General features: G+C 39.2%; 1 protein-coding gene across 5 annotated transcripts; it reads right to left on the bottom strand.

Annotated features, from left to right (window-relative positions):
* Positions 1-2,681: 2,681 nt before the first annotated feature.
* plppr2b (phospholipid phosphatase related 2b) lies at positions 2,682-97,500 on the bottom strand. Of its 5 annotated transcripts, none has more exons than XM_067459014.1 (8): positions 97,361-97,500; positions 82,168-82,276; positions 54,148-54,336; positions 16,771-16,891; positions 14,608-14,858; positions 10,975-11,151; positions 7,465-7,620; positions 2,686-4,499 (listed from the first exon to the last, which is right to left on the bottom strand). In XM_067459014.1, the coding sequence occupies exons 2-8, from the start codon at positions 82,243-82,245 to the stop codon at positions 4,467-4,469; spliced, it is 1,005 nt and encodes a 334-aa protein (XP_067315115.1). In that variant the 5' UTR covers positions 82,246-82,276; positions 97,361-97,500; the 3' UTR covers positions 2,686-4,466. The 5 variants fall into 5 exon arrangements, with proteins under 5 accessions (XP_067315118.1, XP_067315115.1, XP_067315117.1 ...); XM_067459013.1 differs by having other exon boundaries at positions 2,697-4,499; positions 7,481-7,620; XM_067459017.1 differs by lacking the exons at positions 82,168-82,276; positions 97,361-97,500 and adding an exon at positions 7,412-7,420 and having other exon boundaries at positions 2,682-4,477; positions 54,148-54,687.
* Positions 97,501-103,348: the final 5,848 nt, after the last annotated feature.

Here is a 103,348-nt window from a genome sequence, read left to right on the forward strand (position 1 = left end):
AAAGTCAAGGGAGAAGAATGGGGAGAAGCCGATAGTGAGCCAAAAGCAACGGGACAAATCATTTAAACAACGGGATTCAGCTTTCACTTTCCACAACTACTAGACCTACAGCTGTCCGACAGGAGGCTCACGTCACATCTACGTCGTCAAGCTCAGTCTGAGCCTGCGCAGTTCGCTCAGCCATCAGGAAGTGAGTGCTTCTAATTGACTTAATTTTCCGCCGTTGAAGTCTATGGGAACGCTGTGTCCATTTCTTTTACTGTCTATAGTTTTTACAAGGAGAGACAGAGCAGTGTACAATAAAGGTAAAATGTATGAAAAATAATGCAATTTTTAAAAAGCAATGCATGAACACGTTATCGTGCACCACTCAAACACAATCAAGCCTTCGAAAGAATGTGTTTTACCACCCCTTTAAGTGGTGTGTGTATATTTTCTTGGCACACTTTGGGCCCCTAGTACCAATTTAGCATGGTTTGAAAACCACAGCCTACCTGAGCTTGCTGACCATGTCCATCTCTTTGGGGATGTGGATGAGAAATTTGCATCAGCCGACAAATCTGTATCAAAATTTCCAGCACCTTGTTGGAACTATGCCATGAAAAATGAAGGCAGTTCTGAAGGCAAAAGGGTCTCCAACCCAGTACTAGCATAGTGTACCAGTGTGTGTATGTGTGTGTGATACTTTTATTCAGCGAGGATACACTAAAGTATTCAAATGTGACAGAAAAAAAATTATTTAATGATTTATTATTATAATGGGTCATTTCTATTTAAAATATAAGTTGTTCTTTTGAACTTTCTATTCATCATAATCCTCAAATGGCTACATTTAATTGAGCAAAACTATATTTAAAAAAAAAAGGGATAGTTAAATTTTAAATTCTCTCATTTACTCACACTCAAGTTGTTCTAAACCTGTATAAATGTCTTTATTATAAGATAATTTGAAGAATGTCTGTAACCAAAACAGTTGCTCTTGGACCCCATCGACTATCCATTTCCATAGTATGGATAAAAAAAAAAAAAAAAAAAACATGCTCTCATCTAGGTTCTTCATGTCAAAAGTAGCAGAGTGTGACCAAGTAATGAAGGTTGCAGCCCCCTCTGATGGTGAAAATGATCACTACATGATTGCTCATAACCAGCGACCCAAATGACCCAAATCCTTCAGATGGGGACAGATGTTAGGACCAGTGTTGGGGGTAACACATTACAAGTAATTTAAGTTACACAATCAGTAAAGTAACATATTATTTTTAAAATTTACAAAATATACAAAATTTAGTTTTTCCACATTTATTTGACTGGCAGCTGAAAAATTGTGCAAAAAAGTGCAAAGGCGTTGTGTGTGAAAAGGTTTTTGTAATTCTAGACTAAATGTGAGGATTTCACTTGCACAATAGAGATTAAGTACTATATCAGAATACTATGCAAACCTCCAATAATTAAATATTTAAAAAAAATTGTATTATGCATTTAATACCTTTACTGACCATTGCTTTGCTGCTAACTTTTGATGATTCAGTTAAACCAAAAGCAAAAAATTACTTTTTTACATTTTTATTAGTGAAGAAAGAGTGTTTTTTTCCCTCCTGCTTCCTATGCTTCCATTCTCCAGAATGGCAGCACAGCTGAAAGGTTTGTTTCAGCTGCACCCTCTACTGCACATTTCCATTTTTACCTCGGCCTGACGTTTATTATTTCAGTTTTTGTGTGAAGAGGTCTTTACATTTGCACGAAAATATAACTTTTTTGTCATAAAAAACAAAGGTAAAAAAGTTACACACGAGTAACGTAATGGATTACTTTTCTTAAAAAGTAACTAAGTAACTCAATTGGTTACTTTTTAAGGAAGTATTGCAATATTTTTATGTACTACTTTTCTTTCCCCGACACTGGTCAGGACTCCAAAAAAAAAATGGGGACGTCTGGTCACCCTACATAGCCTAATAGAATGATTTCTGAAGGATCATAAGGGTTGCTGAAAATTCTGCTTTGCCACCACAGTTTATTCCTGTCAGGAATAAATTACATTTTATAATATTAAAAATAACTTTTAATTAGTAATATCTTTAAGTTAGTAACGTAATCCATTACATTACACAGTAATCTGACAAATTTTGACCTAAGTCGTTTATCACATTGATTTGAAAAGGATTACTATGGTGACCCGTTGTGTTGTGTGGCTTGATTCCGGGCCACCGTAGTTAACCTTGTACCATTGATATAAACATACAAAGAGAGAAAACATAAATTCCATTCTTTATCAACAACATGAAGTGCACTAAACATGTCAGGATTTCAGCCTGGGGTTCTAGGAACTACAGGAGGTTTGTGAGTTTAATGAAAAGCTAATAATTAATTAAATCACAAGAATGTAAATAAAACCCTTAGCCTTTTATTTAACTGCATGACCATTACCTGACTTCAGAGAAATGTACTTTACATGCAAATGTATTGTTAGACTATTAACTTAAATGTACTTTTAAGTAAATATATTAGGTCAAAAAGTGTAGATGGACGCAAATCAATGGATTACATGAAAAATATACATTTTGTGAATTTATGCATTTTAATAGTAGATTTAAAAGACAAATTTCACCCATTTAGTGATATTAAAATTTTAAAATTGAGTGATAATAAATATTGTGTCCGTCAGTAGTTGTTGGTGGATTATGTTGGAAAACAAACTTCTTGAAAGTGAAATGATTTCTGTAAATCCAGTGATCATACTGTGTGGGTCTCAGCTTTCAGTGGCTGGCCACAATTCCACAATTCCTCAAGACATTGAACATATACAAGTAATAGGATATTTTTAATTTTTAGAAATCAGCAGTTAAAAAGATGAAAAGATGGAATCAATAAATTCTGAATAATTTATTGCCATTGTGGGAATAATATGTAATCATGTCATCAATCAAAAAGTAACTGTACGAGTATTATAAAATGTAATATATTCTAATTACAAGTACTTCATTTTTGGAATCTGATTACATAATCCAGGTACAGTTACTACCCAGCACTGCCAGGGGGCGATCGGCAATTAAAAGTTCAAGCCATTTCCTTTTATTTAAATGTTTAATTGACCATCAGTTTTGCAAGAATCATCTGTCTTCATATTGAACTTTCAACAAAAAAAAAAATGTTTACAAAATGAAAGGGGAGCTATACCTGAACAGTCACATTCAAGCACCATGTTACAAACAGAGGCTTTATCTCACTTCCTTCAGTGGACATACGATGTAGAAAAATGCTGGCTTACAAAATAGCCAATAACATCAATAGACAAAATGTCTGATAACAAGCTTAACAGAATATTTCCCTCTGTTCGGTGTCACAATGTCAGTTTTCACAATCTCTTCACATAAGTCTCTTGAACATGTGATCAGTAAATTCTAATGATAACATAGCAATCTGTATGTAAAATGCCAAAAATGATGTGAAAAATACAGTTATTTACAAAAATGATATAATCTTATGGTGAGACATGGACAGTTGGCAGATGTAGCCCATTAACCTTAGGATGAAACCTGAGGTAATTCCTTATAGTCTCTGGATTTTTGGTTCTGGATTATATCACTAAATTGACTTAACACGTCAATAATACTAAAAGAAAATTTCCAAGGGAAAAAGGTCACATTTTATACAATGTAAGATATAAAACATTTGCTACATCCTGTACATATTTTTCTCCTTTACATCCCAGCTTACTGGTGCTGAAATTTACTTAAATATATTATAATCTTGAAAACCGTCTCTACAGCTAGTTTTGATTCATTTGACCCTATTTCTGAATAGTATATATTTTTTCATGGATACTTTACTGAAATACGTAGCCATAAAAATAGTGCTAATAATCTATTTATTATCTTTCAAATAAGCTTACTAGTAGCTTGCTACATCCTACCAATCTATATTTCCAAAAATAGAATAGTTTTTTTCCCACTTTTCACTCTTAAATATCAGTAAATGTTAATTTAAATCTTAAATTTCACAGTTGATATTCAGTTTCTGTATGGCTGTTAGATGAGAATCTTTTTAGAATGTACATAAAATGTTCATATGTCAATGTCTTCCATTAATAATGGCAATACTGAGGTGGGAGATTATTCATCAGTTTGAACACTTTCCTTAAAAAACAAACAAAAACAAAAAAACACACACAAAAGACAAGAGTCGGAAACCAAAAGAATTCAGCCAAACATGAAACACTCTCATTAAAAAACAATATTCCAGATTGAAATGTGATTGAAATATTGCTGTCATTGTCTCTGTCAGCTGGTAGGGGGCAGTAGAGGTGAGTACAGGAGCCTCTAGACCTGAGTGGAGTATGATCTTGTGAGAGAGGGTCTAGGGCGGGCACAGGTAGAATATTCTGAAGGCATGTCTAGACTGCGCTGGAGATGGAGCGACGAGAGTGGATAAGGACATCCGGAGGGGCGGGGGCCAGGTATGGCTGATGGTCATGTGATGCCTGTGTACAAAACCCCTGGAACCTGCGGAGCAGAGAAAAAGCGTTTCTGAAAGAGTGTGAGAGGGAGAGAACAGGGTCATTTTGGCAATGCTGGGTCAAAACTGGGACAAACCCAGCGCTAGACTGTTTTGACCCAGCTGGGTTATGATGAATGTCTGACCCAACTCAAACTATTGTTTGAAAATGACTATACTGTTGTGTTAAAATGGGTTGCACATTAAAGTAATTTTAACCTGTGGAATGACTACAGGAACAACACAGGCAACAGCAATAATCAAAAGGGGAATTGTATTAAGCAAGAACAACTAAACAGGAAAAAAATTAAGGCAAAAGTGTGTGTACAACGACATATATAGCTTATACAGTTAAATAAAGTTGCTTTTTATATGACAATTCTTGTCTTTTATGGCATGTCGCAGCATTTCTAAGAAATGATTTGTCTGTGCACATTATTAATTGATTTGCCCGTGGCGTGTAATCTTTAATCTTCCCGTCCCACTTGCAATGCCATCGCTTCCCCTTCTCTGATGACGTGTTTACTGCTGCGAGGGCAGGACTATGGAATGTCAAAGCTGCCAATATTAAAAATAAATAAAGACATAAATAATTATACAAAGAAATGTATATATTTTATAATGTATAAGTTTTCATTTTCCTTCAGTACTACTGGGACTGCGGTGTAGGTTTCCCCCTCGGAGAAAACCTACACCGCAGTCCCAGTAGTACTGAAGGTCCATTTTTACCGGTCCAATTTTTAACGGTCCAATCAGCGAGCAGAGGGAGTGGCTGAGAACGATGACGTTGATGTCATGCGCTAGTTTGAGTTGTAGTTCAGTAATGTTGGCGGAGAAAGTACCAAACGTAACCATTCATTCCGTTGTGGCACCGCTGCCGAATATCCAGAAGTTAAAGTTGGCAGGAGTTCGCTGAAGCCCTGTAACGTTTCTCGTGGGGTCGGAAGGTATTGCCATCATTTAAGTTACAGGGACTGGTCAGTTATTGTAGGTGCCGTCCGTCTCTCACCAGCAGCGTAAAAATCCCCGGCCAAATTTCCTACCGCTTTTGAAAAACACCGAGGTTGTGTGGTGATGTTATTGGTCTACTGCTAACAGCGTATTTTAGAAACGAAACACCCGTTACCACATCTGAATTTCAGCTCTAGTCTAGAGTCTTCCTCAGTACACTGTGATACTAACAGTGACGAGGGAGAAGTGGTAAGGCGGAGTCTACAACGGGAGAGCGAGTGCAGAGATGACTGGTAAGAAGCATGATAACTAACACCTCTGTCTGATTCTAGGAACTGGCGGAGAGAGTATATAAGACACCAGGAGAACTAGGTGGACGGACTGAGAGCTAGGCATATCTGTGTTCAGTCAAGCTGAATGAAAGTTCTTTGAGTTGATATGCACAAGTTTTTGAGTTGTTTAATAAATACGTTTGTAAAGTAAGTATTCTCGCCACCACTTTCCCTCACCCTTGCCTTGAACCTAGTCACAGTCGGTTTTACTGTATCAATTCCAGTGCATGTCCTCATACTTAGAAAAAGCATGTAAAGTGGATTCGTAACCCCTCCTGTTCGGACCGGATCTCGAACCCGGGTCCGCTGACATTAGAGTCAGATGCTCTAACAAGGAGGCTAAAGGCTGCAACCTCTAGCATCAGTCGCTAGAGCGTCTCTTAAAGTCAGAGGAGTGAGGTTTACTCACACAGCAACTACTAGCTGGCCTCTGTTACATTCGCATCGCAGAAAACAGTGTCTTCTCGACATGTTGACGGCACGACAGGTTGCTAATATGTTACGAAGGTGAGACAGGAATTGCTGACGACTTGTTTTAGCAGTTTGGAATCAATTCTGTCTTTTAAGAGACAACCGTGAATTTTTATCTTTGAAATTTTGCCGCCCTTTTAAATTCTCTAACAGCTAAATTACACACTGCATGTTAATATTCAAAAAAACATAATTGTGGCACTTTAATCCCTTCCGAATAGGGTTAAATTCAGTCAAATCAACCTAACTTCTTTACACAACAGTCTCAACCTAGCGATTAAAGGGTTAGTTCACCCAAAAATGAAAATTATTTCATTAATTAATCACCCTCATGCCGTTGGACCCATCGTAACACCTTCGTTCATCTTCAGAACACAAATGAAGATATTTTTGTTGAAAGCTGATGGCTGAGAAAGGCTTCAAAAAGGCCTCCATTGGCATTCAGTACATTTCCACTGACCCACTCACAAGACCCATAAAAGGCACTATAAAAACATCGCTACAAAGTCCATCTCACTACAGTGGCTGTACAATCATTTTACAATGCAACGAAAATAGTTATTGTGCGCACAAAAATCGAAATTACGACTTAATCCACCAAATTATTGACGTGAACTCATCGCATGCGCAAGTATTTGATGCAACTCCGCCGTTCGAATCATAGCAAATACACGACCCGGAAGAGGAGGAGCGCCGCTATAGCATGAGTTTACGTCCGAGACCTACACGGAAGACAATAACTTGGCAGATAAAGTCATTATTTCGATTTTCAATTTTGCGCACAAAACTATTCTCGGCGCTTGGAAAAATGATTGTACAGCCACTGTAGTGAGATGGACTTTGTAGCGACGTCTTTAGTGCCTTTTATGGGTCTTGTGAGTGGGTCAGTGGAAATGTACTGAATGCCAATGGAGGCCTTTTTGAAGCCTTTCTCAGCCGTCAGCTTTCAACAAAAATATCTTCATTAGTGTTGCGGGTGTCCAACGACATGAGGGTGAGTACTTAATTAAATAATTTTCATTTTTGGGTGAACTAACCCTTTAAGTTGAAAAAATAACCCAGTATTTTTTACAGTGTATCATCCAATTATTCATGGCTATTTAAAAACCACAAGTATGTGGGCAGTAGACCTGATTCAGTTGAAGAATATGAACATTATTCCCTACCACACTTCTCTTCCCTATCCTGGTGTCCAATGCACCCACCCAATATCCCTTACCTGAGGGCCACTTAACTTTTCGAGTGGACTCTCTACACAGGGCATGGCCACCATGGGCATGTTGAGCGAGGGCTCCAGGCGTGGAGGGTGCACAGGGGGCGGTAAGGGTGGCAGATAAGGCTGGGTCTGCTTGAAGTTATTGATCACACATGTGACCTAGAGGTGAACCAAGAGGGGAGGTTAATAATGACAACAAAAATGTGCAAGGCATTTATTTACTGTATGACGGTGCAGGATTAAGGCTTTATGTCTAGAGCATGTTCAGCCTTGGCATAGTTATGATTGTCCTAAGAGGATGAAGGATGCAGTCTAAAGCCAGTGGATTAGCTGCAGACTTACTAAACATCTGAGTACTAGTATTAGCTGTTAAACAGGTATGTGCTCAGAATAATGACCTGTTTCACACGCATGGTGTGAGACTTTAGATGCGTTACAATTCATACTCTATCCTAAATAGTATGCAAGGATGTGTAAAATGTAGATATTATTTTGTTGAAAGTAGTATTATTTCAGGATGGGTTTTCTGACATTCTTTTTTTCTGACAACCTTGTATAATCAAAGTGGAAAGGTTTGTGATGGATTTAGACCGTTGTAGAACAAATTATGCATGTAACGAAGGTGCAGTTTATGATGCAAATTCCAGCTATTCACTGATGTCTGATATCTTATTGCATACTCAAAATGATTACACTACCGCTCAAATGTTTTGCAGTCAGTAAAAGTTTTTTAATGTTTTTGACAGAAGTCTCTTACACTCACCAAGGTTGTATTTATTTGATCAAAATAGAGTAAAAACGGCATCATTACTCCAGTTTTCAGTGTCACACGAGCCTTCAGGAATCATTCTAACATGCTGATATGGTGCTCGAGAAACATTTTGCTGCTTGATATTTTTGTAGAAACTGTTACATTTGTTAAAGGTCCCATGGCATAAAACATTTTATGTCATTTTATGAGGTTTTTCAACATTCGTCCCCAAGTGACTAGAAATTTTGATCGGTATAAACCGAGTTCTGGCTGTCTTTCTCTGCCTTTGAGAAAATACAACATGACACCATGACTTTGCGTAAACATACACAGCACTTTCTTAAGCCAAGTGGCGTGTTATATGAACGCATTTTGAGCTATCCGCGCGTATGTCTACGCCGTGTGATTCCGCGTGTATGTCTACGCCGAAACGAACCATCATCTCTACACCATGTGATTCCGGCAACCTGATCTCACAGAATGAATATTTATAGCCTAATTTTATCATTTTGGAGCAACTAACACCACTCCTTCCCTATACCAACTCCAAACAATATAAAACACATAACAGGCAAATAAATGTACAGTCACATGTATTTATTGCAAAAACTGACCAAAAACAGTATAAAAGTATTTATTCTAAACTCATGTTGCATTCCAAGTCTTCTGAAGTCATACGATATCTTCATGTAAAGAACAAAGTTGATCTTAATGTTTTAGTCGTTGAAATGATGATTGCGCCCCTTTGTGAACAGAAAACACATGCACCCCGGCACCTGTTAATATTTCTCATTCAAATAATACACACGACTCGTTAGAATGACGCGATCGGTCATGAGACACACGAGAGCCAATGGCATTTTACAATCAAAGCTGACGTAATGACGCAATTGGTCACGAGACACACGACTAGCCAATGTTGTCAAAGCTGACCTGACATTTCTTCCGGCGAAGACATTTCAATATTTGAAATGTATTATTAATCTTTGGCGGATGGACTCGACATTCTGATCACTTTTGGGGATTTTCTTCACACAAATCAATTGTTTGGCCTCGGAACACTTGGGATATTTGTATCTTCTGAATAAATTGTGCCTGCAGTCATATCTGCCTGTTATATCCTGTTTTTTATAATACACAAATGGGAAGGTTTAGGGAAGTGTTTGAGTTACACGTTCAAAATGTGTCTGACTATGTGTGTGTGTCCACAAGGTAAATGGATTTATAAACATACTAAATTATGTTTTTTTTTTTTTTATGTAAAAATGCAGAATGTTTCTTGTGATTGGTAGGTTTAGGGGCAGTGTGTGTGTGTGTCTGTGTGTGTGTTGGGTAGGTTTAGGGGTACTGGCAGTGTAAAGGGGATATAATGAAACAGCGTTGATAAACACGCTAAAAAGTGATTATTAACATCCAAAATGGCATACATAATTGGCGGTCATACATACGCCATTTCATGAGATCAGTCTGAATGACAGCCCAGAGCTGATCTTGAATTCTCCTGTTATGACGTCATAACAGGAAAGGTTACCTCCTCTTCCTCTGCTTTGCCCATCCAGAGAATGGATTCAGTTTATCAGTCTCGATGTCAGCACAGGCTTTACCATATGGATTCAACAGCACCGCCACAAAGAGTGAGTAACAGTGTTCATTAATGCCTGATCTAGGATCAGTGATGTGTAGATAATCATTCAAGTTCACACAGACTTTCTTTCTAAATCGTTTAATACTGTCAGTCCCGCCGCTGGCCGTATTGATGCGTCAGTAAATCAAGCCAGTGACCAAAACAATCAACTTCACGTCGTTGCTGTTAGCAGCATGAAACAAATCTGTTATTTAAATGATTAAACTACAGAGAGTGATCAAAGAACACTCGTTATAATGTTGAGATCTGTCAATCGCACGTTTATCTGCAGTGGACACTTGTCCAAACTGCCGTTAAGCTGCACAACAGAACCTCTTAATGTATTCATGTCGATGTAGTGTTTGCTGTTAATTGTGGTGAAAGCATTTTGTGAGAGAAATAATGTTGCCAAGTTCATAGAATAAGGGTCGTCGTGACTGGGACTCGTGTTTTTTCAGAGCTCTCAGATACAAACAAAATAAACTCACGCTCACAGCGCTCTCGTCAACTTGGTACAATAACACTTTCTCAGCAATCTTTCCACAGCTCTCCATCTCTCCCTGTACTGGCAGTGCTGCATGCGCCTCACTAAACCACGCCCCCCTCCGCCACATAATCTAATACTCATTTTAAATGCAAAGATGTCAGCCAATCACAACAGGGGGTGTTTTCACTGAAGTCTCACAGCAGACACGTCCCTTTAAACAGAGGATTCGAGCCACAGGGCTAATCAGTATATATAAAAAAAATCCCCTTTATTTCTAAATTATGACATTTTTTGATGTAAAAAAAACCCATACTAACAAAACCTCAGGAAACTGATAAAATAAAATAATAAAATGATAAAATAATTAAAAAAAATTAAAAAAAATCCATGCATGGGACCTTTTTAAGAACAGCATTTATTTGAAATAAAAAATATTTTATAACATAATAAATGTTACATTTATTTATTTTAAAATTGTTAATTTAATGCTTCCTTGGTGAATAAAATTGATTAATATCTTTAAATATATATCTTACTGACCCCAAACTTTTGAATGGTGAGTGCATATGTTTTAATTGGCATGAGTTATTTAACTGACAGTCTGGCTGCGGCGTATGCATGATCTGATCTCAAAGGTTGGCAGATTCTCACCAGAAAAGCAGCGATAGCTCCTCCAGTGAGATATCCAGCTAGAACATCAGACCAGTGGTTGCGGTACTCAGCTACACGCACGATGCCCACCAGAACAGCCAATGAGATGAGAGTCAGACAGAGAGTGGGTTTGGTCAGCCTTGTGCCTTTAGTCTTCCATACCAAAGTTACATACATCTGCAAAAACACAAAAATAACCATTAGTATGGATAAGCACATATTTCATCAAAATTCACTCAGCTGTATACAATACAATGTAACATTATGCAGCATGTGTGGTCTTTCTGTAACAGAAGTAGGCCAGTAAAAGCTGTGTGTGTAAACCTCACACCCCTGGCATCAAGAGGCACTTTAGCAACTGCCACTAGAGACTGTGGTCTTTAGCATACTCATTAGCGTGCCCGCTTCCCATGTCAAAGACCCCGGTTCGAATCCCGCTCGGAGTAGGTAGAGTTGGACCAGTTACATTTGGCGCCGTGACCTGGATAGGAGCAAGGTTTAGGGGGGAGTGTAACGGACATAGGCCGGTAAGAGTGGTGTGTAAAACTCACTCCTCTGATCTTAAGAGGCGTTCTAGCGACTGCGGTCTATAGCGTCCTTGTTTGCGTGCCCGCTGGGAGCAGGTCAAGAAGAACCAGTTATATTTGGTGCCATGACCTGGACATAGCCCATACGAGCTGTGTGTATTAACTCCTCTGATCTCAAGGTCAGGTCAAGTAAGACCAATTACATTTGGTGCCGTGACCCAGCTGGAAGTGAAATTTAGGGGGCGAGTGTAACAGACGTAGGCCCTGATCCCAAGAGTCGACTGATGCTAGAAGCTGCCTTGTTATAGTGCCTGCCTCACACACCGGAGAGCCAGGTTCGAATCCCGCTAGGAGCGGGTCTAGAAGGACCAGTTACACTTCTCACAGCTTAACACTTCAAACATAGATTTATTCACGCATTATACTCTTGTCTAATCATTTGCCAACTAAACTTTGCCCATTCCATCCTTTTATTTGTTGTTTATTTGTGTTAGATGTGTTTTTACTTTTAAAAAAATCTGCCGGAAGGCCAGCAGCATCTCAAAGTCTTCTCGTCACTGTTTAGGAGTGTATTGTGTGCTGCTCAATGAAGCTTCAAGCTGTTTCTCAAACTAGAGAAATGTACTCTAATGTACTCCTCATCGTGTTGTCTGGGTCGTCCACTTTTCTTTATGCTGGTTAGATCGAGTAGTCTATTCATAGACTTCATCCTTTAAAAGAACTACACTAATGGGGCTAATAGGTTTCTAGAGAGACTTGTTGTTTTTGGCCCTTTTAAACTAAATTTTGAATTTTTACATTTTTAAACCCTTTTAAATTTGTCTTGAAAATAAGCTTGAAAGTATACACGACTTACAAGATATACAAGCCTATACTCCAGCAAAAGACACTGCACTGCCGTCTCCACACTTCATTAAAGCTGCATAATCATTCTTGTGTGTGCTAATAATAGGAAAAAGACCCTGAGTACCAAATCAACACATTATGATAATTTCTTAAGGATTATATAACACAAAGTTTTCTTAGTACACTGGATTAAAGGCTGCTGAAAATGTGGCTTTGCAATCACATCATAAAAGCTAATTAATTTTAAAACATATAAAAACCGAAAACAGCTATGTCAAAGAATACAAATCATGTTCACAGTCTTACTGCTTTACAGTATACTGATTCATTAAATGCTAAATTGGTGAATAGAATATTTTCCTTCAAAAACATAAAAATGTATTGGGTTTTGGCATCACAGAAAAACATTTAACTTTAAAATGATCTAAATATTTAAGACATTCGTTTAGGACATTTGTAATTACTATATTATATTTTTTATTTGTATTTTGATTAAATAAGTGCCACATTTGGGGAATATAGTTATTAATTTCTTTCAAAAACAAAAATGTCTTAAAGGGGGGGTGAAATGCTGTTTCATGCATACTGAGCTTTTTACACTGTTAAAGACTTGGATTCCCATCCTAAACAGAGACAAAGTTTCAAAAACTAATGTTGGATGTTTAATAGAGTATTTCTGTGTCAAACATACTCCTTCCGGTTTCTCACAAGTTTCGGAGAGTTTTTTTCGAGTATGGGTCGACTTGACGTTAATAGAACGGAAGGTCCTTGTATGGGCCGTACGGGCTCTTCTCCTGGTAGGGTGCGCCCGCGTGACTAGAGCGAGAGAGGAAATGCACGCCGGTAAACACACTCTCAGCTGCAGATCCAGTCGTCCATGAACACTTATGTCGCGCGCCGCGCTCCACTTTATTCCTATGGGTGACGTCAAGCGACTTCAACGCTTCAGCACAGCATTCCGGGAAGGCAGCGCTGCATTTGAACTGATTTGAACGCAGAAATGACGGGAAGCTTCAAGGCATCGCTTCAGTCGCGTCGCAAAGTGGATTTCCACGGTCACTGCTGTCACAGGACTTCACCAAATCATACCAAAGAAGTGTGTTTTTGACGGAGCGGTCCCAGCGATAAAGGTTCGGTCCTGCTTTGGAAGAGGCGGTGAGTAAAACTGCTTCAAATGTCTCTGCTATTGGCTACCGTAGTATGAGTAAACATCAGTAAACGACACGATCATGTGCTTCGTCATTCAAATGCGCTAACGGACTCCATTGCTGTTCTCTGTATAACGTTACACTAGTCTGACGTGCAAAATCGTTTTGCTTGCTACTGCTAAGGTTTAGTCGCATACAATAGTCCATAAACCGAATGATGTCCTCATAAACTGCGAGTAAAGACACACAAATGTTGACAGGCCACTAAATACAGTACATACCACAGAGACGGACGTCCTGCTGTTGCTGTTTCTCCTGTTCAATTTATTTCAGCCTCAGATTTGATTGTGGATCATTATCTGTATTAGCTGAGATAGCAATGGGTTTCTCCACGCTTGAGGATGTCACCGCTTTGTTCGCGATCGTCATTCTTTAGCTCCGCCCAAACGATACGCCTCCAGGCGCTCGGTTTTTTCCAGAAAGACTCGGTACAGCCCATATTTCTTTTATAAATATTATAAAACTAAAGACTTTTCTGAGATATGAAGGATGCAATACTACTCTATAGGTACTCATTTGTTGACTCAAGATTGACATGAGATTGACCGAAACTGAGTGTCCCCCCCCCCCCCCTTAAGGAATTAAATCATGCCATCATGGCAAAAAATAAAATAAAAAATGTTTAAATACAAAACAGTTTTTTTACATTAATAATTATTTACTATATTACATTTCCATTGAATTTTAATGAATTAAACATTTTTAATAGAATTATGAATTTCTTTCACTAACATAAAAATGTCTTACTAAATGATATTGTAAACTGGGCTTTGCTATCATGGCAAAAATACATTTGTGAATTATGACTAGATTATGAACTTCTTTCCAAAAAAAACCCATAAAAAAATCTTAAGAAATTATAAACTGGAGATCAGAATCCACAACACAAAGCTGACAAGTCAGAAAGGCTGGTCGTTTGGGCAGAGTCATGAGCAGATATTCTGAATCATCATGACACAGGATCATCACTACTGAAGGAGAGGAGACTGAGGATGACAGTGTTTTCTTCATATGCTGTGTGACGTTTGATGTCTTGTCCTGGCTGTACTCACCACCGTATAGACAGCGGAGTACATACTCAGCGCTGCGTCCTTCGAGGGGAAAGATTTGCGGGCAGTGGTGATGAGGTAAGGGTTGCCGGTGCACGCTCGCCGCTCTGTGATGTACTGCAGCGGTGAATGGCAACCCAGTGCGGTGTAGTTTGGCCGGCATGTAGACAGGAAGTGAGGTGTCTGGTTTCCTGTCACTACCTGCCCTGCATTGGCAAAGATGGTGGTGGTAAAGAGGCCAAAAGAATACACACCTAAGAACAAGAGGAAGAGGGGGGAAACATGCCAAAATTAACATTTCATCAGCCACTTGATTTTCATTTTTGATGATTTTTACATGTTGGCCATTTGGAGTAGTTTGATACACTACTGTTTAAAAGTTTGGAGGCAGTAAGAATAATTGTTTTAAAGATATTTTTTCATAAAGTATGCATTAAATGGATCAAAAATGACAGTAAAAACATTTAGACCAGTAAGGCCCTATCATACACCCGGCACAAGTCGATGCCAAGAGCAATGCAAGTTTTTTGTACGCTAGTTTTATCCTGACACATTTTCATGTCCAGTCGTGCCCATCTGTTGGCCAGTCTGGTCTGAAAACAAGGTATGCTCAGGCGGATTGTTAGCGCATTTGCTATTTTGAGCAAACTACTGCACAGTATTTTTTGTGTTATTTAAAGGACGTGTTAGTTATATGCGCCTATATGCAGGTGCACAACGTGTACTCTCTGCTTATTACACACACAGGGAGACAAAAATGTTTAAATATTAAACATAAAAGGATACCTCTCTTCAGAATGTTTCTGAAGAATCATGTTAGCCTAGAACTCTAGACGCACCCTAGCGGCTAATCTAATCTGCTGCGAGTATCATCTAGCAACTCTCAATACACGTATGAGCTGTAAAAAACAAAATCTGGTCAGGCCAATCACATCGTGTTTAGAGTTGTGCTTGCGTGCTACTAGTAAACACAGGAGCTGGCGAACGACGGTCTTTCGAATCAGCTTTGACTGCGACTCTGGAAGACTTGGAGTTAAGCTTTTCTCTGAGAAAAGAACAAAGAGCGGCCCTGAAGTCATTCTTAAAAGGGGAAGATGTGTTCGGAGTTTTGCCGATACAGCGAATGTTTAATCTATCAACTAGCTCCGCTTCACCTTCATTGCTCTGGTTTGTTGTAGCGCTATCCAATTGCGTTGCAGAGGGAGTCTAAAAGACAACCGGTTATCCCGCCCCTCAGATTGAGCCCTGTCTATGGTGAGTTTCCAGACCAAACATCTTGATGTGGGTCTGGCTTGTCAGGCTAGGATCATGTGAAACGGAAGACTGGAGTAATGATGCAGAAATTTCAGCTTTGCATTACAGGAATTAACATTTAAGATTATAATAGAAAATAGTTAATTTAAAGGAACTGTATGTAAGAAATGTATTTCAATTAATCATAAAATGGCCCTGATATGTCACTAGACATTAAGAAATCATGTTAATGTCAAATACTTATATCACTGACAACAGTAGTCCGGCCAGGATATTGTCATTTAAAAGTTGTTGTTGCAGCCCTCAACTGATGTTGTCATGTTGTGTTTTGGCCTGAAGCTCCGCCCTCCACCTATCTACCAATCACGAAGTCAGTAGTGTTTCGGCATCCGGGTTGCCAGATCTGCTCTAGTTACCACAGCTGCAGCTACAAACGTTCCTGCTGGATCCTGCAGCCTATCTGGCAACCTCGCGTCAGGGGGAGGGGGAGAGGGGATAGTGATTGCAGTACCAGTTTTGGCCACAATCTTACATACACTTCCTTTAAATTGTAAAAATTGTGTTGTTTCACAAATTACTGTTTTTACTATATTTTTGCTCAGATAAATGTGGCTATAGATGACATTTTCTTCAAAAACATACAAATCTGGTTACTTTTGGGTTAGGTTAATAGAATAAGTAGAACGTAGTTGCAAATGTACTGATAGTCAGTAGAATGTCTAAAGGGGGATATTAAAATAGTGCCACCAAAAATTTGACCAACCCAAAGTTTTGAACAGTATAGTGTAAGTGCTTCACACATACACATAGACCCATTTCCAAAATACCAGAAAAGAAGTTGTAACATGCCAGGAAAAAGTTAGATTTTTTATGTGTCTGAAAGAAGAAGAGAAAACGTGAAGCATTGCTTACCAAGGAAGCGGACGATGCGTCTCAGCAGCGGGTTGAAATAGCAGCAGTCGGCCGTAACAATCGTCTTCTCCTGTGTGGCCTCAGGTTTAGTGAAGAAGGATGCGAGCTCCCCCAGCAGTATCTGCAGGAGACAGGAGCAAGAATTAGATTTCTCAGGTGCATATAGCTTACAGAGAACAGCGCTTAGGGGGAACCACAATATTTATTTTTTCCTTAAACGGATTAAACTGATTGCCAAATGTACAAGGCAACATTTGTCATTGTCAGGACTCTGCTCGTGTTCCAGTTCCAGAATTTACATGAAATTTGGGAGAATGATAGAATCTCATTTTCAATCCCATGAATGTATAAATTCTAAATGTACCAGAACAGCTGAGACATGTTATTTATATACATACATGTTCAATGTGCCCGAATGAGACTGCATTTATAAAACATGAATCCTCACAGATTGGAAAGATACAATATGTGCTGACATGCTGAAATAAAAGTGTCCATGATAAAGAAAATAATTTTAAATCTAATTTAAAACATACTATACAACGCGCTATGGTTTTGACAATCTTGACCACTTTTCTAGAAAAGTTTACTCAATCCAAAAATATAACCATCAAGTAAAAAGTGGAAGTGATCAAAAAGTCCAGACAATGGGTGATGGGAATGGAAGTTCATAATGGGAAAGCAAGCGAGCAAATTTAGCAAACTTAGTTTTAATTCCGAAAGTAAAAAAATGCTCATTATATATTCAGTGTTTTGAGCTCAATGAAAAACAAATTCTATCAAAATATACCAAGAAACACGAACAAAAAATAATAATACTTTGACTATAAACACATTTTGCCATGTTGTTTAATAGTGTTAGTTGCACTTGTGGAAAGGTTTGGTTATTGCCATCTCCGGTGCTAAATATCACATTGAGACACCTATTTAAGTGTTCCTTAACCTTACTGAAAAGATGTTTAACTATTTGACCCCCATAGACATGAAGACCCAGGTCAGCGTGTTGTAAAAAATGGTGCTTGTTAATATGCATTGTTGCCTGTGCTAAAAGATCTCTCGCTGTCTGATGCTTATTTTTCACGAATGCCACTCCAACCCTCTCACAGAGGGAAAATGGATATAATTCAGGGACATAAAAAGCTTGAATTTCTGAGTAACCTTCAAATGTTTACTGAAGTTCTGTGAATGATATTTTGTGGGGCATATTGTGGCATTTTGAGGGCTCTTGTGTTGCGGTTTAACAAAAAAGGTGAAAATAGACAGACAGACAGAGGAAGAGAACGCGCGAGAGAAAAGAGAGAATGAATATTTCACTAGAACATCCTTGACATATCTGAGTGCTCTGAAGCCACAATGTTGAAGCAGTGATACTGGCAGCCAATATGCTTTCAAATCCTTCACACATCATTATATTAACGCATCTGCTCTGAAGAGTTTCAAAACACATACACACACACAGATAGATAAAATATTTGGAGCACACACCGAATGCCTCAGTATCAAACATTAAAGGAGCTCAACACACTTAGTAGAGAAGAGTTCACATTCATGAACACATTACTGTATTATTGTGATTATCCTTCCGTACAGTCAGAATTGTATTTTTGTTACATTGCTGTCACTGGGGCGGTACCCTAAAATACAAGACCAAAAAAGTACTAATATATACCTTTAAGGTATTAACATGCACTTTCAAATTACTTCAATAACTTGAACAATTACGTCAATAACTTTTAAGGTACTAATATGTACCATTTAGTGGTGAGTAAGGTACAAATACACTTTTGTACCTTAGGGTAGCGCCCCAGTGACAGCACTGTACTTTTTTCTGAGAGTGGAAAATTAATATATGTAGTAAATATAATTAAAAAATATATACTGTAAAAAAAAAAATCAGGTCTCCAATTGAAATTTTTCAAGTGACTGATCACATCTAAATTTTTCAGTTGGCCGAATTGAATTTCTGTGAATTAAATTCGGCCAACTGAAGAATGTAGATGTGATCAGTCACTTGAAAATTTTCAAATGGAGAGTTTATTTTTTATTTTTTTTACAGTGTACAGTGGGGCACCAATGTGTAGTGTATTTAGTCGGCCACCAATTGTGCAAGTTCTCCCATTTAAAAAGATGAGAGGCTTGTAATTTTCTTCGTAGGTACACTTCAACTATGAGAGACAGACTGAGAAATCAAATACCGAAAATCACATTGTCTGATTTTGAAGAAAAAAAGAAGCAAATTATGATAGAAAATAAGTATTTGGTCACCTACAAAAAAGCAAGATTTCTGGCTCTCACAGACCTGTAGCTTCTTCTTTAAGAGGCTCCTCTGTCCTCCACTCGCTACCTGTATTAATGGCACCTGATTGAACTCGTTATCAGTATAAAAGACACCTGTCCACAACCTCAAACAGACAGACTCCAAGACCTAGACCTAGTGAATGACCTGCAAAGAGCTGGGACTAAAATAACAAAGGCTCCCATCAGTAACACTATTCCGCCAGGGACTCAAATCCTGCAGTGCCAGACGTGTCCGCCTGCTTAAGCCAGTACATGTCCGGGCCTGTCTGCAGTTTGCTAGAGAGCATTTGGATGATCCAGAAGAGGATTGGGAAAATGTTATATGGTCAGATGAAACCAAAATAGAACTTTTTGATAAAAACTCAACTCGTGCTTGGAGGAGAAAGAAAGCCGAGTTGCACCATACCTACTGTGAAGCATGGGGGTGGAAACCATGCTTTGGGGCTGTTTTTCTGCAAAGGGACCCAGACGACTGATCAGTATAAGGAAAGAATGAATGGGGCCATGCATCGTGAGATTTTGAATAAAAACCTCCTTCCATCAGCAAGGGCATTGAAGATGAAACATGGCTGGGTCTTTCGGCATGACAATGATCCCAAACAAACCGCCCGGGCAACGAAGGAGTGGCTTCGTAAGAAGACTTTCAAGGTCCTGGAGTGGCCTAGCTAGTCTCCAGATCTCAACCCCATAGAAAATCTTTGGAGGGAGATAAAAATCTGTGATGCCCAGTGACAGCCCCCCCAAAAATCATTGCTCTAGAGGAGATCTGCATGGAGGAATGGGCAAAAACTATCAGCAACAGTGTGTAAAAACCTTGTGGCGACTTACAGAAAACGTTTGACCTGTCATTGCCAACAAAGTATTGAGATTCACTTTTGTTATTGACCAAATACTTATTTTCCACCGTAATTTGCAAATAAATTCTTTAAAAACACATGCTAATTTGCAATATTGAGAAACGTAGAGCAGTGGCTAAAAGTGATGTCTAGTCTATAAGAAAATGTACATCTTCACCCTATATTTAAATAAATATATGACTTTTTAAGCATATTGTGTACTTGGAATCTTTTTTTTTTTTTTTTTTTTTTTGAATATTGAAGCCAATTTTTGCAGAATAATTTTTGGCCAGCCTGTCATACAAAGAAATTATGCATGAAAAAATGAGAGAACCCATGAAATATTAATTATTTTGTATTCAATGTATGCTTTTTCCTGTGAGCATTTTGTGTTTCTTTTTTTAAAGTTTGAAGTTTGCCCTTTTTGGCAAATAATATCGTCAGGTAAACCTTGACCAAGTTTAGTGTTTATTTATTCCCTTATATTTAAAATCTTAAAAAATTATATATATTTTTTCCATCATATTTTGATGGTTTAATTAAACTTAATTGAATTTAATTAAGTCAACATTTTTGGCCATGAAGATTTGAAAATGCTGATAAGATTTTCTTTGACATAAATATTGGTCTGTTTATCACAAGTTATAACTTCAGAATGACCTAATATAGCATCATATGGCCAACATATATTTTATAATAAAAATGACAAAACATTCATGTTTGTGTGAATTACCCTTTTAATTTATTGTTTAGACTGATGTGGTGGGATTATTTTACAGTGACATTGTCAGAAGGCATTTTGCTGTGGTTTGATGCATTTTGCTTATTAGTTGTAATAGATAATGAGAACGAAACTGATAAAGATGTTCTCAGCGCTCAGCACCAGCAACAAACCCCCGAGGCAACATCATTCTCGATCCTCACTAAACACACAAAGAGGGAGCTGTCAGTGTCATTTCATATAAATTAAATCACAAGGCTTAAATTGTCCTCTAGAAGCTGTAGTTAGAGAGGACAAAAACATGGTCTTTAGAGTGGATTAACGGAAGCTGTTGAAGTGTGTACATGTTTAATTGATGAAACAGCTCTGCTGACTCTGAAGACTTTGAGAGAAAGACAGACGGAGGAAAAAGGGAGTTCAAAGCAAAAGAACATGGCGAGAAATAGATCGATAGCAAAATCAAACCACTGAAATAGGGAGGAATAAAAGAGGAAAGAGAGTATGTAATATATAGTATATGAACATCGTAGACACAGACGTTTTGTGGCAGCTGGGAATGCTGTCAAATCCAAAGGTTCTAGCAGAAAAGTAGAGCACCAAAAAATGCAGGCACTTAGCAATTCTGAAAACCTTCTGCGCTCTGACAGACTGTCGGTCAAAAAATAAACCATACAAACACCACCGAATGCGAATGATCCCAACGTTCTGACAAACTGTCATGAAAACAAATACAAACCTCAGACCACTGTTTGTCAAACCTCAGACCACCTCCTTCATTCTTGCCCATTTCTCTTGCATCCAACACATTGATTATGAGGACTGATTGTTCTCGGATTAGTGGATCTTCATAAGATTTTTGATACGCAGTTCTTCGTGTGGAATTTGCCAACAAACCAAATTTGCTTACACTGATTATAATTAAGTTGAAATACCATTGACTTGTGACTTCAATAGATAAAGAGATAATATTGATAACAGGCCAACTGGTAGTTTTGTCCTGAAATCAGTTTCTCTATTTATAAAGTGATGGAATGAAGTTCTGGAACCCGACTGTTGCACAGTATTGTCTAAAGCAAGTAAAGCCATAAGACTGATCAAAAATGGGATGGCATTTTTACATCAGATGGGATGATCAGCAGTACTTGAACCAACAACTGTTATTTTACCCAGAAACTTGGCAAAAAGGATCTAAATCCAAAATGAAGGTGCAGCAGGCAGCCAGAAGATTTATGCACAAGGACTAAATTAACTTTAATGATGGCATCTGGCAAAGGTCAAATTAAATGAGTATAAGCATTGTGAAAATACTTCTTACAGAAATTATATTTCTCAGAGGATGCCGGAGCCAAAAAAGCAGTGTGTGATTTGTTCTGTAATTTTTACTGAGGTTGTGTGAAGAAAAATACAGGCGTGCTTGATTAAGTCATAAAGCACGTCTGCCAAATTTACATAACCCTGTCTTGTCCAGGTGCCAGTTTTATAAACACAACCATACTGTTAACACCGAGAACACTTAAGAACTAGTCTGATTAATTAGATTATTAATTAGTCTTTATTTTCAGATTCAAACAGCTAGCTTTTTATATAAATGTCTTAAGTTTAAAGCAGTCTAAAAAAGAAAAAGAAAGAAAAAACTTGCAAGACTAGTCTATATGTAACCAGCGACAGCTCTTGGCTGGTGAAGCTGGTTGACCAAAAAAATCTTGCTTGTTTGTTTGGAACCTGGTGGAAACATAAGCCTTAAATGATGATGACCAAAATGACAAAAAACACCATATATATATATATATATATATATATATATATATATATATATATATATATATATATATATATATATATATATATAGTTATGGTTTCTCTGCAGGATGGTGCACTTAGACCAACCATGGTTTGTGGAGCAGGATCGTATCACACCACCAACAACAGTACTGGACATTTCACCGGCAGTACAGTGCCTCAGGCGTTGGCCCACTTCTCTTCTGCCAAGCCAATTCTCTCGGTGGACTGGGTACTTATTATATACAGTCCAGTCCATAGTGACATAGAACAATATTAATAATTCATTATACACTTCAAGTGCCTTAAAGGGGTTGTTCGGAAAAGGAGCAAGGTCACTGTTTCTAGAGAGAAGAGGGAAAACAACACAATTGCTACTGAAGGATCCTATTGTAACATATTAAAAGTAATAGTTCGACCAAAATAATTGAACATTTTGTCATCATTTATTCACTCTCATGTCATTCCAAATCAGAATGTTCTATCTTTCTTCTGTGCAACTCAGAAGCAGCTCATTACAAAAAAAATACTTTCCAGTAAGCTCTGATTGGTCAACTGGCCCAGTCAATTGTGATTAGTCTACCGCTAACAGAAACTCCATTAACCATATCTGAATTTCAACTTCAGAGGCTTCTTCAGCACTTCATACGCAGTGATACGAACAGTAACGATAGCGTCGGTTTTAATGTAACACTTCAAACCTAAATCCTGCTCCTTTGGAAGTGCTTGCAAAGTGTCGCTTTCACAGCACGAAAAAGCATCTTTTCAACACATCAGCAATACAAACCAAACTACACTGGCCCAGTAAATAACACAAAGGAAATAAGCTACAACACATAAGTAATAATGGTAATTAAACTAAACCTGTTAGCAGCATAAACCTTGTATTATCTGGCTCTGTAGGCATCTTACAACAGTTCCCACACCAGCAATTAATAGAAGATTATCATGACAGAGTATGCTGATCAATGACAATGAAAGTTAACTCCACATCAGCTAGGCTACATAAATTCTCCAACTAACCATTTAGAAATGTCCTGTTGCATTTTACATGTTGTCAATTCTTGAGTCTCTCCATCATTGTCCGACTCCAGTTTGAAGATAAAAGGCTGAACAGTTTCTGACCTTTTCCTTGCTTGTCTGAGGTAATCGGAGCTGCTAACACAAGCTCTTGAAGCTCCTCCCTCTTCTTGAAAGGGGGACAGGAGCAGCTGCTCATTTGCATTTAAAGGGGCATACACAAAATCTGCAAGTTTTTGCTCACCCTGAAAAAGTGACAATATTTTAACATGCTATAAAATAATCTGTGTGGGTATATTGAGCTACACTTTCACATTCACTTCTGGGGACATCAGAGACTTATTTTAAATCTTGAAAAAAGGGGCATTATAGGACCTCTTTAATAACTACAATTATACATAGATAATTGAAGAAAAATAAATCTTAGATGAATGCAATTGCAAGCAAATATTGAATTTAATCCAAGACAGACATTTAAAATAGTATTACATAAAACAAGGCAACCAATTGCATTCAACAAAACTCTTTAAATGTATCAAGTGAGGCGCAAGATAAACTAATTTGACCTCCTACAGGGAGAGAAAGATATCAAAAAGACTAAAAACTCTTAAAATATGACAACTAGCATCTGGTAATGGTAGTTACTCACTTTATATAACTGCATTGATCATTTTGATCTTTGAAACTTTGCCTACATCTCAGCTCTTTTTCAACACATTCCCTCGTTCACGTGAAATGCAGCAGCATTAAACGTCTACTAAATGTTTTATATGCTGTAGGTTTGGAACAACATAAGAGTGAGTAAATGACTACAGAAATGAAGAACAAGTTGGGCATTAGTTGATTCATAAATTTTGCACTTCTTAAACACACAATAACAGTTCGCTCAGCAGAATTTTTGCATTTCTTTCTGATACTCTTAGGATCTGTTCCTGGTGACATGCTCGAGGATACAGGCGAATACACCCTGCTCTGTTGTCATAGCATTACCATGGCATCAGTATGACAGCTGATGCACTCATGATCCTGCTAATCCAATGCAGATTACAAATAGACCGTACCACATCACAGATCACATTAATTTCCACATGCTGTCAGCCAAATTTTTATCTGGCGTTTGAATACACCAAACTGGGATACCGGTGTGTTTGCATTGATCTTTTCTGCCCATAATCTGTGTCCACTGTTATCACAACCTTCTTATATTGCTTTCATCTAGTTATTCTTTTCTCTTGCCCTTTTTGTGGGTTTAACACTCTGTCATTCCTGATTTCTGGGATTTTGTCCTTCTGTCTTTCTGCGGGCATCTCTCCAAGTACCGTATAGGGAAACTGGGTTAGCATCATTCCTCTATCTCTCTCTACCCACCATCAGCTCTTCTTTTCTCTTCAGTTCTCATGATTATTCTTTTTTTTTCAACTAAACATGCAATCTAATTTTACCCCATTTATTTTCCTAAATCATCCCCTTTTTAGTCCCATTGTGGATTATTTAGCAGTGCACATTACTGAGAGGAAAAACAAATGTTAGACTTTGTAATCATTCATCAAAATGTAATAATGCTCTTCCTTTGAAATGTCATTCCTTGGTGACGTAGGTCTTAAATACAGAATGCTACCCATTACCATTCCCATCTCAATGGAAGTCGCTTGGCTGGTGCAGGACAACCTGGAAGAGCACAATTTTGACTCTGCATAGATTTGTAGCCAGGTCTTGAGCCATAATCGCCAAGTAATCAATCACTTTGCAGCTGCAGAAAAACAACATCATGACAACACTGATTGGCTGATGGTAACACACAACCGCAGACAAACCCTTAATTAGTGACTATCCTGACCTGTGACCAAAGACAAGTTAAGTGGTTTAAATGTATTCATATTTATATATCTCGTCCATGGAAAGCGTAGGACCAAAAAATTGATTGAAAAAATTGATTGAAAAATGTTGATTAATATACATTACCATTCAAAAGTTTAGGGTCATTAAGATTATTTAAATTTTTTAAAATACATATCAGACTCTTAAGCTCTTAATGGCTATATTTATGTGACCAAAAATATACTCCAGTCCTCAGTGTTGCATGATCCTTCAGAAATCATTCTAATATTATAAAGATCCAATCTCTGGGCTGCTGTTCCACTCCTAGCCTGCAAGGGGCGCCCTTCCTTAAGCTCATGCTCCCTCCAGGTCTCCAGATGGCACTTTAACCCCATAATCAGTGCTCTCCACTCATTAGCCCTGATTCGCCTCACCTGTGTCTTGCCCTTTATAAGTGTGCTTGTACCCTGCAATTGTGTTCAGTCTTGAGCCTATGTTCTCCAGTCTACAGAGCTCAAGATAAGTTTTGAGCCGTATTGTACCTTTTTTTTTTTTTTTTTTGGACCCTTGTGTCTATTTTTGTTTCTCTGTTTTATGGAAGCTCTGCTTTCCTAGTTCCTTTGTGCTTTGGTTTCTCAAGTAAAGACTATTTATTTTTTGGAAATAAAAATATTTTTTTTCCAAAAAATATTCCCCCTCTCATATCTCCCTGAGATGAGAGATTTATGCATTTTATTTCTGGAAAAATTACTCCGGTGATGCAAATATTGTCGATTTGCGTCATCGCTAAATGTTTGGCCAGATGCTTAAGACTACAGCCAGCTGAGGGAGCCATTTCCGCATGTTTTCAACTTGCTCATGGGGGATGGGGTCGCACGCACAGCTCAGCTCAGCGCAGGCATTTGTGGAAATGGTGCGGCCGGCGGAGCAAAGTGAGTATTTTATCTTCTCAAGTTAATTCTTATGAAAGTTAATCTTCCAAAGGCATGAACTGAAAACGTGCCAGATTGAACACGTGCTGAGAACTACCGCCGCGAGCGTGGATGCGTGTACCTCAGCTCTCCTCACGAGAGCTCATTCAGCTCATCACGATGCGTGTACTCTGACTCGTGCTGCGTTTTGTGCTGACACTTCCTCAACGGCTAAATCACACAACCCGTTCTCACTCCCAAGGCGTCAAAATCCGAAGCATGGTCAAGTGCCTTCCGCGTCACAGTTAAGACGCTAAAGGTGCCCCTGGGCGTCATTTTGCGACGCGCTGGGTGCTCCATTCATTTCAATGAGAAACCTTTGGCGTCATAAACAGACGCATTTAATTATTTGCGTTTATAAAAGCAGACATGATTTTATTAATATTTAAAGGCTACTTTTATATTTTGGAGCAACTAACTCCACTCCTACCCTAAACCTACCCATATCTAAACAATATAAAACACATAACAGGCAAATAAATGTACAGTCACAAGTATTTATTGCAAAAACTGACCAAAGCAGTATAAAAGTATTAACTCATGTTGCATTCCAAGTCTTCTGAAGTCATACGATATCTTCATGTGAAGAACAGAGTCGATCTTGATGTTTTAATCGCTGAAATGATGATCCCGCTGCCCCGTGAACGAACTCATTCATTTCTCATTCAAATAATTCAAAAGACTCTTGAGCATGACGCGATCGGTCACAAGACACACGAGAGCCAATGACATTTTACAATCAATGCTGACGTAATGACGCAATTGGTCACAAGACATACGAGAGCCAATGCAATTTCACTATGAAATCTCACGTAACCGGCGCCAATATTTGAAATTTGATTGTGTTTGTTGATGATCTTCTGCGGATGGAGATGCTGATCGCTTTTGGGGATTTTCTTCATACAAATCAATCGTTTGGCCTCGGAAAACTTGGATTATTTAACTTTTTTGAATAACTTGTGTATGCAGTCGTATATGTCAGGCTATATCCTGTGTTTTATATCATGTTCAGACAAATGGGTAGGTTTAGGGATGGGATGGGGTTGGGTTACATGTTAAGCCTGTCTAAATAGCGTAAATAAAATAAATGTAAATAAAATTATGCTTGCTGATTAAATTGAAAAACACGCTCCAACATGTCATAATGGCAAAATTATAAACTAATACAATTTCACCATGACGATAACATTACTAATACCCAGCGCGTCTGTGTATGACGCCAAAGGTTTCTCACTGAAATGAATGGAACACCCAGCGCGTCGAAACATGACGCCTTGGGGCACCTTTAGCGTCTTTATTGTGACGCGGAAGGCACTTGACCATGCTTCGGTTTTTGACGCCTTGGGAGTGAGAATGGGTTGAATCACAATATATTGAACAGACATGTTCAGTTTTTAATAGTAGTGTCTGTTCTCTAACTGAACTGATTTTATGAAGATGAACGCGGTGGTGGGAAAGTAAAAGTGGTTCAGTAGCGGTAGCTTTGGGAGTGGCCTCACAGGACAGTGACGCATTCTGGGAATTGTTGTCTTTCATCCCCATGAGAAGCATCAGAAGACAAAAATACATTTTCTGTCTTTTTTCAGTCTAGAAAGCACCAAATTCAAAAATAATTTCTACTACATTAATGACCCAGTTTAAATACAGATTAACGCTGAAGTACCCCTTTAAAATAAAAATATGTTGTTTCTTTTGTGAATTTTTTTTCTCTAGATACTTTAAGTAGGAAAAAAAGTGTAATATTCACTGCCACTATTTAACAATGATTGTTTGAAATGCGTTATCCACCAATGTGAAAATTTTCCTTTTTAAGACACTTCACAAAAAAAAGCTTCTTATTTTTAATGAACACTTAGTTTCAATAGCTTTTTCTCTTTATAAACATTTCCTTTTTTATTATTGAACATATTCTTGCTTTTAGTTTTTACTCTCTAATAATTTTGGTTTGAGTCCCTTTCTATTGTAAACTCAAACACATTTTCACTGGTTTACTGTGCACACTTCCTGCTTTCTTGCTACCTAGCAACCTTAAAATTGCCCTTTTATGATGCTGCCACGCTTTTCACATGAAGGTCACAGCAGTTTACAATACTTGGGTTGAGTTCAGTTGTGCACTGAAGTCCTGACATGAGTCATGTGAAAAAGCATTTTCTCCATTTTTCACATTTCCATCCACAAACAGTCCCGCTTCTCTCTTTACTCTAGCACATCTCTCGCTCCATGCCCACATGTCCAACTCCCAGTGTTCCCGAGGCTGAGTAGGAGTGTTAAACAAAAGCTGATGCCTTAATCTAAGGCTTACTAAGATTAGGCTGTGGATCGTTTCCACAGAGAGAGGTTAAACACATCCTCTGGGCATTGCTGTACACTCATAAGAGCTGAGTGCGGATGACACGGATCTCAATATCATCCTTATGTGTGTGTGACTCTCTTCCTACATTCCCCTTTTTACACCCTATTCTCCAGCAATATGTTTTCCTATTTCTCTGCCTTGCTCAAATGCTTATTAGAGAGGTAAAGTGGATCATTTCAGGATTGATGATGCCCCATTAAAACTCATCTCATTTGTGTTTCTAAAAAAATAATCATCATTTTATAAACACTGAAAAAATGCTATATGGTAAAAGCCTTTTAACTGGTTATCGGTAAGTTCACTTATTGGGTGAAATACAAATGCAATTGTACAGTAAAATCCAGTTCAATATTGTCTGGCTATCACCAGACCAAGCTCAATTTAAGATTGAACATTGGTCTGGGGAGTCTGCTCTGTATTTTCTACTGCACAAGAGGTGCGATCTACGAGCATTATTCAAATGACTCTGTAAGCAATTGGATCCTATTGGAGGCGTGATCAACAGGCAACAGCCCATCGCTCTATCCGTAATCATGTTAAACCCGCCAATAGCGCGCCAGGTGGATAAGCCAGTCTGGGATTGATTCCTGAAAAAAGTGTAACAGAAGGAGTAGAAATGAATGTACAGGTTTCCTTTTGAAGTTGCAGGGAGAAATCAAATCACCGGCAGATCAGGCTGTGTTAACATAGTCTAAGTTCAATGTACAGTTTTTATGAAAAAGTACAAAACCTAAAACAACAGTTTCTTATAATTTTCTTTTCAGTGATTGACATTATTGTTTTATGTTATATCTTATGCTGTCAAATTTATGTTTATTCCATTATATTATCATGTGACCAAGAAAGTGTTTTTCATTTATTTGCGTGCATGACTCTGTGTGTACATTCTATTAGTATGTATTTCTGCTCATAAAAAGCTACTAGCATTATTAGTTAATATAATGTATACATTTACTGTAAATTAATCTATAAAATCTTTTTTTCTGCCATATTTTATATAAGCTGCCCCCCCCCCCCCCCCGCGCACGCTTTTTAGCGTTTAATGAGAACCTCATCCCCTCTCACATTAACCATTATACAGCAATTAGATCCTGCCCTCAAATTTGATTGGCTGATTGGAACCAGTAACAATTCTCTCTCTCTCTCTCTCTCTCTCTCTCTCTCTCTCTCTCTCTCTCTCTCTCTCTCTCTCTCTCTCTCTCTCTCTCATCATGTGAGCATCCTCAGACAAACAGAATGAGGTCACAGAAACACACTTATGGCAAACCCGCATTACTGGCATATAGGAGCACACAGTCCCCAAACATCCATCATGAATACAGAGTTGTGACATCAGCCAGCTGCAGCTTCTCACTGGATGACGCTGTAAATCTCTGCTGGGCCAGAGCTTGCTTCAGATCAAAGACACAGACTGTACCGGAGCTGCCATATCTACCAGAAAAACTGACCAGGGGCGTGGGACTGGGGGGATAAAGGGTACTGAGTAACCAGGGCCCGAGGCAGGGGGGGGGCCTTAGAAGTCAGTTTTCTATACATACACATACATGGTACGGGGGCCCAGCAAGATGGTTTGTACCCAGGGCCCAAAATTTGGTCCTACGCCCCTGAAACTGACTGCCAAAAACTCAGAGAGAAGCATGAATAATTTAAGGTGTATTTGTAAGCGTTTGTAGACTTCATTAAAGCACAATTAATAAATAGTGTCATTATTTACTCACCCTCATGTTGTTCAAAACCTGCATGCTATGACTGGTATCATGAAAGTATTTTTCTCCATTCAATGACAAAGAGGTGGTTTGATTTCAAAAGAACGCACTGATATGGAAGGCCGTTTCAGCATAAAAACTTTCCAGCGTTACTAGTCGTAATTATATTTTTACTAGTAACAATTCAATTAAAGAGCTCTATAATTCAATTTTTACTAGTAACAATTACAATTACAGAGCTCTATAATTGTATTATTACTAGTAACAATTATGATTATAGAGCTCTCTAATTCAATTGTTACTAGTAACAATTCCAATTAGAGAGCTCTGCAATTCATTTATTACTAGTCATATGTCTCCACTGACTTCCATTCATTTTTAATTATAGAGCTCTGTAATTCAATTGTTACTAGTAACAATTACGATTGTAGAGCTCTCTAATTGAATTCTTACTAGTAACAATTCAATTAGAGAGCTCTGTAATTCAATTATAGAGCTCTGCAATTACACATATCCTTAATGTGTATTTTTACTAGTAATAAATCATTTGAAGAGCTCTGTAATTCAATTGTTACTAGTAACAATTCAATTAGAGAGCTCTACAATCGTAATTGTTACTAGTAACAATTGAATTACAGAGCTCTATAATTAAAAATGAATGGAAGTCAATGGAGACATATGACTAGTAATAAAACTAGTAAAAAAAAACGGCCTCCCATACACTGACTTTTTGGGACTTTAGCTTATTCACTGTATCCCCCAGAGTCAGATAAGTCCAAGCATACCATTCTCATCTCCGTGCGTGACGTCTGTCTGACGCACACACCATAGCCTAGCTTAACACAAAGACTGGAGGTAAAAGGCCCCAGCTAGCCTACTGCTCAATAAGTGATTTTACTATTTACATGTTGTGATGTGTATAGTTGCATCATGTACATCATGTAGCGTTCCAGGCAAAGCTATGCCAAACTGCCTGAGAGCAAGCTTGTTGCTAGATTGTGGCAGCTAGATGTAAACAAAGCATGGCGGCCGTACGGGGCTTATGCTCATTTACAAACATTTCACCAAAGATGCTAACTCCTTGTTTATTTGAGGGAAACTGAGGAGAAAAAAACAGCGCATAAGGCAAGAGAAGCTGTTAAACCTTTTGTTTTACGTCACCATGTAAGATTTTTATAAATACTGCATCCGTAGGGGCTGCCATTGTTGTTTTGCGGGCTATGTGAAGTCAGATCTTGTAATTGGGAGTACATCAAACTAGTACGAGTTCATGGGTGGGAAGTCACGGGTCGTTCCAGTGCACTTTCACGGGTTGAAGTTTGGAAAAACATTATGGGTCCTGGAACACAGCATAAGACTGAAAGAAAATGTAAAGTTGCGATTTTCTAGACCGACGAATTATACTCGTTTGTAATAATCAAGGAACTTTGCTGCCAATTCCATGGGTGCAGCGGCGCAATGATATTATGCAGCACCTGAAAATAGTCCCCAGCATGCTCTCTGTGCAAGCAGGTTGTCACATTGGTTATGTTGACGGAAGTTAGTGGTGGGTGCGTCAGACAGAGTTATGGCATGCACAGAGATAAAAATTATATGGACTTTTTTTTTTACTGGCCACATGTTTCAATCATGTCTGCATTTGCTTAAGGTCAAAGTTTGATCAAATCATTAAGCTATATGAGAAATAATAACAGTGATGCATTTATCAATCATCACTACTGATGCAAAGCAGAAATAAGCGCTGCCAGCAGCGTTTTTCAATAAATACACTGGTGTTAAGTGTGCTTTGAAATAATTTCAACATGGTCTTGTTGGAAAATTGTACCTGTGGCGGAAAGTTACTTTTAAAAGTAATGCATTACAATGCTGCGTTACTCTCTGAAATTGCATTACTTTGTTTAAATGGAAAGTTTTCTCACCTGTGCTGGGCTTGCTTGTTCTATTTCTTTGTTTTGGCAAATGTAAAGGCCGTTTCACACCAAAAGGGAATCGAACTAGCCTTCAGGCTGAAAGAAAATGCAAATTCCCGCCTGTACAGAGGGCACAGCTAAAAACAAACCTTTCAGCTGTGTTGCCATTCTGTGTTGCAGAAGAATATGATGCCGGAGAAGAAAGTTCTTAAAATGAAACAAGTAATTTTTTGCGTATTAGATTGAATTAGATCATCAAAGGTCAGCTGGAAAGACATTGGTTAATAAAGTGAGATTAAACACATAAAAGTATATTTGTGTTATTTAACATGTTTAATTATAGCAGGTCTGAGGAATTTTCTTTGTTTGCATTTCTCTGTTTTTATTCATTCTGAGGAATACTGAATCTGTCTTTGTGCCAGTGAGATGAGTAAACGTCTGCTCACATTGAAGGCCAGATTAAAACAATTCTAAACAGGGCAAATTAGTGCGAGAGCGCAATTTCAAAAAAGTACAGAAGGGAGTAAATATTTCTGTGTGTGATTTACTGACGATGCACACATTAAACAACACAGACAGCCAGATCATTACTATAATGACCCAATCTAACACAATCTACCAGTTAGCGTATGGTTCAAGACGTGCTTTTTTGGGAGGCAGTAAATCATGGCGCACCAACACCAGTAAATTGACGGACGCAAATCTTAGTACACCCCCTTGCATGATTCATTTAAAGGAGTGATGAATTGAGAAATAAACTTTCCCTTGAGCTTTTGATATATAAAAGGTCATGGTTATATAAGATTATCCTGTAAGTTTCAGATCTGAAATCGTCCTTATTAGTCAAAGAAAAGCTGTTATAGACGCCAGGCCCAAAACAATTGTGTTCGCATCTTGATGTCATCAAATGACGAAACACTCCTCTACAGAATAACAAGCACGTGTAATTCAGTAGCCCCACCCACCGACTCATCGGATCACGTTAGTCAGCAGCAATAAACATGGCGAAGAATATAGCAAGATATTTCGCTATTCCTGGTTGTGGAATATGGAATCCCTGAACCGCAAGGTGATACATATTTTTTTTTATTCAATTATGTTGTAATAATCTTATGGGAGCTTATGTAGTTTTAACGACATCTTTTCTTGTAATAACGAGATGTTATGTCGTAAAAATGACAATTCTCTCTTTAAAACGACATATATTTTCTCCTAATAAGGATATGTTGATTGATGTGTACAAAATGTGCCTTTAACCACATTACAGAATTTATAAAACATATGTGCCTTTGTCACACTGTTGCACCCAGGTATTTGCACTGGGTAAGACAAATAAAGAAATAACACTGACAGTTAACAGCCGATGATATATAATGAGCATGCGTGCAGCAGAGGGAGCAACAGTGTTTAGTAATCGTAGGTTTTGCAGTCAAAGTGGTTGATTTAGGAGTTTTTTGGCGTTTCCGTGGGGTTCTGTTTGGTAAAGTCTACATTTAAATGTCAATTTTACATAAAATGTCTAAACTGAAAACAATCGTGTTGTTGTTTCTCTGTACAAATACTGTGATGAATTCAGTAAAGGTTCTTTAGCAATGTTTTTTTTTCCTTCAAAAACTTATACAAGTTGCTTATGTGTATGTGTCTAACAGAATATATTAAATACGTATAATAAATTTGTAAAAGGTTTGTACAAATTTATTTTACAATTATATATATATTACATGGACTCCTTATATTTGGTTATTTGGTTTCCTTTTGAAGTCTCCAATGATACTTGAAGATTTTGTGAGAATCACCCATCAATCTGATTGTTTACTTTGGTTATAGCAAATTATGACAGAATGAATGTGTTTAATAAGATAAATGGCGACTGCTTAATTTCACAATAAGGATTTGATTAATCGCACAAAACAAAACAAAATCTATTGACAGCCCAAATATATACAGGTCAAAAATTAGCATATGTGATAAAAGTTCATTATTTTTCATAATGTAATGATAAAAATTCAACTTTTATATATTTTAGATTCATTGCACACCAACTGAAATATTTCAGGTCTTTTATTGTTTTAATACTGATGATTTTGACATACAGCTCATGAAAACCCAAAATTCCTATCTCAAAAAACTAGCGTATCATGAAAAGGTTCTCTAGACAAGCTATTAACCTAATCATCTGAATCAACTAATTAACTCTAAACACCTGCAAAAGACTGCTGTCCAGAAGGCCATCATTGACACCCTCAAGCGAGAGGGTAAAACACAGAAAGAAATTTCTGAACGAATAGGCTGTTCCCAGAGTGCTGTATCAAGGCACTTCAGTCGGAAGTCTGTGGGAAGGAAAAAGTGTGGCAAAAAACGCTGCACAACGAGAAGAGGTGACTGGACCCTGAGGAAGATTGTGGAGAAGGACCGATTCCAGACCTTGGGGGACCTGCGGAAGAAGTGGACTGAGTCTGGAGTAGAAACATCCAGAGCCACCGTGCGCAGGCGTGTGCAGGAAATGGGCTACAGGTGCTGCATTCCCCAGGTCAAGACACTTTGGCTACAGAGAAGCCGCACTGGACTGTTGCTCAGTGGTCCAAAGTACTTTTTTCGGATGAAAGCAAATTTTGCATGTCATTCGGAAATCAAGGTGCCAGAGTCTGGAGGAAGACTGGGGAGAAGGAAATGCCAAAATGCCTGAAGTCCAGTGTCAAGTACCCACAGTCAGTGATGGTCTGGGGTGCCATGTCAGCTGCTGGTGTTGGTCCACTGTGTTTTATCAAGGGCAGGGTCAATGCAGCTAGCTATCAGGAGATTTTGCATCACTTCATGCTTCCATCTGCTGAAAAGCTTTATGGAGATGAAGATTTCGTTTTTCAGCACGACCTGGCACCTGCTCACAGTGCCAGAACCACTGGTAAATGGTTTACTGACCATGGTATTACTGTGCTCAATTGGCCTGCCAACTCTCCTGACCTGAACCCCATAGAGAATCAGTGGGATATTGTGAAGAGAAAGTTGAGAGACGCAAGACCCAACACTCTGGATGAGCTTAAGGCAGCTATCGAAGCATCCTGGGCCTCCATAACACCTCAGCAGTGCCACAGGCTGATCGTCTCCATGCCACGCCGCACTGAAGCAGTCATTTCTGCAAAAGGATTCCCGACCAAGTATTGAGTGCATAACTGAACATAATTATTTGATGGTTGACTTTTTTTGTATTAAAAACACTTTTCTTTTATTGGTCGGATTAAATATGCAATTTTTTTGAGAATTTTGGGTTTTCATGAGCTGTATGCCAAAATCATCAGTATTAAAACAATAAAAGACCTGAAATATTTCAGATGGTGTGCAATGAATCTAAAATATATGAAAGGTTAATTTTTATCATTACATTATGGAAAATAATGAACTTTATCACAATATGCTAATTTTTTGTGAAGGACCTGTGTATTCTAATGTGTGCGTGTGTCTAATGTGTGAATAATATTATATATATATATATATATATATATATATATATATATATATATATATATATATATATATAATGTTGTTAAACTAATTTAATTGTGATTTACTTGTGTGCAAATAAAGACGTTGACAGCCTTTCACTCTTATTGTCTGGATATCATATGCACTATCCGTTTTATATAATTTAAGAGATTGTGAACTGAACATTACTCCCCCCATTAAAGAGACGATTTGTATTTGTATTGTATTGTATTTTTTGTACATTCAATGGCAGTCAATGGAAATCAAAACTCTTTGGTGTTTATTAGAAGAAAGAAATGCATACAGGTTTGGATTGAGTAAATTATGACCGAATGTTAATTTTTAGGTGGACTATTGCTTTAAACTAGCTGTAGCACACTGAAAAGATACTGATCCTAATCCAGTACTCAATAGCACTCCACTCATTAGGGAACACAAACGTCTATGACTGCTGAGAATTAGAGGGCCATGACATCTTCACATGTGGAGAGGCAGCATGTCTCAATAATTAAGCCCTTCAGAGGGGTTCAAACACGTGTTTAAAGAAGGAAAATCGGCCTTGTTTTAGGTGCTGGAACTAACGGGAGAGTTTTTCCCTTTCACTACCACCGTTTCCAGATTCAACTCTCAGCAAAAGATAGAAAGCTCTAACCGCCCACACACACTCCAAGAACCCACATATTCACACATGTGCACACTCATACATGCACGCACACACACAGGGCGCAGATGCGAATGTTCACTATCCTCAAGACAAAGAGATAAAGGCAGTTACACACAAAGAGAGCATGCTCTCACACATGTTGAGTTTACATGTTTTATGGGGACTTTCCATATAGTGATTTTTATACTGTACAAAAGGTATTTCCTCATGGGGATAAAAACATTATTTTAATATAAACAAAATGATATAAACAAAAAACAGGATATTACCTGAATAATACAAACACACGTATTTTCATGTTTTATGGGGACCTTTCATATAATCATTTTTAAACTGTACAAACAGAATATTCGATCCCCTAACCCTACCCACTGATTTAAATGACTGGATTGCTCATTAAGTTAGCCACCATGACACAATATTGGTATTCATTGGTATTCAGCGTTTTTATATATGAGGTCTCCCTGTACATTTTTACAACATAAACATCCTTTTTATTCATATAAATGATTCAACAGTGTTTTGGGTTACACTTACCTGAAAGTATTGGGTAATATAAGGGAACTACATGGGTTAAGTTCAGGCTTAGGGGTATTCTGGGTTAGTACCTAGTTATTAACCAGTTATTGTAATTATTAATAAGTACAAAGTATGTACATGGGGAACAGGACTGTAAAATAAAGTACTACCATTAAAAGCATGCATTTCAAAGCAGTAAAGATAATGACTTGAATGGTGGTAAAATTAATAATCAGCACAACAATATATACAAATAAAACTAAATTCATATGCAAACTGTCATTCTACAAGTTAAAGAATTTGAGCTGACCTGTGGCTTTTTAATGGTTTCCGAGATTGCCTGAAGTGGACTTCGGTCGACAAAAAGATGTCAGAAAATAATATATACATGCGTCACAATTTATCCAAAGAAATGAAGCTGGCAGCATATGTATTTAAAAACATAAGCATTTATAGCCTATTGTCACTCTGAGCAAGATGAAGCATGGTAAACCAATTTAGTAATTGTATTTGTATTGTAATATTTAATGGATATTACAATACATTTTTGCTAATAATCCCAGATATATGGTCATGCTTAATATTACCTGAATCATACATAATTACGTACATTAATCTGTTTTGTGTTAGTTCAGTTATCTGTGTCGGGAGTATGCAGTAGACACTCTATATATCGCTTATCCTGCTGAAAAGATCATAAACATTATAGATAACATTCAAAGTATCACTTAATGTACATATCTTAGAAACGAATCATGTGCGAGTGAGGAATAATACGCTGTTTTTTGGCAATACATATATATATATCAGCAAAAGATATATATATTATATATATTTATATATATATATATATATATATATATATATATATATATATATATATATATATATATATATATATAATTATTATTTTTTTATTTTTTTATTTTTTTTGCGATAAATGCTGCCCGCTGTCGGTAGGGAATCGTAAAATGGACGCTCGAACACTTCCGTTGGCAGTTTAGAATGCAATTAGCAATCCAGTCACTTGTTGTGCCCCAACAAGTAACGTCTGTATAAAGTCTCCAACAAGTGCAGTCTATATCTACAACATAATGACACATTTATAAATCATTAGCTAATTAATAATTAAAGCAGACAACTGGAAGTTGAAATGCATGGCTTTGACCCGTTGTGGTAATTAACACATTCATTTACATTATTAGTTAATATAATTTGTTATTAATGAATTAAAACATTATGACACATGATTATTTGTACATTATTTAAGCATGAATTAATGCATATTAGTGCACCCGTATTGTAAAGTGTCCAAAATAAAGACCAAAATGTCTTACTGTTTTTAGACTTCACATTCACACACACAGGCTAGACACAAGGCAAGAAAAACAGAGCTTTGCCCAAATTAAACCTCAGGTGACTCTCAGCACGCAGAGGGAGCCTCAGGTGTCCCTGTGCACACTGCTGTCATCTCCATGTGAAGGAAGAAAACAGAGCTTTTTTCCACCTTCTGCTCTCATTTACACAGATGAGGAACGTGTGTGTATGTGTGTGCAGTGTGTATAAATACTCAAAAGTGAAGAAAGCCCCTCTGATGTCTGATGCTGTGGCATCTCACCATCTGTTTCTGTGATGTTGGGTGAGAGACAGACATGAATTTACCCTTCCTCTGATAATGAATCATTTGACACCGCTGGGAAATCTGCATTTCTTCTTGGCTAGTTGAATGGAGACTTGTCTTGACTTCATCTAGCTTCCATTCATTACACTCCACCACACTGTAAATATCTGACCTTGTTAATGTCACTTTTGTTTAGTGTGACCTAAATAATAATGACATGACATCCCAACCCTGACATCCAAACAAGAGACAGAGCAGCCCTAAAGCATGCTCCATGCAAGTACATGGACTCACATTCAAAGGTTTGAGGTCAATAAGAGCTTTTCAAAAATAAATCATTACTTTAATTCAAAGGATGCATTATGCATCAAAAGAGACCCAGGCAGAGAGAAAAAAAACTTTAATACTACTCAAAAATATTAAGCAGCCCTTAATGCTGTTTAATTGTTTTAAGATGGATGCATATCAGAATGAGAAGGATCGTGTGACACCGAGGACTGGAGTAATTTAGCGTTTTCAATACAGGAATAAATGACACTTTAAAATATATTCAAATAGAAAACAATTATTTTAAATACTTCACAACATTGAAGTCACAGTGTGTTTTGGTGTTGTTTCATGTTTTTAGGTTTATCATGTTCACTGTCATGCTCTTTGTCATGTTTTCCTGGTTTGTCATGTGATCCCCATGTCTGTTTTTGTGTCATGCTGTCATTGGCTTATTGTTTAATCAGTGTTCACAGGTGTGTCTTGTTAGTCATTAGTCGTTGTGTATTTAAGCCCTCATGTTTGCCATCAGTGATGCACGGGTTGATCCAAAATGAGCGGTTACGAGTCATCCAAAAATATTTTAATGATATTCGTGTTGCGGTCAGTCGGGTCGTTTGAAATAAAGATGACGCAGGACAAAAATCCCGATTTCCCAACACGTTAAACTGAGCAATTGTACTTTTTTAAAAGCCTTTTGTAAACGCATATAGCCTAGCTCAGTAATGTCCAACACGATCACATGGTAATGCATATCAATAGTACGAATGTGCAATCTCGTGGAATGTATACGCCAAAACGATTTTTTGCATGCATATGCTACGCAGTTTTTTGTGTGCATATGATACGCACTTTATGACGTGTATATAGGATGGGTGATGGTGGGGTGGGTGGTTTGTGCGTATAATATGCCACAAAGTGCGTATCATATGCACGCGAAAAACCGTGCATAAAACTCATTTTTGGCGTATACATTCCAGGGTGGGGATTTTTGTTGGGAAAGTCAGGGGGGGGGGGGGGGGGGGGGGCAAACACTTCAATTAGACTGGATAAACACATGCATTAAGCATCTAAATTGTTATGAAACGAAATAAATGAAATTTATTACACAACACTAGGATATATCATACAACATTCAGAAAAAAAGAAGTTTGCGATTTGCGATCCTAAGGGCACCTATTTTTCCAAAAGTGGGCGCTCTCTCAGTTGACCTCCTGATGAATTCTCCAAGCAGGGTCGAAACATTGCGTTCATCAATAATATGCTGTAATAATCTGTTTAGCTGGATAGCCAGATATGTTTAAGCTTAGTTTGTGGCAATCCTGGGTTTTTGGTACCATGAAAATTAAGCTAATTTTTAGCAGTCTTCATCTCCATAGTAACTTACGCTGCTAATCTGCTCCAGGGTAGGTTATGTTCTGGATAAGAGATCTCAAACTGAAACTGAACCAATCAACTGTGAGTAAAGTGACCCTCCTCTGATGCAATAAAGTCACTCCCCCCTTTTCTACTCATAATTTAAAGGTTAGTTCACCCAAAAATGAAAATTCTGTCATTAATTACTTACCCTAATATCGTTTGACACCTGTAAGACCTATGTTCCTCTTCGGAACACAGATGAAGAAATTTTTGTTGAAATCCGAACGCTCAGAAAGGCCTCCATTGACACCAATGTCATTTCCTCTCTTAAGACACATAAAAGGCTCTAAAGACGTCTTCGTTACAAAGCCCATTTCACTACAGTGACTCTAAAATAATTTTAAAATATTTTTTAATTTTTTTTTCTCTTCTTCATTCTCCTTTTTTTTTTTTTTCTCTCTCTCTCTCTCTCTCTCTCTCTCTCTCTCTCTCTCTCTCTCTCTCTCTCTCTCTCGCTCATTATTCTTCTTATTTTTACTTCTTTATAGACATTTAAACAACAATCATGCAAACACTTAAAATGGTATCATGGAATGTGCGGGGCTTCCGGACCCAGGCAAAAAGGACTAAAATAATCAACCATTTGATGAAATTGGGGGCAGATATATCCTTTTTACAAGAAACACATTTATCAAAATCAGAACTTGAAAATCTTACATTTAATCAATTTAAATACATATTCTCATCAACATACAATAGTAAACAACGAGGAGTTTCAATACTAATAAACAAAAATGTCCCACTAATACTTAACACATCTGTTATTGATCCAGAAGGGAGGTTTATCATCATCAATTTATCCATTAACCATATAGCTTACACACTAGCTAATATTTATGGACCAAACAATGATGACCCATCTTTCTTTCATAATTTCTTCTCATTACTACCCGACACAAACAATATTATTATTGCTGGAGACTTCAATACTGTTATGAACCCACAAATGGACCGATCAAATTTATCTAACACAACAAGAATCTGGCAATCTACAGAAACAATAAAACAATATATGACTACCTTTGGACTTGGCGATAGTTGGAGAATGAATAATCCTTCACTCAGAAAATATACTTATTTTTCTTCTTTTCACCAATCCTCTTCCCGAATTGATTTTTTTCTCAACAGTAATTCTCTAACACAGCATATAACAGAAACTTCAATTCATCCAATCATAATCAGTGACCACGCCCCCATTTCAATCACGTTAAATACTCAAGTCTTCATTAAACCTCCCAACAGATGGCGCTTCAATACCTCACTACTTCGCGACTCTGATTTTGACAGTTTTATTAAGAAAGAATTGGCTTTCTTTTTAGAAATTAATGACTCTCCAGGGATTTCACCATCATTATTATGGGAAACAGGTAAAGCAGTACTTACAGGAAAAATAATATCATATTCATCATACAGGAAAAAACAGCAACAAAAAATGGAAAATAACTTAGAGCAGAGAATTAAACACCTCACAGATACCTATACCACCAACCCCAGTGAACAAATACAAAGAGAATTAAACAACCTTACAGCTGAACTCAATGGCATCATAAACCAAAAAACGCAGTTCATTATCCAACAACTCAAATACAAACAATACCAATATTGTAACAGGATGGGTAAATATCTAGCAAATCAACTAAAGTGTAAACAAGAAAAGGCAATCATTCCATCAATATTAAATGAAGCAGGCAGAATAACTCAGAACCCACAAGAAATTAATAATGTATTTCGAACATTTTATGAAAAATTATACTCTTCAAATCATAATACAGATGTCACAGAAATAGATTATTTTCTAAACAAACTAAAACTACCAACAATATCAAAAGAACAGGCAAATGCACTAGATGCACCACTCACTCATGACGAACTCCATAAAGCACTAGATAAAATGCCAAATAACAAATCACCTGGACCTGATGGACTTCCACCCGAATTCTATAAACACTTCTGGCCATTATTATCTCCCTTATTCCTCAAATTAATCACAGAAATCCAAACTACATCCACAATACCCACACATATGAATACAGCAGTTATGACACTTTTGCTAAAACCAAACAAGGACCCCATGTACCCTTCCAGTTACCGCCCTCTCTCATTAATAAACACAGATTTAAAAATCATTACCAAAACGTTAGCTACCAGAATAGAAACAGTTATCCCAATGTTAATTCACCATGATCAAACAGGTTTTATTAAACACAGGAATGCTTCAGATAATATACGTAGACTATTCAACTTAATTACCCTCGCTCAACAAAAACAATCCAAGACTATAATTGTATCACTTGATGCAGAAAAAGCATTTGACAAAGTTAACTGGACATTTCTTTTCAGCATTTTACATAGATTTGGCTTTGGAGAGTCATTCATCAACTGGATAAAAATACTATATACTTCACCCAAGGCCACAATAATCACAAATAGGATCACATCACAAAATTTCACACTTCACAGAGGGACCAGACAAGGATGCCCACTCTCTCCTTCTTTATTCGCCATATTTATAGAACCACTTGCAGCAGCAATACGACAAAACAATAATATTAAAGGGATACAAGACATCAACACACAGCATAAGATTTGTCTCTATGCAGATGATTTATTGCTATGTCTGCAAAACCCCTACAAGTCACTAGAAGAAACCTTTAAAATTATTAATACTTTTTCCACAATTTCTGATTACACAATAAACTGGAATAAATCAACAATACTACCCCTTTCTGAGGATGCCTGGGATTCTACAGCTCATAATCCACCTCTTCCACTCCACACCGGAAATATTAAATACTTGGGCATCAACATCTCCCCCAGACTGTCAGAATTGTTTAATCTCAACTATACCCCACTTTTAAGAAAGATTGGAGAAGATTTAAAACGCTGGACTAACCTACCACTATCACTTATCAGCCGGATTGCTACAGTTAAAATGAAAACTTTACCACAAGTCAACTATCTCTTCTCAATGCTTCCAACAACACCCACTGACAAATGGTTCAAATCACTCAATTCATTAACCTCTCACTTCTATTGGAAGAACAAAACACCCAAAATATCTCTGGAAAAACTACAAAGGACAAAGTCACAAGGTGGCCTAGAAGCTCCAAATTTTCAATATTACTTTTTAGCAAACCAGCTACAATATTTATATAAATGGATCAACAGAAACAATCACAATAATTTATGGATTGAATTGGAACAAAGTCAATGTAAAAATACTTCTATTTCAGACCTCGCTTTCCTACCAAAATCAATCACAAAAATGCACTATTTCAACAATATTACAATTGCATCAACTCTGACAGCCTGGTGGAAAGTAAACAAAATGAATCATTCACTACTAACACCATGTAGACACACCCCCATCTGGTCCAACCCTGATTTCCAACTATGCAATAAAACTATCTATTTTCCATCATGGCAACAAAAAGGAATTACTCACCTTCATCACTTGTTTGAAAATAACCAATTTGCATCATTTAAAATACTAACCCAGAGGTACGGTCTTGGGGGAGAGCAGTTTCTCCAATATCAACAAATAAAATCTATAGTTAAATCCAAAATAAACATAATCAATAACCCACTCCATCCCTCTCAGTTAATGGAAGACATAATGAAAATCCCTAACTCCAAAAAATTAACTTCCAAATTACATAAACTTATATCAAATAATGATGCAACACTTATAATACCCATGACCAAATGGGAACAAGATTTAGCCATTTCCCTCAACACGGACCTCTGGAAGGAAATCTGTAACAATACATTTTCAATGACCCACAACACAAACCTCCAACTCATACAGTTTAAGGTTATTCACAGAACTCACATCACCGAAAGAAAGAAGTTTAAAATGGGCTTGAGGGACACAGATATTTGTTCACAGTGCACATTGGGAAGCACAGATGACTATTTTCATGCCACATGGACCTGCCAACCAGTTCACTCATTTTGGATATTAGTAACTACAAAACTCTCCAATATCATGGGCTGCAGAATCCCTCCATCTCCATCACTCTGTTTACTCAATCACAGCTTAGAAATCAATAATCTCCCAGTCAAATATAAAAAACCACTCCTCATTTCACTAACTATCGCCAAGAAAGTAATTCTGCTAAATTGGAAATCAAAAAATTGTATACATATCAATTACTGGACCAACCTTCTTACAGAATATATCACATTAGAAAAAATAACCTACGCTAGCAAAAATATTATATCTACATTTATTGATACTTGGAAACCATTCCTAACTCATCTTCACATAAATCACTTGGAAACTGACCCACGCACTCTCCCAACCACATGTTCACAAACTTATAATAAATAATCTATTATTGTATTACTATTGAATATGCTATTATTATTTGAATATTATTATTGAGTATCATTGAATGAATACATTATTCTACAATTATTTATTGATAAGATCTATATATGTAAAATCTATATATTACTATTCCACTTTTGTTTGTGATGATGGTAGTAGGGATGGTGGTATTGGTATTGACGTTATACATTTATCTGTCATATCTCCTTTGCTTAGTCTAAATAAATAACATTTCAGAAAACATATATAAATATTTACTATTTGTAAACCCTTTGTAAAATGGTCTGGGTAAGGCCTGTCCTAGATACTGTCAGTGGGTACAGCTAGCACATCCTGTAGGCATGGTCATCACAGACTTGGCGATTGGGTTGGCTGGCCCCTCCCTCTTAGTGTCTTTGCCCCAATCCCTCCTCTCATGTAAAATTACATTTGATTGCTATCTGGGTTGGATATGGTGGCTCTAGCTGGGGAGCTAACTAGTGCACACTGCGTTCCAAAGCCACAGATAATAATAATCATAATAATAATTTAAAAATAATAATAATAAAAAGCTGCTGAGGGTTACCCAAACATATCTTCTGTTCTGACAGGTCACAACCAGACTAAGAGAGCTTGGCTTGGCGGTGCCTGTTGTGGTGCCCCAGCATACTTGGTGGAGGAAAACACAGCAATACATGAGAGGGTTAACTGCTGGGTTTGGGAGTCACTGACGAGGAGGAAAGGGGCTGGGGGATGAGGAATGGAGAGAAGGGACCATGTCTATCTTAGGGATGTCTGTTGGTTGTGCTCACTGGCAATTATGGAGTCGTTCCCAGATCTATAAAATAAAATTAAATAGTGTATATCTACAATAACGTTACTGGCTATTCTGTTATTATTCTTATCATTATTCTTCTTCTTATTATTATTAATAATATCACTGTTATTATATATTACTAGTACTAGAATACTACTATACTTATACTTGTCATCACTACCTCTATCACAACAACTACAACAACTAATACAACAACTATTATTATTATTTCTAATACTATTATCGTTATTATAATTCACAGATGATACAGCTACTATTACGATTGTTAACATGAATACTATTGCTATTACTACCACCTCTGCTACTATTATTTTTGTTGTTATATTTATTATTATGATGACTACTGCTACTAAAACTCTATAGCCCCGTTTCCACCACAGGAACTTTACCCAGGAACTAGGAACTTTGGGTGGTACTTCGTGTGTTTAGACCGCAGGAACCAGGGTAAAATTGAAGTTCCGGGTAAATATTTCCCCCTCCAAACGGCCCTGCTCGCGAGGTAGTACTTTTTCAAAGTTCAGGAACTTTCGAGGGCGGGACTTGGGCGCTGAACATGCTGATTGGTTGAGCTCACGCAGTTCAACCGGCATTTTTAAAAGTCTTTTGCGAGGTTCGTTCTGCGTTCAGTAAATATCAGTCTTTGCTCTCTGTCTGGTGGCGCGCGGTCGTCTCAGCCATCTCACGTGCAATGTCCGTAATAGCTGATAATAATATACATTGTCATTTTAAATCTAGCTTTACAAGCTTTCTGAATATGCTGCAGCTGCATGCTGCTGAATCTGCATATTAGTGCTCTTTTCTGTCGTTGTTAATTACCTCTTTAGTAAACCTATACATAACCAGCAAAAGCAGCACAGCTTGAATCTCTTCCATACTCGTTATTAATTTTTTTTCACCATGTAAACGACCTGACCGATTACTTTTAAGTGTGTGTCCTTACATGACGTGACGGCGCGCGCCGCGCTCATGTTGACAAGAGAGGAAAGTACATTTTTCTGAGGGGTAAACTTTTTATTTCATAAGTTATGAATATAATGTTGGAGTAATGACACAGCGTATATTGCCCCAGGCAGTTTTTACTTTAACTGCGCCTGACAGAAGATTTTTTTTTTCTGAGATGATTATTACACTTTACAACAAATAGCTATAAATAATACTGTATTAGTAGGGCTGGGAATCGATTCCAAAAAGAATCGATTCCTCGATTCCAAGGCGTTGGGAATCGAGAGTCGATTCCAACGTTTGGAATCGATTCCATCGCGGGGAATCGACTCCTCTTTATTTACTTGTCTCTAATGATTGGAAGTCTATTTATTTTTTGCAAAAGGTTCTTTTGAACAGTTAGTTTCAAATTACGCAATTCAGCTGTTTTTTTGCGTCATTGTGTGATGACGTCACTAGAACGTAATTCTAACGACTTATTTTTATGGTATGAAACGTTCAAATCAAGCCGTATGTGAACGCATATCGCTGATTATTACTATAGCTTTCATTCACTTAGTTTAATAGTGTTTATTGTCATTGTTTCCTTCTGTGATCCTGCATCGTGGACAAGTTTGCTACATTTTGCACACATAAACTCCATAATTTTAAATTGTGAAATGGTTCTGTTGTCCACAACGGTAGGTTTTGAGCGCTGCTTACAGATGCAGATGTGAGGGTCTTATTTCAATTTTCTATTTTCTTTTATTTTCATTAATCCATTGATAACTGAAAGAAAATGCGCCTAGAGTACTTGATGACCGAGTCTATGTTGCTATAGTAATGAACGCAACTTGCTTGCGCATCTGATTGACAAATAAACTGCGCACTCTTATATTATTGATTTTGTTAATATTGTGGTTATTTTACCTCGTACATTCTGTGCAAGCACTTATTTGAATATAGTCATTTAACTTAACTGTGCACATGCATTTTAGACATGTCATGTAGTTTTAAACATGCAATAAATGCACATCCATGAATAATGTGCTATCCTTTTGATTTATTAGGCTAAATCACATTTACTTCTGGGCTAAATGGGCCATTTCAGGAGAATCCATCATTTAAAATTCATCAGAGTTATGGAAATGTATCATCATTTTACAAATAAAGTTTCGGAGAAGGATACTTTCTACATCCTTGTATCCTGCGGTCACTCCGGAACTATGTTCACCATCGATTTTGTTAAAAAAAGAAGAATCGAAAAGGAATCGAAAACATCAGTGCGGAATCGATTCTTGGAATCGACTCCGTCGATTCCGGAAACAGGAATTGGAATCGGAATCGATTCCAAAAATTTCGGAATCGACCAGCCCTATGTATTAGTCCTAGTGGCCGTTAAGAGTTGCTATGGCTACAGTCAACACACTCCAGCTGCTGGAGAAAACAGCGTTGACATTTTTGGTGCGGCAGAAAAACTGCATGTGACAAAATGATTGCGATTGAAAGTCATCACATGTAAACACCAGATCGGTTTAGATAACGTCTCATGTAAACAGTTCACTAAATCTTTCAATCGGTAACGTTACACACACAAATGATTACATGTCCTTCACTGATTTGGAGGAGCAGTCGCGCGCAGTCCTACATCACCGGACTAATTTGCCTAATCTTCTCGGAACTTTATCGCGGTCGAAACGCAGACAGCTGCAGGTCTGGGGGGGAGAAAAGTTCCTGTAAAAAAGTTCCTGGTACAAATTGTTCCGGGTAATTTTGGTGGAAACGGGGCTTATTATTACTATTTTCTCCCCCCCCTTTTTTTTTTTTTTTTTTTTTTTTTTTTTTTTTTTTTTTTTTTCCTCCTCTCTTTCTCCTCTTCTGTAAGTGTATGTATATCATTGATCCCCTACCTTGTAAAAGTTATTATTTTGTAAATTTGCAATTTTGCTCAATAAAAAAAAATAAAAAAATAATAAAAATAAAAAAATAAAAAAAAAAATAAAAAAAAAAATAATTTTATGAAGTGAGGAGAATAGTTTTTGTGCGCAAAAAAACCCGACTAAATAACGACATATAGTGATGGGCCGATTTCAAAACCGCTTTGTAAAGCCTCGGAGCTTAATGAATCAGCGCCAGCGTTTGGGATCGCCAAAGTCACGCGATCTGAATCATGAATCTTTACGCTGATTCGAAATGCTCCGAGATTTACAAAGCGGTGTTTTGAAATCGGATTTTGGAATAAAATCTGCACTTGGGTTTTGCACACTTGCCTCGTTACACGGTGCAGTCCCATTAGCAAACTTTTCTAGGGAAAAAGTTAATTTTTTTATTGTCAAGTGTACAATGCCTCAAGAACCGCTCACACAGACTTCACCTTCAAACCAAGCCACCTTCTGGTAAACATGGCAAATTTGTATGACCAACTTGAAACCAATGTGGAATCTTTGACCTTAACATGAAATTCCACATCACTAGGATTCCAATTTAAATCTTGGATTGATCCCTTTTTTGCTTTGCTAGACAAAAAGCCTAAACCAGTTCAGAACATTATAAAATTGTCTCAACTATAGTTTTAGAATAAGAAAACCTGGTTGTGCTGTTTTTGTTCCAGGTAAGCCAGCCTGACTGGTGTGACCGTGGAAAATGACAAACCACAACCAGCATGAAAATGCCCAAAACAAACCAATAACTAGGCCTGTTACGATAACAAATTTTGCTGGACGATAAATTGGCCAAGATATTATTGCGATAAACGATAATATTGTTGTTCTGAGACCATTTTCATCTAAAATAATGATAATGGCATAATAATGCAGGTACACCTTTTCAAAGATCAATAAACTTTTACTTCTTATGACTATTGAACACTGATTTTAAACAATTTTAAAAAGATAATACCCACAATAAATCAACAACCCCCAAAAATAAAAGCAATGGACTCTCAGTCTGTTAACAAAAAATGCATATATACAAAAATAAATAAATAAATAAACAAAACAAAAATACTGCAACAGATGATTGTGTTTTAGGTGCATTAAGGGTGGCACAGTTCACAAAACCCACGGTTCGGTTCATATCACGGTTTTAGGGTCAAGGTTTTCGGTTCTGTACAGTTATTGTAGTTTTTTTTCTTTTAATTGTTAACACTCAAAAAAATTTACTTCAGCATATGATATATAGCTTAATTATCCACAATTTAGGATACAGTATTAAACTTTTTTTATATCATGTAATCATGCACAAGCTGAACTTGACATGCCATCAAAAGCATTGATGACATGCTTTTCATTTATTTGGCAAAAAAAGGAGAATGTGTAGGCCTATTGCTATCTCTACAGCACTCATGTGCACACTGAAATATTACCTTGCATTTATCAAACTGCCAACTTAAATCAGCACTAGGTAACTTTTCAACCTTCATAATATATTTTTTAAGACTCTTGTGATGATAAATCGACTTACAATAGGTTGAATGACACGTCTGCCATAGCCTGATGGGGTCTGTATCATTTTTAATTGTACTTTTAAACTTCGGGTAGTAACCCGAGAAAAAAAAGAACTACAAAATTCGACTGCTTTACGGCATATACGTCACTTCCACCAACACCCACACTTCCTTCAATTCGGACGTGCGAGCCCAACTTTGTTCGTCGGATAATATAGTTATGTCCGAAGCAGCACACACAAATAAGAAAGAAAAGGTTTTGTTGGAGGAAAGCAATAAGAGGAAATGAAAAAGTGATGGGATTAAAGGCAGGACGAGGATCAACATGTGACCAGCGTTTGCTTGTCGGCGTGAGCTGAAGGAGGCGTGCCCGACCGATGCTGTCCTGCTTGTTATGGTGATTACCCACCACTCACACATTGAACTGAAGTATCATATAGATTCTGTAAAACGGTAACCAATAGACTACTATAATGACACTGGCTTGTAAACGTGAGCATCGTGATTATTTGGCGTTTGAAAAAAATAAAACCCATGAAATTATATTCATATGACATGCTGAAACATATGCCACTGACTGTAACGTTACCTGGGATGAAGAAGACATTTCACACGCGCCGCCAGAAGATCTCGAACTCCTCCTGCAGTGTTCAGGTTAACTGTTAGTGCTGCACCGACCCGAGGCGCCACTTTTATGAAGTTATTTGGCCCGCACCGCACCACTGTATATATTTTTACAACCCGCCACGCACCCGCAACCATTAAATAGACATACGGGGTCCGCGGGTTATGAGACGACCCACGCATCCCTAGTTCAGGGCTATCAGGGTTGTCATGTCAACAAATGCACGCGCGATGGCATCCCCTGTTGTAGGATGACAGCTCTTACGACAGTAGTTGAGGACATTATTTTTTCCAAACTGTAGGGGGACCCCGAGAGCAAAAGTAGCCAAGTGCGGCTTTAAAGGCACACTGAAATCATAATGAAGTTTTCTATCTTTTAGTATGACTGTGTTAGCCTTAAAGTTATGAATAAGCTGGAAATTTTTATATCTCCTAAAAATTGCATTTAGGAGATATAAGCATTCAAAATTTACAGTCTCTCACTTCCGCTAAAACAAATCTCAGATTTTGATGACATAATCGCAGACTTCGCCTTCTTATCAAATCTTCTATCCAATCAAATGCTCTCTAGAATCTAAAGCCCGCCCCCTACACTGCTGAAGCTGCGGCTGAAATCGGTCAGTTGTTAACACACATTTACTAATTTCTCCATGGTGAAAGGCACATAGCACACTATATATATGTGATAGGAAACGATTCAGTGTAAATATGCTTTCATTTGAGGCGAATGAAGTCTGTTTTCATGTTAGTTTCACGCACCGCAGCAGCTCGCACACATCAACGGCTCTGGTCTAAAGTTAGACTAAAGACACGAGAGCGCAGCACGGATTATATGCGCAAGTCGGCGCAGACAACAAACATATCGACCCGTTTTAATTCTGCTTAATGCTGCGTTTCAAAGCAATATGGAGAAGGTTATGAAGCTAAACAGTGTTAGAGGAAACTGTCTTTACCAAGCAGAAAGGTCCGCTCTAGTCAAACTGTATATTTGACTGTACAGGTCCTTCTCAAAAAAATTAATATATTGTGATAAAGGTCATTATTTTCCATAATGTAATGATACAAATTAAACTTTCATATATTTTAGATTCATTGCACACCAACTGAAATATTTCAGGTCTTTTATTGTTTTAATACTGATGATTTTGGCATACAGCTCATGAAAACCCAAAATTCCCATCTCAAAAAATTAGCATATCATGAAAAGGTTCTCTAGACAAGCTATTAACCTAATCATCTGAATCAACTAATTAACTCTAAACACCTGCAAAAGATTCCTGAGGCTTTTAAAAACTCCCAGCCTGGTTCATTACTCAAAACCGCAATCATGGGTAAGACTGCCGACCTGACTGCTGTCCAGAAGGCCATCATTGACACCCTCAAGCGAGAGGGTAAGACACAGAAAGAAAGTTCTGAACAAATAGGCTGTTCCCAGAGTGCTGTATCAAGGCACCTCAGTGGGAAGTCTGTGGGAAGGAAAAAGTGTAGCAAAAAACGCTGCACAACGAGAAGAGGTGACCGGACCCTGAGGAAGATTGTGGAGAAGGACCGATTCTAGACCTTGGGGGACCTGCGGAAGCAGTGGACTGAGTCTGGAGTAGAAGCATACAGAGCTACCGTGCGCAGGCGTGTGCAGGAAATGGGCTACAGGTGCCGCATTCCCCAGGTCAAGCCACTTTTGAACCAGAAACAGTGGCAGAAGCGCCTGACCTGGGCTACAGAGAAGCAGCACTGGACTGTTGCTCATATTTTGCATGTCATTCGGTAATCAAGGTGCCAGAGTCTGGAGGAAGACTGGGGAGAAGGAAATGGCAAAATGCCTGAAGTCCAGTGTCAAGTACCCACAGTCAGTGATGGTCTGGGGTGCCATGTCAGCTGCTGGTGTTGGTCCACTGTGTTTTATCAAGGGCAGGGTCAATGCAGCTAGCTATCAGGAGATTTTGGAGCACTTCATGCTTCCATCTGCTGAAAAGCTTTATGGAGATGAAGATTTCGTTTTTTTAGCACAACCTGGCACCTGCTCACAGTGCCAGAACCACTGGTAAATGGTTTACTGACCATGGTATTACTGTGCTCAATTGGCCTGCCAACTCTCCTGACCTGAACCCCATAGAGAATCTGTGGGATATTGTGAAGAGAAAGTTGAGAGACGCAAGACCCAACATTGGATGAGCTTAAGGCAGCTATCGAAGCATCCTGGGCCTCCCTAACACCTCAGCAGTGCCGCAGGCTGATCGCCTCCATGCCACGCCGCACTGAAGCAGTCATTTCTGCAAAAGGATTCCCGACCAAGTATTGAGTGCATAACTTAACATAATTATTTGAAGGTTGACTTTTTTTGTATTAAAAACACTTTTCTTTTATTGGTCGGATGAAATATGCAAATTTTTATGAGCTTTATGGCAAAATCATCACTATTAAAACAATAAAAGACCTGAAATATTTCAGTTGGTGTGCAATGAATCTAAAATATATGAAAGTTTAATTTTTATCATTACATTATGGAAAATAATGAACTTTATCACAATATGCTAATTTTTTTAGAAGGACCTGTATATATATACAAAACGCTTTTGGCTGTTTAAAAAAAGTGGAGCTGCTAAAAGCTGGAGCCGTTTCCGGGGGAAATTACGTCAATACATTTAATAATGCGGCGTGTTTCAAGGCACTTGAGTGGGCCTTTAAGTGCAACTCTTTGTTTATACTCGATGTGTCCGCACGAGCGCAAGGGTGCGCGCGGCAAAAATCACATCAATGCAAGACCACGTTTCTCACTTAAAGGCACACTTAAGTACCTTGAAATGTGCAGCATTATTCAATGTGTTGTCGTAATTTTCACTGAAACAGGAAGACAGGGTTGGACAGGTCGAGAAGCTCCTCCCCCTTTTTTAAAATAGTGAATAGCATTTTGTTTATATCACAGCTCGTTTCCTCCCAAACATATCCCTATCACTTTAAAATATAGCATGCTGATCCAATCCACTCTGACCAAAGCAGACTGCGTGCACACTGCGGTGATTTGCATAACAACGTGAAACTAAAATTTATTCACCCCAATGGAAAGCATATTTACACTGTCTGAATCATTCCCATATAGTGCACTAGGTGCCATTCACCATGTAGAAAATCATAATTGTGTGAACAAGTAACCAATTTCAGCCGCAGCTTCAGCGTCTATTTATAGTGTAGGAGGCGGGACATTTCAGATTCTAGAGGGCATTTGATTGGGTGGAAAATCTGATTAAAAGCTGAAGTGCAGAATGATGTCATCAACATCATTAACCCATATAGATTTTGAATACTTATATCTAAATGCAAATTTTGTCATTGTTTTAGGGCACACTAGCTTATAGATAACAGTAAGGCTAACATATTGATACTAAAAGCCAAAACAAGCTTACATTTGGATTTCATGGGGACTTTAAAGTGTTTACAAGTTGAAACAGTTATGATGATTTTAGTATTTTAAATTCTAAGGTGAATCATTTTACTTTAACCAACACAATAGTGATTATTCTGATTTATATCACAATTATTTCTCTTTTCTCTACAGATTTCAAATCAATTGCTTCTATGTGCATATATTTTATATATACTTACTATGGAAACGGTTTTCTCATTATGAGTTTATACTTCTCCTAGAAATTTATTTAGTAGCAATTTTCACCATTACATTATCCAGATTGTTAACAAATGGATAGTATAAGTTAGTGAAATATGCAATGCATAAAATCCCACTGACACACATTCACATTCAAACACACTCATTAACGATCCCACACGCGGACACACTGACGTACACACACATGTGGCACCTCAGAGAAGTGTGAGTTTATGAATGGCAGTAAAACTTACGGTGACAGTGGGGATGGCGGTGACCAGCGAATACACCAGCACCGGGGAAGCTTTGCTGTCATCTTCAGGTCCTGGATACGGCTTGGAGAAGGCTTTATCGAAGCAGAAGAATCCTTGAACGTGCACCGGGAATGTGTCTGTATACTCAAAGTAGTACGCCAGGAGAACCGTTCCTGCCATGATCACCAGCTGGAAATAGAACATGATTCCAGTTTAGAATAGAAAATCCGTTCTAATACGTGGATGCTGGGGTTCTGGAATAAAACACGGACTCTTCGGCTGAGTGAAGGAATAAAAAATAAAAAAGACAATTCTCCCCCGTGAGAGAAGTGACAGAAGGTTTTGTGGTGTGAATGAGTGAAGTCAGCATGAAAGGATACTGTGAGAATGGCTAGAATCCCTTCAGCTGTGCCTATCTATAGAAATAAAAAAGAGGCATGGAAGACACAAATAAAGAGAGGCATTTTACGGAAAAGAAAACAAGCGATGAGAATGATCAAGTGAGAGGAGAAAAATAGGGGAGGAGGAAAAGAGATGGCAATGTTGAGAGAGAGAGAGAGAGAGAGAGAGAGAGAGAGAGAGAGAGAGAGAGAGAGAGAGAGGAGGACTGGAGGGATTGAAGAGAGAGAGAGAGAGAGAGAGAGAGAGGGAGGGGGAGAGAGAGAGAGAGAGAGAGAGAGAGAGAGAGAGAGAGAGAGAGAGAGAGAGAGAGAGAGAGAGAGAGGGAAGGAGGAAGGGGGGCGTGTGCATCTGTGCTCACAGCGGGAGAGGAGATGGTACATTGCTACAAGTAATGCATGCAGCTCTTCAGATTTTTGGGCAGCAAAGATAAATAGCGTGACATTTATTAAAATGGCACCTTCAGTGAATAGAGTACAAAATAGGGTCTTTTTAAAATATATTTTTTCTTTTTAACAAAAGGTAATGATATGCTTAGGTTCAGAAGTTTCAGACTCTCAGAATCAAGCCTAAAATTAATATTATATTTACATGTTTTTTTCCTAACAATCAACATCAAAATAAAAAAATAAATAAAAAAATACTAAAGTTAGACTTTATTTTAAGGTGTTCATGTTACAGTGTGATATACATTTAAGAACTAATAATAATTAACTCAAATAATTAAATAATTGCATCAATTCACAGAATTTCAATTCGGACAACTGAAAAATTTAGATGTGATCAGTCACTAGAAAATTTTCAATGGGAGACATAATTGTATATATTTTTTTCAGTGTATAGTAATTACAATATAACTAACAACATGTCATATGTTTAACAAGGATACTGTAAAATAAAGCATTACCTAAAATATCATAGCAGAATTGGAAAACAAGGTTCCCTTTCAGTCGGTCACGTTCGACGTACGTCAGAACTGAACCGACGAATGGGATCTTACTTTAGAGACCAATCCTACTTCGAGCATCTAACAACGAGCCAATGAAATTTGGCATGCGATCACGCATTCCACGCTCCGCCCCGCAGCGCGGGTATAAATAGGAAGTGGAATGGTAGATCAGCGCTTTCTACTTCGGAGCCGAACAGTTTTCATTGCTGTTTCTACGAAGAGCTTTCTGACTACGAGTCAAAAACATTCCTGTGAAAGAGTTTGCCAGTGCGGGTGATACGGCGCGTCAGCGAGAGACCGTCCACTTCAGTGATAGAGTGTACAAAGAGCTGTTGGTTCGCTGAGCGTTTCCTTACACACACATTACAGTTGGTTCGCTGGGCGCTCACACATACATATCACTGAGAGCTCACGCAGGCTTGCACTATCGAACTGCGTGGAGCCGCGGTCATCTCCCTGAGTGCTTCAGCACTAAAAGAGCAACTTCCATTCACAAAAGAGCAACACGGTTTGACCCTGCGTCTTTTTCAAGATGTCATTCAAGCCGTGTGTTTCTGGATGCGGTCGATTTCTGTCTCCGCTTGACGGACACGTTCGTTGTCTCTCGTGTCTGGGCGCACAGCACGCTGAGGCTGCGTTCGTGGATGAGACATGTTCCCATTGCGGGAATATGTCCATTGCAGTGTTGCGGTCCCGTCTCCAGTACCTCAGATAAGGTGGAACACCATCGTCCATCCCCTGATCTAGTGGTCCTCCAGCTGCAAAGCAGAGGGCTACTACTTTGGCTGATGACCTTGGTGGGGACCTGAGGGTGTCGGTCAGGGTAAACCCGACGGGTCTCACGGCTCCTCGGGCCCCTCCCCCCTCCACTGTACCGGTGGAGCTTCCGGAAGGGCGCGCTGACCTCCCACGTGGAGCGCCAGTCGTCTCTTTTGGGGCTCCGGCGGAGGACCAGATGTCGGTTGCTGCATCGGGGGATTAGCTAATGGGTTCCGAGGATGAAGACTCGGCTGCGTTGCCCCCTTTGGGTGTGACAGCGTTGCCCGAGTCTGACCCGGAACTTACGGCTATGCTTGCCCGGGCCGCCGCAAGTGTCGGGCTTGAGTGGAACCCTCCACCACGTCCCGAACCTTCGCGGCTGGATGATTGGTTTCTCGGGACGGGTCGCGCTGGTTCTCAGCGTCCCGCCCCGGTGCCTTTCTTCCCGGAAGTGCATCAGGAGCTCACGAAGTCCTGGGTAGCGCCGTACAGCGCACGCCAGCGATCGACTGACTCCTCCATCCTCACCACTCTCGATGGTGGTGCAGCTAAGGGTTACGAGGGGATCCCTCCAGTCGAGCGGTCGGTTGCGATGCACCTGTGTCCTAAGACCGCTGCGGACTGAAGGCACGCCCCGCGTCTCCCCTCCCGGGCGTGTAAGTTCTCGTCCGGCTTGACGGGCAAGGCTTACTCAGCCTGCGGAGAAGCTGCATCAGCTTTGCACGCCATGGCGCTCCTGCAGGTCCACCAGGCCAAAGCGCTCATGGAACTGCACGAGGGTGGTTCCGACCAGGCAGTTATGCAGGAATTGCGAGCCGCGACGGACCTCGCCCTCCGGGCGACGAAAGTCACGGCCCGCTCCCTGGGTCGGGCGATGTCCACCTTGGTGGTCCAGGAACGCCACCTGTGGCTGAACCTGACAGACATGCGGGATTCGGACAAGGTTCGGTTTCTAAACGCCCCTGTCTGTCAGGCCGGCCTCTTCGGCGACGCCATCGAGGACTTTGCCCAGCAGTTCTCGGTGGCCAAGAAGCAGACGGAGGCCATCAAAAACATCCTGCCCCGGCGGCCCGCTGCTGCCTCCACCCAGCCGCCCGGGGCAGCCCCCCAGTCTGCTCGTCGCCGAGGGCGTCCTCCAGCGTCCGCCTCCGCCCCTGCCAAGCCCAAGCAGCAGCCTCCACCCGCGAAGCAGGGCGCCGGACGCAAGGGGGCCGCCCAACCCGTCCAAGGGCCCGCCAAACCTGCCGGCAAGCGTAAGGGGAAGCGGCCCTGAGACGGGCAGCCCAGGGAGAAGAGGAGCTGCTCTGAGGGAGATGATGTCCGCATCCCTCCCACCCCCCCGGAGGAGGACTGGGGGGGCAACACTGGTCACAACATCTCTGCCGCTGGCTCTCCGGAGTCCAGCGGTACCCACATTTTCACCAAAAGAGCAATTTCCTCTCTCTCTGGGCCCCAAGAGGGTCAGGTTGGCAGTGTGCGACGCCCACGGGCCTTGTCACTCCTTTCCTACCCTCCCGTCGCCAGGGGGCAGCTGTGTGGGCCTCGAGGACGCCCCCGGGCCTTCTCACCCACACACTGCCTCTCTTGTGAGCACTCAGTCAACACTCCGGGCCGCCCACGGGCCTTCCGGGTCGGGGCTGAGTGCTTCACTTCCCTGCCTCCGGGCAGTGGACAGCAGAGTGGGCTCCGAGGACGCCCCCGGGCCTTCTCACCCACTCTCTGTCCAAACCAGGAGTGCTCAGGCAACACTACGGGCCGCCTCCGGGCCTCCCGAGTCGGGCCAGAGTACTCCGCTTCGCTGCCCCACCCCGGGCACGTCTGTGGTGCCGTTGGTCCCGCTTGTACGGTCTCTGGGGGCCTGGCTAGGTCTCCCCAGGCCGTCTCGCTGGCTCATCCGTACCATCAGACTCGGCTACGCGATTCAGTTCGCACGCCGGCCACCCAAGTACAAGGGCATCCTCTTCACCTCCGTGCGAAGCAGCGATGCTCAAGTCTTGCGGTCAGAGATCGAGGTCCTACTGGCGAAGGACGCGATCGAGCCGGTTCCTCCAGCCGATATGAAGACGGGGTTTTACAGCCCCTACTTCATTGTGCCCAAGAAAGGGGGTGGGTTACGGCCAATCCTGGACCTGCGAGTTCTGAATCGGGCCCTGCACAAGCTCCCGTTCAGGATGTTGACGCAGAAACGCATTTTCCAATGCATCCGTCCCCAGGATTGGTTTGCAGCGATCGACCTGAAGGACGCGTACTTCCATGTGTCTATTCTCCCTCGACACAGACCGTTCCTACGCTTTGCGTTCGAGGGGAAAGCATATCAGTACAAGGTCCTGCCCTTCGGGCTGTCCCTGTCGCCCCGCGTCTTTACGAAGGTCGCGGAGGCAGCCATTGTTCCACTCAGAGAACGCGGCGTTCGGATTCTCAACTACCTCGACGATTGGCTGATCCTAGCCCAGTCGAAGGACCAGTTGTGCGAACACAGGGACCTGGTGCTCAGTCACCTCAGCCAGTTGGGCCTTCGGGTCAACCGAGAGAAGAGCAAACTCTGTCCCACACAGAGGATCTCTTATCTCGGTATGGAGCTGGACTCGGTCAACCGGACGGCGCGCCTCACCGAGGAGCGAGTCCAGTCGGTGTTGAACTGCTTGAATATGTTCAAGAGCAGGACAGCGGTCCCACTGAAATTCTTTCAGAGGCTCCTGGGGCATATGGCATCTGCAGCCGCGGTCACGCCGCTCGGATTGCTTCATATGAGACCGCTTCAACGCTGGCTCAATGGCCGAGTCCCGAGGTGGGCGTGGCAGAGCGGTCAGTACCGGGTCCCAGTGACTCCTTACTGCCGCCAAACCTTCAGCCCGTGGTCCAGCACTTCGTTTCTCCGGGCCGGGGTGCCCCTAGAACAAGTGTCCAGGCATGCTGTGCTATTCACGGATGCCTCCACAACAGGCTGGGGGGCCACGTACAACGGGCATGCAGTTGCTGGTCTGTGGACGGGGCCGCAATTGCATTGGCATATCAATTGCCTCGAGTTACTGGCAGTACATCTGGCACTCCGCCGCCTCAAGGGGCCGCTGCGTGGCAAGCATGTACTGGTCCGTACGGACAGCACCACGGCCGTTGCGTACATCAACCGTCAGGGTGGTCTACGCTCCCGTCGTCTGCTCCAACTCGCCCGCCACCTCCTCCTGTGGAGTCAGAAGCAGCTGAGGTCGCTTCGGGCCATTCATGTCCCTGGTGTGCTGAACCAGACAGCCGACGAGCTCTCTCGTCAGCCGACACCTCCGGGAGAGTGGCGACTCCACCCCCAGGCGGTCCAGCTGATATGGGACCAGTTCGGAGCCGCACAGGTCGACCTGTTTGCCTCTCCGGACTCGACCCATTGCCAGTGGTACTATTCCCTGACCGGGGGTACCCTCGGCACAGATGCACTGGCGCACAGCTGGCCCCGGGACCTACGCAAGTATGCGTTTCCCCCAGTGAGCCTTCTTGCACAGACTCTGTGCAAGGTCAGGGAGGACGAGGAGCAGGTCTTGTTAGTTGCGCCGTATTGGCCCAACCGGACCTGGTTCCCAGAACTCACACTCCTCGCGACAGCCCCTCCTTGGCCGATTCCCCTGAGGAAGGACCTTCTTTCTCAGGGACGGGGCACGCTATGGCACCCGCGTCCAGACCTCTGGAATCTTCATGTCTGGTCCCTGGACGGGACGCGGAGGTTCTAGATGGACTACCACAAGCTGTCGTAGATACCATCGCTTCAGCTAGAGCCCCCTCTACGAGGCGCCTCTATGCTCTGAAGTGGAACCTGTTCGTTGAGTGGTGCGCTTCCCGCCGGGAAGACCCCCGAAGGTGTTCGATCAGTGTCGTGCTTTCCTTCCTGCAAGATGGGTTGGAGAGAAGGCTGTCTCCCTCCACCCTCAAGGTATATGCTGCAGCAATAGCAGCGTACCATGATGTAGTAGAAGGTAAGTCCGTGGGGAAGCACGACCTAATCGTCAGGTTCCTCAGAGGTGCGAGGAGACTAAATCCTCCTCGTCCATCCTCGATACCCTCTTGGGACTTAGCTCTAGTGCTCCGAGCACTTCAGAGCCCTCCCTTCGAGCCCTTGGCGTCTTGTGAGTTGAAAATCTTGTCAATGAAGACAGTGCTCCTGACGGCATTGGCCTCGATCAAGAGGGTAGGGGACCTGCATGCACTTTCGGTCAACGAATCGTGCCTAGAGTTCGGGCCAGGTAACTCTCACGTCGTCCTGAGACCCCGGCCCGGATATGTGCCCAAGGTTCCTACCACTCCCTTCCGGGATCAGGTGGTGAACCTGCAAGCGCTGCCTTCGGAGGAGGCAGACCCAGCCCTGGCTTTGCTGTGTCCGGTCCGCGCTCTTCGCGCTTACGTTGACCGGACCCAAAGCCTTCGGACCTCAGAGCAACTCTTCGTCTGTTACGGAGGCCAGCAGAAGGGAAAGGCTGTCTCCAAGCAGAGGTTAGCCCACTGGATAGTGGATGCTATAGTCTTGGCCTACCAGTCCCAAGACGTGCCTTGCCCGTTCGGTGTAAGAGCTCACTCCACTCGGAGTGTTGCTTCTTCCTGGGCGCTGGCGCAAGGCGCCTCGCTGACAGACATATGTAGAGCTGCGGGCTGGGCGACACCTAACACGTTTGCTAGATTCTATAGCTTACGTGTAGAGCCGGTATCTTCCCGCATCCTCGCCCCCAGTGGCCAGGAGCGCTAAGTGCCCGTTCTAAGTGTCGGCTTGCGAAACGCCACTCCCGCCCTCTGGGCCGGATACGTGCGTCTATTGTCTCCAGTTGTGTTCCCCGGGAAACCGGCTAACCCTGTCGAGCTCCTCCGTCACCCCTCCGGTGCCAGACGTTGCGGACCGTCTGACGCCAGGCCTGCACCCGTATGCTTGTGAAACGTGGCTGTAGGCTGGGTTCCATATGTAGCGGTTCCCTCACGGCAACCCCATATGTGTATTCTTCCACGGTATCAGCTACCCTTCGGGCTAGCCCCGTGTCTTTCCCTCGACAGAGCCCGCTCTGTCGTCTCTGGGCGTGTTCTTTCCCCCCTTCAGTCAGGCTGGAACCACCCCAGAGACTGCCATATGTTGCACTACCCTGCCAGGTTAGTCCTTATGTGTATTCTGCCACCTCTCCTTCCCTGAAGGACGTGGCCCCGCAGCGTACCCTCTCTCAAGCACGAGGTAGGCACGCTTTCCCAGCGTTATCCAATAGTCATTCTGAGTGGGTCTTGCAGAAACAGCAGTGACTGTACTCCCTGCTTGGAGCCCTGACTTCCGTACCATACTAGACGGTGCAGTGCGCTCAAGCAGGACGCTGGAAGGGCCAGCATCCTGGCGTTTTCCATAGGGATCCCATTCGTCGGTTCAGTTCTGACGTACGTCGAACGTGACCGACTGAAAGGGAACGTCTCGGTTACGTATGTAACCCTCGTTCCCTGAAGGAGGGAACGGAGACGTACGTCCCGTCGCCAGATGCTGTGCTTCCGCTGGGAGTCCGGTCACCTTTCGGCTCCTCAGTAGGAAAAGCGCTGATCTACCATTCCACTTCCTATTTATACCCGCGCTGCGGGGCGGAGCGTGGAATGCGTGATCGCATGCCAAATTTCATTGGCTCGTTGTTAGATGCTCGAAGTAGGATTGGTCTCTAAAGTAAGATCCCATTCGTCGGTTCAGTTCTGACGTACGTCTCCGTTCCCTCCTTCAGGGAACGAGGGTTACATACGTAACCGAGACGTTCCATATTAAGCCTAAACTGTCGGAGTTTGCTAGTTTGGGACCAGCTGTTGGTTTACATTTGACAAACTCATATTTCCCATAGATTCAATTATATCCCATAGAATATATATATATATATACAGGTCCTTCTCAAAAAATTAGCATATTGTGATAAAGTTCATTATTTTCCATAATGTAATGATCAAATTAAACTTTCATATATTTTAGATTCATTGCAAACCAACTGAAATATTTCAGGTCTTTTATTGTTTTAATACTGAGGATTTTGGCATACAGCTCATGAAAACCCCAAATTTGAATCTCAAAAAATTTGCATATTTCTTCCAACCAATAAAAGAAAAGTGTTTTTAATACAAAAAAAGTCAACCTTCAAATAATTATGTTCAGTAATGCACTCAATACTTGGTCGGGAATCCTTTTGCAGAAATGACTGCTTCAGTGCGGCGTGGCATGGAGGCGATCAGCCTGTGGCACTGCTGAGGTGTTATGGAGGCCCAGGATGCTTCGATAGCTGCCTTAAGCTCATCCAGTGTTGGGTCTTGCGTCTCTCAACTTTCTCTTCACAATATCCCACAGATTCTCTATGGGGTTCAGGTCAGGAGAGTTGGCAGGCCAATTGAGCACAGTAATACCATGAGCCCCGTTTCCAGCACAGGAACTTTACCCAGGAACCAGGAACTTTGGGGTGGTACTCGGTGTGTTTAGACCGCAGGAACCAGGGTCTAAATGAAGTTCCGGGTAAATATTTCCCCCTCCAAATAGCCCTGCTCGCGAGGTAGTACTTTTTCAAAGTTCAGGAACTTTTGAGGGCGGGACTTGGGCGCTGAACATGCTGATTGGTTTAGCATTTTATTTCAACCGGCATTTTTAAAAGTCTTTTGCGAGGTTCGGTCTACGTTCAGTAAATATCAGTCTTGCTTTCTGTCTGATGGCGCGCGTTCGTCTCAGCCATCTCACGTGCAATGTCCGTAATAGCTGATAATAATATACATTGTCATTTTAAATCTAGCTTTACAAGCCTTCTGAATATGCTGCATGCTGCTGAATCTGCATATTAGTGCTCTTTTCTGTCGTTGTTAATTACCTCTTTAGTAAACCTATACATAACCAGCAAAAGCAGCACAGCTTGAATCTCTTCCATACTCGTTATTCATTTTTTTACAGTCTATATTTTTCACCATGTAAACAACCTGACCGATTACTTATAAGTGTGCGTCCTTACATGACGTGACAGCGCGCGCGGCGCTCATGTTGACAAGAGAGGAAAGTTTATTTTTCTGAGGGGTAAACTTTTTATTTCATAAGTTATGAAGATAATGTTGGAATAATGACACAGCGTATATTGCCCCAGGCAGTTTTTACTTTAACTGCGCCTGACAAAAGTTTTTTTTTTCTGAGATGATTATTACACTTTACATACACTTTGCAACTAAATAGCTTATATAATACTGTATTAGTCCTGGTGGCCGTTAAGAGTTGCTATGGCTACAGTTAACACATTCCAGCTGCTGGAGAAAACAGAGTTGACATTTTTGATGCGGCAGACAAACTGCATGTGACAAAATGATTGCGATTGAAAGTCATCACATGTAAACACCAGATTGGTTTAGATAACGTCTCATGTAAACAGTCCACTAAATCTTTCAGTCGGTACACACAAAAAGGATTACTGTCCGTCACTAATTTGGAGGAGCAGTCGCGCGCAGTCCTACATCACCGAATTAATTTGCCTAATCTTCACAGAACTTTATCGCGGTGGAAACGCAGGCAGTTGCAGGTCTGGGGGGGGAGAAATGTTCCCGTAAAAATGTTCCTGGTACAAATTGTTCCGGGTAATTTTGGTGGAAACGGGGCTATGGTCAGTAAACCATTTACCAGTGGTTTTGGCACTGTGAGCAGGTGCCAGGTCGTGCTGAAAAACGAATCTTCATCTCCGTAAAGCTTTTCAGCAGATGGAAGCATGAAGTGCTCCAAAATCTCCTGATAGCTAGCTGCATTGACCCTGCCCTTGAAAGAACACAGTGGACCAACACCAGCAGCTGACATGGCACCCCAGACCATCACTGACTGTGGGTACTTGACACTGGACTTCAGGCATTTCCTTCTCCCCAGTCTTCCTCCAGACTCTGGCACCTTGATTACCGAATGACATGCAAAATTTGAGCAACAGTCCAGTGCTGCTTCTCTGTAGCCAAAGTGGCTTGACCTGGGGAATGCAGCACCTGTAGCCCATTTCCAGCACACGCCTGCGCACGGTGGCTCTGGATGTTTCTACTCCAGACTCAGTCCACTGCTTCCGCAGGTCCCCCAAGGTCTGGAATCGGTCCTTCTCCACAATCTTCCTCAGGGTCCAGTCACCTCTTCTCGTTGTGCAGCGTTTTTTGCCACACTTTTTCCTTCCCACAGACTTCCCACTGAGGTGCCTTGATACAGCACTCTGGGAACAGCCTATTCTTTCAGAAATTTCTTTCTGTGTCTTACCCTCTCGCTTGAGGGTGTCAATGATGGCCTTCTGGACAGCAGTCAGGTCGGCAGTCTTACCCATGATTGCGGTTTTGAGTAATGAACCAGGCTGGGAGTATTTATAAAAAAATTAAAACAAAAAACAAAAAAACAATATTTAATATATAATATATATATATATATATTTTTTTTTTTTTTTTTTTTTTTTTTAAATACTCCCAGCCTGGTTCATTACTCAAAACCGCAATCATGGGTAAGACTTCTGTCCAGAAGGCCATCATTGACACCCTCAAGCGAGAGGGTAAGACACAGAATGAAATTTCTTAAAAATTTAAAAAAAATTATCATCTATGTGAAATATAAGTTTGTCAAATGTAAACCAACAGCTGAACCTTGTTTTCCCATTCTGCTAGGATATTTTAGGTAACCCTTTATTTTACAGTCTCCTACAGTATTGGATTCAGCTGTCACCTATGTTATTGTAAAAAAAGGGCTATACTATAATAACTTAGGTGACAGCTGAATCCAATCTAATAGTTCTTACAACAACAAAAAACATGGTGTTTTGTGGCTTTAATGTTTAAAAAAAGACAATTGTATTGGATGAAATTTGAATGCATGTTTGTGTGCAACATGTGTGAAATCAGCAATGACATACTGGATCCATAACCATAATGTCCTATGAAATATTAACAGCTTATAGTTCAGCGCAGCCTTACTGTTGCAGCTAATGTTCAGCTTTTTTAACAAAACATTTCTGTCATTCCTATGTCATTCTTTTTGTTATGGTTGTAATATTGCTCACCTTATCAGTCAACATTCTTCTTGGCTTCTGAAATTATTTAGTTTTTCAACATATGCACATCATGGAATTACAATGGTATTCACTCACTTTAGTGTAAGGGCTACAAACATACAAAAATACACAAAACTACATATACAGTAGTTTCTTTAACACTATTTGCTGTGTAATGGATTTTTTTTTTAAATAAAATAAAATGTATTTAATCGGCCAATCTGGATGTCTCCATTCATCAACATTAAACATGTGGTGAATTAAAATATTGCACACAAATTAGATTGTCATGCTTTCATTGTTTTTCTAAAACACTGAGAAAACACTAAATTAGTCCATATCACTATACTTTCTGCTCAGCCCTGTTTTGTTGTGACATTGCCCCCCTTTAACAAAAAAAGTAGGCCTTCATTGTTTTTGCCATCATAATTAATCATAATTTTTGACTGTACTTTCGAAAAGCGGTACGTTTCTCTTACTGTCTTTATCAGTATTTCCTTTACACATATCAGCTTTTCAAACTCAATATTTCAATGTTGTGGGAAACATCAGTCATCCATATTCTGTTCTTGGCACAAAGAAAGAATACTGACTGAATAATGTGGTGTGGTCCAAATATTTGCTTGCTAAACCCATTATTAGATTGTCCCGGTGGTGCCTCAATGTATTTCTATGGTATTTAAAGCTCTTGTTTTACAACTTTTGAGATGCTCAATCACAAATTATACTTTCAACAATAATGACCCTGCCCTGGACAAACTACAATTAAATTGAACTAGAATGGCTAAAATAAGTGCAACTTAAAGGCAGAGACTTTCAGAACTTGAGATGTTTTACATGTGGTTAGTGTTTGTTTTTGTCTTTTTGGAGTCAGAGGCGGAGATGATAGCCTAATTGCCAAATTCATCCATCAATGGTTCAGTTCATGATAAGCGATTCTGAAACTCCATGAAGCTCTTGCATAAAACCATTGCCTATTTATTGCTTCTACTATGATCTTTTCTGCTGACTGCTTCTGTCTCCCCCCGCTGTGCCTGCTTTCATGTTATTTCTAGCTCCTGTCCCACACGCACATGAACACATGTTTTCCGCTCTCACTCATCTAAAAGCACCAAGAGTTCTGCACCCGGCTTTAGTCTGCATTGTAAGCCCTCACAGGATTTTTGTCATAGGTAACCCAACAGCTACATGAGGTAGCCTTTCATAAACACCAACCCAAGAAACTGACATACTGGAAATCATTCAACGGTATTATTTATTTCATTAAAAAGTAATTTAATGATTCACTTTCAAACAAAAAAACATTAGGCCTACTCTGGGTGAAAAAGAGCAAGAAAAAGTTGTACTTTTAAAAACAAGTACTTCTGTACTTTTTCTTCAGTAAAAATCAACTTTCATATGAAACAAAGTAATATTTGGCCAATAGCACTTTTACTTTTTCTTAAGTAATGGAGTTGTGTACTTTGTCCACCTCTGGTGTTAAAGGGGTCATATAATGCCATTTTTTGTACCAGTTAATATGATTCTTTAGTGTCTAAATTAAAAGATTGTAATATACATTAATTAAAAATTCTCCTTAGTATTGTAACATTTTTATTTTATCTGGTCAAAAAACAGCTCTGTTTTTAGCAAGCCATATCATGTGACTTTAAATGATAATGAGTTTTGCTCACCCCGCCCATCTGTTCTGTGGGGCAGTTTGACATAACATACGTGGACTGTTGCCTTGACAACAGTTGAGGGTATATTTTGGAGAAAGATTGGCAACAGGAGTCTCTGAGGACACATCTGAGCAACCGTATCAATTTGAACCAGAGTTGGACACGGAACAAGATGACCTCCCCAACGAAATTCGACAATTAACTCTTTCCCCGTCAGCGTTTAAAAAAAAAGTTGCCAGCCACTGCCAGGGTTTTTGACAATTTTCACCAAAATTTAATAGCCCATAGAATATTTTGTTAAATGAATATCTGAGCATGCAATATATCAAAATAAAGAGCTGACCCTCTTCTTTTAAACAAAAAAAATTGGCGTTATTGGCCTGGAAGCGTTTTCTCACAAATAACGGAAATTTCCGTGTTTGGCGGGGAAAGAGTTAAAGGGTTAGTTCACCCAAAAAGGAAATTGATGTCATTAATGATTCATAAAGACCTCTGTTCATCCTCAGAACACAGTTTAAGATATTTTATATTTAGTCCGAGAGCGTATCTAAGTGTATGCACACTTTACTGTCCATGTCCAGAAAGGGAATAAAAACATCATCAAGTAGTCCATATGTGACATCAGTTGGTTGATTAGAATCTCTTGAAGCATCGAAAATACATTTTGGTCCAAAAATAACAAAAACTACAACTTTATTCAGCATTGTCTTCTCTTCCTTGTTTGTGTTCAAACCTCAAATAAAGATTCAAACGGTTGTGAATCAGTGAATCGATCAATGATTCGGATCGCATGCCAAACTGCCAAACTGCTGAAATCATGTGACACTGGCAATCCGAATCATTGATCGATTCACTGATTCACTGATGCTAGGGTATCTGAGGCCCTGGTGCAGGTTGTTGATGCTTGTTTGTCATTCTCCATGTTTGGCCAGCTATACTGTTAAACCTATAGTGGCAAGGTTGGCGAGCGAGAGACGTGGGAAGAGCGAGTCCTCTCATGAGGGAGCTCAGAGGCATATAAGGACGAGTGACACCAGTGAAGGACGAGAGAGGACCAGGCCTGGACTTTTTGTTATGTTTTGTTTGTTTTATTGTGTGTGTGCGCTGCAGTCATTCGTAAAGGACAAGGCTCTGAATCTTGACACACGGCTCAGAATAATAAATTCACTCATGCCTCAAATCCTGTGTTGATTACAATATTCTAAACACAAACATTCTAATTCAGTTTTAGTGTGGAATTAACAATTTGCTTGAAGATAATAATCCTATTACAAACATAACCCAGAGAAATCCTCTATAAAATGGTTTGTAATAAATTTACCAATAATATAAACTGTCAGTGTTTTGTCGCTTCTGTCTAGTTTACTCTTGGTTTGTGACAGAGCCCTGACACTCCTGTATTATTTGTCTAATCTTGTGTAAGAGTGCAGCTTTGAGCATGCGCAAGCTGCGTGCTCTTCTGTCCATGTGAGTTTTGTGTGCGGAGTGTGGTGTTCGGATCCCGGTACTTTGGTCTAGTTTGGGTTTCGGTTTTGTGCTGGGATTTGGACATTCATGCTCCGTGTGTTTGTTTAGTGTTGTGAGCATGTTCTCTGTAGCACGCAGTTCGTCTTTACATCAGCTTTATGTTTTCATGTTATGTTTAATCTTGTGTTGTGTAGCACGCAACTGGTGTTTTTGACGTTCATGACGCATACTGTCATGTTTTGTGTGAACATGCAGCTTATGAGTTTTCATTAGCTGCATGTTCATGTCATGTTTGGTGTGAGCACATGGCTTGTCATGTGTTTCTTAGTGCCATGTGCTCTCATGTCTATTGTTTAACCCCGCTCACCTGGTTTCCAGATTATTAGCTCATTTTCCCCACCGGTCTTCCCATATATTAAAGGGATACTTCACCGCTTTTTCATATTTAAACTATGTTATTCCCTTAACTAAAACGAGTTGATACATACCTCTCTCGTCTCAGTGCGTGCACTTAATCGCTCTGACGTGCGGCGACGATCTGATAGCATTTAGCTTAGCCCACTAGACCCAGTTCATTCACTATGGTACCAAACAGAGATCAAGTTAGAAGCACCAAAAACCTCCACGTTTTCCCTATTTAAATACAGTTACACAAATAGTTGAACGATCAAGTATGGTGACACAAAATAAAACGTGGCGCTTTTCTAAGCGGATTAAAAAGGAGAACTATGATCAGTGTTGGGAGTAACGCATTACAAAAGTAATACATTACAGTAACTTATTACTTTTTGCTGTAACGCAGTAGTGTAAGGAATTACTAATCAATTTTCAGTAATATTTTACTCGGTACATTTCCAGTAACGCTTGCGTTACCCCCCCCCCCCCAATTCAATAAAACGAAAAAGGAAAAGGAAAAAAAGGCGCGATACATTAACGCATGAAAAATGCAAGTTATTACCTATTCGTGGTCATTCAATAGCCGCGTGTGGTGTCCAGGTTAGTAATTAAATACTAAATGACAGTTTCTGATATATTTTTGTATAGCGATTTACTTCATTTTCCTTAAATTCAATTCATCTCCGTCTTGCTGGTGTACTTTTGGATATTGTGTGACATAGTCCAGTGAAGGCGTAGGCCTACGTGTTTATTGCGGATTTTACAGAAGTGCCGCAGGCATGATTTCAGCCTCTGTGCTCGCGCTGGCCAGTGGAAAAGTGGCTAAAGAAGGTTTAAAGGCTCTGTCGTTTCAAAGAATAGCACAACGACAAGCGCGTCGAAGGACGGACGAGAGACGAGGCGCGCGCTGCAGAGCCAAACTATAGGCCTATAATGCCTATAAACAACACTTGGGTGAAGATGACAGAATAAGACTACTGCACACCGTGACACCGTCGTTTAGATTTGTTATAATAATAAAGTAATTTAGTTCAGTTAGAGAACAGACCGTACAAATAAAAACGGAAGGTGTCTGCTGCATGATCCGAACGTGTGATCTTGAGCTGACAGATGATCGCGGAAGATTTGGTTTCAAAGTGAAATGTAAAAGCGCCTATTAAAGGGTGTTTGTCATTGTGTTGTGTATTTCATTAAGAATAATAGACTAATTCTAAACCAAAACTCAAATCTGCTTGGCCGCACAGAGCGCGCGTTTACTAACGAGCTGTCATTCATTGTGAGCGCGCACTGGCGCGTTTTCAGTTCATATGGAAGCTTAACTTTTATAAGAATTCTTTGAAAGCACTCGCTTTGCATCCGCTCCCGTTATTAATGACCAAGCGGCAGTGCGCATGTTCCTTTCGGTTAAATAGACTAGTGATTTAAAAGCCCAGATAGGCTACCGGTGATGTCATCACACTTTGATTAACCGGTGGGAAAATGTCCCCACCGTCTACTGTACATTCGCGAGATGGATGCGCATTGCTTAGTTTATCAGAGATAAGGACAAGAACGTATAGGCTATTCAAATGCAAATACAGTCAAATACAACCTTTTTCTAAAACCGAAATAACTATCTCGCAGCTATGTCGCAACAATAAGAAAAGAACAAATGCGCATATTGTCATAACTTAGAGTTTACACCGTTCTGTTGTGTCTATGAACAGAAGCTATTCCCAGATATTGCCAGATAATCACTTTACCTCTAAAATAATACTTATAACAGAGTTGGATCGTCATGATTTCTTGCATCGTCTCGAGCATTCACTTTTTTGCCAATTCTCTATTGTTAGCCTGGATGGCCCATGTCATTATTCTTCATCATATCGCCTTTTACTGGATTTATAATGCTCTCTGCCTACATTTTAGAATGTTAAGAGCTACTTCTGAAGTTATTTTGGTGAAAGTAACTCAAAAGTAATACAGGAGTAATGTAACGCATTACAATTCTGAGACAGTAATATTGTAATGTAATGAATTACTTTTAAATAGCAGTAATAAGTAATCTATAATATATTACAGTTTGGAAGTAACTTGCACAACACTGACTATGATGTATGGTGGTATAGCACTTCTGAGAGTACTTCGAATGTATTTAAATAGGGAAAACGTGGAGGTGTTTGGTACTTCTAACTTTATCTTTGTTTGGTACCATAGTGAATGAACTAGGCTTAATGGGCTAAGCTAAATGCTATCAGATCGTCACCGCGCGTCAGAGAGATTAAGATGAGATGAGAGGGGTATGTATCAACTCATTTTAGTTAAGGGAATAACAGTTTAATATGAAAAAGCAGTGTAAAATTTTACAATATTTCTATATTTTTGATCAAATAAATGCAGCTATGCATAAGCACAAGCGATATAAAAAAACGCTACACATATATATATATATATATATATATATATATATATATATATATATATATATATATATACACACACACACACACTCAATAAACACTGTATTGTGATATATAATGTCCCACGTGGACTATGATTGTCTCAAATCTCAAAATAATTTTATGTAAAATAATCACTGGACTTGTAGGAGAAATGCAATTCCATTGCCCCATGTGCACATACTGCTAAAAAAAAGACAATGAAAGCAGACTCGACTGGATTTCATTTTACAACAATCCCTGATATTAAAATGCACGCATGTTTAAGGTTAAAGGGGGGGTGAAATGCTGTTTCATGCATACTGATCTTTTTACACTGTTAAAGACTTGGAATCCCATACTAAACATAGACAAAGTTTCAAAAGTTAAGGTGGACGTTTGATGGGAGTATTTCTTTGTCAAAAATACTACTTCCGGTTAGTCATAAGTTTCGGCAAGTTTTTTGAGATCATGCGTCCCCATTGACGTTAATGGGGGCGGAATTTCCTTGTATGGGCCTTACGGACAATTCTACCGGAAGCGCGTGAGAGAGAGCGAGGGAGAGAGCGAAAGCAACAGCCTACGCCCATCAAAGCACTGGCTTGTAGGATGCTGGACAAGTGACAATTACACATAGCACATAACAATGTCACCAAAAAAGTGCGTTTTTGGTTGCCAGACCAAGACAGTCCTGCACAGAATCTCCAAAACCCCGCGTTAAGGCAACAGTGGATGTAATTTGCTTTTCCGGATCAGCAACTGAGTTGCGCGAATGTTTATATCTGTTCGCTGCATTTCGGTGCCGACTGTTTCATAAACAAGGCCCAGCTCGACACAGGATTTTCCCAATCGCCTAATGCTGAAGGATGGAGCAGTCCCAACGTTAGAAGGGTGAGTGAGACTGCTTCAAATGTCTGTGTGTTTTTTTTAGTCCGCTTACTGTCTACACAAACCACGCGTAAACACACAAACACACGTGCACAACTGCACTTCCCACAAGTACACCTTCAAAGACAAAAATACGACGATATAATTCAAGTATAAATATGTAAATAACACAAGCCGCTAAGCATATTATATAGTTAGTGTATAACTTGTAACTTACCACATACAGACGTCCTGCTCTAGTCGTTTTTGCTGCTGCTCCTGTTCAACTGCAGCCTCTGGGTCTGATTCCGGATCATAGATGTATGGCTGTATCTGATTAAAAGCCATATTTTTATTTTGAATAAAGTTTTTTTCCCGCTGTTAGGGATGCACTCGACTCAACACACAGCGCGCTGCTGCACACGTCATTATTTAGCTCCGCTCACACGACACGCCCCCACCCGCTCGGCTTTTTTCGGAAAGACTCGGAACAGCGCATCTTTCTTATATAATTATTAAAAAAATAAAGACTTTTCGGAGATATGCAGGATGCAATGCTACTCTATAGGTACTCAAGATTGACATGACACTGACTGAAACTGAGTGTTTCACCCCCCCTTTAATGCTTGTTATGTAATGTAATCAGTTCTGGCTAATCCTCAAGGTTCTTTGTCAAGATGAATAAGTGTGGAAAATAAGTGCTTTGCACAAAGACCTGACAAGAGTGACTGAATTAAGTTAATTATCTCATTTTCAACAGACCTGCTAATTGAGAGCAGAAGGTGCCCTTGTTTAGCAGTGTTGAAGAAGAAAGGTCACATTAACACAAACAGCTAGGACAGATGAACACAAAGTCAAATGAACCAAACACTTTCATATGAAATAACGCAACAAAGAAACAAGACAATAGTTTTGAAGTATCTCGGGTGAATGCTGCGAATGCCATGAATGCAAATCTCAGTTTATTTGTTGAGATAAATGTCACAGATGTGTTTGATTACACATGGGACTTTTAAAGAACGGTCCACTTTTCTGGCCTCATTTCTCAGAGAGAGAGTCCATTGCTTAGTCAGTCTTTCCCTCGTTCTGAATTTTTAACTGCTGTGCCAGCAAATAAAAATTCAGCCGTCATGCTAACGCTGCCACTCTGTCAAAAACATGGAGCAAACTGACAAGACGGTGACGGGGAGAAAGAAAATGTCTTTGGCTAACTTTAGCTGTTACTGTTATAGCTCTTACACACAGGAAACCCAGCTAAACCAGTCAAGGGTGTTTAATCAATCTCCCAGCCTGGTCAAGCCAGTTTATATTGGTGATGGGACCATCAGAAACTGTGCTGAATGACTTCATAGCTAAACCAGCTTCAGCTTCGCCAGGCTGGAGGAGCAGATAAACTATACCTTAACTACTTAAGACCAGCAAACCATTCATTTTTTAACTCAGTAATTGTTAGTCATTTAAAAATAAAGAAGCCTCCTTGACAAATGACAGTAAACAAATCTTGTATCTGAAAAACAATTAATAAAAACTTTACAGCAATATTACAGTTTAAATGTAATATTCTCACCTAAATAGCCTAACACATTTTTCAGGAAGCTTGCACCGAGACCAGTGGGATAATTGTGCCCTCTGCTGTTCACATACTTGTATTATTTCAAATGGAGTCCCAGATATCTTGATTATTTTTCATCTAAGAGGCTACTATCCAGGTCTTATGCAGGGAACAGTTACCTGAAAAAAAAAATGATGTAGCCCACAAGGGCTAGTTTAAAATTTGTTCAATCACACGGTGACCCCAAGTCCCCATGAGTCTGTGTGCATTCAGGTTGAAGTCCCCATGGAAACAAACACGGTGTGCTATCTTTCTGGGGACTTGCCATAGACGTAATGGTTTTTATACTATACAAACTGTATATTCTATCCCCTTACACTAACCCTACCCCTAAACCTACCTATCACATGAAACTTCTCATTTGTAAGTCACTTTGGATAAAAGAGTCTGCTAAATGACTGAATGTAAATTTCTGCATTTTTACATTTTCAAAAGAACTCATTCTGTATCACACACACACACACACACACACACACACACACACACACACACACACACACACACACACACACACACACACACACAATTGTATTTATTAGGAACTGAATTTGTCAGATGCTTTTGTGCAGAGTGACTATATTAAAAATAGTGCTTCAGCTCCATGTGGGAAACTGCCGTTGTGAACAGATGGCAAGAATACAAAGTTATGTGCTGGAATAATAAGTGTTTTATTTATAGAAGGAAAAATAGAAAACTTTGGTCAAAAGTGGATCATTCCTATTAATCTTATTCTTCCTTCTCCAGAAACCCAAAGAGCCACCAGCTGAGAGGTTAGCTCAATCTTTTCTTTATTATGCCTTATTCCAGTGCTTTTTACAATAGCTAAGCCACAGTTTTCTTTATGTAGTGTAGGCTGCATGACATTTGGGTTTTACATTTTGCAACTTGTTGACTGTAGGAATTTCTGTATGAAAACAAAGTGGTAGAAGTACTGAAGCTGTGAGATCATAAATCTGGCTCACTGAAGCTCATGTAGGATGTTCAATGATGCCCACACGTTGTTAAAATAACTGATCTGAGATGAATAACAAAGTGTCTTTAAATCTCAAAGGAAAATAACTTTGAGCAGAGCTTTTTTGTATGGTTTTAGTGATGTTTGTTTCAGCAAGTTACCAAATGAATGCTAAATTTACCAATTATTCTGTGAAAAAAGTTGCAGAATTGCCCAGGTATTTCTGTATGCAAGAGAATATATTAGTGACGGTTTAACTATTACAAAAATTAGGCCTACTTTAGGATGAGCAGGAGAAAACAAAAACAAGTTACCAAAATATGTTTCATATAAACTGCTCAAATTCTACCAGATCTCTCAGAATTTTTTTTTTTTTTCGCAAGCCAAATTTATTATTCATGCAATGATATTTCTAGAAGTCAGATTTTGCCTTTTCTTTTAACATTGTTTGAGCACTGTATTCTTTAGAGTGTACTTACTTTACACTGTACACTTACTTCTGTTTTTCTAACTTGGGTGAATTTTTGCAAGGGGTACTTTCTTCAAGCTACATATTAACCATTACATTTCCCAAGCAAGCCATTGCATTCTTTAATTTGCTTTTGACTTGCTTTTGTGATTGGGTGCAAGAACTAAGACGAATTGTGATCAAAGTATTCATTCCTCTTGGCAAACACTTCCATGTGTTCCGCCCACCTCTGCTGTTCTGTGGAAGTTCAGAATTAGTCTCTTATCTGTGGTCTTATCTAATCTCAGCAACACACTTGCTGAACGTCAACATGGAAATGAGTTTTCTCCTCTGGGAACTTAAGTGGGGACTTCAAAAACTGATCCCTCACAAAACAAGCCTAACAGATTAAAAGTGTCAACTGAGTGGCGCAACCTGCTAAATCTTTCAGGTTGTGGGTTCGAATCCTGTGTGGCAAATGCTCAGACTGCAAGAGTTACTGTGGCCAGAAATGGTGCAATAAGTTATCATCTGTACCAGACATTACTTCTGGGGTAGTTTTGGCCTAATGGGTTAGAGAGTCGGACTTGTAACCCGAAGGTTGTGCGTTCAATTCTCAATACCGGCAGGAAATGACTGGGGTGCCCTAAAGCAGGGGTTTACATACTGGAGTCCAGGGACCCCCAGGGGTCCTCCAGAAGGTTCTAAGGGGTCCCCAGAAAATTTCAGAGAATAAAGACAAAGCAAAAATTGATTAAGTCTACCAAATATTCTAATTGGTTCATTTCTAAATCTTTCTCTCCTTTCTTGCCGTATACATTCCAGAATTGTATATGTTTGCTTTAAATCTTTAGTGAGTTTTTCCTCACTATAGTCCCCTTTAACTTTTTGTATTGTTTTCTTAACATAGTATGTACACTGCTTGCATGCATTTATTGTGAAAGTTGTATACAAATGATTTTTAATTGAAAATGTTCTTCTTCAGGTTTATAAATCCAACATTAATAGCCAATTTAAAGGGTTACTTCAGCGATTAGCATATGGCTTTGTATTAGTAGAAACCCCGGAGTATATTCAAATAAATGTGCTTTCCCCCCTCATATCCCCCTGAGACAAGAGATTTATGCTTTTTATTTCTGGAAAAATTCCTCCTATGATGCAAATTGACGATATTTGCATCATAGGAGGAATGTTTGGCCAAAGGCTAAAGACTACAGCCAGCAGAGGGAGCCATTTCCTCATTTTTTGAACCCGGGCATGGGGGATGGAGATCACACTCACAGCTCAGCTCAGCTACAGGCACTCATTTAAACGGAGCTATGCTGAGCAATGTAAGTCTTTTAACTTATCAAATTAATTTCTATGAAAGTTAAGCTTGCAAAGGCATGAACTGAAACGCACCAGACTGAACTCGCGCTGTGAATGTATGCCACGAGTGTAGTCGCGATTACCTCAGCTCTCATCACGAGAGATTATCAGCTCATTTATCTGACTCCTGCAGTTAGTGCTCAGTGCTGTGATACTCGCGCGGTGACTCACTCATTATATTGAACAGACATGTTCAGTTTTTAATTGTAGTGTCTTCTCCAACTCAGCCATAGTAATCCAGTAAGTGGCTTTGGGAATGGCCTCACAGGGCAGCGAAGCATTCTGGGAATTGTAGTCTTTCATCCCCATGAGACAAAAATCAATTTTCTGGCTTTTCTCAGTCTAGGATGCACCAAATTCAAAAATAATTTCACATTTCTACTACATTGATGACCCAGTTTAAATGCAGATTCATCTTCCCAGCGCTGAAGAACCCCTTTAAGATGGAAAAACAATATATGTATAATGTCACACTTAATATTTATCTAACAGTTTAAATATTTTTCGTAGTACATAAAAATAGATTGATTTTAGGAAGGGGGCCCCTTCTTAAAGGTTCATTATATTTGGGGGTCCTTAAAGTTTGAAAACCCCTGCCCTAGGGACCTAAGCCCCAATCACTCCCCGGGTGGCGCAGTGAATGGCTGCCTGTTCCGGGTGTGTGTTTCCACGGTTTGCAGAAGTGTTGTCAAAAGTACAAACCGCGATACTAAGTCTTAACTAAATTTTTTTAAATGTGACACTTTGAGCGCAGTTGAGAGAAAACCTAAACACCTCTGTTTGGCTGTTGTGCTCATGTGTTCATCAGATATGTCTGTGATTGGCTAATGGAATAACAATGTTATGCCTGATTGGTATAGTATTATATGAAAAAAGAAGAAAAAAAAAACTAATAAAATGACAAAAATCACACACATAATTTGAACTAAAAAAAAAAAAAAAGTCAAAATATGAACTATATTATTTTAAAATTACTTTGCTTACATTACAAAAACATTAAACATAATACTTTCTAACTGACAGAGTCATATATTTGTACAGTGAGCTTCTTAAAATATGTTCAACTCAGTATTATATTATAATTTATTTACTTTGGAGTCTTCATTATTCATCTCCACAGAAAATAGTCTGAGATCAAACAATAATTAGTAGATTAAGTTCACTGGGTTAGAATGTAAAGCATTCTGCTGCATTCAGCACAGAGTAGGATTTATACATATGGATTGACATAAAACAGTGTTAGTTGCCATAGAGACTAGATCAACAGTGAAGTAAGTTTCTAAATAGAACGTTTAAGTAACTCTTAATCCAGTTTAATTCGAAGAAACCAATCAGTTCTGTATCTACCATGTTTCAATGTTCTTACTTTGCAGACATAGCTAGAACAGAGCTAGACCAGCTTGGATTTCCTAGAAACAATTTTTTAAGCCACACCAAGCATTCTTGAATGAAGCCTGTCAGTGCTGAGATCCTCAAGCTTTAAACATGCAGATAACATATGTCCCAGTGCTGAGATGAAGCACGAATGATACTGAGGAACTGCATCAAGGAAAGGGAAAAAAAGAAATGCCAGAGAGAATTTTACCAAAAGCAACTGATGATGAGATGCAAATGTAGAACAAAGGATTACTGGCCGCAAGAGAGGACTGAATTCCAGCAGAGAGCGCTACTTTGCTACATGAAAGTGTTCCGGAGACTCTGAGGAGGCTTTTCAGGGCTGGTTACCACCAACCTTTGGCCCAGTTTGGAATACTACCTCATACTGCATTCACGCCGTGTCGTAATTGCCGTAGTCTCGAGATGACAGCACGTGACGTTCTATTTGGAGCTCTTCAGAGTCCCCAGACTGAGAATTTATGCATTTCTTAATTCTTATGCAGCACTATCAATGCCGAAATGAATCTGAAGAGGTCAGGTGGTTGGAGCTCTCTGAATATTCCCATTTTACAAGCTGTGATTATGAGCTCTACAAGAACGTTTTTGCAAGTTGAAATCTTACGGAAATTACAACATGGCGTGAATGCACTTTGGTACTTACTGAATGCTGTGCAGTATACACCGTTTATTAACAGTAGTGTGCTACACTATTGTCAAATTACTTCATCACATTCTAAAAGAGTAGTCTATTTATTAACTTAAAATTTAAATTCTATAACAACATTTTAACATTTGTTTTAACTTCTGTTTAAATGAGTCAAAATATAGATTATAGAAGTAATTAAATAAATTACTGTTCAGAATTTAAAAGCAATTAAAAATTGCACAGTATGCACACTACACACTCATTACACACTTGAGAAATACTAAAAGCAGAACGTTAGTATGCTATTAATACTCTTTTTAGTTTGCTAAGTAAAGCCAAGAAAGAAAATACAAATAACAAACTTGCTCAAACAAAACAATATATTAAAAAGATTAGACTCTGAAATATTTAACAAGCATTTGGGAGGAATATACTCTTTGTTGAAGTCTGGTCACCTGTAAACAAAATCTTGTTTCTCAGTGGAAACTGTAGAGCAGCCAGCCAATCAGATAAGAACTTTTCAAATTTAATTTAGTGTGCAATTTTTCCAGATGGTCTCTGCACAGGCTGTGGGTGGTCTGTGGACTACAAGAGCTTTAACCTCAGACTCTATCTCTGAGTTATTCAGTCCATGAACAGCATCTGCAAAAATGGCAGGTGTTACATTTATGCTAATTGCTATCTTTCAGATCTTCTTTAAAGCAGTAAGGCTTTACTTTCAGGGCAGTAGTTTTCATATAGTGGATTATTAACAAAAGTGATCAGAGGTGTGTCCTGAAAACCATGCAGGATTAAAAAAAAAATCAGGTTCACTTGAGAAGGAGATAAACTTTTGTTCTGAATTAACTGAAATCCAACAGGTCTTAAGAAACAATGTTTCTCACTCAGTATATGACATATTAAAGGAACACTCCACTGTTTAGAAATAGGACTTATTCAAATAGGGCTTATTAAACTTTCCTACATTTAGATAAGTGGGCAAATGCATTTTTGTCTCAGTACATTCATTGTTTTAGTTTGGCAGGGTCGCCACTAGCTTAGCTTAGCATAATGAATGGAATCCTATGTTGCCAGCTAGCATGTCCCGAGTACAAATGATCAACCCCGCCCCCCCCCACCCACCCCCACCACCTAATTACTTCTTGTGGTCTGAGTATTCAACGTACAAATAGCGATGCAGTTTAAGACAAGACAATTTCCTAGGCAGATATTGACTTTATTATGGGGAAGCACAAACGAAGCACTGCTACTTGGGCGCAGTCTTAAGATGCCTTGTCTAGTCGCCTAGTCTTAATCTGCAGTTGGATCATTTTTACTCTGGACATGTTAGCTGGCAAAATAGGATTCCATTCATTATGCTAAACTAAGCTAAGCTAGGGGTGACCCTGCCAAACTAAAATAATGGATGCACTGAGACAAAAATGCATTTGCCCACATATCTAAATGTAGGATAAGCCCTAATTCTAAAAACGGTGGACTGTTCCTTTAAAGGGATAGATAAAAATAAAAAGTTTGTAATACTGAATGTAACGGACATAGGCCAACAGGAGCTGTGCATGTAAACCTCACTCCCCTTGCCTCAAGAGGTGCTGCCTGACTCCCATGCCGGAGACCCTGCTTCGAATCCTGCTCAGAGCGAGTAGGACCGGTTACATTTGGTGCCGTGACCCTAATTAGATTCAGGTTTGGGGGGTAAATCAATTGTAGGCCAGCAAGAGCTACGCATGTAAACCTCACTCCCCTTGCCTCAGGAGGTGCCGCCTGACTCCCACGCCGGAGACCCAGCTTCGAATCCCAATCGGAGCGGGTCAAGTAGAACCGGGTTACATTTGGTGCCGTGACCCTAATTGGATTGAGGTTTAGGGGGGTGAGTGTAATGTAGGACAGTAAGAGCTGTGCATGTAAACCTCACCCCCCTTGCCTCAAGGAGGTGCGATAGAGTCTGCAGCCGCCCCCTAGTTCCTGAAGAAAAAAACTTTTGACAACCACTGAACATAATATTTTTGTCCAAATGTGTATTTTGGCCACATTAAAGGTCCCATTCTTCGCGTGTTTTCGCTTTGATTATGTTTACAGTATGCAATATAACATGAGTTCATGTTTCGCGTGTAAAAAAAACTGTATTTTTCACACAATTTACTTATCTGTACAGTGCTGTTTCCTCTGTCCTAAAAACGGCCTGATGATTTCCTTGTTCTATGAAGTCCCTCCTTCAGAAATGCATAACGAGTTCTGATTGGGCCAGCGCTTCCCGTGTTGTGATTGGACAGCAGCTTAGCGCACTTTGCCCGGAAAGGTCCCGCCTCTTACCATAACGGGGAGATGCAAGCGCTTTATGCGCGCTCTTCTCCACGTGGGAGAGCAACAAGACCACGCCCCCTATTTTGCGGGCGGAGGGTTACTCAACAAACGGTTCTAGTGAGGTCATAACATCCCTGCACTTCCTGCTGTGGTCCAAACCGGCCGTTCGCTGTAGGCTTTGAAAGGGAACTTCTGTTAAATAAAATATCTCGCTTGGCATTGAACTTTGAGCTTCATAATTTTACAGGTATTATTTATGCTCTAACAGCAACATTACACAGCTAACTAAAGTTTGAAAGATGGAATTGCGAAGAACGGGACCTGTAATATGTATACATTTAATTGGCAGGTTTTAAGTTACTTTGGAAAGCCTGTGAAATCTGTTTGCAGGCACGCAAACTTAGTCCCATCAAATTTCTATGTAAGACTGATGCAAACGTTTTTGCCTCTGCACTGGGCCTAAGGCAATTGAAGCAATCAGGCGCTGTGCACGCTAACGCTGCTCATTAGCAGGATTAATTAAGAGCACTTTTGAGGGTATATGCCTCTGAGACCTAGGAGCCTGCGAGGACTCTGGAATAAAGGGATGTGGGAAGAGAACATCACAGATGAGTAAAGAGGGTCATGGAGTTCTGGCAGACTGACAGTATACTGTGACTGAGTTCAAAGGATGACTGTACTGTTTATTCTAATGTTAAGTGACTCAAGCGTCACAGTCAGGTATACAGAGAGACTGTAACGTGTTCGCTTCTGGAAGTATTTATTAGAGCTGCCAGTCAGGGGAGCAGAGTTTCAGGTACAGTTTAATGTATTTCCACTCCACAGATTATTGAAAATGGCAGTGCACGTCTCAGGTGGAGTGTTTGGAAAAACAAAACAAAAACTCTTTTCTTACTTACAGAGGAATGTTGAACATTTTGCAAGTGTTTTTTTCAGAATTCACTTTTACCACTTATGCTATTGGCACCCTCTGCAACAGAAATGAAATAAATAGTTTTTTTCCCAAAGTAAAAATTCTGCCAATATTTACTCACCTCTGTTCTGTTTTCATGGAATACAAAAGGATAATTGGACAAAGATCTTAAAGTAAAATAATAAAATCTTTTTATTGTGGGTGAACTAGGCCTATATTCCTTAAATAATAACAGGCATGAGTATTCCCATGGTGAACTTGGAGAGTTACTAGGTATTTCATAAGCTACTAAGACCAGATACAATCTCAAAAAATGAGATGCTTGACCAAAGAGGATATACTAACCCTTTAGAAGACTTTAAAAGTTTAAATTCCTTTTAGTTCCACTAGAGGGCAGAGCACAACATTCACACAGTGAATATAAGAGTTTGGAAGGGTGAACTGAGCAGTGAACAACCTCTAATCCAGTCTACAACTCACCTCTACTAACAAGAAGCATGGTACAATATATTTGCTCCTCTTAACTCCTCCCCTACCCACAATCCTCCTTCCGTCCATCTCTCCGGTATTCAGTATATCAGTCAGACACCTGGAACATACACAGGCAGAAACAACAACCTTAGTGAGATCATGTCATTTACTTGGATAGTGCATGCTGACAACGTTTAGATTTAATTTATGTATATTAGCATCTCTATAGAGCGCTGCAGTGATTACATATTTTTGTAGACCAATCTGTAAATTAGCATCATCCTGGTTCCCTAGGAAATTTTCTCTTGGATGGCTGCAGAAAATAAGCTATGTGACCAACAAAAGTTTATGATTCATATATGTTTTGCTCATCATGATCATTTTCACAAATGAACAACTTTTAAGAGTTCATAAATTCACTCGGCAGAAGTAAAAAGCTATATGAACTACGCTACGGTCGCATGACTTCAATGCCACAATTAAGCTTCCGAGAGCTCTTTCAGTCTGCATTTAAAGGGATAGTTCACTCAATAAAGAACATTCTGTAATCATTTACTCACCCTCAAGTTGTTCCAAACCTGTATGAGTAAGGGAAAAAATAAGATATTTTAAATAATAGTGTTTTTTTCTCCATAATATGGAAGTCAATTACTGTTTGATTACCCATATTCATTAAAATATCTTAATTGTTCCCTTACTCATGCAGGTTTGGAACAACTTGATGGTGAGTAACATTTTTGGATGAACTACTCTTTAAAAATATTTGCCTTTAAAGTTTGAGTTAGAATAGATTTCAAGAGCTTGATTCAATGAGAATTAGCACATTAACAATTAAAGGTGCACTATGCAACTTTCCGTCCAATGGAGGGCGCCTATTCTAAACAAAGGCGTAGTTTGACGCTTGATGACGCCAAGTGTGAGCGCAGTATCTTGGGACATGTGGTCTTCACCTCACAGCCGGTGGAAAATAGGACTCGGGCAGAAATCATGTTCATGGATGTGGTTATTAACGTTACCGTAGTGTAAAGTAGAGCAGGACCGAGTGTTGTGGAGCTGAGCACGGCTGCTGGAGCGATTGTTAAACAAACACATGCTTCATGAGCACCGGGACTTTTATTATGACGGGACGGGACACAGGGGACATATGCCGTGAAAAACATATAGCATAATCTTTGTAGTCCAATTCAAGAACAAATAGCCAGATATTTTGATGTATTTATTTTAATAAATACACATTAAGTTTAATTACTTTAATATATCCATTAGGCTGCTCTTATTTGCTCTGCTACCAGGAAACCAAAAATACTTTCTCTCTTTATCCTTATATATCCATTGTTGATTTCTTATCCTGACTTTTATATTGGAAATGCAATGTGACAGGAAAACCCAATGTAATAAAAAAAAAAAAAAGAAGAAGTTAACTTCAGTTTTCCCACCTCATATTTCTTTAACTTTTGGTGTGTCAAGATTGATTATAGTCCTCTAGGTTGGTCCTAGCATGACAAAGTTTTGCAAAAAAATAATAGTAAGCCGCCATTAGATGTAGAACTAGGAAGCGCTGCACTGTTCACACTATGTCAACAGCGTAAGAGTCTTACACCTACGAAAAAGTAATAGTTGAATAAAGTCTTATATTTGTTTGTATTTTGCACACAAAAAGTATTTATGTTGTTTCATAACATTAAGGTTGAACCACTGGAGTCACATGGACTATTTTAATGATGTCTTTACTACCTTTCTGGGCCTTAAAAGTGTTAATTAAATTGCTGTCTATGGAGGGGCTAGAGAACTCTCGGATCTCATCAAAAATATCTTAATTTGTGTTCCGAAGATGAACGAAGGTCTTGTGTGTTTGGAACAACATGAAGTTGAGTAATTCATTACAAAATTTTCATTTTTATGTGAACTAACTCTTTAATGTTTTCACACAGTTTGCAAACATAATTGAAATGGTTTACACATAAAACAAAATCTGTGACATTATGAAATATGTGAAATTATGACATAAATTAATTAAAGATAAGACATTTTTCTAAGGAAAGAAATAATCAGATGATCTAAATACTGAAGATTACTGGGCATCCAGATGCATGTCTTGCATGACATTATCGCGGATATTTGTGAGCAATGGCACAACAGCATGAGCTTATCCATAAAACTATTATGCACAGACAATATTTCAATCGCCAACTTTCAAATTGAAATCCTGTCTAGCAGTGCAGCATCAAAAACATTATCAGCACAGCAACAGCTCATTTCACTTACGACAGGGACTCGAATGAGAAGTGAATTCCCACTGTGCTGAACAGAAGATGAGTTATGGGACATGGAGCTGAAAATTTAGATTATAATCTTAGTCCACCGCTTGAGAGAGCAGAGAATTATCTCGTTTGATGTACAGTATAGGTCACAAACAAACACTCACATGCATGTTGCCTCAAGCAAAAAATGCATTAAAGAGGCCAACAATATGAATATAAGCTCTCTTCTGAGACTCTGTAATGATCAAAATCACTTTTATGTTTTCTCCACTATTGTTACATAATGAGGGGGAGAGAGATGAATAAAGACAGATGAATAAATCATGAGGTTTAGCTTCTGTCTTTAGCATTGTGTTCCTCAGGCCCAGCAGCAAAAACAACACCACAAACATCTTGTAGCTGTCACCATCTACAAACAGCCATTAAAATTCATCATCTAAAAAATGCTGAGGCTTAAGTTGAAAAAGAACAAAAGTGATTTTTTTTGCGCCTTTTAAGGTGCGATAACTTCTGTGACTCTACCAAATTAAAAAAAAAGGAATCTGATATTTGTGCTTCATATTGGTGCAGTAAAGTTTTCATCATTATACAAAAGACAGAAAGAAAAGCTTAGAAAGCTTCTAGCTAACAATTTATGCCCAGGGATCTACTGCCCAAACTGAATTTTTTATATTCATAATTTTTGCCAACAGATTTTTTTTTGGTGCTGGTCTAGCTAAAGTCTCTAACAATAGCGTTCTCTCACTTCTTGTATGCCTGATCTAGTAAGCACTTTTCTGAACAATCCTTTGTACTGCGGTATTTGGATAAAAAAGTCTGCTAAATTAATAGATAAAAGTTAAAATCTTGGCATCAATGTTGTCAAATTTATTGCAACCTAACTTGATGCATGGAAAGGCAAAATTATCAGCAAACAACAAATTTGGTCCTGTTCCTTACACACAACTCTCACAGACTAAAATTGACGCTATGAGCTTTTAACAAGGGTTTTAAGGTGTCCCTATTATGCTGTATTTGTTTTGGAGGCTCCTACAATAGATTTACATGCACCCAAGCTCAAAGAACACAAATTTTCTCACACTATTGCAGCATCACCTTTTTTCCTCACTGTGTCTGAAACAGTTCGATAAAGGATTTGGTCTCTCTAAACCCCTCCTTTCCGAGAGCCTCTGCTCTGATTGGTCAGATGGCAAAGTCTCTTGTGATTGCTTTACAGCGTGCTTCTGAAATGAAACGGCCATTACCATATCTGAATTTAGGCTCTGGAGCTTCCTCAGCCCTAGATACGAACAGTACGATGACATCGGTTTTACCATATCAGTTCAAACCCAAATCCTCGAGGAAGAGCCAGCAAAGTGGATTTGCTTTCAGAGAGCGGTTTCTTCTCGACATGTCAACAACACAAACCAAACTCTTCCAGGATTACTGTATGGTGTGAGGCAGGTCAAAATAGTGTTTGCAACGAAGACCTTATGCTGGAATTATGTAAATTTGTTACAAACCTACATAGGTTAGTTTAGGAAGTAAAGCTGGAATCAATGACAACTCGTTTCAGGAAGTTCAGAATCAATAACCAGTGGCGTAGCACCAAATTTTGGGCCCAACGTGATCTCATGAAAATACGCGAGTATTTTTACGTAAAGTGTGATTCTACTACACGTACATTTACAAACGTTTTCACACACAATAAAACGTACAATACTGACTTATTAACAGCACTAAAATGTACAATATTGACGTATTGACGGCACTAAAATGTAAATTATCTACGTATCCAAGTCTGAACGTGTAAGTTACCAGCCACCGGCTCCCATAAATCGTGGCATTAATGTTGTTTATTTTATATCCAATAGTCACATCAATACATATTTTCAGTCACATTTATTAAATGCATTTTACTAAGTTAATCAACCTAATATAAAATAACAGAAATATAAAATAACATTTTGCTCTCGTGACTTCTGCTACAAACTCATTTCGGATGACTAGATAATGTTAAAAGAAGACCGTCAGATGAATAACATTCTTGCCAACCATTTTGCAGTATTTAGCTTGTTGTTTGCTGTGAGACATAAAAAGGCATTTTCTCCTATTCAGCAACTGGCGATCACAAGATACACCAAAACACAACATCAATTCACAAAACACAACACTTTATTCGTTTGCTGTAATCCAAATCATTAGAATCCATATGTTTGCGAGAAACAAATCCAAATTGAGCCCGGTGATCTTCATCTCCATTAGCCTTCCATTAGTCTTCATCTCCTCTCAGTAGCGCGACGGTAAACATCAAATCTCGCGCTCGTTGTGAATTCAAATTTAAAAAACACGCCCTCATGAAGCGTTACGACATGATTTACGGCAGTGGCATCGAACGCTCATTGGCTCTCGCCTGCTTCGTCACAGATTTTGACATGCCGTGTTTCAGTCGATTTGTATTTAAAATGGGAAACGCGCAACTTCACGGAGAGAAGCCAAGGGGGTAATCTAGCACTCGGAAAGCGTTCCACCCCTAGGGGCTGCCATTGCTAACCAAGCCATCACCTGCTGTTAGCATCCCATTGACTCCCATTCATTTTTGAGTCACTTTGACAGTGAATAACTTTACATCTGAGACGTTTAAAGACTCCATTTGTCCATTGTATATTTCTAAAGAAACACGACAATGTATAAAAGGCTCCGTTACCTTGTATCTTACACTATCGCCCCGCAGAAGCTGTTTTTGTAAAAATAGGCTAACGATTGCGTCATAACCAACGCGACTCTGTCGCACAGTTGAGAAATTACCGTATAAACCTGAGGAGACGCTCGCAGGCAATCTTTTACTGTCTATGAGGCAGTCGGGGGGACGTGGAGACATAAAGTCTGATAAAGTCAAGGGGGAAGAATGGGGAGAAGCCCATAGTGAGCCAAAAGCAACGCGAGAAAATATTTAAACAACGTGATTCAGATTTCACTTTCGACATCTACTAGAAGACCTACAGCTGTCAGACAGGAGGCTCACGTCACATCTACGTCGTCAAGCTCAGTCTGAGCCTGCGCAGTTCGCTTAGCCATCAGGAAGTGAGTGCTCCTAGGTTGACTTCATTATTTCGCCGTTGACGTCAATGGGATCGCTCGGTCCATTTCTTTTACTGTCTATGAGAGAAGCCGGATTAATATTTTCATTGATTAATAGCTAACATTCTGCTCTGTACCTCATACAAAACTATTAACGTTATATACCACCAGAGAGGACTGCGACTGCAACACATCTTCATTTGAACTACTTTTGGTACCGCTTTTGACATTTTTGCAATAAATAAATTATTGTGATTACACTGGTCTGTCTGTTATGCTTTGATTTATAACAGTACGTTGTTTTAATGAATGCTAATGGGTAGGTTTAGGGGTAAGTGTAGGATTAGCCGTTCAAAATATTTTTTTAATGCTATATTGTTATCAAAATCGTCATTTTCCAACGTTTTACCTTTTATTTTCTTTATATTCTGTATTAAATTGGTAGGTTTAGGTTTGGGTTAGTGTTAAGGGATCGTACATTAATCAATAAAATGGTCAAAGGGAAGTTATATAGATATCTTTATGATATAACAAAAAAAAATGTTTTTACCAGTATAGAGTTTTGTATTCTTGAAAAAAAAAAGATTTCATGATGGATTCGTAAATATTTTAAGTTTTTTAGCTGTAAAAATGTAATAATACTACGTTTAAATGTTGCAAATACGTCTATATTTTACATTTTAGCACTTCTCCAAACGTACTAAGACGTATGTTTAGTCTATTTGAAAGTAACGTATTAATACCTACGTATTAACGATGAGACCAGGCTGGTATGTGTATGTATTGAAAACTTACTTCTAAGGGCCTCGGGCCCTGGTTACTCGGTACCCTTTATCCCCCCAGTCCGATGCCCCTGTCAATAACACAATGACTTCATTTATTGTGCACTTTGATCTTTGAAACTTTGCAGAGCTTTTGCATGCACAAAACAGTTTATAGGGGTTTATATTTTTGTATAATATTTTTTATACAAAAAAGCATATAGGGGTACTCAGAAATCAAGGTTAAAGGGATAGTTCACTTTAAAATGAAAATTCTGTCATCCTTTACTCACCCTCAAGTTGTTTCAAACCTGTATGAATTTCTTTCTTCAGCTGAACACAAGGGAAGATAGTTTGAAGTAGGGCTGGGCGATAAATCGATTTTATGGATTAATTCGAGTTTTTAGTTTACGACGATTTTTGTGAATGAAAATCGGTTTTCTCTTTCAAATCCGCCGACGCTCCCCTCTGAGCTCCCGTAATGGCTCAGCCCTCCCCGCGCGCGTTTGCCACAGAGGTACACAAACAACAAGGATCGCGTCTAACAACATACAGTGTCATTCGTAATTGCTTCAGTTTTTCACAGAGCAATTAACAATACCCCGCTGCAAAGTGTGTTTGAAGTCTGAACGGAACCGCGCTAGGCGCTACTCATTTAAAGCTGCGCTGACACGAACGCAGCGCGAGCTCACACACGGGCCAATCTCGTGACAGACACGATACACTGCAGCGCTGGTGATCCAGTGAGAGAGCGTTTAAATTCACCACAGAATTAATACCATCGCTACTGTGATCTAGTGGAAGCGGTCGGGGCAGAATTCTGTTATAAACCACAGATATCAGCTCTAACAGAGCTGAGCGAAGGTCAGGGGTTTCAGTCACAAAACACCAACATTTACCACGATTGTACTGTAGTAAAACCACATGGATTTAATGTTGTTGTTGTCATTATTTATCTCAGGATTCGTACAACCTTTTGAGATTGAAATTCAAGCACTTTCCAATGGTTTTCAAGAGCTTCACACTTATTTCCAGCACTTCAAAGCTCTAGATATCCGACTGTAATGTTATTTTTAATGTGATGTTTTGTAAAACTAAAAGTTTAAAGGGGTCTTGTGAAAGAAATAGTCGAATGTTTTTTTTAGTTTATTTTTTTAAAAATGTGTAATCCATTTTGTAGCATTTTTATTTAAAAAAAGATATGAAATGCCCACCACTATAACCAGCAGAAGAACACTTATTGATTTATTAGCGATTTCCACTCCCTAATGTATGGAGAAAAGTACGAAGTCACAGTCTCAGGAAAAACTAAACTTTTCTTCAAATTGTGACTAAATTACAGTAAAGTAAAGAGCTCCTTTAATAATCACTGAAGCTGTCGATCAGTTCAGTGTGAGACTATTGAAGAACAATGCTAATCTATATAATAAGAGCATTACATTTAAATTTTCCCTATACTTTTTTTGCACATTACTGTTGTTAATAAAAGTTAATTTTATCTGCATATCAATTCATAAACCTTTGATATGTATACTGTATATTGCAAAAGATATGGTGCCCATTTATACTGTGGAATAGTCGGGGGTTATTCACATGCAGAAAGTTTTGCACCCCAGGTGGCACTTCTACCAAGCTGCAAATATTTAATTTTACCTAAACAAAATAAAGTTAAAACTTGTTTTGAACAATTTCTTTGTCATCTGCAGATTGATTTTAAGTAGGAAGGGGGAAAAAATCGTTTTAAATCGTAAATCGAATTTTTGGTGAAAAAATCGGGGATTTTTTTTTTGGGCCATATCGCCCAGCCCTAGTTTGAAGAATGTCAGTAACCAAACAGTTAACTGGAGCCATTGACTTCCATATAGGAAAAAAAATACTATGGAAGTCAATGGCTCCAGTTAAAGGGTTAGTTCACCCAAAAATGAAATTGATGTCATTAATGACTAATGTCGTTCCTCACCCGTAAGACCTTCGTTCATCATCGAAACACATTTTAAGATATTTTATATTTTAGTCCCAGAGCATATGCAGTCAATGCCCACTATACTGTCCATGTTCAGAAAGGGAATGTTCCGATGATGAACAGAGGTCTTACGGGTGAGGAACGACATTAGTCATTAATGACATCAATTTCATTTTTGGGTGAACTAACCCTTTAATTGTTTGGTTACTGACATTCTTCAAAATATCTTCCCTTGTGTTCAGCTGAAGAAAGAAATTCATACAGGTTTGAAACAACTTGAGGGTGAGTAAAGGATGACAGAATTTTCATTTTAAAGTGAACTATCCCTTTAACCTTGATTTCTGAGTACCCCTACTACTCAGAATGTTAACATTACCTGATAACTGCCATAAAAACACAAAGAAAAAGTCACATGATGAATCAAACATCACAAGTAGGTTTTTTAGCAGAGGTAAAACAAATGTATGGATGCACGCATGTACGCATGCCATAAAAACCTAATGTAACCTATAACTATAACTGATTAGTAACCCATGAGTTGTGAAACTGAAGGTCCTTACTCTCTGTAGTCATAAAACATCCCAGGATGTCCTTCGGAAATAGAGTAGGGGTGTAACCCCAGGATCCTGGCCAAATTTGCCCATTGTTTATCATGACCTTCTAATCATCCCCCTCTTTTGATTGGCTTAATCACTCGGTCTCCTCTCCACCAATCATATGGTGTGTGGTAGGCTTTCTGACGCAATATGGCTGCCATCGCATCCTCCAGGTGAAGGCTGCACATTAGTGGTGTTTGAGGAGATTCCCACTTCCATGTAAACCACTTTGAGTACCCACCCAGAAAAGCGCTATATAAAATGTAACAAATTATTATTATTATTAGTTACTTAAAGCTACACTGTGTGGTATGACCATCCAGTGAATATTAGTTTCTGTTCCTCTCAATTCTGATTTCGTTTTAACTCCTACGGTGGCCGATTTAGTCCAAGATTAACATGCCAATCCCCCTCTTCACATTCGACACGGTGCCATCGAGTGTTAAAACGCAAAAGGTGAAGCTTGAATTTACGGGTATGTCCCTCTTTGGCTAATGTACTTTAAGATGGAGGGGCAACATGGCGACCAGCATTCGAACCCCTCACCCGTATGTATTTTCAATGGTATATTATTAACTTACGAGAATACTTTTTTACTTGAAAAAAGTAAATATACATTAATGAGCACATATATTTTTGAAGTGTTTTTAGCTAAGAATAAACTAAAAAAGTTACACGGTGTAGCTTTAAATTTTCACGTTTTCCCCACATAAATTATGACTTTCACTTCGAAAACTGTACATTTAAAAATATGTTACTGTAAAACTACATGAAAAGCCCCATTAAACCTATTACAGTTTATCACAGAAGAATAGATTAAGGGAACTTCCCATTAACCAATTAACAGGTTTTTACCGTTGCATTATCATAGTCTTTTACAGTTAAAATGATGATACTTTTTTATAGTGTAATAATAGAGAAACATCTGTTTTTGCTGGGCTAATCATAATTGGGCTAAACCAATCATCATCATTTTAAAATCGTCCACCTTGTTTTAATGTCTAAAATTCTGTTTGAAGCCTTGTGCTGACTAGCTGCTGAAGTGACAGCGGCACTAACGCATTATAGTTTATGTCCCGAGGACCAGCTGGATCTGTATAATCCTTTATTCCTAAAAACTTGATTTGGTTGAGTAGGTGTAATGACTTCATACTGTTAAAACTCTTGAAAGTAACTGTCAAAGCTTCTTATATGAGTGTTAGTGTACACTTCTCTTGCAATTAACAATGCACTGACAAACCACTGACATGCATCATAAATTGTCACACCAAACTTAAAAGTGGGCCGCTACATTTAAAGCAAACACACAGCACAGGAAAAATGAGCATAGGTGTGCGTTCTTAAGAAATCCATCTTCAAAGGCAAGTCTACTGCACCCCTTATGATACATCTATCCTCTGAGCTCTTTAAAACATTCACTCTTAGCAACAGAGAGAGGGAAAGACAAATTCAGGTCGCTGCAAAGGAGTACATTAGAAACAAGGAGAGCACAAGGGACAGGAAGAACCACAAAAGGAACAATATAGGACAACCAGGACAACAAGGCAAGATAATTCTGTGGCACTAATTGGGTTAAAAACTTTGAACAATAATTAAAACACTATCAATTTTTAAGGCTATGAATGTCATTTAGCCCAAGACTGCAAACCAAAAGAAAAATCTAACACTGTTTGGTTGATGGAACCACAAAAGCGCAGGCGGTTCCAAACCCATCGCTTGTGATTGTCCTGAGCTGTGACGTGAAAGGCAGCAGATAAATATAAGTCCATTTCACGCTTTTAGGAGCATTCCAAAAATAGAGCACTGATAAAACCTCTACTATAATATTATGAAATTATCTATTTTTGAGACTACAGTATGTTTGGCAAAGAAGAAAAGCTCTATTTGCTCCCATAAAGGTGTGGTTATGTGATCTAGAAGGAGATAACTGGACAATGCTAACACGCAAAAACCTTTGGTATTCTGACATCAGGTTGGCTTGCAGGTCTTTGGAGAATAGTGTATCGGTTAGAGAACATGAGGTGGAAGTTAGCAAACTGATTGAAATCGTTTAACACATTTAGGAAACATTCTGCCACTAAAGAGTTTTGCTAAACTACTGAAAATTGCCTCAGTGCTTACCTCTTTAAATATGCATGCACTTGGTACAGCCACAAAAACTTTCATGCTCAATTTAGATGTTTAGCATCTGAGGAAAACATAAAAATATCAAAAAGTGGTTTCCTTCTATGCTTTTGATTGGAAGTCTGGTATGGTATAGGGTTTCCATATTTCATAGCTTTTCAACAAGATTTTTTTTTTGACAACTAACTTTGACAACATAATGAACACTGCCATTTTAAAAAATGACTTGATAATGACTATCATGGGGTAAAGTATGAACTGTGTGAAACATGGAACAAGATAAGACTATTTTAACACAGGAATAAATAAAAAAGTGTGAACCCTAAGTTAAGAATTTTAAGGTCTAATTATGTTCTTCCTACTATGTGAAACCATGCTGTAACTGTGAATGTCTCTACACAACAGATCTGAATGCTTATCAGACCCATGGCAAATGATTTGCTGCTATCTTTCAGCTCCGTTGCATTTCAAACACCAGCAGAGGACTCAAAGACAGAGATGCCCCTGGTTCAACCAGTATGATCTGAAGTTACAGAATGAATGTTATGACAGTGCTCAGATGTTTCATGCTCTCTATGTACACATAGAGCGTGGGTCTCTGTGCCACTCACAGTGCAGAAATCTTCAGTACCAGCTGCTGACTGGCTGCTTTATCCTCTACAAAGTGGCCAAGATACATCCACACACTGTGATTTAATTATACTTTGACTAAATCTCGGGTATGGCTTTTGACTTGCGGCATTAAGTCTGGTCTACTGATTGTAGCTTATTCTAGCCAAGAAACACCTACATGGAGAGGAAAGGCCACTTGACTGTTTGGAAACTGACCTAGTACAATTTGTTGTGTTCTTATGTGTCAGAGAGCTCTCAGATTTCATTAAAAATATCTTCATTTGTATTCCAAAGATGAACCAAGGTCTTACGGGTTTGGATTCAGAACAACATGAGCTAGGGTGTGTAATGACAGAATTTTCATCTTTGGGTGAACTAACTCTTTAAGCAATTATTATAATTCATAATTCCCACCCCTATATACTGAAAATATTTGTACTACTTTTTCTAATTGCATAATTAAAATGAGCTAAAGCAGCACAATTGCTATATATTTTTTCCTAACTTAATTTGATTGTGTTCAACTTAAATATAAATGAAACTGAAGATTACTTGATCCGTTTGTTTTGAGATTACATGAATGATTTATGTTGCTTTAACTGAAACTGGACAGGGCTTGTTAGTTCCCAGCATGCTATGTAGATGGCTCAATCAAGAGAGCAACAAAAAAATGTTTCAGTGTGACCCTTCCATAGACAGCAACATAATTAACACTTTCAAGTAAGCCTGTCACGAAAACAAATTTTTCTGGACGATAAATTGGCCAAGAAATTATAGCGATAAACAATAATATTGTCGTTCTGAGACCATTTTCATCTAAAATAATAAAAATGGCATAATAATGCAGGTAAAAAAAAATCAAGGATCAATAAACTTTTATTTCTAAAGACTATTTAACACTGAAAACAGAAAACATTTAAAATATCAAAAAATAAATCATTAATCAATAAATCATTAATCAATAAATCTTCACAATAAATGAACAAAAGACCAAAAACAACAAATAAAATGCATGAAAATGGCAACAGATGAGGTGGATCATTTACTTCAGCATATGATATAGAACTTAATTATCAACAATTTAGGATACATCATTAAAAAAAAAGTTATATCTTGTAATCATGCTCTAACAACTTGACCATCTCTAAGCTAGGTGAGATTTTGATACAGAAAGAGAGAAGACATTAATGACATGCTTTTCATTTATTTGGCTGAAAAAGTTGAATGTGTATTGCTATCTCTACAGGAACTTATGTGCCTTTTTTAGCACACAAAGATCGAACTGAAGAATTAACTTGCATTTATCAAACTGCCAACTTCAGTATAGCTATTTATAGCCTCGTTTATACTCTGTGCGCCCGCCTGAGCGCGAGGGTGCGCGCGGCAAAAATAACGTCAACGCGGAGTGCACGAAACCCCATTTCGCATGCCGCTGTGCACGTCAAATTTTGTAACTTTGCGTGTGTGTGCAACTGAAGAAGCACAAGTACCAGGAGAACCTAGCTGAGCATGACGTCTCATCACACCAGCACCCAGTCTGCGCGTCGAGTATAAACACCTCCCCAAACGAGTCAACGAGAGAGACCAGGAAAACAAACAAGTATGCAAATGGAAATTATCGCGGCCAGAAAAATTATCAAACTCATTTTTTTTATCGTGTGTTTAATTGATTTATTATTATCGTGACAGGCCTACTTTCAAGGCTCAGAAAGGTAGTAAAGACATCGTGGAAATAGTCCATGTGACTCCACTGGTTCAACCTTCATTTTATGAAGTGACAAAAATACTTTTTGGTGCACAAAAACAAACCAAAATAATGACTTTATTCAACAGTTTCTTCACGTCTGTGTCAGTCTCCTACTCAGTTTACGTTATAAATACAGTGCAGCTCCCCGTCATCATCAAAAGCATGTGTCGTGGCGCTCATGTGAACCATAGAACTTGAAAGTGCTGCACTGTTGCGTAGTATAATAACACAGACTCTACGAAATTGTTGAATAAAATTAAGGTTGGACCACGGGAGTCACAAGGACTATTTTACAGATGTCTTTACTACCTTTCTTGGCTTTGAAAGTGTTAATTAAATAGCGGTCTATGGAGGGTTCAGAGAGCTCTCGGATGTCATCAAAAATATCTTAATTTGTGTTCTGAAGATGAGTGAAGGTCTTACAGGTTTGGAATGACATGAGGGCGAGTAATTCATGACAGAATTGTTTTGGTGAACTCACTCTTTAAATTACACATAGGTGTTTGGTCCATATGCAGTTTTACAGAGAACACAACCAATATTGAGATAAAAACTTCTGTCTGTACAAAGATTAAGTATAGATTTCAGATTTCACAGTCAATTTCAGAACACGTGTAAAACAATTTGATTGGATATGTATTTTACTTTATAATGAGTGCTTCAAAATAAAAATAAAATAAAAATTGCCTCCCTGATTTGGGATCTAGAAATTGTTTTCAGTCCACAATGTGCCTTTCAGTTTTGTGAAATGTTTAACAAAACGGAAAATGACATTGCAGATCATCATCTTCACATGAAGTTACAAATCTTCATTACACAATGCAAATATTAAGAAATGTTTATTCAGCACCAAATCAGCATATTAAAGTGATTTCTGAAGGATTATGTGGCACTGAAGACCGGAGCAATAGCTCACAGAATACATTACATCAATTATAATAATATTTTAATATATTTCTAAATATAAATCTTACTGACCCTAAATTCTTGACAAGTGTAACTGTTCAAATACAAATTACAATATTGATCTCTTCTTAGGTAAAACTTTATCAGCATGATGGGATCAAACTGCCAGTAATCCATCACTGCATTGAGGTCAAGCTAATAAAATCAGTGAAATTATAAATTTAATACAATAAGATCTTGCTTCTGTTATTGGCACAGAGTTGCAATATGACTTGTTGTTTTTTAAAAGGATAATTCACTTATTTTAGCAGAGGCGTTGGACCAGGGCCATATGTAAAACGTCCAACTTCTACCTCTGACCCAATTATGGCACACTAATGGTGTACAAAAGCATGCTAACAATTAATAAAATACAATAAGTGCATGTAAAATGTGTTTTTAATATTTAATATAAGTTAAGCAGAATCTGAACGTTTTTTGGATAGTGTTTGTCAGTTTTGAGAGCAATTTGGATCAGACGGTCAGTGAACAGTCTGTGGGCGGACCATGGCTATGTCGTCTGAGGCTGACACTAGAATTTGGGGGATGAAGCATTTTGATTACATACTGATTACATTAGGGCTTTGGGTTTACACACACACACACACACACACACACACACACACACACAGAGCTGATGCAGTACTAACGGGCAGTGTATTCATCATTGCATACTGCAGATCCTGACAAAACAGTCCAAGTATACAGTCTGCAAATGAATAACTGCCTTACAAATGCATAACACAAATGCAGCTCTAAAAAACCTTTACCTGAGTACTTTATCTTGTAGGCACACACACTACTAAAACCCACAAACAAAAGCACATCATGCACTCCATCGTGCAGTAAGTTTACGTGCAAAACTTTTACATTTACATCACTTTCACTTTTTTTAGCGGAAAGACAAAGTCTCTCTGTGCGACTCAGTGCCACTGCGCTACGACTCCCTGATGTGGGTCAGAGCCCGGACACTTCTCCCTGCAACAGCCTTGATCTAGTACGTCTCTGTTGCTTTTGCATTCAAAAGCATTGCATCCATTACAGCCGGCTTATTGAGCCACCCAATTGCCAACCCACATTCACCATTATAAACACATCAGCGAGAGTGAGAAAGAGAGCGAGAGATGGCTTACCTCTAATGGCAAAAGCAGAGATGGATGTAAAGGTGCTATATTACAGCCATTCCGGCTGGACGTGAACACAAGTGGTTTTAGAAGTGTGTGAATGAAACAGCAGCACCTGCTTAACTCAGATCTCAGCGTGTAAACGGCTGTCTCTTCACCAGAGGCATACTGCCACACTTCTCTCTCTCTCTCTCTCTCTCTCTCTCTCTCTCTCTCTCTCTCATCTCCTCCTCTCACTGTTTCTCTCTCGACACACACACACACATTGCCAGTGGCATCAGCGCCACCCCTCTTCACATTAAAGAGATGTAATGTGAATAAGTCCTAGCATTCAAGAGCAAAGATCAAGCAAATTCATTAATAGTCTATTATTGAATGAGGGTCTGAGAGAGAATTTGATGAAATAGGAGTGCAAAAAAAACTGAGAAAGGAAACATTTTTGTGCATTTAAGTTAATAAAAAAAGAACTCTTTCGCAATTGCTTTTTGTTTAAAGGTAGAAAACTGACGCTTAATATGCTCTAAATTGACGTTTAATCAAATAACAAAAATAACTCATTAAGGTACAATATTTCAGAGTTGCTAGTCACTATGGAGTTAAAAAAATTACATGAACATGCTAACCAATCAAAGATGACTTATAAAGCGTCACATAAACAGATCATTATCAATGTTTACATATATTTAGAGCCTTGCTGTCTAACAAACCTATAGGATCTTTGACATAAACACACATCGTTCGTTTGTGATATTCAGTGTGTTTGCATATGCAGTGGGAGTATTAAGTAGCTGAATAAAACAAAACCAATAGATAAAACTGAAAAGCTGAGAATAAATCTATGTGAGAAATAAAAGACAGATAGAGGGAGGGGACAATGATCAACCCACTGCTTTTAGTGAGCTAGTACTGCTGCATGACATTGTTAAAAAATATCACAAGGTCTACATGTAGGGCGGGAGGTAGATTTGCAGTTCCCATGGAAACTCGGGCACCATGCCTCACAAGAGAGACGTTCCCTTACACTCTTTAACATCGACGGATCCCTTGGACGATCTATTGCAATGTTTCAAATTAACAGCAGCCAAGCTAAACAAAGCTGAACAACACTTTAACAATGCATGAATAGAATGTGCTAAGCAAATGAATTCTTATCAGAACTATCAAAGTAAAATGAAAACCATAGAAGACTGCCTATACCGACTTACCTTAAACTGTACAAAAGACAAAACATTTGGTCAGTCACTATGCATTGACTGTGTAATTTTTGTGCCACTTGTGGAACTGAAGGGAATTTGAAATCACTGTTTTCAAACAGGTTTCCTATAAACACTCCCCCCATCTCCCATTGGTTGGACAAACTTGTAGTTCTGCCCCAAATTCAAACTGAGCCAATGCTGCTAAGCCCTGTCCTTTTTAGTGCTGTGCTCTTGTGTTCTGTCCTCTGGTTTTTATTTCCGCAACATGAAGATCTTACGGATTTATGAATGAACCGCTCGTTTTAAAATCTTCCTAGTTCACTTTTGACATTTGTTGTGACATCCTCTATTACATTGCTCATGGTTAACTCTTCAATAACTAACATACTCTCTTTGACAGCGATGCCATATAGAGCTACTGCAAAAAAGCAAGTGTAAAAACATTATTCTAAAGATGGCTGCATTTCTCTGGCGCATATGGCCTATATGGATGTTTATTTCAGTCATGGAATGAAAAAGATAATTGCGACAATCCTCACAATTATGAAAAAAGTCTCAACTGCAGGATATAAATATTTCCAGCAATTATTTTTCTTAGAATTGTGAGATATAGAGTAAACTCGTAATTGTGAGTTATAAAGTCAGAATTGCAAAATATAAGCGCAATTGCAAGACAATATCAGTAATATGAGCTGACTTTTCTTTTCTGAATTACAAGTTTATTTCTAACAATTTGGACTTTCTATTTCACGGTTCTGAGAAATGAAGTTTTACGTCAGACTTTTGTCGTGCAATTGCAAGTTTAAAGTCCTGATGAAATCAAAATCTTATTTACTTTGTTAGCAAATTTTACAGGTCTTAGTGTGAACAATTAATCAGTGCAAGTTAATACACTGAAAAAAATAGTTTGCCATGGTAGTCTTTAATCAAAATCTGAAAAGTAACTGGAACTGGTCTGGAATGACATTCCCTTTCCAATGAGGGCAGTTTTGACGGCTTGGGTTTAAATATCCGTAACCCGTAAATGATTTAACTGTTTTTGTCCATCATAATCAATTTGATTGAGCTCAAGTTTTTGGGATTGTGGCATTTACATGAAGGATTTTCAGTCTGACTGAGGCATCGATCTGATTACTATAACAGATTATTTGGTTGCATACATTTGTAGTTATTGGAAAGAAAACATTTTTTTTCTAAATGTATTGTTCCACGAAAGAAAGCACATCATACAGGTTTGGAGCAACATGATGGTAAGTAAATGATGACAGAATTGCCACTTTTGGGTGAACTATCACTTGAAAATCCCTTGTTTTGGCCCACTTCTAAGGCAACAACACGTCCTTGATAGAAAATGTAATACCATTATGCATTACAATAATCTCAATGAACAAATGTATAAGAATGTGAAGCAAATTATAAATACAGCATACTTCATATTTCATATAACACTATAACGTATTAATAAAAATTAGATTTTATTATTTAAATTTTTGTTTTATTATATATTGCACAATAATTTTACAATGCAACGGAAATTGTTTTTGTGCAAAATTCAAAAATCAAAATAACGACTTTATCCACTAAGTTATTGATGTGAACGTCCGAGACCTACACGGAAGACAATAACTTGGTGTTGCGCACAAAAACTATTTTCGTTGCATTATATAATCTTTGCAAATTATTGTACAGCCACTGTAGTGAGATGGACTTTGTATCAATGTGTTTAGTGCCCTTATTGGTCTTGTGAGTGGGAATGTACTGAATGCCAATGGAGGCCTCTCTGAAGCCTTTCTTAGCCATCAGCTTTCAACAAAAATATCTTCATTCTGAAGATGAACAAAGGTCTTACGAGTGTCCAACTACATGAGGGCGAGTAATTAATTAAATCATTTTTGGATGAACTAACCCTTTAACTGTCGGACTCACACATCCGTCATGTTTGTAGTTTTCTAACACTTTTTTAAATCAGCGTTTGTAGTTCTAATTGAATCCTCATCCAACTCGCAATGGGTTGTGGGCAATATTAGCCGTTAAGAGTGCGCATCGATCCGCACTTTGAATTCTGACCAGAAAAAGTAGACCATCTGGGGTCTTTTCAGCATACTACAATTTGGTACATACTAATTCTTATTTCAAATACTATTTAGTATGGATAATATGCACATTTGGACGCAGGGTGTATGTCCGAAACAAGCCTGCAGCACTTCTCTCAGAAACTGAAGCCTCGGCGTATTTAGTTTTAGTTAGTTATATGATGCTATAAAAACGGGAGGTGTGACATCATGATGGACAGCTGAGATCGATGTCTTCTCTGAGTGAAGTTGTCACTGAGGCACTAACAGACTTTTTTCAGGATTTTTGAGAGCAGATTGGATTTCTACATTTCCATAACCAACATAATTAATTTCACACAAACATAGTTAATTGTTCTGCATCTGTGAGAGTGTGGGAGGGCTTTTGATATCGCGGCTGTACTTCCTGCTCTCTACTGCGCAACTCAGCGCTGTGCGGGGCTTTCATTATCTGAAAGCTTCAACTCTGGTCAGCGGAAATGGATGATGTCACGTCGTCCATAATTTTTTACGGTCTATGTCGGTCTACGGTCCAAATACACAGTACTGGCAAAAAGTACACGGTTGACCTACTTCTTCTTTTCTGAAGTGTGCATACGATGGTCACTTTACTATCTCATGAGCCCACGGGAGGGTATTTGTGAATGGCTGTGATGCAACGCAACTGACACTGGTAGGTCACATTATGATAAGGGTAACATGTGAATGTAGTATGTCCAGATATTATTCACACAACACACATTCATACTCTATAGAATGTATATTTTTAAAGGCCATGAATAACATTCAAATTAAGTACCTACTCAAGAGATTATGTATTTTTAGATGCAGCTCATCTCTTTAAAAGTGAAATCAGTTGTAAATTGAGCCCCTGTGTGAAGCAATATTTGTGTGATGTGCTGTGCTGAGGTACTGCCTACGTAGAGCGTTCCAAATCAGCCACTTATGAGGTTTGTGAATATGTTGCTTTAAGGGACAAGTATGCTCCTGCTGTTAGTTTGCAATTATGATTTGCACATGGTACATACACTCATTATGAACAGTCATTAGGAACACCATTATTAGGAACACCATACTAATACTGTGTTTGACCCCCTTTCGCCTTCAGAACTGCCTTAATTCTACGTGGCATTGATTCAATCAAGGTGCTGGAAACATTCTTTAGAAATGTTGGCCCATATTGATAGGATAGCATCTTGCAGTTGATGGAGATTTGTGTGATGCACATCCAGGGCACGAAGCTCCCGTTCCACCACATCCCAAAGATGCTCTATTGGGTTGAGATCTGGTGACTGTGGGGGCCATTTTAGTACAGTGAACTCATTGTCATGTTCAAGAAACCAATTTGAAATGATTCAAGCTTTGTGACATGGTGCACTATCCTGCTGGAAGTAGCCATCAGAGGATGGGTACATGGTGGTCATAAAGGGATGGACATGATCAGAAACAATGCTCAGGTAGGCCGTGGCATTTAAAAGATGCCCAATTGGCACTAAGGGGCCTAACGTGTGCCAAGAAAACATCCCCCACACCATTACACCACCACCACCAGCCTGCACAGTGGTAACAAGGCATGATGGATCCATGTTCTCATTCTGTTTACGGCAAATTCTGACTCTACCATCTGAATGTCTCAACAGAAATCGAGACTCATCAGACCAGGCAACATTTTTCCAGTCTTCAACTGTCCAATTTTGGTGAGCTCGTGCAAATTGTAGCCTCTTTTTCCTATTAGTAGTGGAGATGAGTGGTACCTGGTGGGGTCTTCTGCTGTTGTAGCCCATCCGCCTCAAGGTTGTACGTGTTGTGGCTTCACAAATGCTTTGCTGCATACCTCGGTTGTAACAAAGGGTTATTTCAGTCAAAGTTGCTCTTCTATCAGCTTGAATCAGTCGACCCATTCTCCTCTGACCTCTAGCATCAACAAGGCATTTTCGCCCACAGGACTGCCTCATACTGGATGTTTTTTTCCCTTTTCACACCATTCTTTGTAAACTTTAGAAATGGTTGTGGGTGAAAATCCCAGTTACTGAGCAGATTGTGAAATACTCAGACTGGCCCGCCTGGCACCAACAACAATGCCACACTCAAAATGGCTTAAATCACTTTTCTTTCCCCTTCTGACATTCAGTTTAGAGTTCAGGTGATTGTCTTGACCAGGACCACAGCCCTAAATGCATTGAAGCAACTGCCATGTGATTGGTTGATTAGATAATTGCATTAATGAGAAATTGAACAGGTGTTCCTAATAATCCTTAAGGTGAGTGTATAAGTAAAATTCAATATAAACAGAGTTAAATTTTGCACACGCAGTCCACATTTTCTAGATTAATTTGCGCATCTGAAATCTTCCTTTGCACATGTCCCTGGAATTTACTGCACTAATTGATGGGTTAATTGGGTGGCAACACACAGTTGGGCTGTGTGATGAAAAAAAATGAAAATGCTAATAAAAACAACGGAAGACAAAGTTGGAAACCAAAAGGTGCCCATGTTTGTACAACTTGCTGAAAAAGCATAAAGTTGACAACTTAGTTCACAAGTTTTTTTGTTTTTTTTTTGCTAAAGAGCTAGAATCCATCAATGTGTTTTAAAGGAACTGTATGTAAGAAATATATTTAAATTTATCATAAAATGGCCCTGATATGTCACTAGACATTAAGAAATCCTGTTAATGTCAAATACTTCTATCACTGACAACAGTAGTCCGGCCAGGATATTGTCATTTA

This window comes from Pseudorasbora parva, chromosome 12 (assembly GCF_024679245.1).
Source record: "Pseudorasbora parva isolate DD20220531a chromosome 12, ASM2467924v1, whole genome shotgun sequence".
In the NCBI taxonomy this organism is placed as follows: domain Eukaryota; kingdom Metazoa; phylum Chordata; class Actinopteri; order Cypriniformes; family Gobionidae; genus Pseudorasbora; species Pseudorasbora parva.

Bases quoted from the DNA above. Each gene is read 5' to 3' on its own strand.
- plppr2b (XM_067459013.1), bottom strand. From the start codon at position 82,245: ATGGACGGAAGGAGGATTGTGGGTAGGGGAGGAGTTAAGAGGAGCAAA. The intron at 16,892-54,147 runs GTAAGTTTTACT...TGTCTCCTGCAG, and splicing joins CCGCCATCCCCACTGTCACC to ATACTGCTGGGGGAGCTCGC. The intron at 7,621-10,974 runs GTGAGAATCTGC...GTTCACCTCTAG, and splicing joins GAGCTATCGCTGCTTTTCTG to GTCACATGTGTGATCAATAA.